Raw genomic sequence first — 144,179 nt, 5'->3', positions numbered from 1 at the left:
CCCTATTCTAGAATGGTGATGTGGGACACACTCCCTGCGCGTCCGGTCTCAGGCACACTCTTCTGCGCGCCTGGTCTGCCCCGGCTGTGGGTGCTCGCTCCCCCTGTGGGCTCAGACTACTGGTTGGAAGGGGCCAGGCATGGGCTAACTCCCCAGCTGGCCACTGGCTCCTCCAGGAGCCTCTGCTAGCTTCAAGTCGCTAGGTGGTGCCAGAGATCTCTCCTAGGCCCTTGGGGAGCTGATTTTCCATCCTGTGGGACAGGGAACAGAGCGGGAATGGTAGGGTAAACCTCAATGGCTTTGGGGTGCTGTGTCTGCCTTGTGCCCCACCGTCATGGGGAACCCACGCCCCTAATTCCATGCCCCAGGTCTTAGTTCCAAAGCCCTCAGTTCCAGGACGCGGGCTGTAGCCCAGTTCAGTGGCGCGGGAATGGCGCCTTTTGAATCCGGCTCGTGTTCCTGGGCGCCTGGTTCCTGCTCACTCAGTGAAGGCCTCCGCGCGTCTCCCAGCAAGCCTAGGTTGCAGGCGCGGGGACCTGGGCAGCTGCGATCTGGATCCGCATTTGCTTTTCAACCGCACTGCTTTTCCGCGCAATCCCGATCCCGATCCGCGTCTGCTTTTCCAGCGAGCTGCTTTTCCATGCAAGCTTACAGGGCGGGGGCTGTGTGCTGGTGCTGGCCTCCTCCTGGGGGTCGGGGTCTCTCTTTAATGGCGCCTGGAACTCACCTCTGCGGCAGATCCTGCAGGGTTCTCCACAGCTCCCGTTCACGGGGTTTGGTGGCTGAAATAGTTCCTTTGCACTCACAATCCCGCTTGCTGCGTAGTTTGTTCTTGTTGGTGGTTTTAGTTTGTTTTTTTCCCCTCCTCTCTGGTGGTGGGAGAGTGCCAACTCTCTGGGCGGGGGAGGGGAGCAGGGTTCTGCTCTTTCCTCCCTTCTAGTCCTCTTTTTTGGCAACTTTCTTCTTAGGGCAGTTTGCTGGAGTCGTCCGTTTATCTTCCGTGTCCCAGTTCTCACTGGGACCTGCTGCTTTTCCTCCCTATTAACTTCTTTTAATGGGAGATCTTACTCGCAGTGTCTCCTCGCCGCCATGTTGCTCCGCCCCTCAAGAGGATTAGGATTGCGTCTTTACTTTGAATAAAGTATTGTCTTCTTTTTTTAGCAGTGATTAAATTATTCACTTCTTATTATGTTTGTAAAGCTCCTTAAATTATTGGTATAGATTGTTGGCAAGGAATCATTAGAAGGCTGATAATGATAAACAAGTGTCTTCGATTTTGAAACTCTATTACTTAAAATTTTGTTGCATTCCTTGAACATACAGAATACTGAAACATGTTAGTACAATAATTACAAACATTTCCTTGCAGATAATTTATCTGTCTATATTTAAAACACATAGGGGATTTGGAATCAGACTATACAGTGTTAGGACCTTTGATTATTCTGAAAACTAAATTTTAAAGCAACATTTTAGAAACCCATTGCATGATTTATTTTTCTATTACCAATTAATTTGCATTTTGACTTGATACTGAATGTTCATGCTCTTGATACGAACTTGAAGCACAATACCACAATGCATAAATTAATGTTATGTGAATTAATAAGAATTATAGCCTGATGCATGAACTTACATTAAAATAAATCAGTATCCATTTAAAGCAGATAGTCATATTTTCAATAAAATGTAATATCATGGTATTAATTTTAAAGGAGAGATAATTATATTTTAATAACATGCAGTATTATGGTATCAATCAATATTATAAAAAATATTCTTGACTGCCTTTAGCATCTGTTATGGATTGAGTTATGCTCCCTGTAAATTAGATGTTGAAGGCTTAATCCTCAGTATCTAAGAATGGATCCATATTTAGAGATAAAATCTTAAAATAGGTAATCAAATGGAACTGATATCATTAGAGTGAAATCTAATCCAGTATGATTTAATTATGCATAAGAAGAGAATATTTTGGGCACAGACTTACATGTAGGACAGCCTTGTGGAGACACAGGAAGAAAATGGCTATCTACAAGCCAAGGAAAGAGACTCCAGGAAAAACAACCATGTTGATAATCCTAATCTTGGACTTCCTGCCTTCGTGATTGTGAGAAAATATTTTTTACTTTACTTTACTGACATAATCTATGCATCATTATTATTTCTTTATTTATCTTTATTTTCTTATGTCATTGTTCTTTTTTATTTTTTACATCATTTTTCATTTTTGTACACTGTATGCATTTTCATCTTGGTTATAGCCCTCATACAATTCCCTCCCCCGTTGTTTTGGTCTTACTCCCTTCTCCCATCCACCCCCACCATAGTGTGTCTCTGATTTATAGTTGCCTGTTGATTTTGATTTTTAATTTATTATAATTAGTTTTTTTTTTGTGATACATTCTTTTTTTTTTTTTTTGTGGGACCCTTGCTGGTGGCGGGGGATCGAACTGGCGCTGCAGAGGCTGTGGGAAGCCTCGAAACCCAGCGCTCAACAGCTGCGCCACCAGGGGAGGCCCTGTGATACATTCTTATTGCAGCCTTGTTATAGGGCCTCAACCCAAGTGTGTGCCCTTTGCCCTCTAGGGAAAGTATTCACCAGAGAGCTGTATTTGAAACAAACAAGTCTTCATCAAATAGATTCATGCAGGAGGGAGCCAGTTTGGGAAAAGGAATATAGCCTGGCTACTCAAGGAATATAGTCTGGCTACCTCTAGGAGTTAGGAGTTAGGAAGAGGTATTTAAAGGGTTGGTTCATGAGGCAGGGAGGAGGCAGTGTCATAGCTTGTTCTGAGTTGACTTTTGCTCAGGCAGGTACAGATGGGTTACATTCCAACTGTGCATGTGGCTCTCTACTTTCTCTTTCCAGGAAATTGTGAGATAATTATTAGTCAGGAACTTACCATGGTGCCTCATGGTCAGTGTGGTGAGCCAAATCATTTGAACAGGGCTCACCAGTGATTTAGTCCACCTGTTTAAACAGGACCAGGGAATTAATCCCTCTCATTATTTCTTTTACCTAATCCCTCTCATTATTTCAGGTCCAGAGGTGCAAGCTGGGGTTTCCCTGTTGATTTGGCACTGAAATTTTAAATGGACCAATCTGAATGGATCTTGACTGGAACCCATCAGATAGCTGGGATTACACACTGGCCAATCAAGCTTGAAAGTGGGGGATAAAAGACAAGACTCCAGAAGGCTAGATTTATTCATACCTTCAGATTCAGACTCATCAAGACTTTATTTAGAAAAGACCATGGCAACAGAGTCATCAGGAAGACTAACCTAGACCTCCTAGAAGGAAATTCATAGACCTTCATAGACCTCTCACACCTTTACATCTAATCTGCACTTCAATCTGCAGCCTGATGGCTACTCCTGCCTCCAACATCACATGCTGACTGGAACCATTAGCCTTTGTCTATTGGTCTGAGTCCAGTGTCTCAAAGAGCTGTTTGCTGTTGGCTTATGCTAATAGCTTTCAAAAGACTCTAACACTAGTGAATGTATTCTGACACTGTGAGCACTGTTGACCTGGATCTTAGTTTTGTTGATCTGTGTCTGGCTACCTCTAGGAGCTGTCTACAGCTTCTGATGTTCCAGCACCACCTCCTAATATTGTTGCCTCTGGCACTGTCTGGTCTGGTTTCTGGATATTGCTGGCTGGTGCGGTCCTACCTCAACAAGGCTACACGTTGGGCATGAAGGCAGTTTGCTATCTGAGAGAGAGTGAGAGAGAGAGACAGAGACAGAGAGAGAGACAGACAGACAGACAGACAGACAGATTAGGGGGGAGGGGGAGAGAGAGAAAGAGAGAGAGAGATTGACTAGCCAAGGAGGCTCCCAGACTCTACAGATGGCTGGAATCAACTAGATAAAAACCTGTCATGGAATTCAGCCAAGTCAAGAAAAATACACAATGCTGAATACTAATGCCCCTTATTTCAAATAAAAAATATATATAAATCCATACTTCTTGCCCCTCAGTGGCAACTTGCTCAAGACTTCTCTCTGTTCAGAGAGCTTTACTGTCCTTTTCAGACAATACATTTCTTGCCTTCTGCCCAACTCTGGTCACAGGGTTGAATTCTTTCCTCTCTGAGACAAGGACCGAGCCCATTGGAGTTTGACTCTATACCCCAAGAACAATTTATTTGGCATCATGACTCGGAACCCCTTCTATTTATTTTGGTCCCTACACCTTCTTCCTGTTCACCAGTAGACCACAAACAATCCTTGAGTCAAGTGAGACAGATGACTCAGGCTCCTCTCAAGTACTATTAAAGGATTCTTGGGGAGTTAAAGGACTGCCTATTTCTTTAGAGCCTACTTCTTTAGATATCTCCCAGCAGGTGGTTTCACCTTCGTTTATCTTCTCTCTTTTCCTTGTTCTGCCCTTGGGCTAAACACTGTCTTCTCGGCTTGAACTAGGCTGGTGAGTTCTGAATTCAAATCCATGAAGACACCAAAGTGTGAATATAAACACCCCCTTTATAATTTACTTTCATTTCTATCATCCATGAGTTCACTGATAAGACTCTGACAACCAGTTAAAGGCCAGCCTTAAGACTTGGAGAACAGGTTTTGTGACATAGGAAAGGAGAATCTCCTGCTTCTGTTGGAGCAGGAATGCTCTCCTTTTCCCTGCACCACTTTCCTTTCTGATCTCTAGTTTACAACCATCTTTCTCATTATGTCTGCTTTCCTCAGTGGTGCAATCTTTTGTCCTGCTAGCCCTGATTTCCTCCACTGTATTTTCTTATTGACCTTAACTAAGACACTCTCTTTTACTTGCCCTGATTATTCCCTCACATTCCTCTATATTCCTGCCTCTATCTCAGTTGGCCAGTTGAAGGCTTTGATTCCACTGTGATTGATAAAGGCCATCCCTCTGAACTCCAGTTTGGATCCACCTCCTGCAAAACCTTATTATCTGTAGGGAGCCCTTCAATCCTTCCAGTCTCCTCTTTCTTAATAAACATAAGGTTCCAGTTCTTGTTTGCCTCCTTTACTCCAACAATCGGTGGTAAGGCATGTTAGATTGGAGGAGATAATCTCATATGTTGTTGTAGGGTAAGGAAAAATGTCAGGCTTTTCTACCCTCCCGCCATCAGGATAGATGATGGATCCTTGCGGTCCTGAATGCATGCCAGATGGCGGAACCTGGAGTAGGGTGTGGGCATAGGTAGATGGGATTCACCTGGGCTAAGACTGTGCTTTTTAAGGGCAGCATCACAGGGACGCCAGCAGCAGCAGAAGCCAAAGAGAAGCTGAGAGAGAAGCAAAGAAGCAGAAGAAAAAGCAGAGAGCCCAGACAGAGTGAAGATTTGCCTGCCAGCCTCCCAGCCCCCCAGCACCCCTGCCTGCCATGTGCCTGGTGAACCCCAATAAAAAACCTGCAAAACCACTGAGGACTCTGACTCCTCCTTTACCCAGTCTGCTGGATCAGAAAACCGGCACTGTGTCCATTCCTGCCCCTTACAATTGGCGTAAGTCGGCAAGATGATCCATGCAGACAGGTATGGAGCCCTCTGAAGACCTGGAGGGACTAAGGAGTTGTAACAGACTGTGTTTGCCTGTGACAACGCTGGAGGCATTATGGCGCCACAGGAGATGGACAAGGTCCACGAGCTACAGGATGAGACCTGGCGTGAAGGAGACGACTGAGAGAACCTGTCAACGACACCCAACAGGATCAGCCAACGACTCCTGAGGCAGCAGAATCGTTGGGAAGGAGAAGACCATGATTCGGAGCTCGCCAGTGCTGATGCAGGGGGAGGCCAACGGACTTTGACTGATGAACTTGGACTGACAATCCTGCCAGAAGGCAGAGGATCTTGCAGGTTGATGTGTTTTGGGACCTGGGGGGTCGAACAGTTTTGTTTGTAAACCCCAGAGATGGGAATCTGTGGGTGGCCAGTGGGCCTTGATGGCCAAAAGCAGCCTGTGTATGCCTAGCAGCCAGACGGAGGAGAAAATCCAACTGAGAAGGCAAAAGCTGGTGCTGATGCTAAGTTTGGGTAGCCCTGAGCGGCTGTTAAGCAGCCTGAGTATGCTGAAGCCCTGTGAGTCTCATAAAATCACCTGTGGGTGATGCCCTGATCATTGTCGAGTGAAGGTGAGGAGCTGAGGAACCCGTCCTTGAGGGACAGGTGGGGAACATGGCTTGGGGTGGAGATCAAGACTAAGAGGGGACCCAAAAGAGGCTGCATGTAGAGTTTGGATCCCCGACCCATGTGCTTGTGCAGTGGGTTGGCCTGAGTGCAGGGGTCTGCGAGTCGCATTGCTGGCTATGAAGGCTGAATGTTGGAGTGACTGCAGCCAGAAACCCTGAGGTTTGGCAATTACCCCCAACAGAATAGAATCGCCAATCCCAGAGTGAGTGTATCCTGAGGGTGGATGCGGTGTGAGGCTTGTAGCCGAGACTACAGCTAGAGAAGGCCAGGAAGCCTGATGGCTCCTGGTGTGTGACAGTAGATGCCGTGAGTGATTCCCCTTCCTCGTATGAGCAGTGCCTTCGGCAGCAGATTTGGTGGCTCATCTGCTGGTACCAATAATTGTCTTTTGCACTAGGTTGGGGCCCTGCCTGGACTTATTTGTGTTTTGTTGTGTTTTGTTGTTATATTGTGATGTATTTGCTTTTGTGGGCCATGGGTACATTGTTTGTGTTTGCTAAGAAACAAAGTTGTGTATGTGTGGATTATATGACAGAAAACCCTGAGGGGGTGGACTGTAGGGTAAGGAAAAATGTCAGGCTTTTCTGCCCTCCCGCCATCAGGATAGATGATGGATCCTTGCAGTTCCTAATGCATGCCTGATGGCGGGCACCTGGAATAGGGTGTGGGCATAGGTAAATGGGATTCACCTGGACTAAGACTGTGCTTTTAAGGGCAGCGTCACGAGGATGCCAGCAGCAGCAGAAGCGAAAAAAAAGTCGAGAGAGAAGCAAAGAAGCAGAAGCAGAGAATGCCAGAGAGCCCAGACAGAGTGAAGATTTGCTGGGGGCTGGGAGGCCTGCCAGCCTCCCGGCTCCCCAGCACCCCTGCCTGCCATATGCCTGGTGAACCCCAACAAAAAACCTGCAAAACCACTGAGGACTCTGACTCCTCCTTTACCCAGTCTGCTGGATCAGAAAACCTGCACTGTGTCCATTCCTGCCTCTTACAGTTGTATTTTGGGCTAGGCAAACAGACATTACATGGTCAACATGGAGACAATCCCTGGTGCCCTCCTTAGATGCAATAACCCTCTGTGCCTTCTTCTTGAAGGCCTGTTACAACCAGCTTCAGGCATGTATTAATTGGTGTGAATGCAGATTCTTTGGCTGCACCTGTTTGTAAGGACTCCCTAGGTAACTAGGAGTCAGTAGCTTTGCCAGGATGGTATAGGTAGGATAAAGACCTGGTGGAGCAGGCGAGGATAGCTATTCCTGCCAGGTCACATTTCCTGGTTGTGTGAGGATAAAGGCTGCCTCTTTCCACATAACTAAAGGCTGAAGGGACACCTTCGGAAAGAATGAGAAAAAACAAAGGCACAGATGTCATTTTTTGTTACTCTCTGTCAAATGGAAAATAAATCATCTGGCACCTATACACCCCTTGAACATATTCTTAAGAACTGGGACTCCTTTGATCCTCAAATCTTAAAAAGGAAACAGTCGATTTGCTTCTGTACTGCCTAGCCATCTTATAAGCTAGAAGACAAAGAATCCTGCCCCAAGGAGGGAAGTATAAATTTCAATATCACTCTCCAGCTGGTCTTTTCTTTAGGAAACAGGGACAGTGGCCCAGGGACAGTGGCCCAGGACAGTTCTGCATGTGCAAACTTTCTTTGCTCTGAGGGACAAGCCTAAGTTGGGTCCTGCCCTCTAGGATCAGCCATCAGTCCCCAAGAGAAAAGACTAGAGAGCCCCTGTCTTCCTCCCAAGTGACCACCCACCTACCCCCACCTTCTTATCCTCCTGTCTCTTCTTGTTTCTCCCCCTTTCACTCTGGACCATCATCTCCTAAATCTGTCAACATATGTCCTCTTCAGAAAGTTCCCAATGAAGAGATTAGCCCTATAAAAGTTCACATACCCTTCTCCCTTAAAGATTTAAAACAGATTTAAACCAATCTGAGAAAATTCTCTGACAAACTTGATCAGTACTTAGAAGAATTCCAAAACTTAGGACAAATTTTTGAATAATAATGGGAGATTTAATGTTAATTCTCAATCACACCTTAGCTGGGTCAGACAAGCTAGAAGCATGAGATGCAGTTGTAAAGTTCAAAGACCAGCAGCACTTGCTTAACAATCAATTTTACCAAAGTGTTGAGGCAGTTCCCCAAATGGATCCTGATCAAGGTTATCCAAAAGAGGATAGTAAATGGAAAATAAAATAGTTCTTCACCTGTTGAGTGGAAAGTCTCCATTTCATTAGGTCAAAACCCCTTAATTATTACAAATTGTCTACCATCCATCAAAGCCCAGGTGAAAATACCACAACCTTTCTAGAAAGACTCAGAGAGGCCCTAGTAAAATATAACTTGTCTGCACCCTAAGACAAAGAGGGTAAGCCATTATACCATACCCAGGGATCCACAATCGTCAATGGCCTATGATATCTAAGAAATCTATCAGCTGTTTTAAGGTGGTAGGGTGAGGCAACTTAGAAATAGATGATATCCTTGCTCTGCTTAAAGACTACATTTCTTCTGACAATACCAACCTCAGATATTTGATAGTGGGCTGACAGAGTTGGGCCTTAGATTTGGAAACATTTAGCTTATTCTAAGGGATAAATTTATCAACTAATCAGCTCCTGATACTAACCTTCAAAGCCTTTTAAAGCTGGCCAACTCAGTATATTATAACAAAGTCCAGGAGGAAGATCAAAAGAGGGACTGGAAAGACAAATGTAAGATTGCACACTTAGTTGCTCCCTATGACCCTCTACCCCAACTTCCTGTGGCTGTCAGTTATTGTTGTAGAGAGACAGTGCATTTTAAACAGGAGTGTCCCTGAAAATATCAAAGGCCACCTGGGTCTTGCCCTTCCTGTGAGTAAGGACACTGGAAAGGGGGCTGTTCCCTGAGATATCAGTCTCTGAGATTGGTGCCAACCACCCATAAGGTCCAGGTGGATTGATGGATCCTTGACTTTCCTCAACCCCTGGCTCAACAACTGTCATAACAATTCAGGAGTCTTAGGTCAGTTTGGGGGATCAAGGTATTTGAAGTCAACTTCCTTTTAGACAAAGAGGTAACCTATTCTGATCTCTGTTCACACCATGAGCAACTCTCATCCTGGTCAATTATAGTATGAGGTGCCTCTGGGAATCCTAGGGTCTGTTATTTTACTCATCCACTAAGCTGCTTGTGGGATTCACTTCATTTCTAGCACTCCTTTTAGACAGTGCTTGAATGTCCTACTCCTCTGTTGGGTAAAGACATATTAGCCCCTTTAGGAGCAACCATCCTTTTCACCCCAATACAAACACTTGTTTACCTCTGACAGAGACAAATAGTGATCTGATGGCTTGGGTTGAGCAGGATGGGCACTGACAGCCTCCACAATTTCAATCCACCTTAAAAATCCATCTAAATTTCTGAGGCAGTGATAGTATCCCCTCAGCCCAGAGTTCAGACAGGGCCTGATACTTACAATAGACAACCTTAACGTCTAAGACTTTTAAAGTACTCTAACACCCTTGTAATGCACCTATTCTTGGAGTAAAAAAGTACACTGGACACTGGAGATTGGTTCAAGATTCACTTCTACTTGACAAGCCCTTGGTTTCTTTACATATTGTTGTGCCCAATCAATCTATACACCCTACAGGCTCAGATACTGGAGGTAAGAAGGTGGTTCACTTTTTTGGATCTTAATATTGTGTTTTTGTGCATTCCTTTACACTCAAACTCACAGAACTTGTTTGCCTTTGAGGGTCCTATAGTCCCCACTTCCCAGTCGACCTGGATGGTTCTCCCTTAGGGCTTCCAGGACAGTCTGTATTTGTTTGGACAGGTTTTCGCACAGAATCTGGCTGATTTTTCTTGACTGGGTGCCACTGTCCTCCAATATGTGGATGACATTCTCACATGCTTCTCTCTAGAGAAAGAAACATAAGAGAGCACCACCCTGTTGCTTAACATTCTGACCTCCCAGGGATATAAGTTTACCAAAGCTGATGTCCAACTCTGACATCCTACTGTCAAATATATGGGGTTGATATTATCAGAAGAAATGTGATCTTTAAGCAAAGAAAATATATCACCTATTCCTAAGTTGCCTTTCCCTACTACCCCAGAAGAGCTAATAGGCTTCTTAGGCATCACAGACTATTGCCGATTGTAGATCCCTAGATATGGTGTAGTGGCTCACCCTCTTTACTGGCTTCTAAAGGAAACCACAGACTCAGGTTAGTCCTTCCTGGCCTGGGAGACAGAAACAAAAAAAGCCTTTCAAAAATTAAATGAGGCCCTCAAAATTAATTGAGGCCCAGCCTTGAGCCTACCCACTGGAGAGAATTTTCGCCTATATGTGACAGAAAGGGCATAGCCTTTGGGGTATTGACCCAGCTTCAGGGAATAGTACCATAGCCAGTGGGTTATTTCAGTAAGGAAATTAATCTAGATTAATCTAGTAACAAAGGGGTGGCCCTCTTTTTTAAGAACTATCGTGGCTGTGGTTACCTTTGTCTCTGAGGCTCTTACATTAACTCTAGGAAAATACTTCATGGTTGTTATCCCATGTGATGTCCACTGCTGAGGGTTTTTGATGTCAGAGAGCCAGCTGTTAAAATACAAGGCATTATTACTTGACATTAGACTTGCTCATCTTTAAGCCCACCACCTTCTGCCCAACATAAATGAATGGCTTGAATATGATTATGGCCAAATAGTATTCCAGACTTACACTGGTAGGGATGACCACCAGGATAAATCCCTTCACTCTCCCCTTTTACTGATGGAAGTTCCTCTATGGATCAGGGAGTTAGGAAGGTGGCACAAGGTGGCAGTAATTCACTGCCAGGACACCAAAAAGGGATTGGCACGGTTAGCCTAGAAAACAATTTGGCTGAAGATGCAGCCAAACAGGCAGCTAGGGCACAAAGCCTTCTTAAGTCCTCAGAAATTCTGGAGGTTCTGTTGATATGGGAGCCCCTTCTGGAAACAGAGGCTCCAGTAGATCCCCAGGAAACAAAAACAGTCTCTTTTCTTTGGATACACTCTCTCTCCGTGTGGCTGGCTGCAGACCAAGGGAAGAAAGCTCCATTTTTCTTCCTGTGGGAAGTACTCAAAAGCTTACATCAATCCTTTCACCTTGGGCTAAATAAAATGAATAAAATTTGCCTATTGACCCACCAATTGTTCATAGGAAAAGAACTATCCAAAACCATCAGACGTGTTAATAGCTCTGAGCTCTGCCTCAAAATCAACCCCCAAATATAAAGGCCCCCACATCCCACCCTTCCACAACAGAGATGAGTAGTTTCCTGAAGAGGAGTGGCAGATGGGTTTTACCCATATGCCTAAAGACAAGGGAAGCCAGAGTCTCTCGGTAATAGTGGGTAAAAATACCAATTGGGTGGAGGCCTTACCCTGAAAAACTGAAAAAGCCACTGAAGTGATAAGAGCATCAATAATGGAATTATTCCTTGGTTGGGGCTATCCCAGACTTTACGGAGTGATAATAGGCTCACCTTCAACTCAAGGAGTTTTCAAGGCCTTGGGAATTCAATGCCACCTTCACTTCACTTGGAGGTCCCAATCATCAGGGAAGTCTGAAAAGTTTAAAGTCTTAAAGAATGGATACCTCAGAAAGTTGGCACAGGAGACTTATTTCTCATGGCCTGTCTTGTTGCCTATTGTTCTTATTCAGGTTTGCAAAACTACAAAATAGTGTACTGAATCCCTTTGAAATGTGGTATGAGCCTCCTTCTTGATTAGCAATTTCTCTTTTTACTCTGAAACTGCCCTTCAGATTAAGCAGGTGTCTGCATTAGCAGAATTCCAACAAGCTCTTCAGCAGCTCTTTGAAGGATGCCTGAGAGAGATTGGCCCTTTCCTCAACTAGTGACCCGGTATAAGGATAATCCCTCCTCTCTCTCCCTGTGTTTATAGGATCATTGGGAGGGGACATACATGGTAATCCCTGCAAATCCAACTACAGTTAAAATGGGAAGACAGGATGCCTGGATTTATCCTTCATGGTCAAACACCAGCTACACCTAATAGGCCACTGATCTCCTTCCCAGTACAGCTAGGACTCCAGAGATGTCAGACCCCTGCTCAGGAGAGGAGGAAAGGGAGGCTGAACCTTTTTGCCTGAGTCCCAACCAGCGATGGCAAACCAACCCGCGGCCCCGGAGATGCCAGACTCCTCTGGAGAGGAGGAGAAGGCTGGTCCCATATTCTGGGCCCGCCCGGTGGTGACTCAGAAAATGAAGCGGCAGCGACCCATGGCCCCAGGGGGTCTGGCTGCGGGACCACCACAGATGACGGAAATTTACTACCTATTGACCATACACCCAGGCAGAACTGGTGGACTTGGACAAACAATTCTACCAGAAACCAGGGGAACCCTTGGCAGCCTGGCTGCTACATTTATGGGAGACCTGGGGGTGGATGGGATTATTTGCATGGCACAAGAGATGGAGAGACTGGCTTCTGTGACATCACACCCATCCTTGCGACAGAGGCTGCAGAACAGCAGGCGGTATGGCCAGGGCGACCACACCCTCCTGGAGTGGATAATGGCTGCCATACAGACAGTATGGGCTGATGCAGGAGATGTGCCGGAGACAGTAAGCTGATGGCAGACATACGCCGAGCTGGTGCAGGTACTTTGGGAATTGTGTGGTCCTAACGATGTGCGTTTCACAGCAGGGATGAGAGACTTGGTATCAAAGAATGCCCCCTCATCTACATTTGGATCTCTCATGCAGTACTAGCACCCTATGCAGGACGTCAGATACATGATGTCACCACAATGATAGCCAGCTTGGGCGAAGTTGAGAGCTGGCATTCTCAGAAAGGAATACGGGTAGTTTCTGAAAGGTCAAAAGGAATGCCAGGGAGGGCAAGGAAGCCGCTTGGCATCACAGAACCTATAAAAGTCACCCGTAACCAAATGTGGATGGATTTAATAAGAGCGGGGGTAGATGGCACTAAAATACATGCGCAGCCCAATGCATTTATTGGAATTATGGCAGCAGCTGCGAGAAGAACAAAGGTTCACACCATGAGAAGGACTGCTGCTCAGGGGGAGCCTGGAAGACCCAGGCCTCAGGCACGCGCCCTGTGCCTGGAAGACCACTTGCTGCCAACCCCGTCCTTGGGTGATGGCCTGATATCTTTTGAATAGGGTGAGGGCCAAGGAACCCGTCCACAGGGGACGGGCGGAGACCAGAGGCCACATGTGAAACATGTGTAGTATGTTCCAGGACTTACCCCTGGAGACCTTTTGCATCTACAGGCCAGGTGTTGCGGGGGCAGGTACCCTTGACATGCTGGCAGATTGACATCATTGGACCACTACCTTTCTCAGATGGACGACAATATGCGGTCACCTGTGTGGACACTGCTACCGGGTTATTGGCAGCTTACCCTGCTCCATATGCGGACCAAAAGGCAGTTTTGGCAGCACTGGCACACCTATGTGCTGCATATGGACGTCTGCTGGTAGCGGAGAGCGATCAAGGGACTCATTTTATAGGAGCCCGGGTGCAGCAGTGGGCCAAGAACATGGGTGTTGAATGGAAGTTTCATACTCTCTATAATCCCAAAGCTGCAGGGTATAGAGAGAGGTATAATGAGAGGTATAATGGCCTACTGAAGCAAGGACTAAGAGCCACCGCCCCGACTCAGACGCTGGCCGGGTGGAGCCAACGTCTATGGGAGGTGTTGCAGACATTAAATGAGAGGAGCAGGAAAGGCGGCCTGGCTCCAGTGGAGGCATTGCTACATTGTGCCGCTGCTCCCATCCAATTACAAATAAAGACTTCAGACATCTTATTAAAACCGGGACTTGGACAGCAGGGCAACATCTTATTGCCAGCCCCAAATGGAGTGGACCCAGGGCAGACTGTGGACTGGGAATGGCCCTGGACAGTGAAGGTTCCCCACATGTGGTGGGTGGCTCTGATAGTCCCTTAGGGTTGTGGCCTGGAGGCTGATTTACAGATAAAACCATGGGTGACTGTGCAGTGGCCACCACGGGTGTGTGTTACCCACCCTGGGGTTGCAGATCAGTGGGCAATCCTCAAGGGGACATTTGTAATAACTCTGTGGCCCATTATGAGCTCTCCACTCCTGCTGCATGTAGAAACCACTGATGCCTCTTCACTGGCAAAGTGAGTGTGGTACTCACGACCTGGAAGGCCACTGATGCCAGCGACAATATTGTCCTCAGATGCCAAATTAGCATGTATATTGCCAGATGGGAGGGATGTCCCATTACTGGTACCGGTAACTTCTCTGCCTTTCCGCCCCTAGGAAAATTGAGTTTAGTCATTTTGTGATGTATTTGCTTTTTTGGGCCATGGCTGCACTGTTTATGTTTGCTTAAAAAATTGTATATATGTAGACTATATGGCAGAAAACCCTGAGGGGGTGGACTGTAGGGTAAGGTAAAAGGTATCAGGCTTTTCTGTCCTCCCACCATCAGGATAGATGAGGGAACCCTGTGATCCTGAATGCATGCCTGATGGCGGGCACCTGAAGTGGGTACACCTGAGCTAAGAGACTGATTTATAAGGGTGGTGCAGCGGAGTGCGGTGTGGTGGTAGTGTGGAGTTGAGGGTGGAGGAGTGGAGTGTATTGAGTAGTACAGCGACTACAAACAACAGCGAAGAGCATGTGGCTGCTAGAACCGTTCATAAACCTGCCCAGAATGGGTTGGTTGCTTTACACCCTCCCATTAAGCCTTGAAACTCTGGTCAAATCTCAGGGGCATTATGTAGAGGTCAAATCCACTATGCAGACCAATTGTTCTACCTTGTGCTGGGTCAAAAATATTATGACTTGGGGAACTTGGCAGTGTTTATCATGTGGCATACACACCAACAATGGTGAGTAAGACCTATCTCTACTTTATGAGCTTCCTCCCCATGCCCTCAAGTCACTTCTTGGAATATCTTGAGACTTCTCTTTGTAATTATACTCTATTACAAATCCCACCCCCACATGAGATGGGAATTTCAAGCTCTTATCTTAACCTGTAATCTTTCCTTGAACAAGCCTTCTGATGATCCAAAACAAAGCATTACTGACAGATCCCAATATGTGGATCTTAACAGCTAGGGCTGGGAGGACATCTTCATGATAATTCAATTTTAGAAAGACCAGGGATCAGCCATTCCATCTACAGAAGTCTGCTTTGATTTGTAGGGATCCCCATGTTGAAAAAGTCTGTCTTAAATTTAACTAGCCTGTTCCCATTATCTAGGAAGTTTACTGCAGATGCCACTGAAAAACACTAGGCCTCACTTAATAGCTCAGTTGATGTGGTCCTACAGAACAAAAGGGCCTTAAACCTTCTCACTGTTAAAGTAGGTGGCACCTGTGCATTGCTAAATGAGTCCTGTTGCTTTTTAATTAATACCTTCAAAGAGGCTCTAAATGTTCTAAAAATAAAATAAAAATGATTGACAATTAGATACGGTACAGGAATAGAGCCCTACTGGCTTCAGTCTACTCCTATCCCCCAAGTGGACTTATCTTTTAGTAATGATTGGTCCCCTGCTGATGCATTTCCTGGCCCTATGTTTTGATCTATGTATTACTATACATAGATCCCCTGTTAATTTGGTCTCTTTCAGGTTAGAGACTGTCATCCAGATCAATCCTAAAATGAATGTCCTGCCTAATTTTTACCAGGGTCACTAGATTATCCCTCCTCAGAGGTTGAACCATACTTGTTCATCCCTTGTCCTCTTCACCAGGAAATAACTAGAATGGTCTTCACCCCAACTCCCTAATGGCAATTAGGGCCACCACCATAGAGGGAGAAATGAAAGAGGAAATAAGTTGGACATGTAACAGGGCATGTCAGGATCACAGGGGCCCATCCTCAACACAGAATAGTGAAAAAAACAGAATATTCTGTAGGTTGACCCACACCAAAGCAACAGATGTGGGCTAATGTAAAACAGACTAACTATGCCTATTCCTAAAAAAGCAGATATCATCTGGGCAAGGAAACCCTAGCTCCCGAATTCCACAGATGGACAGAATCAACTAAATAAGAACCTGTCATGAAATTCAGCCAATTTGAGAAAAAGATAAGGCAAAGTACTAACCCCATTACTTCAAATAAAGTAAGTTAATCTATGTTTCTTGCCCCTAGGGGCAACCCACTCAGGACACCTCTCTGTTCAGAGAGCTTTCCTGTCCTTCTTCTTATCCAACAATAAATTTGTTGCTTTTCTGCATGACTCTGGTCTCAACATTGAATTTTTTTCCTCCTTGAGACAAGGACCAAGTCCCTTGTGTAACCAGTGGCTAAAGCCAAAGACTGTTACAGGTGGTGCCCTCTGGAAGGGGGTGCTGGTGAGGATGGATAGCCCCAGTGAAATTGCAAACAAAGTATCCATGAGGATTGAGATTCTGATAAGAAACATAAGAGACTGCAGAAGTGATAAAGGGCAGCAAGGAGCACTACAACTGGCTGAGAACACTGCCAAAATAGTTTACCAGTCACTGTCTGAGTTCTTTACCCACATGCACAATTGCAAGATTACTTAGGCTCAGAAAACAGTGACAGTGAGATTTATTCAACAAACCAAGGGAAAACAAAGAGTTACTGAGGCCAAAATCAGCTGTTTAACTCACCCAAAGCAGTGTCCAGTGTTTTCAAGTCCTAAACAAAAGCAGCTAAGATGGCATCTTCCTGCCACTGAGGATGCAGAACTCCTCTGCCGAACAATAGGCCAAGTGCCAAAGATGGTGTCTTCCTGCCACTAAGGACAAGTGGCAGCCAGACTATAGGCCAGTTTCCAACTCCTGGAGACAAAAGGAGATGTTTCTGGAGCTGCCAAGATGCCCCAGCACCATACCAAACCAACAACACTCAAAACAGCAGTTGCAGAAGCTGAACAACCCAACAAATAGCCACACCCACACAGCTCAGCAAGGCACTCTGCTCTGGGTCTTTGCCTTCTCTGTCAGGCTGTAACACAGCAAAACCAGGAAAAATTTCAATGCTGAATCCTCAAATGCTGACTCCCAAAGACAAATGCAGAATCCCACTGCATATCTTTTGCAGTGCCTTATATTTTTTGTCAGTTGATCCACCCCAAAATGCAATACTTTATAGCATTTTCCCTGGGGCTATCTATCTTCACCATTAATCCCCTACAGGGGGTTCCACCTGTAACAGTCTTTGGCTTCAGTCACCAATTACAAAAGCAGACATGAGCATTCAGTGTTCAGGATTCAGCATTAGGGATTTCAGTGTTTTCAGATATTCAGGGATTCTGGGGACAGAAATTTATGCCCCCACCATGACAATCTTCCAGAAGGCTGTTGCGGGCCTCTGAAAGATGTGGAGAGGCTTCCATCAGCCAACATCAGAGAGGAAAAGTTAAGAGACTTTTCAAGTAGCTGAATGATTGAAACTGTTCCTGATTTTGCTGTTGTTACATCCTGGAGGGGAAGGTGAAGATCCAGAGCCAGGTGTCTAACTGAGTGGCATGACTGTGGCCTTTTGTGGGGTCTCTCAGCAACTGCAGCTGCTGTTTTGAATGTCACTTGTCTGGTGCTGTGCTGGGGCATCTCGGCAGCTCCAGTGAGCATCTACTTTTGTGTCTTCTGCTGTCTTTGTGAGTGGGAACTGGCCTATAGTCTGGTTGTCATGTGCTCCACACCCTCAGTGGGGGGAGGACGCCATCTTGGGAGCATTCATGTTTAGGAATTTAAAACATTGGACCCTGCTTCAGGTGAGGTAAACAGCCAGTTTTGGCCTTGGTAACTCTATTTTTCCCTGGTTTGTTAAATAAAACCCATTTTTGCTGTTCTCTGAACCTGCATAATCTGCAATTGTGTGCATGAGTGAAGACTCAAAAGGTGACTGGTAAACTATTTGCACAATGTCCTTGGCCAGTTTTAGTGCACCTTCTGCCCTCTATCACTTGGAATCTGGCTCCCAGACTCCAAACCCAATTCACCACCAGGAGTTGAATATTCATTTGCCACTTGTTGGTGTATTACAGACTCTAGGTTCTCATTAAAGGGATGATGCCATCTTGGATTAGTGGACTTGTTTTTGACTGCTGAATATTGTGGACACTATCTGAGGTGAGACAGCTGGCCAGCTGTGGCCACATAAACCCTTTTATTTTCCCCAATATCACGTTTGTTAACAAACCACTTTGTTGTTGCACTCTGACCTTGGGTAGTGTCTTACAATTGTGAACACACAGGCAAGAATCCACAGTGACCTGCCCTCCCAAACTTGGCACTGTTTAAGCTAACTCTGTTTTAAAATGATTAGTGGCATGACAAAAGTAATTCTAGAAGTTTTTACTTTGTTGCTATATCTTAAAAATTATACCACATTAATTATTCAATATCACAGTGTCAAAGGACCATCACACAATAGAGTGGCCCTTGCCTTCCAGGGAAATAATTCACCAGAGAGCACTAGCTGTAATTGAACCAGACAAGCCTTTATTAGAGACACTCATGCAGGAGAGAGCCAGGTTGGGAAAAGAGACTATAACCTGCTCTCCAAAGGGAATTAGGAGAAGATATTTGGTGGGTAAGTCCAAGAGGTAGCAGTGAGGAGAGAAGTGTCATTGCTTGTTCTGGGCTGGGCTATGCCTGGACATGTGCAGACGGGTTACATTCCAACTGCACATGTGGGCTCTCACCTTTCTCCTTCTAGGAAATTGTGAGAAAATCATTTGTCAGGATCTAATTAATGCTTTTTATCTATCACAGGGACTCATGGTCAATCTAGTGGGTCAAACTACTTGGACAGGGCTTTCCAGTTCATGAATTACTCCACCTGTTCAAACAGGACTGAGAAAACTTATCATTTAAGCCTCTTTCTTCTTTTCTTTAATCTAGGCTGTCGCAAAAGTTTATCCCATCTCTCAGACAAACTGAGTATTCTCCCCTCATATACACACTTAACACAGCAATTTAGTCTTCCATCAAAAGATGTATGTGGTGCCTCTCTGGTGGTGCAAGGGATTAAGCGTTAGCCCTATGAAGCGATCCGCAGTTACTCTAGCATGAGTTCGATCCCTGGCCAGGTAGGTGACACACATGGCACAGCAGATCTCTACTGTCTTGCCTGCTGCTCCCCTCAGCAATGTGTTTCAGTAAAACCACCTGTTCTGCTCCCCACTCTGCCTCTGGTGAATCCTCTCACCCTCCCACATCTCTGTCCTGTACCCCAGTTCTTGTATGCATAAATAAATAAATCCTCATAAATAAATAAATAAACCTTTTAAAAAAAGGTTAGTAGTATGAGGTTAGTAGTGGCTCTTCAAAATGTTTTTCCACTTCTGAAGGAGCAGAGAAATAAAGTCACCCACAAAAAAGGCAAAGATTACCGGTATAATTATTTCAAGAATCTGCAAAGAATTTCTACCAAAGAGCCAAGGAAGAAGAAACACCATCTGCTGGGGATATCACCTCTCGCAAGCGAACATCTAGTCCTGGTTGTGGCAAGGTTTTGTTCTCCTTGCCTCCTAGCCCTCTGATTTGAAAGTCACAAAGTCAAGAAGTCCCTTGACTTCCCTGCCTTTGGGATGTGCAAATTCTAAGTCCATTCCTCCTTATTTTAAATTAGCTTTCTATACCAAAGGGAACTCCAAGTACATAAATAGAATAAGGATGGACAAAACTGGAACTGCCACTGAATCACCCTGAAAAAAGAAGAGCACCTGACAGAGAGTGAAATGTCTCGATCCTGAGAGTGTGAGCCAGCTGCAGCAGCTTTGTTATTCATTCATTAATTGTGGAATAGGGGGTGGAGAGTCAGTGTGAGATGGGAAGGTGAGAAGGACAGGGTAGAGACCATAGGGATACAGTTACGGAAGGCAAGGGTGTGTGTGTGTGTAAGTGTGTGTGTGTGTGTGTGTGTGTGTGTGTTGTGTTGGTGGGGAATTTGTCCACAGGCTTCAGTGTCCTATCTATATTAATAGGGAATCCAGAAAAGACTTAGGCACTTATTGGAATATATTTCTCCATTAATCAATAACAGCGAGGTGTAGAGAGAAAACAGACTAGGAAAACTGATGGGCTAAGGTCAAATTGTATGATATTAAAGCTTTCTAAAATGGAGGAAGACTGGTAATTTTTTTTTAAATAAACAGTAAATCTTTATTTTTAAAAAAATTATTTATACAAGCACTGGGTACAGTCAGGAGCGTGGGAGGATGAGAGAATTCACCAGAGACAGAGCCGGGAACAGAACAGGCAGAGTGACAAAATACACTGCTTGGGGGAGCAGCCGGCGGCAGGAGAGGTCTGTCGTGCCATGTGGGACCCTCCCCTGGAGGCCGGGGATCGAACCGGCCCTGCAGAGGCTGCGGGCAGCTTCGCAAACCCGCGCTCAACTGTTGTGCCACCGGCGAGGCCCCGAGGAAGATTGGTATTAAACAACAGATACAAAAAGAAAACTAAAACGTTAATACTAAGAATTTTATGTAGCCATTAAATGAATATTTGCATAGGTTATTGAAGACACTTAGACATACATTTGAAACACCAGGAAAGAAGAGTTGAATTTTCAATATATTCATGTAAAAAATTCATATAAATTGTGGATTTAAATGTAGAGGATTCTAAATCACATTTAGATAAGATAAAGGTGTTTTTTTTTTTATTTTCCTATGTAAGTTTTTTTTTTAATCATTTACATTCTCTTCAAAAAACAATAATGTCTTCAATGAAACAGTTTATTTAAAATATGGGAGGATTAAATGGTGTTTAAGGAATTTATAATATAATCTCCATCTAATCTACAGAAAACATTTGTTGTCTTCCAATACAATCTTTTACAGCTGCATGTTCATGTTGTGTGATTGACTTTGTCTTCACTAAAAAAATCATTCTTCCTGTTATGTAACTGTTCTATATAATAGTGCTGAATATTGGAGAGACTTCTATAGTTTATAGGACACTTATCCATTGCTTAATATTTAATCTCTACAGCTTCCCTAAGAAATAGGTAGAGGGGCATCCACTGCCAGCGAGGGTCCCACAAAAAAAAAAAAAAGAGGTAGAGAACTCATGCTTTTCTGCTCATAGAAGTTACACTCATTGATTTAAAAATGAAGAACCCAAATCAGGAGAGAAAGAGCATAAAAATAAGTGGGACACAGACCACTTAGGTCTGGATCTTAAAAACGATAATTTTCTCATGACCTCACACAGTTATGACATTTGCATCACTCCACGTGATCTTCCTAAATTCCTTGGTAGACCAAGCACACAGAGAAGAGAAAGAACTATTTTACAGGCTAAGGTGAGTTCTTAACTTCAGATTTTCTGCACTACCCATGTAATGTATTGTAACTACAGTACAAAACAGGTCCTTGGTGGTGCAAGGGGTTAAGCCTCAGTACTATGAAGCAATCTGCAGCCACTGAAGCACAAGTTCGATCCCCGGCCAGGGAGCTACCAAGGTCTGGTGTGGCAGACCTCTCATGACTCACCTGTTGCTCCCCTCAGCAGTGTATTTAGTAGATCCACCTGCTCTGCTCCCCACTCTGCCTCTGGTGAATCCTCTCAACCCTCTGCCTCCAAACCTCTGGCCTACACCCCAGCTCTTGTATGCATAAATAAATAAATCTTTATAAGAAATACAAAACAGTCCTGAACCTGGACAGGGAGTTCTGCAGAGGCCTTCAAGGGAACCACCCATTCTGGCCATGCTTTTGACTCTCTCATCTATACATGCCAATCACCACTCACCAACTCCAGGCCAGTGCAAACACTTCTACCACTTGGGTATGAGTCTAAAGTATTATGTGTAATATGTTACCAAATGTGTAATATGTTACCAAATTCATAGTTACATCAGCCACATCCCCTTTTGTCCCTTATCCCCTTCCCTCTGAAACAAATGAGAACATTTCATGATAGTGATAAAGTCACATTTGGTTTTTTGTTCTGCAACTTTGGTAAAGTCATATATCTTAATATATTTATATATAATTTTATCATGATATTTTGTGCTTTTGCAATTTAGATATATGGAAAAGTAATATTTAAAACTTTAAAAAATATGCTTTAATATATTATATATTGGGCCTCCCTGGTGGCACAAAGGGTTAAGCACAGCACTGTGAAGCTATCTGCAGGCTCTGCAGCATGAGTTTTATCCCCGGCCAGCCAGGGAGCTACCCACATGGAGCAGCAGACCTCTCCTGTCTTGCCTGCTGCTCCCCTCAGCAGTGTGTTTAAGTCAGTCTGCCTGTTCTGCTCCCCACTCTATCTTTGGCGAATCCTCTCTTGTGCCCCACACCTCTGACCTGTACCCCAGTTCTTGTATGCATAATTAAATCTTTCAAAAAGATATTATATAACTAGTAAGACTCATTAATATACAAAAGTGAAATAAGGAGAGGTTTTCTTTTTAAAGTACTCTTTGAATAATAAATATTCAACACACAATAGAGCTAGTTTTAGAAAAATCTACTCATTTTACAGAGATATTGTTAGGATTAAATTAAACAAAATAAATTCTATAATGTACTTTGTACATATTAATTACAAAATAAACACATATCCTTTTCAATGTTACCTTATTCCAGGTCTTTTGGTGAAAACTATAGCCCTGATTAAACCATTTGAATTGATTTTCATTCATTTGTTCAATTTATATATTCTTTCCCCTTCAAATCTTTCCCCCTTCATAACTTCTGCCTAATCCCCTGTTTGCTTCATCTACTTTGTCCTAAGAAATCCCTGCTAGAATTAACTCACCTTGTTTGTTGGTTTCTTGTTTGTTAAACAATACTTCTATTTTATTTAAGTCTATGTATTTATCCATTCATCTTTCTACCATCATCAGCTATCTATATCTGTCTCTCCTTACCTTATTTTTATTATTTTTATTTTTTTAAGATTCATTTATTTAGGCATACAAGAATCGGGGTACAGGTCAGAGATGCTAGGGGCGAGAGGATTCACCAGAGACAGAGTGGGGAACAGAATAGGTAAAGTCAGTGAAATACACTGTTGAGAGGAGCAGCAGTAGAGAGAGAGAAGTCTGCCTCACCATGTGGGTTGCTGTCTGGTTGGCCATGGATCGAATTTGTGCTGTTGAGGCTGCGGATAGCTTCATAGTGTGGTGCTTAACCCCTTGAGCCACCAGGGAGGCCCCTCCTTATCTTGTTTTTAACTCCTGTCAAATCCACAAGCAAAAATAAACAGTAAAGATAATTATGCCAATGATGTACATTGCTACTTTCAAGTAAATAATAACTTCATAAAAGAATATAGAATGTGTGTGTATCACTCTTTGTTTTATTACACGGCATGTTATAATTTTATAATATGATTTTCACAGATTTGGGTGGTTATGTGTTGTAATTAGTAAATTTTAAAAGTTAGAGGCAGGTGGGATGGCAGAAGAGCTATAGTTGTACATATCTGAACTAATAATTGAAGTATAAATTTGTGTTCCTTAGGCTGCTGAAGAATGAAGAACATTCCAAGTATGCAAATACAACAAGCAGAGGAAACACAAAGGAATCAGTCACTGGAAATAACTTGAGATCACTGGAATTTAGACAAAACCAAAAGGCAATAAGAAATTTTGTTTGAAGGACTTGGTCTGGGAAAGACTTTGAGGAAGTATTTGAAGTAAATTTGGACTTCATCCTGCAGCAAAAGATTTTTAAAGCATAGGAAAGCCTAAGTTTTATATTAAGAAAAAAAAAAAACCCTCTCTGTGTAGAAGGGGGGGTTTCAGCAGGAGGAAGAGGTAATAACAACAAACAATCTTCTGGGGGAAAAAAAAAGTAGAACAAAGCCAAAACCAGGTTGAAGGGATGCAGAGGATTTAGAGATGAGACATATGCTCTAAAGTGTATAAGCCACTGTAACAAAACACTTGATACAGGATGTAAAACAAATAACAAGCTTAAGGTGTCTAAAATGAGACAGGTTTTGCTTGATAGTTGAATACAATAACACATTAATGCAGGAGACAGAACAATCCATAGAAAGAGAAAAATAATGACTTAGTTTTGAACAGATAAATATTTTTATTTTTAGTAACTTGTAAAGTTTAATCGTAAGAAATTGAGTATATTCCATAATTTTTTACTTTTATAAAGCCAATTCACACTAAACACCCTGATAAATATTTGTATTTCTCTTTTGAAACACTGTGTCTCTATAAAAAGTTGCATTATACCAAATATAAAGTATATACAACTTACAGAAATATTAATACAATTGTGTCAATATTTTTTTAATCTCCATATCTCCATAAAATTATGTATTTGAAAATTGATTCAAAATATTTACTAGGGCTTCCCCTGGTGGCACAGGTGGTTGAGCGCAGTGCTGTAAAGCTGTCTGCAGCCTCTGCAGCACCAGTTCGATCCCGGCCTGCTGGCGAGGGTCCCACATGGCGCAGCAGACCTCTCCTGTCTTGCCCACTGCTCCCCTCAGCAGTGTATTTCGGTCAGTCTGCCTGTTCTGTTCACTGCTCTGTCTCTGGTGCGTCCTCTCACCCTCCTGAGCATCTGACCTGTGCCCTGGTTCTTGTATAAATAATTAAATAAATCTTTGAAAATATATATATTTACTAGTGGGAATATACTTAAAAAGTTTAAGCCACTGAAATTTATTCCAGAATAAAAAGAAAATCAGAATAGATCAAACAGAGAGATTAAATTGTTAATCTAACACATCCCACAAAGAAATGCCTAGATTCAGATGACATCATAGGTGAATTCTACCAAATATTTGCAGAAGAATTATGCCAATTCCTCCTAATATCTTCCTACACACACACACACACACACACACACACACACACACAGATTAGAAACACATCCCAATTCATTTCATGAGGTCACTAGCATCTCTTTTAATTATAATGCCATGCTGTTTTAATTACTATTACTTTGAAATATTTTCTGAGGTATCTAATTTTGTTCTTTTTTTTCAGTAGATTTTTGTTATTTAGGGTTGTTTGTGGTTTGAAATAAGTATCATTTTTTTGTTTCATTCTCTAAAGAAAACCATTTGGATTTTGATAGGGATTGCATTCAATCTGTATATTGCTTTAAGTAGAGTCATTAGGTAAATTTATTTTAACAATGTTAATTCTTCAAATACATAAGCACAGAAAAATTTTCCATCATATTGTGTCTTCTGCTTTTTTCAACAATGAATTAGAATTTTCAATTTATAGGTCTTTTACATCTTTGAATTAATTCTAAAGTATTTGTTATATGATTGTAAATGTGATTATTTTGTTGATTTCTTTTTCTGTTAGATCTTTATTTGCATGTGATGACAAAGACTTTTGTATATTAACTTACTGCCTGCAACTCTACTGTATTTATTATTTATAATATTTTTTAAAATTTTATTTTATATATTTATGTCATTTTTAATTTTTGTAGAATGTATGCATTTTTGTCTTGGTTATAATCCCCATAAAACCCATAAAATTCCCATCCCCTTTGTTTTGATCCTACTCCCTCCCCCCCACCCCCATAGTGTGTCTCTGGTTTATAGTTGCCTGTTAATTTTGATTTTTACTTTATTATAATTATTTTTTTTCCTGATCTCTTATTTAGGTTTTCTAAATTACTGCTATGAGTAAGACCATCTGGTATTTTTCTTTTTCTTTCTGGCTTATTTCTTTCTGGCTTATTTCCTTCTGGCTTATTTCACTGAGCGGGATCTCATCCAGCTCCATCCATGTTGCTGCAAATGGCATGTGTTTATCTTTTTTGATTGCTGATTAATATTCCATTGTGTATATGCACCACATATTCTTGATCCAGTCATCTATATTTGGGCATTTGGGTTGTTTCCATAGCTTAGCTATTGTAAATAGTGCTGCTATAAACATAGGGGTGCAGGTGCCCTTTGGAATTAATGTTTCTGTGTCATTTGGGTAAATACCTAGGAGTGGAATTGCTGGATCATATGGAAACTCTATCTTTAGTAGGTCAAGACAATGACCAAAACAAAGAGCAACCCCACCAACTGGGGGAAAATTTTTGCACACAACACTAATGATAAAGGACTGATCACAAAAATCTACAAAGAGCTGATGAGACTCAACAAAAACAAAGAAAATAATCCAGTCAAAAAATGGGCAGAAGAGTTTAAAAGAAACTTTTCCAAAGAGGAAATGCAAAGGAAAGTCATATGAAAAAAGGTTCAACATCACTTGTAATCAGGGAAATGCAAATCAAAACTACAATGAGATACCATCTTACACCAGTGAGAATGGCACATATTAAAAAAAAACTAGCAACAACAAATGTTGGTGAGGTTGTGGAGAAAAAGGAACTCTCCTGCATTGCTGATGGAAGTGCAAACTGGTCCAACCACTATGGAGAGCTATGTGGAGATATCTATATCATTAATTTTTGTTCTGCTCTGTATTTCCAGCTACTGACTTTTTTCTTTGTTTGTTTTCTCCTTTTTTCTACTGCCTTGTGGTACAAGCTTAGATGCTTATTTATGATACTTATTGTTTCATGAAGTAGGCCTGTATTGTTACTGTTGCATCCTATTCATTCTATTATGTCTTTATTTTCATTCATCTTATGTATCTTGTCATTGTATCTTTGATTTCCCCATTGACCACATATTTGTTCCGTAACATGATGTTTATTCTTCACAAATTTGAGGTTTCTATTAATTCTTCTATTATTTTAAATCTCTAGTTTCATATCATTATGATCTGAAAAGATGCCATTTAGGATTTCAATCTTCATGAATTTATTGAGACTTGTTTTGTATCCCAACGTGTAGTCTGCTTTTGAGAATGTTACTTGAACACTTGAAATTGTGTATTCTCTTGTTTTGATGTGGAAGTTACTGTGAATATTTCTTAAATCAACTTCAACCAATATGTTGTTTAAAGTCATTGATTTTCCAGTGATATTTTGTCTTGATGATCTGTCCATTACTATAAGTGGGATATTATGTCTTCTACTGATATTGTCTTGGTATCAATTTCTCCCTTTATATCTGTCAAAACTTGTTTTATACATTTTTGTATAACTATAATGGGAACACACATGTTGGAAACTCTTATGTCTTCCCTTTTTGTTGATATTTTTATAATGGTATATTGCCTACCTTTGTCTCTTGCTAATCGTTTACCTGAAAATATATATATATATATTTTTTAAAGATTTAATTATTTATTTATTTATACAAGCACTGGGTACAGTCAGAAGTGCGGGAGGGTGAGAGAATTCACCAGAGCCAGAGCAGGGAGCAGAGCAGGCAGAAAGACCAAAGTACACTGCTGAGGGGAGCAGCGGGCGGCAGGAGAGGTCTGCACGCCATGTGGGACCCTCCTCCAGTGGCCGGGGAGCAGCCGGGATTGAACTGGCGCTGCAGAGGCTGTGGGCAGCTTCGCAACCCAGCGCTCAACCGCTGCACCACCGTGGAGGCCCTGAAAATAAATTTTATGTGATATAAGCATAGTGATTCCTGCAATTTTAAATTTTCCATTGACTTGGGTTACTAGTTTAATTTATTAAGTACTAAAGATAATGTGAGACTACTGCAATCAGTCGTTAGTTGGGTTTTCATTTAAACTGGCAAATCTATGTCTTTTGAATGGCTCATTTTTTTTTTTTTTTCTTTTTGGATCTTCAAGTATTTTAAGAATATGTTAATCCATTCTTTCCTGAACTTTAGGTTTTCTTCTTAAACATCTGATTAAAGACTGATGAAAGTATCTTTATAAGTTACCTGCTATTTTTGCCCAAGTCATCTTCGCTATTCTGCATTTTGATAGCTTTACTATCATATGTTTTGGAGTAGGTGTCTTTGATTTGGAGGATCAGATTTTCTGTGTCTTTGTGCTTGGAATTTTGAGATATTCTTTCCTTCTGTTGTTATGTTTTCTTGAGGACTCAAGTTGTTATGTGCCTAATTTTCATCTGCACAATTTGCTACTATTAATTTCCCACTTTCACACACACACCCACCCACCCACCCACACACACACATTCAACACTTAGAGTGTTGAAATACTTTTAATTTTCCAGCAGATGTCACAGATTTTTGGCCTCTGCCAGCTTCTGTAATTTCTGAGGTCTGTATCGGTAGCTGTTGTGTCAGCATAGGTGGTATAGAGGAGTCCAGTCACTGTTGTGAATCTGCTAATGGTTCCCAGTTCATGTTAATGGCATTGCAGATACCCCTTCTATCTGGGTCCCAGAACTGAGATTTTGTAGTATCTATAATTTAAGTGCACTATGTGAGATGAGCACCAGTCCCAAGGAGTGAAGGAGGGAGAGTGCAGTCTTCAGCACTCTCTGCTGTCCTCTCTATTAGGGTCCTGACATGTGTGAAACATCCAAGCTCATCCATATGTCTTCATCAATAAAAGGCACATGTTTATACATTATTTATATTGTCTTTTTTTTTTCTTTAGGGTCCCTGACTTAATTGGCAGTTCTGCTTTCTATATCCCACCCTGGACAACAAGCTATGTGAATTTTCTCCAATGGAGTGTGTATCTGCTTGGTGTCACCACTGGTGCAGTCTGTGTTAGTTCTGAATTTCAAAGAGTGTCAGTAGTCTTATCCAAGACTTTGAACTTTGAATATAGTGACCCCGCAGTTATTTTTAGATTTTCTTTTGGGGAGCAAAACAAAGAACCACCTCTATAACCTTCTTGGTGACATTTCCCCACCTGTTCATTCTGTGGAAGTCAATAAAGTCTCTTGTTCATTTTTTCTTTTTTTATTCTGCCTCCTGTCCATTTCTGGTATCTCTTGGTGTGCAATACACCCACACACCCATACACACATGCAGTGAACTACGTACTTCTAGGGAATCATGAGTACATTTATTTCTTCACAAATCATTTATGTGTCTATATGTCTTGCCATACCTGAATATAGCAAATGCTGGGTACCCTTAAAACACAAGACAAAACCACAGGATTATCTCAACAAATGAAAAACATGGAAAAATCCAAAACTCTTTCATGATTAAAAACTTTCAGCAAGTCAGGTAGAGAAGTAAACTTAATTATTTCACCTGATAAAATTATCCCTAATAGGAAACCCCACAGTAAACATCACATAATATTGGAAGACTGAATGTTTATTCCTAAAATTAGTAACAAAATGTTGATGGTCCATCTTGCCACTTCAACTCAAAATTGTACTAGATGTTCTAGGTCGCATACTTAGCTAAGGAATAGAAATAAAAGATGGGCTTCCCTGGTGGCCCAGGGGTTAAAAACAGCACTATCAAGCTATCACCAGCCACTTCAGCACTAATTCGATCCCCGACTGGCCAGGGAGCAACCCACATGGCACAGCAGACCTCTTCTGTCTCGTCCACTGCTCCCCTCAGCAGTGTATTTCAGTAGATCTGCCTGTTCTGCTCCGCAGTCTCTTTGGTGAATCTTCTCACCCCCTGCACCTCTGGCTTACACCCCAGTTCTTGTATGCATAAATAAATCAATATTTTTTTAAAAAAGGGATAAAATTAATTTATATTGGGAAAGACTGTGAAACAGTCTATTTGAAGATGACAAGGTCTCATATATAGAAAAATTTAATTAGTTGGCTAAAATAATATTAGAACAAATAAACAACATGGCAAGATACATAAAACAGTGCCAAAGGGAGGTAACAGGTCACTGTCCATTAGTTCTTTTTTTTTTTTTTTAATAGAGGCATGTTTTATTTATTTATTTATTTGTTTGTTTGTTTTGTTTATACATGCACTGGGTACAGTCAGAAGCATGGGAGGGTGAGAGAATTCACTAGAGCCAGAACGGGGAGCAGAGCAGGCAGAAGGACCGAAGGACACTGCTGAGGGGAGCAGGGGGCGGCAGGAGAGTTCTGCGCGCCATGTGGGACCCTCCTCTGGTGGCCGGGGAGCAGCCGGGGATCGAACCGGCGCTGCAGAGGCCGCGGGCAGCTTCGCAACCCAGCGCTCAACCGCTGCGCCACCGGGGAGGCCCTGTCCATGAGTTCTTATCCATGCACTGACAACTGCAAAGCAACACACAGGATGTGTTGCAAAGCAACACACGGTGCAAAAACAATGGAGTTTATTTAACAAACGGGGATTGGGGGTAAAGAAGGTGTTTCTGAGACCACATGTGGCTGATTTTCTCAACCCAAATAGTGTCCACAATGTCCAGTGTCCAAAACAAAGCCACTTGTGCAAAGTGTCACTGTCCTTAAGTGAGGGTCTGGAGCTAGTGCATACCAATAAGCAGTGGGCCAGGATCCAACTCATGGTGGCAGCTGCAGGTAATCACCAGTGGGGCTGCTGAGGTGGAACTGAAACAGTTCACAGCAATAGTGTGAAGCTTGGGGTGGACAGCACTGGACACAGATCTGGACAGACTCCAACTGCACTGAGGTCATATCAGGCTTTCTCGTGGACTTCAGAGGATTATGGCCTGAGCAGGCTTTAGTGAGACCAGAAGCACCCCTCAGAGAGTCCATGTGTAAAAATGCAGGAAGACTAGCAACAGTTCTGGGACATGGATCCCAGCAGCTCCAGGGTGGGCCCAGTGCTCCTCCAAGAAGTCTCTAGGACTTGGGAGTTTCCTCCACAACTGAATCTTGTTTTGGAGTGGGAAAACCTTACTGCTGCAGCTTCAGTGGAGATGCATGCCCTGTGGTGGTAAGGTGGTGAAGTCCCTGCCAGTGCTGTCAGAGACTGTTGGAGAAGGCTGGGCATTGCCCACAGGTAGTACATTCTGAGGTTGACTGTTGAAGCCCCAGCAGGGTTACATATGGAGGCATGGCAGCCTGCACATGCTGGGGCTCAGAGAGAGACTGCCCTTAGGTCATGTGCACTGAGGTTGCCTATTTGCCAAAAGAGCTGCTGCCATACCCCCCATCCCTTCCCACTTGAGCAGTGGGGCCACAGTAAAGCTGATCATGCCATGTGACCTCAGACACCATAAGGCCACTGCTACAATATTCAATCAATATACAAAGTTGGTTTTGTTTCTATATACTAGTATAGTTCCTTTCTACTGATGGTGTAACAAATTACTACAAATTATGTGGCTTAAATGTGTTATCTTTCAGTATTATGTGAAATGTGTTATATTTCTGTAGGTCAAGTATCTGACATGAATCTCAATTGGCTAACTTCCAGGTATCAGCATGGTTGCATTATTTTCTGGAGAATTTAGGGGAACATTTATATCCTTACCTTTTAAGAATTTTATATGCTGCTGATATCACCTGACCATGACCCTTCCTTGCATGACTCCTATCTAAGCTTTAATTAACATTTCTTTTTCTTTCCTCTGAGAGCTTGAGAAGAATTGGGGAGTAATTACTAATGGCTATCGTTTACTTTTTGAAGTTATGAAAATCTTCTCCAGTTGATTATGACCATGCAACTATGAATATACCAAAAAATCTATTGAGCTTTAGGCTTTAAATGGGTGAACAGTGGGATTTTTAAATGGTATTTCAGTAAGCTACTGAAAAGATACAAAGAAATAAGGAGAGATGTGAATAATAATTCAAATAGGTAAAGACAAATGGATATCAAATTCTATAACACAACATTTTCTCAAAACTGGGGAGTTTTATTTACAATATTATTTCCTTACTAATATTTTCAGCTCATAGTAAAAATCATAGGAATGAAGACCAGACAACACAGAAATATTTGAAAATAATTGCAAAAAATAGCGTCACCAAAAGTAGCCACAGTGAGCTTTTTATTCTCTATTAAGTCAATTACTATAATGAATCCAAGAAGAGCTTATGTAAATTACATAATTACAAATTTTGAATTGTAATGTAAATGTATTTGATGATGTTAAGGATAATTTCATATCTAAATGAATATTTGAATTGTATTGTATTGTGTTAAACAAGATGCACAAAAGATAGCACAAAGAGATACAATATCTAAAACACTTATGAAAAAGGAACAGTTCAGTATTAATGAGGTAATGAAGTATTTTAATTGTGGTTTTAAAACTTGGCACTCAGACCTGTTAATGTCTAGGATATCACTAGTGAAATTTAATATTATTTAGTTTTATAAATGACCTATGATCAATGCAGTAAATTTGTGTGGCTTTCCAAATGCCTAAGCATAATGCCTTTCATAGAAGTGAAATTAAGAGGAAGTAAATTAAGAGTATAATAGAATAATTATTTTTTTATACTTCAAATAGTCACCCTGTAGATTTCATTACAAAGTTGCCCTGGAGCAAGAAGAATGGGCCAGATACTTTTTTGCTTCCTAAGCTGACTGAGATGAGAACAATTTTTCACATAGTCCAGATTTGGGACCCATATCTCCAGGGATGGAAAGTTTCCTATCAGGTAGTCCCGATGTCTAAGAATCCCCCACCACAACTTCAGGACATTCCACTTGAGTATGTTTTTCTTGTTGAGGCAGACAGTGCTCTGGGGTGTTAACCTCCGGTAGCACCCAAAACAATGGTAATAGGAATTGATAGGGCAATGGTTCTGACCCCAGCACCACAGAAAAGACACAGTCAAAGCACTCTATACAACACAATTGTCCCAGACCCACAGCAAGGCAGGTTGAGGATGGTGTTCATCGGTGCTTGCTTTCTCAGTTTCCTTCCCTTCCTTGTTCTACCTGCCCCTCCTTACTTGTACTAATGTCCCCTCCTGTAACACTTAACTCTTGTTACATAACAATGATGTCAAAATAGAGATTTTAAACAACATACAATCTTTGTGATTGCTGGACAGCTTTGCAGTGACTCTGCAAGATCAACTAGATCCATTCATATATCTATCTTCAGTTGAACAATTATTCAAGGAGGGGACTTGGGCTGGTACCCAGTCATATATCTGTTGTCTCAGCTGCACAGGAGCTGCGGGAACTTTTCTTATGATCACTTAGTATATGGTCATCTAACCTGCACATGTCTACATTTGGCAGGTGGACCCTCCCACCTCAGGATGAAAACAAAAATAAAAGCTGCTCATAAAGCATGGGCTCAGAAGTTCTAGAATGCTGCCAGAATGCCACCCATACCACTAAACATTAGTCAAAACAGGTGTTCAAGGAGATTCAATGAGAGCAAAATCAGGTTCCACCTTCTGTGACAGAAATAGCATATCTGTGCAGGATGTGGGGTGTTGTTGTTGGTCCTATTTATGAAATTTTACCACTTTGCCATTGTTTCCAATAAACTACTTGAATGTTAATGCTTGTTTTTATAAAAGGTCAGATTCTGGGAAATTTGAAGTTAGGGTAATGTTCTTAAGCCTATGGCACTTGAGCTCAGAGTGCTCACATTTTCTTACCCCTTCAGGGTAAGAAACCCTGTCTCTCATTGGCCTGAGGATATGAGGAGCAGAACAACATAATGTTCTACATTTGTAATTTCATTACCATACATGTCCTCTCTAGAGGGATGGCTCTATATGAACACTTGTATCCATCTGCTGCAGTGCAGCATCAAGGGGTCTCCAGACCTGATGTGGACCATAGGTAACACAGAGGGAGGTGGATTCTGATTCTACTCTTACCTATACTTGGGATTCAAGACTGCACAAATAATGCCACCGAAATTTCCATAAGTCCTCTGTGCTGAATGTGAGGTGGAGTACATGGTTCCAATGGGTAGATGGCTATTCCAGTATTGTGGAATAGCAAGTAGGGAGATGTGGTGTGTCACTATGGAGTTAGAGCCCATGAGTTATATATTGGGGAATTTGTGGATGACCATCTGACTTCAGTGTCTCACTATGGAGACCCCACATCCCTGAATGAACAATCCTTAGAAATCTCAGAGCAACAGATTTGCTATGAAAGGAGAACCCAGAGTGATAATATAGCTTTTTTAAAATTTATTCATGAACTCTTTGCCATGCATTTGCAAGCCCTTTTTGATTTTCCTACTTACATGGAGGGAGAAGGATGAAAAATCTCCAACTCAGAATGCCATGCAAGTGAGTAGGGCAGTCCAGCCCCTGTGACACCACCAGAACCTTGGAGAAAGGGAATCAGGAGAGGATACTGGCCTCTCTCAGAGAATCTCATCACATTGAGGTTTGAATTGTTAATTTACAGTAATTCCTATAAGACACAATTAAGTAGCCAGTTACAGGTAACAAGGCAACCAATTGTGAAATGATTTTCTTCACTGGATGTCATGATATACAGATTTGATTGTTCCGTGGAGGCACTCATGATAGAGCATGAGTTTGAGTGTGAGGTTAAAACATTCCAAGTATCTAGGAAAAGGTTCTGGAAAAATGGTGAGGTTAAACCAGGGAAGGTAAGTCATATCAGGTCATTAGTAGAGTACAACACCTCTGAAAGTGATAGAATGAATACAGTTGTCAGATGTACTGTGAGCAGAATTGGCATTAGAGAACCAGAGAGAACAGGGCAGAGAATATGTGATGTCATACTTTGTCCCCTCTTACAGCTTGTCATATAAGCCCAGTTCTGTCACAGTTACCGAATATTACTCTGATTAATTACAGGACAAATTTTTTCTCCTCTTGCCACCCAGTTCATTGATAAGAAGTAGTCATCATAATAAAAATATACAAAATCCAAGGCATGAAAATCTACATCTGACATACAGGTACATCTCCCTGAATGCTAGATTGTATGTCCCTAATGGATTAAACCACCGCTAATCTCTTCTTGGTACTAGTTGTTGAAGAGAAAATACTCCAAAATTGTTCCGTGAGTGCCTAAGATACCGGGTTTCTGAGCTGAGAATAGAATATAAGATAGCCCTTCACATTCTTATATTTTCCTGTTATTCGTACAATGTTGCCATTGCCTTTTAGCATGTAAGAAACATATGCCACTGGTTATTATTATTGTTTTTAAAAACTATTTCCTCTTACTCATTTTTCACTACCATTCTGTGACTCTGCATCACTGTGGGAGGGAGTGGTTTTCACTGTCATCTCAGTCTGGATGCTGGGGACAGTGTTAGCGTGATTACTGATTATTGAAATTTCAGTCACTAGGGGAAATAAAAATGTAATGTGTTTCACAACCATATTCAAGAACTACCTGAATTCTGCATTTGTCCATGGCCCTTCAGGGTAAGAAACCCTGTCTCTCATTGGCCTGAGGATATGAGGAGCAGAAGCACACGGACCATTTTGGTTAACAGGTGAGAAGAAGTCAGTTGTCCCAGGAATTGGAAGGGAGGAGAGCTCACTTTAGCAATGGTATTATGGTATGACAGAAATATCATCCCAAAGAGATATGTGTGTTATACACTTGTCGTATTAGGTATAGTATCATCAGTATAGATACATCTATGGTGATTGCCTCCACATCTGTGTCTTGTCCTCATTGTCCTACAGCTTTCGATTGCACTGATATTTGGTTTCATTTCCTTCACTGACTCATAATTGTGGACACTCCTTCTGTTTCTTCCCCACTCTCTTATAAGTATCTTTCCGCACCTACTTCATCTCTTTCTTTTTCTTTGCAATTCTCATTCTCTTCCATACCCTCCTCATTGTTAATGTTTCCTAGGGGTTCATTTCAAAGGGGTTCATTTCATTTCTTTATGTGCACATACAGAGTTTTACAATTGTAATGTTTGGCCAGTGGCTTCTACTAATTACTGTATCATGTCTTTTCCATTTTGTGAAAAGCTGACCAAGTAGAAATTCCTGGCAAGACGTTTGCTTAAAAAAGCAAAGTGAGGGCCTCCCTGGTGGCTCAAGGGGTTAAAACACAACCTATGAAGCTATCCATAGCCACTGCAACATGAGTTCCATCCCTGGCCAGCCAAGAAACAACCCACATGGTGCATTTGACCTCTCCTGACTCGCCTGCTGCTCCCCTCAGCAGTGAATTTCAGTCATTCTGCCTGCTCTGTGGCCCACTCTGTTTCTGGTGAATCCTCTCATCCCCCACACTTCTGGCCTGTACCCCAGTTCTTGTATGCATAAATAAATAAATCTTAAAAAAAAGAAGTAAAAACCAAGATGTGGAATTCAAAGACTTGGTATAATAAGATACAAGCTATTTAGTTACATCAATGAAACTAAGATATCAGAAATTATGTTGGGATTAATTCAAATTGCAATCTCATATGACATAAGCTACTGACTCTGTTTAATTCTTCAGAGAATTTGGGACAACATTGATCTTCAGTAGTTGACATTACAATGCTTTCATTCATTTTATGAATTTACTTCTATTTTCATGCACACTCAATTCATAATTTTATTAAAAGATATGTGCTGAACGAAGTGTAGCATTAACAATGACTGCAATATATTTTTGTTGTTTATTATACATATGCTATTTATTATCTATACATATATTATATACAGTATTGTATATAAACAATGCATACCTATGATATACATGCATGTACAGAAATACATGCAAAATATGTATACCCATATATTCAAACACATGGACACACAAACACATACCTGGTCGCACAAGATGGAAAATTATTTATTCCACTAATCATCACTCTACTCTCAATGCTTCACATATGTGTAGGGTTTTCTCTCCATTCAAGCAAGTCTCCTAGTCTCTGGACAGCGATCATATAATTCATGTCTGACACTATCTACATGGAGTTTACATAGACTCCACAGGTTATGGGATCAGCACAGCAAAGCTGCCCATACTCAGAAACCAAATACTAGCCCAGCAAGGTTACCTATACTTCTGGATGGTTATCAATCAGAAAACCAACAACCTGGAGAGTTTGCTAGAATGGTTCACAAAACTTAGGCAAGAACTTCAATTACTATTACTGATTTAATACACAGAACATTAAGTGACACAAATTAAGGATCTGATGAAGAGATACATAGAACAAGGTTCAAAAGGGTCCTGAACACAGAACAATGTTTGGAATTTGGAGTACTTCATACACTTAGCACATGTGTGGATTCTTGTTTATTGACCGAGCAGCTCTCTAAACCATATACTCTAATGATTTGTATGGAGGCTTCATTACCTAGGCATGGCTGACTAAATCACTGGTCATTGGATGAATAACTAAACTTTTAGTACATCTCTCCTCCCTGGAGATTGGGAGGTGGTGCAAAAGCTCCTCTAATGGCAAAGCTGGTCCCCTGGCAACAGTTCACATCTTATGATTATCTGTGGACTTTCCAAAACTCAATTTATTAATATTAACTCATATGTGGTTGAAAGGGGTTTGTTGAGTAACAAAAGGAACTCCTTCATCTTTTTTTCTCTGCCTTTCTCTCCTTTTTAGGAACTGAAGACAAAAGACCAAACATAGTAACCAAAGATGCTCCAGGCACTGTATGACTTAGGTAATTTAGAGAGTTTTATGACCCTTGTGGCTAGAAGCAAGGAGACCAAAATATGTGTTTCTTATTATATCACAGTATTACATAAACACAATGATACATATATCTCACTAATATATAACAAAAGGAATAAAATGTGTGATATGTTTCATATACCAAATTAGCAAAGAAGTGAATCTAAAACACTGAGGTGTGCCTCCCGTCTGAGACATGGAGATATGGGAAAATTAATGCTTAAGTAACATTGGGACAAGACAGGGGCAGGAGTCTCAGCAAAGCTGGGCCAATAACTACTGGGAATTGTGGAGCTGAAGGTAAGAAATATGCAAAAGGTACTCAAAGAGGAAATGATAAGAATATAAAAAGGAGGTTAATTGCACCAAAAGTTGGGAAGGCATTGTGACTATGAATACAATGAATGAGCCAAAAGAAAATGCTAATAACTTTGGCTACAATTAATAACTAATATTTGGCTTAAAAATTGAAAAAGTAAACAAATTGTAAATTATTTGAAAAACTTACATAGAAAAGTTACCTTCCCTCTATAATTATTTTTTCATTTTTATAAATTTTATGAGCATTTTGTTTCCTGCAGATCTCACTCTTCCACCCAACCTAACAAAACCTTAAGGATTTTGTACAGAGATCACAGACTATTCTAATGAGTTGCTATTTGTGAAAGAGAGTCAGAACAGATAGAAAAGAGGGAAGAGGGCCTTCCCTGCTGGCACAGGCGGTTAAGCAGCGCGCTGTGAAGCTGTCCGCAGCCTCTCCAGCACCGGTTGGACCCAGACCAGCCAGCGAGGGTCCCACATGGTGAAGCAGACCTCTCCTGTCTCGCCCACTGCTCCCTCAGCAGTGTATTTCATTAGTCTGCCTGCTCTGTTCCATGCTCTGTCTCTGGTGAATCCTCTAACACTCCCACACATCTGGCCTATACCCTGGTTCTTGTGTAAATAATTAAATAAATCTTTGGGGAAAAAAACAAAAGGGAAGAATTGTTGAACCAGGTGTATTAAAAAAGAATATTAGATAATGAAAACATGTTGAAGGAATTAATTTAATGGGCTTAGAAAATAAAGAATTGTACTTAAGATTATAAACTGCTTTTTCTATAACCAGGAACCATAGAATCCTAGTCCTTAAATTTCTGCTGGAAGTTTATGTTTATTCACCAAAGGATTTTTCTCCTAATTGACCATCACGAGGGATAGTTACATTTGTAAGTTTATGTGTATGATTTTAGAAGAAAAATAAACATATATTCTTCCTTCTTAATTGAAATAATCTTATATTATTTCATTTTCTTTTATGCTAAAAGAAAAATAAATTGATGTTTTATTTTATGCATAATTTTTTTGCACATCATCTGTGACACATGGAGCACGAACAATTTCAAGAAACAACTCTACTTTGGATCACTGCTTCTATCAGAATAGCACTGAAGAATCCATGATATCACTGGCTTTTTCTTGACTTTTGATTTTATAGACAGTAATCCTAACTGCATCTCTTACATATGAACTCTGTACCATGGACATAGTTTATGGACAATTCAATCAAACTCTTCTGCTCACATAAAATACTGCTGGCATGCTGCTAATCCTCTTTTCTTTATAATTTGTTTCCCAATTATCTGATAATCTCTGAAAGAACTGAAGGCCCACTGCAATGTTAAAGATAGAAGTTTGTGAATATTATATATGCAAATAATAGAGAAAATCTAGGACAAATGAGTCTAAAAATTTTGTGCATTTACTTTTTTGTTTGTAAGTTTTTTTCCTCTTCTGTGTCACTTTTTAAATAACAGGACTTAAAAATAAATGAGTCGAGTAATCTAATCATTAGTGGAAATAAGAAAACAGGCAGAAAAAAGGGATGACCCAGTTGGTGGGTTTTCACCCATGCTTTTATGACTGCAGAATATGTCTCAAAGCAGATGCATGGATAGAAATAACAACAGGATTTATTAACAGGGAGTGAGAAAAGGGAGAGCTGAAAGTATGTTTATCCTATCCAGATAGTGTCTGTGCTGCAGTATCCAAGTCAAAAGCTGCATGTGGAAGATGGTTACTGTCTCCCTCAGCAGAACAAGCAGTAGCTGGCCATGATGAGGTGTCATCTGGCTCACTGAGGCAAACATGGAGTCAACTGTGACTCTTTGGGGAAGAAGTCGGACTTTCATGGAGAGAGCTGGCCTGCCAAGACCTGCGGGCAAACCTTGGAAGCTGGGGTCACACAGATGAAGGGATGGGACAAAGATCCCAGGTGGCCCATGGAAGGTATTGGAGGGCTGCAGGGTCTGGTATCCACCTCCTCCAAAGACCTGAGTGGTGAGAGGAGAGGGGGAGAGAGAGAGAGAGAAAGCCAGAACGCTTCACAGTTCACATGAAGAGGATCAGTTGCAAGTGTTCTGCCTTTTAAAACCCCATGGCTGTGGTGATGGTGCACGGGTGCATTGATGAAGTAAATTCTATGGGGATTACACCTGAAGGTTGGGAGGGGGAGCAAACATTGTTTTTTGGTTTTTTTTACATTAACAATAATGTAAAAAATAAATAAAAAGAAAATATTTATAAATTAAAAAAAAAGAAATTAAGGGAAGAAAAAACACCCTAAACATTCATATTAATACTAATCCTATGTGGAATATACAGAATCCAAACAGAAGGCAAAGAAAAAGTCACAACTAACAAGCTGACCATAGATCTGAGGCATATCCCAAGAGAAGGGAAGGCAGGTGGATCAAACCAGGGGAGGGAAAAACACAAAGGAATGTGGTGATGGTTCATGGGTGATACGTTGGCAGCAGAACCATGGGAACTACAGTGATATAGAAAAAAAAATTGCTTAATTAAAAAGCTAACAGTTTTTAAAACAGAAAAAATAAAAAAAGAATAAAATAAAATCCCATGTCTGTCATGCTCTGTCTCCATCCCTGCAGCCCCTCACTCATGGCACCAAGGGGTAGAGTTTGGGACAAGGTGCTGTACACCAGAATCTGGTCCATTTTGACTGGTATCTGGATGGTAGGAGGTGGATTTTGGCCCCTTGCCCTGATGAGAAAAACAGCATGGTGCAAGAGTCAGCGAGGGAGACCAGGGCAAGCCACAGTGACAACTACCCCACTTTCATTTTTGTCACTATTTCTGTGGTGAAAAAAGTCAGATGTCCAAGTGCAAGGATTGGCCTCATACCCTATACCTTCATAACTGGAGGGTTGCTGTATATTCTAAGAAAATTAAAATCAGTAAAACTCAATCTTGAGTTCCATCAATTACCATGGGTAGCAATAAGAAGAGAATCCAAGGTTGATACAAAGTCAGAATCACAGAATCCAAACTTATTCTAAGCCTGCTGATGAGACCATACTTCCAAGATATAATGGAGATCAGGACACAGACTGTAGTTGGCTCCCAGCCCTCATGTTAGGCACCCTGTGACAATGGCTTGCAGTGTAGTAAACCTAACTCCACAGACGTCCTCACCCAGCAAGTATACGTGTTGTCTCTCGATTAGATCAGAGTCACCCAAAACACTTATGACTACACAGAGAACCACTGTGGACCCAAGACCTGGATCCAATCCTGCTCCTCACCCCTACACTCAGCTCATACATGGAAAACTTCAGTTTTCCTGAGCAGAACCAACTCAGGGTCTCAGAGCAATGTGAGATCTTCTCTTTCCTGCTATTTTTTCCTCAAAACAATTTCAACAAATGTCAAAACTTTGAAATAATCAGAATTAAAGGTCTAATAATATTGTAACTGGCAAGGAGAATTTGTACAAACTTATAAAAACAACCAGAGCTGACAAACAATATTACATCAGAACATCAAATACTTATGACACTTCATACAAACTTTTAAAATGCTGATATTAATTTTCATGTATATACCAAAGTTGAACATATTTTTTTAATGGCAGTGGTTTATTTGTAAATACCAATAAGTTAAATTCTTCAAATGTCTTTCCCATAAGGAAAGGAAGAAATTACAGAGGGTGTCTCTGGAGTTCTACTGAGTTTCCAAAAAACACAAAATTGCCAAATGTTCCTAATTTAGATATTTGGAAGTGCTTTATTTAGCCTTAGATAAATACACCATTTCATTAGCCTTATATAAATTCGCCATTTCATTAACCAACACTTTATTTTAAAGTTTATTTTATATATTTTTACATTTTTCATGTTGGTTATCCTCCGGGTAAAAACCCCATCCCCCTTGTTTTCATCCTTCCTTCTCTCTACCCTGTAGTGTGTCTCTGGTTTATAGTTTCCTGTTGATTTTGATTTTTACTGTATTATAGCTAGTCTTTTTCCTGATCCCTTATTTAGGTTTTCTAAATCCCTACTATGAGTGAGACCATCAGAAGGAAAGAGAAAAATAACCAACACTTTTTGAGTTACCAAAGTTCTGACTAGTGTTAGTTGGCACAATTTTGACAATAAAATACAACTTATATTTAATTTTCATAACTGGAATTATTAAACCTCAAAAAAATCAACGCTTAACCCTCCCCGGTGGCACAGTGGGTTGAGCGCAGCGCTGTGAAACTGTCTGCAGTCTCTGCATTGCGGGTTCAATCCCCAGCTGGCCAGGGAGATGCTCACATGGTGTGGAAGACCTCTCCTGTCTACCCCACTGCTAGCCTCAGCAGTGTTTTTGGCCCGTCTGCCTGTTCTGTTCCCCACTCTGTCTCTGTTGAATCCTCTCATCTTACCGCACCTCTGGCCTGTATCCCAGTTCTTGTATAAACAAACAAACAAACAAGCAAATAAATAAATAAATAAATCTTAAAAAAAAAAAAAACTGCTTAATTTTCCAACTCCCATTTTACCCAACATTTAAAGATTTAATCAGTTCACCTTAGGTTATTAATTTTGTGTAATAACAAACAACACAGGGCCTCCCGGTGACTCAGAGGGTGAGCACTGGGTTGAGAAGCTGCCCGCAGCCTCTGAAGCACCGGTTCGATCCCTGGCCTCGGGCCAAGGGTCCCACATGGCGCGCAGACCTCTCCTGTGGTCCGCTGCTCCTCTCAGCAGTGTGCTTCGTCAGTCTGCCTGCTCTGTTCCCGCTCTGGCTCTGGTGAATTCTCTCACCCTCCCGCGCTTCTGACTGTACCCAGTGCTTGTATAAATAAATAAATCTAAAATAAATAAATAAATAAACAACACAAATGACACAGGTAAAAAGAAAAAAAAAATTGCCCTTAATAGCACAATTTCAAAGATACACATTTCAACACAAACTATTAAGCTCAAATTAGTTTTCATGTTAATTAAGATTATCCCAAACCATATTTCCTGATAACTCTTGTACCATTTCTTTTTTTTTTTTTTTAAAGATTTATTTATTTATTTATACAAGCACTGGGTACAGTCAGAGGCGCGGGAGTGTGAGAGAACTCACCAGAGCCAGAGCAGAGAGTAGAACAGACAGACTGACAAACTACACTGCTGAGGAGAGCAGCGGGCAGCAGGAGAGGTCTGTGTGCCATGTGGGACCCTTGCCCGGCAGCCAGGGATCGAACCAGTGCTGCAGAGGCTGCGGGCAGCTTCTCAACCCAGCGCTCAACCTGTTGCGCCACCAGGGAGGCCCTCTTGTACCATTTCTCATTAAATTTCTGAGTTCAAATTTTCTTTAGGCACTGTCTATACTAATTTTTATCCTCTGAAGACAAGACACATTATATACAATGGGGAGGACATACAGATATAAAACTCATTGGATACAGGCAACTCCCTTAGTTTTAACTTAACTCATATGAGTTCTCCTACAGAATTGCAGTTGTATTCATATTTGCGAAGATATAGAGGTTTTTGTTTGTTTGGTTAGTTGGTTTGGTCTGGTGTACTATTTTACCAGTGCTTAATAGATAGGCAGCTTTTCTCATGTTGAAGTGACCAAACTGTTTGCTCACCTTAACTACACATGTACCTGTGGGATAAAAGCAATCAAGAAAGAACAAGGAAAAATCAAATATAGACCCATGTTAAAAAAAAAAAGAATCAAAATTGTAAAATTAAAAAATATTAAAATTAAGGGTTTTTTTGTGTTTGTTTTCATGGGGTTAAAGTCAAGGTCCCCAAATTTTGGAAAATTTGGTGCACAGATCATGTGGTTTTGTTATAGAGCAACCCCGATATTAAACGGGTTCCTGGCTGTGGGTCCTCACCCGCGCGCTTTAAAGGGACTTATGAATACTCTACTACAGACACACACAAAAGGTTAATAAAAGGTTTATTTACAAGAGAAAAGGAAATAACGAAAATGTACAACTCAGGGAGAAAATAGGGAAATAAAGTCTTTAATGCGTCCTACCTGATCCGACGACCTGGAAACCCAAAGTCACTCTCAGAGCTGGCCGGACGCTGCAAGCTGGCGGAGAGCCAAAAATGGGGGATCCCCAAAGCCCACGTGTCTGCCTTTTGTATCCACCTGGCTGCTTAACCCCACCCTCAGGTCCCAGCCACCTTCCCTTTGGTGGTGATGGGATTTGGAGTTCCCAGTGTCTTTGGCTTTGACCTGGGGTGGGGGTGGAGTCCACAAAGCCTATATGGAATTAGCTTTGGGACATCGTTTTCCCCCTAACAGTTTCAGAAGCCATCCTACATACTTTAGACTTTGGAAGAAAAAAATATGCAGTTAGAGCAATTACCAAAGAATATTTATAGCCTTATTCAACATTCAGTGTTTCTGTCTGCTTTATGTTATTACAGTATTGTAGCTTCAAAAATGTGTTTGTATGTATTCCTTCTCAAGGTTTTGATAGAGTTTGAGCAGGATAGGTATTAGAATCCATATAGTCCCGGTCTTTTGTTTTTTGGGAAAGAGATTTGATTAGTGTTTTTTTCTTTATTATTAATGAAGTACCATTGTTTTACATCTTTGTTAATATTTTGCCGATGTAGGATTTCTCCCATTAGATATGGTCATTGTAGTTCTCCACCACCAAAGCATCCATAGTCCTCTGTGACAGTCTGCTGAGCTCCCCACTGCATACTCATCCCTCTTCCTCTCTCCCTTTCTTGCTCCCATTGCATGTTGCACTTCAATTTTCTTATTATCACTTATTGAAGAATCTTTCATTGTTCCAGTGTATATATATCTCTACTTTGTCATAGATTATTTGTTCATATATCTGTGATTTTATTACTGTGTTCTCAATTATATTTTATTGGCCATGTGTCTGTTTTCCTTCCAGTAAATATTAATTACTATGGGTTTATAGCATGGTTTGAAGTCTGGAGATATTATACCTTCATTTCCCCTGATTTTAATCAGGAGAGCTTTTGCTCTTCAAAGTCTTTAATGTTTCCATATGAATTTTAATATTTTTTCCCATTCCTTTAAAGAATATCACTGAGATTTTTTTTGGTTTTTTTTTTTTTTTTTGAATCTTTAAATTGCTTTGGGTAAGTGGCCCTTTTGACAATGCTGATTCTTCCAATCCATGAGCACAGAATGTCTTTCCACTATTGAAAGAAGCCAGAGACAGAGCGGGGAACAGAACAGGCAGACTGACAAAATACACTGCTGAGGGGAGCAGTGGGCGAGACAGGAGAGGTCTGCTGCGCCATGTGGGACCCTTGCCAGCTGGCCGGGATCGAACCGGCACTGCAGAGGCTGTGGACAGCTTCACAGCACGGCACTCAACCACTTACGCCAACTAGGGGAGGCCCTCAGCCTTCCATCTTTATCCAAGTCTTCACTTCGTGCTGTCATTTGTTTCCTTTCCTTTTTTTTTTTTTCCTGCTTTCTTATGCATTCTCCCCTTTCTTGCTTACAACCTGGGACACCTTACCTTCCAATGTCCTACTTCTTTTCAATAAGCACACTGATTTTCCTTAAGTGTTCTTTTCTCCTGCTTACTCTCCACACCCCTTCTCTATTCATCCTAAAACCAGTTGTGTTACCTCTTTATTGAAATATAGTTGCAGGTATTTATCTCCTTTCTTCTCTTACGTTATTAAGTTATAAAGATTATATCATATCCACCAATTGGGAAAGATTCATCTCCATAGATATCTTGGTTCATTGGTTTCTTATATCTTGAGTACACTGCTCAATGAATATCCTGCTAATTGTTTAGACATTTTCTGGAGTGTCCAAGTTCATGTCTATGTATTTACAATAAGTTTGAACAATTTTACAAGTAACTCAAACATCACCTCAATGGCCATCTGTAGAAGTTATAGTGTCTTACTAAAACTCTGTTTTTGTTTATACATCCCCTTCCTTTGTCCTCTTTATAAACAACTTTTACAGTGTTCTAGACTTTCCATTCCCCCATTATTGGGATCCCAGATAAAATCTAGTTCTTGCCTTTCTGGATCTTAGTGGAGGTGATAAGCCTCTTCGCTAACCTTTCCTACAACTATTCTTTTCTCATCCATCCAACATTAAGAGTATATATAACATGGATCATATGTCTACTTGGTTAGGCTGACAGGAGGTAAAAATTGAAGCAAACAAAATAGCCATCCTTGAATATCTTGTTATTATGTAGGGATGGACTATCTCTAACTCAGGCAGTTTTTGCTGGTAAAGGGTATCCTTCATTGTCCCTGTTTGTTCAGCCCATTCATTGATAGTTTGCAAAGAGGGAATTCTCCAACTCCAGTGTTTAATTGGGTGTCCAGTCTGATATGAGAAGGAAAAGTCATTCACTTCTATTTTGAGGAAGACTGTAGGGCAGTGAGACTTTTGCAATAACCCCAGAAGTGGTATTGACCTCTTAGACGGATTTTCCTCTAGAGGGTGCAAAACCTCCAGTAAATCATGATCATTTTCTTTCTAGTCTTTAATTTACAACTATAGGGCCTTCCCGGTGGCGCAGTAGGTTGAATGCAGTGCTGTGAAGCTGTCCGCAGCCTCTGCAGTACGGGTTCGATTCCTGGCCAGCCAGGGAGATTCACACATGGCATGGCAGACCTCTCCTGTTTCGCCCACTGCTCCCCTCAGCAGTGTATTTCAGTCAATCTGCCTGTTCTGCTCCCCACTCTGTCTCTGGTGAATCATCTCACCTTCCCACACCTCTAGCCTGTACCCCAGTTCTTGTATAAATAAAAAATAAATCTTTCAATAATAATAATAATTTACAACTATCAAGTCAGGGTAAGACTGCTCATCTGTTCTTTGTGCCATCATTGGATCTTTGTCTTTTCAAAATACAATTTATTAAAAGAAGCCAGAATTTGTCCAAGCAGACTCTTGACCAAAGTAGAAGTTTATTTTTCTTAAAGATATTTATTTATTTATTCATTCATTCATTTATGCAAACAAAATCTGGGGTGCAGCCCAAGAGATGTGGGGGAAAAGGTGAGGAGAGGATTTACTAGAGACAGAGTAGGGAGCAGAACAGGCAGATCCACTGAAATACATTGCTAAGGGGAGCAGCAAGCGAGACAGGAGAGGTCTGCTGTGCCATGTGTTTCACCTCCCTGGCCGGGGATCGAACTCATGTTGTAGTGGCTGTGTTTTGCTTCATAGTGCTGACACTGAACCCCTTTACCACCAGGGAGGTCCTGAAATAGAAGTTTAAACTCTTCTCATACCTAAAACAAAACTGTAGAAAATTCACGCACACACACATACACAAAACCTAAGAAGCAAAAATCTGATGTTAGAAGTTGTAAATGAGCCCTAGATATATATAATCTCTGTACATTAGATCTTATGAGTTTCCACAAACCAAAATTTAAAAAGGGAGAAAAAGAAAGGAGAAAGAGGAGAAGAGAAAGGGGTGAGATGAGTAGAGCTGCCTAAAAGTTGAAACTATGACCAAATTCAAATACATAAATATACCACACACACCTAGAGAATCTTACTGAAAACCAGACTTTCTAAATGAGAAAAATTACTCCACATACCCAGTATATTGTGCCATGCTTATTGTGGTCTGTGCCAAGAATAGACCCTTGGAATGGCCAAAATTGGGTGTCTGATCCCATGTCAGGTGTCAAGTTGAGATCTAGAAAGTCCAGAGTGAAAAGGAGAATGGCCCAGCTGGTAAGTCTTCATTTGAATATTTATAACCACAGATCATGACTCAAAACCAGATACACAGGAAGAAGTAACAATAACGGTGCTTATTATCAGGGAGTGAGAAAAATGAGAGGAAAGACAGGACAGACACAGAGTGATAGAGTCTGTGTGATAGAGTCTGAGTTAAAACAAAAGCCACACATGGAAGATGGCTGCTGGCCCCCTAAGCAGAGGAAGCAATAGCTGACTGTGACAAGTCAGTGCTTGATTTACTAAAGTAAACTGGATTTATGTGGGCAAAGAAGCCATGTGCACATGGAGAGGGCCAGCCTTCTGAGGCCTGGGGCAAGCTGCTCCAAAAAGAGGAAATATATGCTCTAATAATCAATTAGTTCTCTGATTTCTAGACCCCTAGTTCACCTCAAAGGAAGTCATGTCCATTGTGCTATTGAGTGTAAGGTCAAAGCCCAATTCTGCCTTAATAAAAATTTCAGGACATCCCCTGGTTGCGCAGGAAGTTGAGCACTGCGCTCTGAAGCCGTCAGCAGCCTCTGCAGTGTGGGTTCCATCCCAGCCAGCTGGCGAGAATTCCACATGGCACAGCAGACCTATCCTTTTCACCCACTGCTCCCCTCAGTAGTGTATTTCATCAGTCTGCCTGTTCTGTTCCCAGCTCTATCTCTGGTGAATCCTCTCACCCTCCCGTGCATCTGGCCTGTACCCTGGTTCTTGTATAAAATAAATAAATAAATCTTTAAAATAATAAATAAATAACAAATAAATAAATAAATAAAAATTTCATCTTTTGGTCTTTGTCTCACATTTTTGTAATTTATTTCTAGAAGTGAAGTAATAAAAGTCAGGTATTCTTGAGTTGCAAAAGCTTTCTTAACATCATCTCTCTCCTATTTTTTTAATAAAATAGGAACTGTACAGGCAAATTTTCTCTGTGACCCCACTGGATATAAAGTGTATAATCTCCAACAATTTAGGGGCTCCCTGGTGGTGCAAGGGGTAACGTCTCAGCACTGTGAAGTTACCTGTAGCCACTGCAGCATGAGTTTGATCCTCAGCCGGGAGGTGACACATATGGTGCAGCACACCTCTCCTGGCTTGCCTGCTGCTACCCTCAGCACTGTATGTCAGTTAATCCACCTTTTCTCTTCCCCACTTTGTCTCAATTGAATCTTCTCTCCACCTCCGCCTCTGTTCTGCACCCCAGTTCTAATATGCATAAATAAATCAATATTTAAAAAAATCTCCAACAATTCAATCTGTCACTTGTTATTTAACAAAATTTCCATTGAGATACACCTTTCAAAGTGAAATTTTTGCAAGAAATACAACAAATCTTCACTTATAAACTACTCTAAAATTTACTTTTCTGTTACTTTAGAGAACAGAAGCAAGTGAAAAGATTGAACAAAGAACATTGACCTTCCGTACGATGAATTTTATTGAATTGAATTTATCTGTGTCAACAGCACCTGTTATTTATGCTTTTAAAAAACCACCTAATGACACGCAGGGAATGCATCCTGCATCACAATTTTAGAACAGGGACATTTCTTCAGTAAAGACTGCCTGAAACCAGCAGAAGACTCCTGGAGGAGCCAGAGGTGAGGTGGGGAGTTCGCCCACACCAGGCCCCCTCTGGCCTGCAGTCCGAGCAGAGAGAGGGAGCGGGAACCCACCACCTGGGCAGACCAGGTGCACAGGGGAGTGTGTCCCTATATCAGCATTTTAGAACAGGGACCTTTCTTCAGTAAAGACTGCTTGAAACCAACAGATGGCTCCCGGAAGAGCCAGAGGGGAGCGGAGAAGTTCACCCAAGATGGCAGCCAGTCCCAGCAACACAGTGTCGAATGCATATGGAAAATTAGAAAACAGACAGTAGGGAGGAGAAGAACCACACGCAACCTAGCAACTCCTCAGGAAAAAAGCACACCACAAAAAGAAAATCACCCCCCAGATTGCAATGACAGTAACTTCAAAGAACTTCTGATCCTTCCAGAAAGAGAATTTAAAATTTCCATGATTAAAAAACTGACAGAAGTCATAAAGGAAAACAATGATAAGGGAAAAATAATACGATCAGAAGAATGAAATTGAGTCCCTAAAGAGGGAAGTAAAAGAAATGCAGGAGATCAAAGAATTAACGGAGGCACTAAAGAACTCTGGGAAAAGCAATGAAAGCAGAATAGATGAAATGGAAGAATGAATAAGTACTCTTGAAGACACAGAAATAAAAAAGAACCAAAACAGAAAAGGAAAGAGAAGTAAGAAGGAAGAAGACCGAAGAAAGACTTTGGGAACTATCTGACTCCATGAGGAAAGGAAATATAAGAGTTATAGTAATACCAGAAGGAGAGGAGAGAGATGTAGGAACAGAGAAAATATTCAAGGAGATAATTGAAAAGAAATTCCCAAACATGAAGAAGAAGCTGAAAATTGATATACAAGAAGCAAGAAGAACACAAAACTTCCATGATGAAAGGAAAATTACAACAAGACACATAAAGCTTTCTTAGCAAATCTCCAAAGAATCCAGGACAAGGAAAAAATAATGAAGCTGACAAGAAGGAAGAAACAGATAACATTCAAAGGAAAACCAATAAGGCTGACATCAGACTTCTCCAAAGAAACACTACGGGCAAGGAGAGAGTGGAGGGACATAGTCAACAGACTCCAAGAAAACAGATGCCAACCAAGAATACTCTATCCTGCAGCAGCTCTTCTTCCTCTATAAAGAAAGAATAAGGACCTTCCCAGAAAAACAGAAACTCTGAATTTCATAACGACTAAAGCCCCATTCCAAAAAATACTACAAGTAGTCCTAAACACAGAACCTCAAAGGGATGAATAACAATTAAAGAAGGCCAAAAAATGTTATTAAAAGAATAAATAAAAAAATCAAAGTAAAGACAAACACAATAGCAAATAGAGATGCTAATATATCAATATTAACTCTAAATGTAAATGGAATAAACACTTCAATAAAAAGATACAGAGTCACAGGCTGGATTAAGAAACAAAACCCAACCTTTTGCTATCTCCAGGAAACACATTTAGCTACAAAAGATAAAAATAGACTCAAAGTTAAAGGATGGAAAACAATCCTACAAGCAAATGGACCAAAAAGGAAAGCAGGAACAGCTATACTTATATCAGATAAAACAGATTTCAAACTCAAAAAGATAAAAAGAGACCACAACAGTCACTACATTATGATCAAGGGGACAATACTTCAAGGAGAAATAACACTCATTAACATATATTCACCAAACAAAGGAGCACCAAAATATATCAGACAACTATTGTCATCTCTGAAAACAGACATCAGAGAAAAAACATTTGTAGTGGGAGACTTCAACACACCACTATCAACAATGGATAGATCAATGAAACAAAAAAATAAGTAAAGACACTAAAGCTCTAAATAAGGACCTAGAGCACTTGGGCTTAACAGACATCTATAGAACACTAAACCCCAAAAAAACGGAGTACACATTTTTCTCAAGCGCACACAGATCTTTCTCCAGGATCGATCACATACTGGGACACAAGACAAACATCAACAGATACACCAAGATTGAAATCATACCAACCATCTTTTTCTGACCATGAAAGCATCAAACTAGAAATAAACCATAAAAAGAAGGCAAGGAACTCTCCTACCTCATGGAGATTGAAAACCACACTTCTGGAAGACCACTGGACTAATGAGGAGATCAAAGAAGAAATTTTCTTTGTTGTTGTTGAGTTTCATCAGCTCTTTGCAGATTTTTGTGATCAGTCCTTTATCATTAGTGTTGGGTGCAAAAATGTTCTCCCAGTTGGTGGGGTTTCTCTTTGTTTTTGTTATTGTCTCTTTTGCTGTGCAGAAGCACTTTAATTTGATGTAGTCCCCAAAGGACACAGAAACATCAATTCCAAAGAACACCTGCACCCCTATGTTTATAGCAGCACTATTTACAATAGCTAAGCTTTGGAAACAGCCCAAATGCCCAAAAATAGATGACTGGATCAAGAAGATGTGGTACATATATACCTGGAATATTACTCAGCATTCAAAAAAGATAAACACATGCAATTTGCAGCAACATGGATGGCACTGGAAGGGATCATGCTCAGCGAAATAAGCCAAAAAGAAAAAGAAAAATACCAGATGGTTTCACTCATAGCAGGAATCTAGAAAACTTAAATAAGGGATCAGGAAAAAGAATAACTATAAGAAAGTGAAAATCAAAATCAACAAAAAACTATGAACCAGAGACACTTTTTGGGGGGTGGGGGCCGGGATGGGAGGGATTGGGGTCAAAATGGGGCATGTGCAGTTGTATGGGGGAATATAAATATAAAATTTATTATTTAATAAAAAAAAGAAGAAATTAAAAAATTCTTTGAAATGAATGACAAGGAGAACACCAATTTCCTAAATGTTTGGGATGCAACAAAAGCATTAATAAGAGGAAAATATATAGCAATAAAGGCTCACATCAAGAAACAAGAAAGAACTTAAAGAAATAACCTAATCTTGAAGCTCAACGATCTAGAAAAAGAACAACAACAAAAAAGAAACCCAAAACCAGTAGAAGAAAAGAAATAATAAAAACCAAAGCAGAAATAAATGAAATTGAAACTAAAAAAACAATCCAAAAGATCAATGAAACCAAGAGCTGGTTCTTAAAAAAAATCAATAAAATAGACAAACTCGTAGCCAGACTCACAAAGGAAAAGAGGGAGAAAGCACAAATAAACAGGATCATAAACGAAAGAGGAGAAATCACAATGGACACAGCAGAAATCAAAAGAATAATCAGTAACTACTATGAACAGTTATATGGAAACAAGTTCAACAATCTAGAGGAGATGGACAAATTCCTACAACTCTACAATAACACAAAGCTAGATAAAGAAGAAATAGAACACCTAAACAGACCAATTACAAGCAGCAAAATTGAAATGGTAATCAAAAACCTCCCCAAAAACAAAAGCCCAGGACCTGATGGATTTACAAATGAATTCTACCAAACATTCAGAGACGAATTAGTGCCTATCCTTCACAAAGTCTTCCAAAAATTGAGAAGGAAGGGACAATACCAAACATGTTCTATGAAGCCAACATTATACTAATACCAAAATTGAACAAGGACAACACAAAAAAGGAAAACTACAGGCCAATCTCCCTAATGAACACTGATGCAAAAATCCTCAATAAAATTTTAGCTATCAGAATCCAACAATGTATCCATAAGATAATTCACCATGACCAAGTAGGATTCATGCCAGGGACACAAGGATGGTTCAACATCCAAAAATGAATCAACGTTATCCAACACATCACCAAAAAGAAATATAAAAACCATATGATAATATCAATAGATGCTGAGAAAGCATTCAAAAACATGCAACACCCATTCATGATAAAAGCCCTTGAAATTCTTGGGATACAAGGAACATAACTCAACATCATAAAGGCAATATATGACAAGCCAACAGTCAGTATCATTCTCAATGGTGAAAAGCTGAAAGCATTTCCATTAAGATCTGGAACAAGACAAGGATGTCCACTCTCACCACTGCTTTTCAATATAATACTGGAAGTCCTAGCCAGAGCAATAAGACAAGAGAAAGACATACAAGGAATCCAAACAGGAAAAGAAGGAGTCAAACTATCACTATTTGCAGATGATATGATAATATACATAGAGAACCCCAAAAACTCCACAGAAAAACTAATTCAACCAATCAATCAGTTCAGTAAAGTAGCAGGATACAAAATCAACACGCAAAAGTAAGTAGCCTTCCTATACACAAACAATAAATCTGAAGAATATGAATTCAAGAAAATCATCCCTTTTATTATCAAAACAAAAAAAATCAAATACTTGGGAATAAATCTAACAAAAGAGGTAAAGGACCTATACAAATGAAACTATAAAATACTGTTAAAAGAAATAGAAGAAGACACAAAGAAATGGAGAGACATCCCCTGCTCATGGATTGGAAGAAAAAACATTATTAAAATGGCCATCCTACCAAAAGCAATATACAGATTCAATGTTATTCCAATAAAAATTTCAATGTCATTCTTCAAAGAAATAGAACAATTATTGATGAAATTCATATGGAATCACAAAAAACCCCGAATAGCCAAAGCTCTCCTGAAAAAAAGAGAAGGGAATGGAGGCATCACACTCCCAGACTTCAAACTATACTACAAAGCCATAATCATCAAAACTGCATGGTATTGTAACAAGAACAGACACACAGACCAATGGAATCAAATAGAAAATCCAGAAATAAACCCACAGATTTATGGTCAAGTAATCTTTGACAAAGGAGCAAAGACTATGCATTGGAGCAAAGAAAGTTTGATCAATAAATGGTGCTGGGAAAACTGGGTTGCTACATGCAAAAGAATGAAGCTTGACCACTACCTCACACCATACACAAAAATCAACTCAAAATGGATTAAAGAACTAGACATAAGACCTGAAACCATAAAATACATAGAAGGAAATATAGGCGAAACACTACATGACATGCACATCAAAGACATCTTTACAGACACATCACCCAAAGTAGTGATAGTGAAGGCAACGATAAACAGCTGGGACTGCATCAAATTAAAGAGCTTCTGCACAGCAATAGAGACAATAACCAAAACAAAGAGAAACCCACCGACTGGGAGAACATTTTTGCACGCAACACTAACGATAAAGGAATGATCCCAAAAATCTGCAAAGAGCTGATGAGACTCAACAACAACAAATAAAATAATCCTGTCAAAAAATGGGCAGAAGAGCTAAAAAGAAACTTCTCTGAAGAGGAAATGCAAATGGCCAACAGGCATATGAAAAAATGTTCAACATCACTTGTAATCAGGGAAATGCAAATCAAAACTACCATGAGATACCATCTTATACCAGTGAGAATGGCACATATTAAAAAAAACTAGCAACAACAAATATTGGTGAGGATGTGGAGAAAAAGGAACTCTTCTGCACTGTTGGTGGGAGTGCAAACTGGTCCAACCACTATGGAGAGCCGTGTGGAGATATCTGGACCTACTAAACATAGAGCTTCCATATGATCCAGCAATTCCACTCCTAGGTATTTACCCAAAGGACACAGAAACATCAATTCCAAAGAGCACCTGCACCCCTATGTTTATAGCAGCACTATTTACAATAGCTAAGCTTTGGAAACAACCCAAAATGCCCAAAAATAGATGACTGGATCAAGAAGATATGGTACATATACACCATGGAATATTACTCAGCATTCAAAAAAGATAAACACATGCAATTTGCAGCAACATGGATGGCACTGGAAAGGATTGTGCTCAGCGAAATAAGCCAGAAAGAAAAAGAGTAATACCGGATGGTCTCATTCATAGCAAGAATCTAGAAAACTTAAATAAGGGTCCAGGAAAATGAATAACTATAAGAAAGTGAAAATCAAAATCAACAAAAACTATGAACCAGAGACACTCTATGGGGGATGGGGGGTGGGGAGGGGAGCGATTGTGGTCAAATTAAGGGGGTTGCAATTGTATGGGGAATATAAAAGAAAAGATTCATGATCACCTGGACTTCATCCAGACATTCATTAAATAACAATTATTGAATATATTCTCTCTGTGTCATAAGATGTGTTTGATACCAGAAATACAAAGTTCCATATGTCATATTTTATTTGTCAAAGAGTTTTATTGTATAGCAGAGGTTAGCAAACTCTAATTCATGGGACAAAGACTGACAGCATCTTTTTTATATATAAATTCTTACTGAATCATAAAAAAAATACCAAATGAAAACATGCTAATATAAATATTTATAAATGAACAAATTTTTTTGGTAAACATTTCTAATCGTTCTAAACTATTTTAAATATTATAAATAATTATAAAGTTGTATTTCTTTCATTTAGCTGATTATCACCATTAGATGTACTGTTGCATGCTGATTACTGAAAATAAAAATTACATCACCAATAATGTCCTTTTACCATTGCTTGTTAAGATGTTTAGTACCAAATTAATTCCGCATATATTTTGATATAATTATATATATACACATATATACATATATATGCATACATACATACATATATATATATATATATTACGTAATTGTTAATTTTTGTGCAATGTTTGCTTTCTCCTCTCAGGTATAGTCCTCATAGAATCCCCACCACCAATTCACTGGTGCACCATCACCAGTCTCCTGTGCTCTTCCTTCCCCTGTTCTGATCCTTCTACCTCCCCATTCCCCACTGGATGTCTTTGATTTATAATTGTCTGCAATTATTTTTGTTATTATTTTTCCCTTTATCTCTTATTTGGTCCCCCTATATTCCTCCTATATGTGAAACCATCCGATATTTTTTTCTTTTTTCCTTCTGGCTTCATTCACTTAACATAATCCCTTCCAGCTCTATCCATGTTGCTGTGACTGGCATGAGCTTATCATTTTTTATTGATGAATAGTATTCCATTGTGTATATATACCACATCTTCTTTATCCAGTCATCTATTTTTGGACATTTGTGTTGTTTCCATATATTACCTATTATATCTAGTGCTATAATAAACATACGGGTGCAGACATCCTTTTCAATTAAAGTTTTTGTATCCCTAGGGTTAACTCCTCATACTGAGTTAGCTTTTAAAGTAAAACCCATGTTTAGCTCATTTAGGTCTTACTTCTAAATTCATTATGCATTGTCATTATTAAAGTACAGTAGAGAGTGTGAAATGGTCAATTTCATGTTGAAATGATATTTCAATTATATATGTGTAAGACATGCAAACTTGTATTAAAATTCTTAAAAATATTCATGTAGTTTGACTCAATGATTTAATGTCTGATTAAATTATTATGCTTAATTATAATTATACTTAATGGTATAATCAAATATATGAATGATGATTTATAAGCTAATCTTATTTTGCTTATAAATTATTTATTTTTATTATTTTAAGCATCCTTGTTTATTTTTTCACAATGTAGGATTTTTCTCCACAGGGTTGTCACCATAAATTTCCCACCACTAAAGCACCCATATTTCCCCACCATCATATTCTGTGCTCTCCTACCCACTGTGTTTTCTACTCTGCCCCTCTGCCCCTCTACCCCTCCTGAATGTCTCAGATCTATTATCTACTTTTGTAGGGATGAACCATGATATCTACATATGAATTAAAATAGGTAAGTAGATAAAATAGAAGCAAAATCCACCAGTAGAGGAGAAATGTCAACAGAATTCCATATTAATACTACAAAACACATTTTCATAATACATTTTGAAAAGGAAAATTCTCATGTTGTGATATTGAATGATGAAAGCAATGTGTATATATAAAATTCTACTGTAACATGGTTTCAATTTTATGAAAAGGATATATATTTTATAAGGGAAAATAACCTTAAATTCATATACCAAAATGTTCTCAGAGTTTCTCTGAGTCAAGGAATTTTAGATAATAACCTTGTCTTATATTTTGCTCATTTTCTAGGGCCCTATAGTCAAAAAACAGTAAAAGAAAAATACTGGTTACCAGTTCCACCGGCATATCCTGAATGTGTGTTTCACTTAGTGCTCAGCTACCAGTGCTTTGGGAGCAGATGGAAGCCCCAATTTGGGTTTTACAGCACGTGGGGAGTACATCCACTCAACACTCAGCCACCAGTGCCTGGGAGCAGGACCAGGCCCAAACCTCAGCTACATAGTACCTTGCTCTAATCAGGGATCTTCAAGAGCCCTCTGGTAAACACCCAGCCACCAGCATCTCAAGAGCAGATGCAAACCTAGACCACGACTTGCAGGGCGTCATTCTTCACTATGGGCCCTGAGACACACTGAGGGATGACATCCTGCTCAGTGCTCAGCCAGCACTTCAGGAATAGATACAAGCTCCAGTTCAGGTCTTCCAGGCCTTATCGCTTCACTGCAGTCCCCAGGCACAACTGGGCAGTGCATCATATTCAGCAATCAACCTCCAGTGCCTGGGAGCAGACACCAACCTTAGTCTGGGTCTTATAGTGCCTACCTGTTCATCACAGGCCCCAACCACACCCAAGAAATGCTTTGCACTCAGCATTCACTATCAGTGTTTCAGAGCAGACCCACACTCCAGTATGGGTCATGCAGTATCTTGCTGTACATCTGGGATCTTCAGTAATCCCCTGGTAAGCACCCCTAAATCCAGGAGCAGTCACCAGTGCCTTGGAAGTAAACAAATGTTCAGTCCAGATATAATTAGGTTTCACTCTATATCATCCACACCTGGGAAGTAGAACCCACTCAGCAAAGGTCTTCACTCTGTATTAGGGATCTTCAGGAACCCTCTGACCTCCCAGACACCAGAAAGAGAGCCTGGCCCACCATTCCTGTTTGGAGTAAGGTCCCAGTGACAGCTTCTTAGCGCAGCACCACCCAATCCTCCCAGGCACCAGAACAAGACCCAGAAGTGTTTCAGGAGAGGCTATAGCATGACCCATTATCCTAAGGACACCAATAGTTGTACTTACCATCAAGTAAACACAAAGGACAGTGGAAAAGAAGGACTCATATACAACAAAAGCCACAACTATAATAGAGCAAAACATAAGCAATAATGAGGATAGAGGAGAATAAAAAATGGCTAAGCAAGACCTCAAGGAAACAATATATCTAATAGAAAAAACAGGACTCCAGAACCAAACCAAAAAGACATGGAAGAGCTTCTTTACCTATCAGCTATCGAATTCATGATGGCCATGAAGAAAAAAAAAAAAAAAGGAATAATAGAAAACTCAGAAAAGGAAATAGATATTATGAGAAACACAATTAACAAAGAGAAGATCAATATTGGAACTTAAGAAAATAAGAGAATTGCAGGGGAAAACAAAAACTTAGGAGAAAAACCTGGAAATAGAATAAATCAATTGGAAGAATGAATAAGTGATATTGAATATGAAATAGAGGTAAAAAGCAAGATAGAAATGAAGAAAAAAGAATGAGGAAACACATGAGAATTATCTGATATGAGGAAATGGAATATAAGATCAGAACAAGAGAAAGAGAGAAGATCTGAGAATATTTTTAGGAAAACAGTGGAGAATTGTCCAAACTTGAAGAAGGATAGCAACATAAATATGCAAAAGTAAAAATGACATCAAGATACCTACATAAAAGGAATACGGTAGGAAGACATATAAAGGTAAACCTTCCAAGAGTCAAAGACAAAGAAAAAACAATGAATTTGACAAGGTGGAAGAAACAAAAGGAACACTAGTTAAACTAATATTGAATCTCTCTCAGGAAACATTATGGAAAATAAAGGAAAGGAATGATGTATTTAAAGTTGTCTTTGTTTGGTATTGGTATAAGTGTAATGTTGGCTTTCTCAATTTTTTATTATGATTTACTTATTTATGCATACAAAAGCTGGGGTTCAGGCCAGAGATGTGGGTGGTGAGAGGATTCACGAGAGACAGAGTGGGGAACAGAACAGGCAGACTGACTGAAATACACTGCTGAGGGGAGCAGCGGGTGAGTCAGGAGAGGTCTGCTGCACCATGTGGATATCTCCCAGGCCGGGGATTGAACTCATGCTACAGTGGCTGCGATAGCTTCATAGGTTGCATATTAACCCCTTGTGCCACCAGGGAGGTCCTGCTCTCTCAATTTTTTGAAAGAGTTTGTGTGGGATAGGCACTAGTTCATTTCTGAATGTTTGGTAGAATTCACTTGTGAAGCCAACTGGTCCTGGGCTTTTGTTTTGGGGGAGTGTTTTGATTACTGTTTCAATTTCACTGTTTGTAATTGTTCTGTTTAGGTGTTCTATTTCTTCTTTATCTAGCTTTGAATGAGTATATAGATCTAGGAATTTGTCTATCTCTTCTAGATTGTTGAACTTGTTTGCCTATAATGTTCTCAGTAATCTCTGATAATTCTTTCTATAGCTACTGAGTCTGTTGTGATTTCTCCTCTTTCATTTATGATCCTGTTTATCTATGTTTTCTTCCAGTTTTTCTTTGTGAACCTCACTAGAGTTTTGTCTATTTTGTTTATTTTTTCAAAGAACCAACTTTTGATTTTGTTTATCATTTTTATTTTTTATTTCAATTTCATTTATTTCTGCTTTGCTTTTTATTATTTCCTTTCTTCTATTGATTTTTTCCTTTTTCTTTTTCTTTTTGTTCTTGTCTAGTTGTTTGAGATGGGACATTAGGTTGTTTCTTTCAGTTCTTTCTTGTTTCTTGAGATGAGCCTGTATTGCTATATACTTTCTGCTTATTACTGCTTTTGCTGTGTCCCATACCTTCTGGAAAGTTGTGTCTTCATTGTCACTTATCTCAAGGTATTTTTTAATTTCTTCCTTGATCCAACAGTATTCCAGTAGTGTGGGTTTCAATCTCCATAAATTGAGAGGGTTCCTTTCTTTCTTTTCATGGTATATGGTCTAGTTTTGATGTGTCTATGATCAGAGATGATAACTGATATGATTTTGATCTTGTTGTATATGTTGATGTTTGTCTTGTAGCTCAATATGTGATCAGTCCTGGAGAATGATCCATGTGCACTTGAGAAAACTGTGTACTTGGATTTTTAAAAAAATCCAAGTATATTAAGCCCATGAGGTCTAATACTTTATTTAGAACTCTAGTGTCCTTGTTTATTTTTTGTCCCTTTGGTCTGTCCATTGTTGAAAGTGGGGTGTTGAAGTCTCTTACTAAATATCTATTTTCTCTAATGTCTGTTTTCAGAGCTGATAATGATTACCTGATATATGTTGGTACTCCTTCATTTGGTGAATATATGTTGATGAGTGTTATATCTTCCTGATATATTGTCCCCTTAATATATCATAGTGATCATCTATGTCTCTTTTTACATTTTTGAGTTTGAAATTTATTTTATCTGATATAATTATAGCTGCCTCTGCCTTCTTTTTCATCCATTTGTATGTAGAATTGCTTTCCAATCATTTCTGTTCAGTCAATGTTTATCTTTTGTAGTTAAATGTGTTTCCTGAAGACAGAAGAAGATTGGATTTTATTTTTAAACCCAGCCTACCTCTCTGTGTCTTTTTATTGATGAGCTTAGTTCATTTAGATTTAGAATTAAAATTGATATGCTATTATCAATATTTGCAATTTTGTCTTTTTTTGATTCTATTTCTTACCTTATTCTGTACTTCTTATTCATTCCTCTGTTGGTTTTGGCTTTAAGGCTTCCTGTAATATTTTTTAGAGTGGGGGTTATGTAGTAATGAATTTCTGGAGATTCTGTTTGTTTGAGAAGGTCCTTATTTTTCCTTCACAGAAAATTAGAGCTTTGGCGGTATACTCGTATGCTTGGTTGGCACTTGTTGACTTGGAATTTGTTAAATATGTACCTCCATTCTCTTCTACGCCATAATGTTTCTTTGGAGGTCTGATGTCAGCCTGATTGTTTTTCCCCATTGTCAGCTTCATTATTTTTTACTTGTCTTGGAATCTTGGAAGTTTAACTATTATGTGCTTTGCTGCAGTTCTCCTTTCATTGTGGTAATTTGGTGTTCTAGCTTTCTATATGTCTTTTAATCTCGTACTTCATGCTTGGGAAGTTGTCTTCAGTTATCTCCTTGAATAGTTTCTTGGTTCCTTTGTCTATCTCCTCGCCTCCTGGGATTACTAAAAATCTCATATTTCCTCTCTGCATGGTGTCAGATAATTCTTGAAGTGTTTCTTCATTTTTTTTCCCTTTGTAGTTCTCTTTCCTTTCCTTTTTTTTTTTTTTTAAAGATTTATTTATTTATACAAGTACCTGGGTATAAGCCAGATGCGCCAGAGGATTCACCAGAGACAGAGCAGGGAACAGAACAGGCAGACTGACAAAATACACTGCTGAGGGGGCAGCAGTTGAAATAGGAGAGGTCTGCAGCACCATGTGGAATTCTCGCCAGCTGGCTGGCCAGCATCTAACCCACGCGGCAGAGTCTGCGGACAGCTTCACAGTGCAGTGCTCAACCGCCTGTGCCACCAGGGAGGCCCCTTTCCTTTTCTATTTTTGGTTCATTTTATATCTGTTTCTTCGAGAGTCCTGATTCATTCCTCAAATTCATCAATTCAGTTTTTGTTAATTTTCCCAGAGTTCTTTAGCGCCTCCATTAATCTTAATATCCTGTGTTCCCTTCATTTCCTTCTTTAAAGACTCAATTTCTTTTTTTTTTTAATTTTTTTAATAGAGGCGTGTTTATTTATTTATTTATTTGTTTGTTTGTTTGCTTTGTTTATACATGCACTGGGTACAGTCAGAAGCGCGGGAGGGTGAGAGAACTCACCAGAGACAGAGCGGGGAGCAGAGCAGGCAGAAGGACCGAAGTACACTGCTGAGGGGAGCAGCGGGCGGCAGGAGAGGTCTGCGCGCCATGTGGGACCCTCCTCCTGTGGCCGGGGAGCAGCCGGAGATCGAACTGTTGCCGCAGAGGCCACAGGCAGCTTCGCAACCCAGCGCTCAACCGCTGCGCCACCGGGGAGGCCTTAAAGACTCAATTTCATTCTTAAGTTCATTAACTATATTTCTCATATCATTCTTTTCCTTTTCATTTTCTTTACATCTTTAATCATGGAAATTCTAAATTCTCTATAAGTCAGGCAGAGAAGTTCTTGCGTGTCATAGTTGCTGAGTTCTGGGGGCTGATTTTCTTTTTTGTGGTTTGTCCTTGGTTATTTGTATCTTTCCTTCTGCCTGTTGTTTGTTTTCAAATTTATTCTATGTGCTGGGTTACTATGTTACTGATACTGGTGGACATCTGCTCCTACTGGGACATTACAGACTAGTGGCCACACTGGGACCAGAGTTGTCACACCAGTCTTCACAAGGACAGTGATGCTGATGGGTGCTATCCCTGAAGATCATCAAGTCTCTGTATGCTGCTGGTCTTCCACTATATGCACATCTTAACCTACAATGTCAGGCCTGGTCTGTGCATGTAGTACGGGTTCACACAGACTCTAACACTATATGTGGGCCAAAAGGCACTCTCCCAAGCAGTTGATGCTCCCTATGGGGCATGAGCCCCTCCCGCCGCCTTACTGTTTTTACTACTGCTCCAAATAGTTTGCACAGGTGCACTAGGGGTCACCCTCTTCCCATAGCTGTGTGCTGGCCAGAGGGCACTGTCCTGGATCTCACTCTTTACCTTTCTTTACTGGGGCCTCCCTCTGATTTCATTTGGTTCCAGAAGGAGTGCTCATGGTCACTGGGATCCAAAAGCCCTGTGAGTCAGCAGGTACTTTTCTTGGATTGGCTGCCCACCTTTGTTTGTGGGACCCTCCCTCAACCTTTATTCAGTTCCAGAAGGGGCCAAAGGGGGCTGCTGGCCTCAAACAGCTTTGCAGGCAAGCCCACATTTTCCTGGACCCAATGGTCACCTTGATGGAGGAGCCCTCCCTCTGTCTTTACTCAGTTCTAATAGAGGGATGTGGGATCACTGGTCTCCTTTCATTCTGGGCCTATGCCTTTCTGGGATCAACTGTTCACCTTTGTTTGTGGTTCCATCCCTCTGCACTCACCCAGCTTTGGAAGAGGGACATGGAATCTTCAGCATCCAATAGCCCCATATGTATGCCCAAAATTTTCTGGGACCCATTCGTTTTTAAATTAGGTAGGTGTGGTATCAGCACTGTAGAATGCAGTCTAGCCTTACATTTGATATATGTGTTTAAAACATAATTTAGGTAAAATGAAGTGCGTTTAATTCAAAGGTTAACAAAAATCATAGATGAAAGATTCCAATAAAATATTTGAATGTAATATGTTCATATGCACATATATATGTATATGTGTATATATGTATGTATGAAAATATTACATTCAAATATTTATGTGTATATGTGTGTGTGTGTATATATATATATGTATACACACACAATGTGTGTGTGTGTGTGTGTGTTTAACCTGAAGCAAATTTCACTTAGGATATTTTTATATATAAACATATTTTTATTTTAATTATGTATTTGCATGCATGTGTATTTATACTTAAATTTTAATAATAATTTTATTCTGTAGTTATATAGGTAGATACATATTCATACATATATTCATATTCAGAAATGTTTCAAATTACTTTTTTAAAGATTTATTTATTTATGCATACAAGAACTGGGGTACAGGTTAGAGGTGCAGGGGGTGAGAGGGTCATGAGAGACAGAGTGAAGAACAGAACAGACAGATTTACTGAAATACACTGCTGAGGAGAGCAGCAGGCGAGTCAGGAGAGGTCTTCTGTGCCATGTGGGTAGTTTCCCTGGCTGGCTGGGGAATTGAAATTGAGCTGCAGAGGCTGTGGATCACTTCATAGTGCTGTACTTAACCACTTGTACCAACAATTCAAATATTACAAGCAGTAGAGTTTAAAAATTATAAATAAATAAAAACAATTTCTTATACCAAAAATTGTCACTCCCTACTAAATAAGTTTCTTCAATTTAGATCTATCTTGTTGAGAAAGTTTAGTGTTATTAGCAAAACATTTAGAAAGCTTCTTAATATTAAAGGGACTTATATGTGACTTTAGAAAACAGCTTGGGCAATAATGAACTAGTGTATGCCTGTTTTTGTTTTTTTTTTTTTACAGATGATAGCTATTAAATAAACAAGCAAAACTTTACCTCAAAGAAGTTATTGAAACAAATACAGCAATGCACTAAATAATCTGAAGATAAAGCCACAGTAAATATTTCAGGTCATGAATTATTCACATGTGATTTCCTCATTTTTTTAATCAGAAGAAAATTAAATATTCCAAATTTTCATGTTAAGAACATGGTTTTCACTAAATCTTTGTTTATTTTGAAGCATTTAGTAAGTAAGAAAGTAGGAAACAGTGCTAAGTACTTGTGGACAAATTAACATACACTAACATGAATAAACTACTAAACTTCCATTTAAATTGATAATAAAAATCACTTTGTGACAAGTATATCATCCAGAAATAGATACAATAATAGGAAAGAATCCACATCATATTTGCCATAAAGTTTGTCAACTAGCACAAAGAATATTCTTTGTTTTTTCCTTACTAATTTAGTTGCCATATGATTACAATCCATAAGAATATGAGTTCCTAAAATTTTAATTACAGGTGAGAGATCAAGCCCTCATTCCCTTGTTCCAGCTTAACCTACCTTGAAGCAGATGTATAAAATCAAATGGTTACTTGGAACATTTTATAGTAAACTGCTTTCATTCTCTGCTCTTTTATTCTCTCTCTCAGGACTAACTACTTCATTTACTACTCCATCTCCAAAATCATTTTAGAAACTGTCTCAGGGCAATAGAATAAAAAGGGAATATGAAGGTACAAGAGCTGCTGATATTTAACATATAAATGTGCTTTATATAAGCAACAAAATTCTGTACTCTGGAATTTCAAGGTAGGTAATGGTATATGAGAAGATTTTGTATATACATATATACATTTAAACTAAAAGACCCAAATACTTGGAGTGATATAATATTCCAGAGTGTTCTGCTTCAAAGAACACTGTTTCTGAAAATCACTTTCAAGGAAAATGTCTATTTTGGCTTAGTCTTAAATGATTGCAATTCTTGTGCTAAAGGATTTCCTGTAGTGACAAGAGAGATTGAAACAGTATTCTGTTATTATCTTGAAAACATGTAAGAATGTGTATATCAATTGAGTTTATGTAAATAAATGCATAGGACTTAAATATTTGAAAACTGGCTGTCATACTAAGCAGAGATTTTAAATACTTGGAATAGCATTTGGAGGAAATAGAAATAAAGTATTACCTTTGGTGATGGGTTAGTTCATCTGAATTCTAATTAAAACTATTCTGCAACAAATTATTCATACAAAACCTTCTTTTTTTTGCATAGACATTTTAAAGGTAAAATTGCATTTTGATTTTGAGAGCTTGAATGACTATAAATTTACTGTAACTTTATAATGACCTTGATGTATAGCTATCTAAGTAACCACCTTCAAATGACTTCACATTTTTATTAATTTTATTATTAATATTATTTTGTTTGGCAATGAATTGTTGCATCTGATACCAAAAACACAACTAACTAATGCAAAATAAATAAGTTGAACTACATTAAATGAAAAACTTTTCAACAAAGGAAGCAACAAAATGAAGACACTTAAAGAATGGCAAAAATATTTGCAAGTCCTATGTCCAATATGGGGTTAATATTCATAATATATAATAAACCCAGATAATGCAATAACAAAAAAATGAATAGCCTGATAAAATATTGCAAAACACCTGGAAAGACTTTTTTTTTTATAAAGAAGACATCTAAATAGTCATAGATATATGTAAAGGTGCTCAGCATCACTTATAATCATCGGCCTATGAATCCAAAACACAATGCATTATCACCTTATACTTGTTAGAAGGGACACTATTAGAAGACAGGAAATAAAAATTCCTTATAAAAATACTGAAGGGCCTCCCTGATGGCACAGGCAGTTGAGCGCAGCACTGTGAAGCTGCCCGTAGCCTCTGCAGTGCTGGTTTGATCCCCGCCGGCCTTGGAGCAACCCACATGGTGAGCAGACCTCTCCTGTCAAACTTGCTGCTCCCCTCAGCAGTGTATTTCATCAGTCTGCCTGTTCTGTTCCCTGCTCTGTCTCTGGTGAATCTTCTCACTCTCCCGCGCATCTGGCCTGTACCCTGGTCTTTCTATAAATAAAATAAATCTTAAAAAAATAAAAATACTGAAGATATGGTAAGAAGAGAACCCTATGCATTATAGCTTGTAATATAATTTTGTATAGCCATTATGAAAAACAGTATAGACATACCTTAAAAAAATAGAACTTTCATGTCATACAGCAATACTGCTTCTGGTTATGAATCCAAAGGAAATGAAATAACTGTCCTTCAGAGATGTCTTCATTCTGACATTCATTGCAGCATTAACCAAAATAGTCAAGGCTTGGAAGCAACATAAATAATTGTCAAGGAATGAGTGGATAAAGAAAATGTGGTCTACATATACAATAAAACATTATTTATCCATAAAAATGAATAAAATTACTAAAATGGAGCTACCATATGACCCAGTAATTCCACTCCTAGGAATTTACCCAAAGGTCACTGAAACATTAATTCAAAAGGAAATATATACTCCTATGTTTATTGCAGCACCAATAGCTGATATGGAAACAACCTAAATGCCCAAAAACAAATCACTGGATCGAAACAATGTGGTATATATACATAATGGAATACTGGTCAGCAATCAAAAAAGGTAAACTCATTCCATTTGCAACAACATGGATGGAGTTGGAAGGGATTATGCTTAGTGAAGTAAGTCAGAAGGGAAGAGAAAATATTGGATGGTTTTACTTATAGGAGGAACAGGGAAACCAAACAAGGGAAGGGGGGAGACAAAACTAGCAAATCAGTGACATTCAGCTGGGGATAAGGGAGAGGGATCAAAACAGGGGAAGAAAGAGCACAAAAACTATGGTGATGGTTCAAGGGTGTCTTGGTAATTTTATGGAATTATACTTGAGAGGAGAATCAATAATATATAAATTAAAAATTAAACAATTAAAATTAAAAATAATGAGTGAAATTTTGTCATTTTTCAACAACATGGGTAAAACTGTAGGACATGATCATAATTTTAATGAGTCAGACATGTTACAGATAAACCTCTGTGAAGAGGAGATGCCACTTTCCTTGTCCCCACTTACATATTGCCACCTTGGACTATAAGTCTCAGTATGCCATGAATCAGATTTTCAGAGAGCCAGAGCTACTGGAAACTAGGGTCAGAGCTAAGCGGCCAGATGGACCTATATAATGAGCAAGGCCGGTGGACCCATTCTCCTGCTTCTCTGGTTTTGATTTGTGCCTACGTACTTGAAGGGGATGTAGGGAGGAGAAACATATAAAAACATTTGGAAGAGACACATAGATAGGGCCTCTCCAGTGGCGCAGCGGTTGAACTCTGGGCTGCGAAGCTGCCGGCAGCCTCTGCATCCCCAGAAACCGGCAAGGGTCCCACATGGCACGCAGACCTCTCCTGCCGCACTCGCTGCTCCCCTCAGCAGTGTATTTCATCAGTCTGCCTGTTCTGTTCCCCACTCTGGCTCTGGTGGCTTCTCTCACCCTCCCGTGCTTCTGACTGTACCCAGTGCTTGTCTAAAAAAAAATAATTAATTAATTTAAAAAAAAGAGACACATGGAGGGATGCATGGGTGAGAGTCACCTGAGGAGGCTGCTCCAGTTCTTAGCAGGGAAAATGGCAGCCATTATCTTGATTTGTACTTTTTGAATTTTACGCCTCTCCTTCTGTTCCAGTTCCCTTGGACCTGCCTAACCTATTTCTTGCTGTTCTCTGCCAAAAGTTACCTTAGACTTATGATAAGCTTTCATGCCTCATTGGCTCTGTTTCAGGCCAATGCTGTTTGACTACGTATTCACCCACGAGGGGATGGAACATTTGTGGGGTTTGTTGGTAAGATATTATTTAGGATTATCCTTTGTTTTCTTATCTCTCTAAATTTTATTAAAGAACTTGCACACTGAGTTTGCTTCCTTTGCCTTTTGTATGGTGCATGACTGAACCCCTTTTAGAGAATTCATTCCTCAAAGGTTTAGGACTCCTGGGTATCCTTCACTCATGTGCTAACAGAGAAAAGCAAATATTATATAGTACATGTATATGTAGAATCTAAAAACTAAAAAAAAAAAAAAAATCAAGCTCAGAAACAGAGTAGTGATTGTCAAGGACAGGTGTGAGGGCTGTTGGCTAAAAGGTACAAACTTTCAATTATAAGATGAATAAATTCTGGGGAAGTAACATATAGCATGGTAGTTATCCAATAACAAAGAAGTAAAATATCATGTCACCAGCTTCTGAGAAAGGTCAGTTTATTTGTTTTCTTTTTAAAGATTTATTTATTTATGCATACAAGAACTGGGGTACAGGAAAGAGGTGTGGGTGGTGAGAAGTCACCAGAGACAGAGTGGGGAGCAGAACAGGCAGATAGACTGAAAATACGCTGTGAGGAGAACAGACAGCAAGACAGGAGAGATCTGATGCTTCACATAGGTAGCTCCCTGGCTGGGGATTGAACTCGTGTTCCAAAGGTTGAGGGTAGTTTCACATTGCTGTGCTTAACCCCTTGCACCACCAGAAAGGCCCCTGAGAAGGGTCAGTTTAATGCATGGTCACCTGACAAAAGACTGATGACAAGACACAAATCAATCAGTCACCCTAAGGATGAGGTTTTGGGAAATATTTATTGGGTTAAGAAACAAAAATAAATTTAATAAATGCAAGTTTATAGAGTCTGATTTCTTGATTTCTCCTGAGTCAATCATAGCATAACTCGAATTTGTGACCAGAAGTGGAACAAAGCTGAGCAAGCTTTATGTCTGAAGGTTGCTTATTTAACCATAAGTTAAACATCTCTGCTTCATCTTCCTTGACTGTTTTTCCCTCCAGGCAATGAAAGGTCACCTAAGGACAGAAAACATTCTCCTGAACCTGTACTTTGAAACACAAATGTGAACTTACAAAAGGTTTCCTTTCTACTTGTTTAAAATGGGTAAGGCAGTTTTGTTGTGTTGCTTTACTCTTGAATTCCCACCTTGCTGTTCTTTCAAAATAAGCAGAAACAAAAAAAAAGATCACCAGTCCACCATGATTTCAACAGTAGTCATTTCATAATGTATACATATGTCTAATTAAGGTAGAACAGGAATTTAATATAGACTTTGCAATACTCCCTATACCCCCAACCACTTATCCAGTAACTCTGGGAAAAAACATTTATGCAAATTCCTAGGTAAAATGACCTTAATCCTACTTATTTAAAGATAATTCACTTCCCTTTATCTCGAGCTTGTCCTCTGGATACTGTCAATGGAAAAACTTCTATCCTGATTTGCCAGCAATCTGGCTAAACAAAACATGATCAGAGCCTATTTAGGACCCTATCTGTGAATGCTCTGCTCCCTCAAACTAAGCATATATTATATCAGCAGCATCAAGACCCAGGGTGTGATTTTTCTCTTGACTGTGCCTATATTCTTTCTTGAGTATGTGTAGCAATAAAGCAATAAAGCTTCACCCCCAACTCACCTACTCTAACTCTTGAATTAATTCTTTCCTGCACCAAAGACATGACCTTCTATTGTCCCTCAACACACCTGGAAACCTTCAAAACTTTGTATCATGCGCATTAAATATAATTATAATTTTATTTGTCAATTATGTCTTAAGGAACTGAAAATAATATACCAAAGATACAGAACTGTGGACAATTCTACTCACAATTCCAATATGTGTGTGTTTACCCACACCTATCAGTTCTCATCACCAGATAAGTGCCCTACCATTCAACTCAATTCTGACACTACCTACCCAGATATAGTATCAGATTTCACAGTCCCATAAAACTGCACTCCACTTCCAAAGCTATTCAGAAATCCAGGATGGTATGTGGGCATTTGTCAATTGCCTATAGATTGAAGGATTGCACAGACCCTCCTTGGATTCAATTAATTTGCTAGAGTGACTCACAGAACTCAGACAAATATTTTACGCACTGATCACTGATTTATTATAAAAAGATATAACTGGAACTGTTGAATGGAAGGACATCCATCCAAAGTATAGAAGAAGGGTACAGAATGCACCACTCTCTTCAAAGCACCATATGTTCAGTAAACTGAAGATCCCCTAAACTCATCCTTTCGTATTTTTATGTTGTTTTTACTACACAGGCCTGAATTAATTAAATCAATGACCATTATGATCTACTCAACCTCTAGCTCTTCTCCCTTCCCAGGAAGTCAGAAAGAGGGACTGATAACTCTGATCACAGCATTCACTCCACAGAAAATCAACCCTTACCCTTTAATATTTTTAGGGGCACCCAAAAGTCACCTCACTAACATAACAGAAGACACTTATTGCTCTATTCACTTAGAAAGTTTCAAGAATTTTAAGAGCTCTGGGCCAGAAATGAAGACAAAGAACAAGTATATTTTTCTCATTGTAAATCACAATATCACAGTATATCTGCTGTTTTTAAGCTTAAAAATCATGTTAAAATCAATGTATCCATTTTGGAAAATAAAATGTGAACAGTTTTTTTGAAACTTGCTTTATCCACTCTACATCACAACGCTGCTATCTCCATCCCAGGATTAAGTGACTGCAATTATTAATTGCTATGAAATATCATCCCTTGAGTTTACTTAAAGATATGCCGCTGTGAACATTAGTATTCAGGACCCAAATTGAATGAGAGCTTCAGGGTAAGAGTGCCTGTAAAATAACCTGTAAAATTATCTGGGCCTCTCTTACTTTTGGCAAGAATTCTAATTATTCTTTATTTACAAACTACAGGACCCTGCATACCTTACATTTCTTATGGAAGTGATGTTTTCCATTTTGGATTAACTGAGAAGGAGATCTTCCATGGTTACATAGGAAGTTATGTAGGAAGTCTTGATTCATGGAAGCACACATAGATCTCTGATCTGCTCTCTCTTCCATTGCATGTTTCCAAATAAACCCTATTTGTTATCAGAATAACTGCTTTTGTTTGAGGTCAACAACACATATGATTGATTCACTAAACAATGTATTGTTTGGGTTTTCCTGATTTGTTATATTAAAACAATCATTTGTGTGTCTCTGTGACTAAAATTTCCTATTCACTTTTTTTTTCTTTTGGATTGATCCCTTTTGCTGTTATTCAATATTCCCCACCCCTGGATTTATTATGCAAATAAGTAAACATTCCCTCAAGTCTTAAGTATTTAAATTGTTTCCACCTGTCACCATGAAGACCAAAATATTCTTTTATATTTCTTATCAGGCATAGACACAATAAATGCTCACCAAAAAATATCTAGAAGTAGTATCTTTTAAGCTGTTAAATTGATGAGTGTTTCTATTCTCTAAAATAATTTGCATACAATTCAAATTATTTCCTGTTTGATTCTTTGATAATGATCACCTGTGAAACTATCTGGACATCCCTTTCTTTTGGTAAGAATTTTAATTATTCTTTATTTAGCTATAGTGCTGCTTTGTTCTAAAGTTGTTCTAATAAGCAGACTGGATTGCATTCCTTTGACTATTCAATGTCTGGCCCTGCTTCTAAGCTTTAGTTTAACTGAATTGTTACAGACAACAATAGTAGCAAAGACCAGTTGCCATCTCAAGGATGTCAGGTACATTTTCATATGATTTCACTCATTTCCAGTGCTTGCTGTAGTCATCAGCAACTGACAGTGAACCTCTTTTCCAGGAACACAGATTAAGGGCATTCTATTTTCATCATAAGGCACTATGCAGTCATAACAATAGCTTAATTTATCAAACATTTTCTCTTTCCTGTGTGAATTTATTAAGTACTGTCCTCATTTTTATAATGTTTAATTTTTTTTCATATTTTTTTCTAAAAATTTCAATTTGATTTTTTTTTGCAGCATTTTAGAACAGTTATTCCAAATTTAAGTGAATTCTACTCTATTGGTAATTTGCTTATGTAAATAACCTTTCTAAAGGTAAACAGAGCCAATTGAATGAGCCATTCTTGGAAAAATCTGCAGCTTTTCAGTGAAACTTTTTTTGAGGGAAGAATATGTCTCTCAGCTATTGATTCTTTTTCTTACCATATTCATCTATATTTTCAATGTCTTCTAAATACTGAATATACTTTTATTAAACATTTTTTTTAGGAAGACATTAATGCTGATTTTTACGGACAATAAAAAAGAAGACTCAGGGTGATTCAGGAATTTTTCTAAATCACCTTGCTGGTAGATTCAGTATGAACTCTGAACCTCATTTCTTTACTCCCATTAGACATAATACAAATGTATAGAAATGTTGAATGAGGTGTGGGTGAGATTTTCCTTTAGGAATATATTTTTTAATTCATTTATTAAATTTATAAATTATAAAAGTATTTTCTGTGTGCCTGGAGTGCTCCTTTCACCAGTTTATACTCCAAATTTCCAATAGAACAAAACTTATTTTCTCAGAATATCCAAATCTATAATAAACATGACACAGTACTTGATGACAGTATTTTCCAATGCCCATAATTCAGCTCCTATTAGTATGGTTGATTCTTATTCCTGAAACATACTTTTAAATATCTACCTATCTATATATCCATCTATCTAACATCTATATCATATATATATAAAACTATGTATCCATTACTATAACTATATATATGTGGGGAGGTTAAAGAGCATTTCTAAATGACTGACAAGGAATGTTACTATAAGCATTGCTATGCAAAGGACTTCACCTGATCCACAGATTTACTCATTTTAACATATTTAATGGTCTGTCTTTAAGACTGAGCCATTCATCAATTGATTGTCATTCTTATAACAACAGGTAAAGGGAATGGGTGATGAGCTCAATTTAGTTCTTCAATTTTCACTCAGTCTCTCTGCTTTCTAATACTGGACCTTACCTTGTATCTCTAGAACTTTCCTATTTAACCCTGTGTTTATTTTCAAACTTCTCTCTGAGAAATCATATCAGTGAATATAAGCTCCTTCACTCCCAATTTCAAAGGTATCCAACACTACCAAATCCCTAGCTTTTCTAGAATTCTACATTCAAACCATCTACATTTTGTTTAGTCCCAGTCTCATACATAAGATATGTTACAGATACTTTGTTGTTCTTCAGCTTCCACTCATTTAATGATTCTATAGTTTCCAAAATTTTATTATTGTTTTTCTCTTATTGACTTTTTTTTTTTTGCTATTGTCATGGTGCTTTATGAAACACCAATAATAAATATGGTGGCTTCTTGTATCAAACTACCTGTTCCTAATTTTGGCGATTACAGTTTCCTCTGTGACCACACTTCTCTGTATATCGAAAAAGACATGTATATTTTTAGTTAATTTAGCATTTTATTTGTTAGCATGGAGGCACAACTTCCAAGGTCATTGCATGCTAGACCAATAGCCAAAACTACATTTCCTTTGAAGTACACATCTTAGCTTATAAATATTTCCTTTTGTGATCTTATTTGCTGATGTCTTTCCTATGAGACTCAAAAGGACAGAAACTATGTGATCTTATACTCAGGAATCTTGTTCCTAGAATCAGTCTCAATTCCTAATACATACTAGGAAATCCCAATATTTTAGAAAAACTGAAAAAGTAATTGGATCTTAATACTAGTTAGTCAATAGCTTAGAAAATATGCTACTATTTAATTTATTTTTGGTCATTATTTCTATTTGAAAATTCTCTACTATGTTTCAGCTTTCAAAATACTGCTAACCAAAACTAGGGTTTATTTGTGAATAGATTCATTTTCATTACTGGTTTATACTCATGAAACACACAGTGATGTGGTTTTTGAAATGCATGTATAAAAACTACTCTCTCATAGATGGTTTTACTTGTATAGCACCGGCACTGTGTTGTGATCATTGTCTTAAGGTTTACAGTGACTTTTTTTTTTAAAGATTTATTTATTTACACAAGAATCAGGATACAGGCCAGATGCACAGGAGGGTGAGAGGAATCATCTGAGACAGAGCAGGGAACAGAATAGGCAGACTGACTGACATACACTGCTGAGGGGTGCAGCGAGAGGTCTGCTGGGCCATGTGGGACCCTCGTGGCTGGCTGGGATCGAACCAGTCCTGCAGAGGCTGTGGACAGCTTCACAGTCCGGCACTCAGCCCCCTGCACCACCAGGGGAGGTAATTTACAGAGACTTTGACTGCTATTAGCATTAAAGAGAATTGTGAGGCTTCTGTGCTAGAATCTTGTCTCCAGGCTATATCCCTTTAGGATTTGTATAATTTATATATATCATTAAACCATAATAGTAAACATAACTATTTAGAAATTACTTTTTTGTCAGCAGATCTCAAATCAAATTCCAAACAATTGTGTTTACCACACTTTTGCAAGGTACTTTTGAAAAGATTTATACATATATATATATATATATATATATATATGTATAGAGAGAGAGAGAGATTTCACCATATCTGAATTTCCAGTGTCTTTGAGAAAAGTGCCAAAGTTCACAAATTAAAAATAAAATAGTATGGTAAGAAATAAAATTTGATTTTCTATACAATTGGAAAAATAAATTGGCAGATACAATTAACTCAATAATTTTCCCAAGTTACTAGGCTTAATAACTGCAGAGTAATTGAAAGAATTCCATTATAATTTGTGTTGCATTTTCATGACCCATGATTTCTTTTTTTTTTATAATAAATTTTATTTTTATATTCCCCATACAATTTCAACCCCTCCATTTTGACCCCAATCCCTCCCCTCCCTCCACCCCCCCCCCAAAAAAAGTGTCTCTGGTTCATAGATTTTTGTTGATTTTGATTTTCACTTTCTTATAGTTATTCATTTTCCTGGTCCCTTATTTAAGTTTTCTAGATTCCTGCTATGAGTGAGACCATCCGGTATTTTTCTTTTTCTTTCTGGCTTATTTCGCTGAGCATGATCCCTTCCAGCGCCATCCGTGTTGCTGCAAATTGCATGTGTTTATCTTTTTTGAATGCTGAGTAATATTCCATGGTATATATGTACCACATCTTCTTGATCCAGTCATCTATTTTTGGGCATTTGGGCTGTTTCCGAAGCTTAGCTATTGTAAATAGTGCTGCTATAAACATAGGGGTGCAGGTGTTCTTTGGAATTGATGTTTCTGTGTCCTTTGGGTAAATACCTAGGAGTGGAATTGCTGGATCATATGGAAGCTCTATGTTTAGTAGGTCCAGAAATCTCCACACAGCTCTCCATAGTGGTTGAACCAGTTTGCACTCCCACCAGCAGTGCAGAAGAGTTCCTTTTTCTCCACACCCTCGCCAACATTTGTTGTTGCTAGTTTTTTTAATATGTGCCATTCTCACTGGTGTAAGATCGTATCTCATGGTAGTTTTGATTTGCATCTCCCTGATTACAAGTGATGTTGAACATTTTTTCATATGCCTGTTGGCCATTTGCATTTCCTCTTCAGAGAAGTTTCTTTTTAGCTCTTCTGAGCATTTTTGGACTGGATTATTTTCTTTGTTGTTGTTGAGTCTCATCAGCTCTTTGCAGATTTTTGTGATCAATCCTTTATCATTAGTGTTGGGTGCACAAATGTTCTCCCAGTTGGTGGGGTTTCTCTTTGTTTTTGTTATTGTCTCTTTTGCTGTGCAGAAGCTCTTTAATTTGATGTAGTCCCAGCTGTTTATCTTTGCCTTTACTATCACTGCTTTGGGTGATGTGTCTGTAAAGATGTCTTTGATGTGCAAATCACGTAGTGTTTCGCCTATATTTCCTTCTATGTATTTTATGGTTTCAGGTTTTATGTCTAGTCCTTTAATCCATTTTGAGTTGGTTTTTGTGTATGGTGTGAGGTAGTAGTCATGACCCATGATTTCTAATCAACAAATACATTTTTTCTTTCTTTTTCAAGATTTATTTATTTTTATACAAGAACTGGGATACAGGTCAGAGGTGTGGGAGGGTGAGAGAATTCACCAGAGACAGAATGGGGAGCAGAACAGGCAGATGGACAGAAATACACTGGTGAGGGGAGCAGTGGGAGAGACAGAAGAGGTCTGCCATGCCATATGAATATCTCCCTGGCCAGCAGGGAATTCAACCCTGGTTGCAGAGGCTGCGGACAGCTTCACAGTGCTGCGTTCAACCTGCTGCGCCACCTGGGAACCACTCAAATACATTTTTCTTAACTAAATTAAACAATATTTACAGAAATATAAATTTTCTTATTTAGAATTTTTGTTTCTTGTTGAAACAGAGGTAAAAATATAGCAGTACTATAGCAATCCAAGGACGGTGTCAATGTAGAGGACACATCACTGTCTATGGGTTCTCACCTGCATGCACAATGGCAAGATTACTCAAACTTAGGGAAAAATAAAAATGGGGTTCATTTAAAAAACAGTGGTAACAAAGAATTTCTAAGGTCACAGTGGCTGACTGTCTCACCCCAGATATTGCCCACAATGTCCAGGAGTCCCAAACAAATGGCCATTCATTTAAGAGGGTGTTGTCCCATCAATGAGGGTCTGGAGCTCATTGCATGCTGGCAAGCAGGGGGCCAGGATCCAATCCACAGTGGCAGCCATAGGTGTTCACAAGTGGGCTTATTGAGTTTATACTGCAACAGCCCACAACAACAGTCTGAAGGACAGACTGGACATCATTGGGCACTGGACCAGACAGCAACAGAGGCAAGAATGCCAGGAGGCAGTGCTGGACAATCAGAAGCAGTGGACAGCTCTCAGAGGTGACTCAGACACAGAGTGTCAGTCACCTGTAAACTGGGAAGTTGTCTATATACTAACAGATACACATATCTAATATTCTAATATACACATATCTAATATTCGAAGTTTTTTGTTATATTTATTTTATTTATCTATGCATACAAGCACTGGGGTAAAGGCCAGAGGTGCTGGGAAGTATGAGGATTCACCAGAGACAGAGTAGGGAGCAGAACAGACAGACTGAAATACACTGCTGAGGGGAGCAGCAGGTTTGGAAGGAAAGGTCGGCTGTACCATATGTGTCACTTGTCTAGCAGGGGGATCGAACTCATGTTCCAGTGGCTGCTGTTAGCATCATAGTAGTAACTTATCCCCCTATGCCACCAGGGAGGCCCCGACCTCAAATTTTTAACAGTGTCATGGGTAACAAATTACTATCAGTTAATAATGTGATCACTTAGTTCATTTAGTACCCAGATTCCCTCCATTTTGCAACCAAAAATCTCCCCTATTTTAAAATTGGGAACAAGTGAAATTAAACTCCAATTACCCATTGTTATCTCTTTCCTCTATGCCTTCTCCATGATTAACTGAAACTTACTCCACCAGCATTACTGAGAGTAAGATAATCACTTGTGTTGCATCCCTAAAAAATTCTCTGTATCACTCTGGGGTTGTAGTGACATCAGAAACAAACATCTGCTGATTGCTGAGAAAACAACCTGCTGGAAAAGTCAAACTCCTTATCTTTTGTCACCTAGATTTCCTGGCACTACTTGAGACCTAGAAATGTGAGGCCCTGACTTCACTCAAGGGTCTTCACTCCTGATATGAACACAGCACTCCTGCCCTTGGGAAGACAGGTGTTCTAGGCTACATATTCTGCTAACTTTTTGACTGCCATCTCAGATAAATGCTCTTGTGTAAAGACATTTCTCTTGGTTCAGAGTTTGACTTTCTGGGCATGAACAAAAGACCCATTTGGATATTCCAAAATTCTGGTAGGTGGGTGGAGGAGTTGCTGCTTAGTCCTAGTATGATAGGTAGAGAGAGGGGTACCCCACAACCCCCAAGTCTTGTCCCTCTAAATAGGTTCTGCCATTGACCACATCAAGATGAAATATACTCTAGTGCATAAGATCTTTAATGAAAATAAATTTAATACAATTAGTGTGGAACAAAGACAAGAAAAAGAATAAAGTTACCAGATCAAGCACCAAAGTTACCCATTCCCTCATGGGAAGCAAGATTGATCCAAAGCAGGGCCACTGAGGCCCGAAAGCATGCCACGTATCTAAGGCACGTTCCAGTGGGGACCCATGGGAAAGGGGGAAGAGGGAACAGACAAGTCTGGAAGGAAAAGAGCAAAATCAATATAAAGATATATGCTGTCTTTTCAGATTCCCCATGGTCTCTCACCCACATCTGTTTCAACCAGTCCAAGACCAAGAAGCAATTGCTGCTTCTTCACATGTCTTTCTGCTCCATGTGCCTCCTCCAGGTCTCCTTCTCACTCTCCATTCTTCTCTTTTCCTTCCCAATCTCCTCTCTAGCTTATCCTACTGCCTGCTCAGTTCCACCCATCCTTGGGTGGTGCAGGAAACCTGAAACCTCCCTTTTTCTGGGGACCACCCTGTTACACTAGCAGCTGCAAGAGCCTCTTTTTCTTGGAGGACTGGGAGGTAGCTGATTGTGTCCCTGACACAGTATCACCTCTACCTTTTCACAAGAGAGTTAGAATAGTGCTGGCTTGAACCTGGTCTGGGCAGAATAACAATGGGTTTAGGTTAATTGTCTCTTCTGGGGTGGTCAATTGGGACTGCCAAGTATTGTGCTGCTGAGGTTCTACCAGGGGTGAGCTCTTGCTCAATGAATCTTGGAGACAGTTCCTCTGCTCATCTGACTCTATTTAACCCTCAGCCCACTCTGTTCTGTATTATATCCTAAGCTCATACTATAATGGAGAACTTATGTTCAGTACCAGTCAAGAGTTCCTGGGCATGCATTTAACATAACTGGGAATACCTTTCTCTTTTAAGAAGTGAGATTTTGCTGTGTTATTTCTTTTCTTTTTAAAAAAATATTTATTTTTATACAAGAGCCAGGGTACAGGCCAGAGGTGGGGGAGGATGTGAGGATTCACCAGAGACAGAGCAGGGAACAGAACAGGCAGACTGACTGAAATACATTGCTGAGGGGAGCAGCAGGCGTGACAGGGGAAGTCCGCTGCACCATGTGGGATTCTCGCCGGCTGGGGATCGAACCCTCACTGAGGAGGCTGCGGACAGCTTCACAGCGCTGCTCTCAGCTTGCTGCGCCACCAGGGAGGCCCTGGTGTGTTATTTCTTTAGGCTTCACTCTTGAGACTTTGGTTTCTGAGTCTTCTTGTTTGCTATATTTTATTCCTGTTGTGTGTTTTGTGCTGTTTTTTGATTCGTTGTTAAAGATTTCTAATTGGTGGTTAAGTAATGGATTTCTAATTTAAGGAGTTTGCTCTGTTCCATGAATAGAAAATTCTCTTACACTCTTAATTTTCTAGTCTTTACTTAAAAAGCAGGAGACCTTTAGACTCTGCTTAAGAAAAAAAATCTCCTAAAATACTTCGGATTTTCTAGTAAAGGATGGTATTGGTTGGTTAAAGAACTTCTTAGTTGCTATTTGAACATATAAACATTACAGTATTTTTTTTTCTAATCTAAATTTCTTATTAAAATTTAAAAAGTGAATAGAATGATGAAAAGGAGGAGTGGCATTTTGTGTGTGATATAGAACCTTAGATTTAAATAAAAGAGGTTTTTATAAAATATTGATGAATATTAGTAAACAGCAAATGTAAAATTGAGTGAAATCTTGTCCGAAAGAGTTATTGTTTTGAGACCAAATTATTTTTTTAAAGATATTTATGTATGTATGTATGTATGTATGTATGTATGCATGTATGTATACAAGAATTGGGGCACAGGCCAGGGGTGTGGAGGGTGAGATGATTCACCTGAGGCAGAGTGGGGAGCAGAACAGGCAGATTGACTGAAATTCAATGCTGAGGGGAGCAGCAGGTGAGTCAGGAGAGGTCTGCTGAGCCATGTGGTTATCTTCCTGGCCAGCCAGGGATCGATCCAACTCAAGCCGCAGAGGCTGCGATAGCTTCTCAGTGCTGTGCCCAACCCCTCGAGCCACCAAGGAGGGGCCATTAAGAACAAATTATTAAAAGCTTGTTATGTCTTGTGTTAGTACCTGTACAAGTTAGTATACATGTGGCCAAATGTTTTGAGTGAAAAATTAAGAGATGTCTTTGTGTCTGTTTTTTTTTTTTTATTGTGCCCTTTGCCTCTGTATAATAATATTGAAATAAATTTATGTATAATTGGAATATAAACCATGCCTTTATAAAATCTTAAACTCAGTAAAGTAATGGAAAATAATCCAAAATATTTTAAGAGATTACAATGAAAAGTTTTTTTTCCTAAATAAGTAGTTCAACTTTCACTGGCTAAATATGAATGACACATGCCTTTAAAAATAAAATATTGAGTTTTAATACTTTTATTCTATGGCTAAATTTGTTCAAATCAGAATTATTTCATTATATCCAACAAGATATAGCACCTGACTTGGTCTCAAAAGGTTTTATAGTTAATACAACAGGCCCAAAATAGTATTATCAGAATGTAAACCTGAAATATCAGAATAAAAATGGAATTGCTTGAAAGGGGCCTCCTTGGTGGCAAAAGGAGTTAAGTACAGCACTATGAAGCTATCCACAACCTCTGCAGCACAAGCTTGATCCCTGGCAAGGGAGCTACCCACATGGTGCAACAGACCTATCCTGTCTTGCCCACTACTCCCCTCAGCAGTTTATTTCAGTCAGTCTGTTCTGTTCCCCACTCTGTCTCTGGCCCTCTCACCACTCCCACCACACTTCTGGCCTCTACTCCATTTTTTGTATGCATGTAGGCATGCATGCATAAATAAATAAATAAATCTTTAAAAATGGAATTGCTTGAATAATAAAGGATTAAGCAAATGAGATAGTAATTTCTAACAACTATTTGACAAAGTTTTTGTTTTTTTTTTCAGTAAGCTGAAATTTCAAAATCAGTTTAAATTAAAATTGAAAGGAATTATTTTAGTAAAAATTATCTTACCAGTTTAAGTGAGTCTAATCTGCTATGCCGTGAGTGTTATTTTGTGGAAAAGGCCCTAAAGACTCAACAGAAGTTGTTATTGACACATATCTAATTATCTTTTCCTGTAAGGGTGTTTTACAGGAAAAAATAATCCCCTTTAACCTCCTTTGCGCTAGCTGACTTATTTTAGATGGGATCTGTAAAGGGGTGCTCAGCCAAGCTGAATATCTCCCACTATCCCATGTGTATAGGAAATATCAATCTGTCTGATGTGTGGTTGTTATTTGCCCACCTGGGGGAGTCCAGAGGGAAACAAAATAATTTCCTTTGTGTCCCGAAATTAAATTGGGGATTTCACTCCTAAGAGTCACCTCAATTGATAACTTCATTTTGAATCTTTCCCTTTTGTCATTGTTGAAGTGTTTTCCCATTATTTCTTACTGGCTTTATAAATTGGATATTAAAAACTCAATCTTTGAGCTTATTCTTGACATACATTTTGAAGATCACTATAAGCCATTTGTTAGTCTTCCAATAAAAAAAAAATAATAATGGTATAACAGTTTCTACAAGTGCTTGAAATCCAAAAACTAGGAAATTGGAGTTTTGAGAATAGAAAGTATATGTGTTTGTATGTGTTTGTATGTTTATAGGTATGGGTAATGGGGTATTATGCTAGAGATCTAAGAAAAATTTTGTATTAAAATTTTAAAATAAAGAGATTGTAAGACATGGGAAAGCAATAGGAAGTTTGAAGGTTTGAGAGAGGAATCTTGGAAGAGACACTTTGTGATAAAGACGATAAGATCATTTAATTTATTACAGGGACTTTAAGATTAACTTTTAATATCATTAATATACATCTTGTTAAACCAAGTTTTAATTTCTTCCATCTGCCTGGGGGACACAAACTCTATTTAACTAAGTCAGCTTTCTGGTAAAATGTTTAAATGACCTAAAGATCTAACATTCCAAATAAATGTTGAACTTTCGGTCTTATTCTTGCCACACATTTTAAAGATTACTAAAAGCCTACTGTAAGCCTTCCAATAACAAAAAATAATAACGGCGTGGAAATTGTGTGTGTGTGTGTGTGAGTGTGTGTGTGTGAGAGTGTGTGTGTGTGTGTGAGAGAGAAAGAGAGAGAGAAAGGGAGAGACCATCAGAGACCATTATTCAGCATTGCTATAAAGGTAGTTCACACTTTTAAAATATTGGTCACCCTAGGTAATTATCATTTTATATAATCTATATAAATTTGTTGAACTTGTAAAAATACTTCCCTGAAAAATCAACATTCTAAGTTAATAAAGTAAATATTAAATGAATTGTGTTGACTTGGATGTATTAAACATTCATCAGAAGTATCACTGTGTAGGGGAAATTGTTGAACCTTTTCAGCATATATGACACCCTTCAGTGCATAATTACTAAAACATAAAAAATACAAAAATAATTTTCTTTAGGTGATCCCACTGTTCATTAAACAGTAGGAAACTGCCAATGAGACCACCACCAATCGCCATTTGCTTTTAAGAATAAAATCAAAAGAGGATGAAATTTACAGTGGGATTCCCTCCATTTTGTATCAACAAAAAAGTCTCCTCGGCTAAAAATTATGAATAAGGGGAATTAAACTCTAACCATCTTTTATTCTTTCTTCCCTCTACCCCTTCCTTGACACTAACCATTAACAGAATCCACCGACATTGCTGGGGACTTAGAATATTGGTTTTGTCACAATCCTTAATGAAATTTTTTGTGTCCCTCTGGGATCAAAAGTGGCATCAGAGATAAATATCTGCGGATTGCTGAGAAAACACCTGTTAAGAAAGTCAAACATCTTGACTCATGGCACTTAGACTGCCCGGCACCTCCTAGAGCCTAGACCTTGAAACCTACGCTCTAACATTCCCTCACCCTTTGTAAATTCCCAGAACTCCCACCATTTAGGGAAATTGTTTTTTGGGGAGATATGAGCTGTTTGGGGGTAAAGTCAAAAAATGTCCTACTCTGTGAGGACATTTCTCATGGCTCAGTTTGACTTTCTGGATATGATGGAAGGACACAGTTTGGTCACTTACAATTCCAAGATCAATAATGTGTCTTCAGTTGTTTCTTCAAAGATAAGTGGTCTATATGATAAAGTTCTCAGTCCAGCTCACAATTCATGCAATTTCAGATGAACTTTTTCTCAAAAACTCCATCAGAGGGCCTCCCTGGTGGCGTAGAGGTTGAGCGCTGGGTTGCAAAGCTGCCCGCAGCTTCTGCAGCGCTGGTTCGCTTCCCAGCTGCTCCCTGGCCACCAGAGGAGGGTCCCACTTGGCGCGCAGACCTCTCCTGCCGTGCCCGCTGCGCCCCTCAGCAGAGTACCTCAGTCCTTCTGCCTGCTCTGCTCCCTGCTCTGGCTCTGGTGAATTCTCTCACCCTCTGGTGCTTCTGACTGTACCCAGTACTTGTATAAATAAATAAATAAATCTTAAAAAAAAAAAAAACTCCATCAGATTTTTGCAAGAAATGACTTAGTCCCCCTGGGCAGCAATGACAAACTGGGTGGTTTATAAACAAGATAGAGGCACTGGCAGACTGGGTGTCATGTAGCTCTGGCTTCTGGTTCATAGGTGAAACTTTCTGTCTGGGCACTCATGATGGAAACAATGAATGAGTCCCTTGAGTTTTCTTTTATAAGAATATTAATTCTAGTCATGAGGATTTCAGTCTCAAGACCTAATTTCCTCCCAAATACCCTATCATTTAACATTTGGGTTTAGGATTTAACATATCGATTTAGGGGACACAACATTCAGACCACATTAGCCGTAGACTTTTTTAATGTGGATGTCCCATTTCACAGTAGAGTATTTCTAAAAGGCATGTTAAAACCTCTAAATACAAAATTAATATTTTATGCTTTGTTGGATACATTCTTAATTGAAATTCATTTTATTCTTTCTGTAAGTTTGTTACAATGAAAATGTAAGTGATAGATTTTGCTGATACCTCAATTTATACTAAGACATTAACAGTTTTACCTACAATTGCTTTTGCATCACAGTGCAAGTATAATACATTTACATTTGAAAAGAGTATTTTAGTACTGTTATAAATATTTTTTTATCTCCTAATTTCATTGATAGGCTTATGGTAGAGACATAGGTCACACTTTGGAAACCACTGAAGTAAATACATTATCAAGGTAATTACAGATTATGGTAAGGGCTGAAATGGTTATCAAATTAGCGTGATGGGGGGTGATGGGTGACTACTCTGTATTGGTTTTATTTGATTCTTCTTACCTGTATGCAAAGGTGACATTTAATTTGAGACAACCCAGCAATATAGAATGTACCAGAGAATCCCTGAAGTTGGCAATTATATTGCTTATTCCAAGAAAAGAAAGAAGCTAGTGTGGTTTAAACTTAGCAAGAAGAGAGTACAATAACTGAGAGGTAGACAAGATGAGACAGTGAAGAGATTTACAAGCCCTAAGAACTAATTTAAATTATAATTCCTTATCATGGGTGCTATATGATATTTTTTAAAAAAGAGAAGAAAATAATCTAGTGCATGAATTTAAAGGTATACATTATGTGGTATGGACTACAGAGGGAAAAGTACAAAGGTAAGGCTTTTACAACATAAAAGATTAGAACGTAATGGTATCCAAAGTAAAGGTGGAAAGAAATAAATATATTTGAGATATACTTTTTTTCATAATGCTTCTATGAGATGCAAGTGGAGAAGCTTTTGCCTAGCAAAGAAAAGTAAGAGAAAAAGCTAAGTCCTAAATAATTCATTAGTTGTGTTTTTTTTTCTTTTTATTAAAAATTGAAAAAAAATGAAGGAGAAAGAGGTTTAGTGGGTGTTGGGGAAAATTGTTGAAAGACACTATTGGGGGAAACCAAGGGGTCTCTTTTGGACAGACACATTTGGAACACATACTTAACATCCAAGTAGAGCTCTCAAATGCAGTTGGGTATTTGACTCTGAATATCAGGGAAAAAGTTAAGAACTTAGAGAGATATCCAAAATTTTATAATTGAAATGTAGATGCTACTTTAAACTCATGGACAAAAATAAATTGTGTAGGAGGAGGGTATGGGTACTTTGAGACTGAAATCTAAGCCTGTGTTAATTACTAAGGTTAAAAAATCATCAGAACCAATAAACTAAGCTTTCATATTTTTGTTTTTCTAAACTGTGTTGGTTATTCCTGATCCTGATTTTATATATTTATACATTAATTTAATTACGTTGTTATGTGCATGTCATATATGTTTGTATGATACATATATATTGTGATATAGATTATCCATAATATGTATATTATATATACATATATACATACATATATATATATATAATTGCACTATTTTGTACTGAAAGAATATTGGTTCACAACACTGTTTATGACCTAGGGGTACAGGCTCAGACTTCTCCAGGCCTATGTTACCACACCACACCTGCCAACCAAGAACCTATAAAACATCATCATATTCCATTGTTTGACCCTGATTTTAGAATTGACTTATCAAGCTCAATAAAATAAATCCAAAGAAAATTTTCTTAAATGTTAATGAGATTTTATCACATCAGTATATCAACTTCAGGGAAAAAGAAATATATTTGCCATCCTGAATATACCAAATGTAAAAATTAATTTAAAGCTTTTATTTACATTTTATCTTCTATTCCTGCTAAGAATCATAAAGATAAGATTGTTGTTTTTAAAGTAATTTTATCTCCAATCTTTTGATTGCTTGCACATTCTCTAATCTCTATTTATAATATTCCTTGAAAAATATCCTGCCTTAAGATTGACTTTTGCCCTGATTTTAGAGGGCAGTTAACAACAGTAAGGTATATTAAAAATATCTTTGGCTGACATGAATCAGTAAGATTTTGCAACTTTTTAAAATGTACTGATCATGTAGTACTCAAAAATGATGTACTCAAAAATGTAGTACTTAAAAATGATGAAAACAAGTCATTTTGTGAGTAAGTCACTAACAAAATCACATAGATCTGAGTATGTCTGATCTAGAAAGTTAATATAATATTAGAATCTTATTCTTGGTAAAATCACCTATGCTTTACAGAATTACTTTTTGATTCCAAAGTTCAACATTCTAAAAGTCTGCAGGCATGGAAGAGCAATGATACTGGAAAAGAATATTGCCAGATGCTAGCTAGATTCTGAATATTTACAAATTTTAAGATGTGGTTCTTAATTTTTTTCTATTAGTTTTAAAATATGTTCTTAAAATCCAGTAAGATTCAGACCTTCGGTGATCCATACATAGTTACATGTATCTAGAGAAGAAATGGGGTATTTAGAGGTGAGTAGGGGCTATTTATTTCCAACTACATACTTAATGTGGCAAAATATCTGATTTGCAGTTTCCTTTTATTTAAGATTTATTTATTTATGCATACAAGAGCTGGGATACAAGGCCAGAGGTGTAGGGATGAGAGGATTCACCAGAGACAGAGAGGGGAGCAGAAAAGGCAGAATGACTGAAATACACTGCTGAAGGGCGCAGAGGGTGAGACAGGAAAGGTCTGCTGCACCATATGGGTAGCTCTCTGGCTGGTTGGGGATCAAACTCATGCTGCAGAGGCTGTGGATAGCTGCATAGTGCTATGCTTGATCCCTTGTGCCACCAGGGAGCCCCTGACTGACTTGTAGTTTCTTGAGAGTTGGCTTATATAAATACCTGATTTTGACATTGATTCATACATACTACATACTGTAAGTTGATAATGAGACATCAGACTTGGTTTGGATTTTTTAGGACACCATAAATTGATAGTCAAATTTAAAGCTATGTAAAATAACAGATAAGTTTGATAAAAAATTCAACTTCCATTATTAAATCCAAATCTTAATTTCTTATTTTTTAATTACCAGATTTGTATCTGTTACCATTCTATGAACTCATATCTCCTTTTTCATTGTGTGTCCAGAAGATTGTCATAAAATTCTATGTAAGAGATGGTTCAATGCCAAAACACAGCACCAACGTGTCTTCAAGAATGTTTAACCATCACAAGCTTCCAAGTTCCTTGTATTTTGATCTGTTTCTAAAAATAGGAACCAAAATTTTATGCACTGGTATTTATTTGCATGTGTTTTTTCTCTGAAACATTGACATTTGTGTGTAGAATCTGCACTGCATAACTTGTGTCCATTCATTTTTATGTGTTCTTGTGTTTATATTGTTTCATGAGAACTGAAACCTTAACTACATTGGGGTCATTGACCGCTACTTTACAGAGTGGCTGTTTGATTCCAAAGCTCAACTCTCCAAAGACATGCGGTTCATATTAGAATTTTCATTTGATGTCAAAATAAGCACCAATGATATTTTCTCCCTGGCATACATTTTTGCTTTTATGCCTGGCTCTCACTCGCTCAGTCTTGGTCTTCAAGTCTCTTCTTCAACATTACCTCAAGACTACATAAGCAATTGCACTTTCAGATATTTTGGCTTTAGGCTTGGCATATTATAGTGTATTTATGCCACTTCATTGTCTTTTCTTCACCATTGATGATTTCATGGTACCACTTGAATACCAGGCCTTCCATTCCTCTTGATGGAGAGGGGGAGATAATATACATCAACCAACTGGGTGAAAGGTCTGCAGGCTTGAGCTGCAAACAGCTGTGCCAATGTTGAACACACAGTCATGTGTCTGGGTAATATCCATTTGCTTGTTTATTCATTTATTTTTCATATAAGCACCAGTAGATAAATTTTATCTAAACATAATGGCTTTGCTTTGTAGTCACACATTTACTAAGTTGGCTCCCCTTTCCACTGCCAATTTGGTACACAGGATATTGGTCACAGTAACACATTGAGTTTAGGAAAAAAAAAAAACACAAGGCCTTGAGATATTGCCTCATTTGCTGATTCTAGGCAGGCTCAAATCTGGGATCCAATGCATAAAGCTATGATGATAAAACTTGTTTGTTTGTTTTTTAGCTTTGAAAACATTCTTTGGAATTTCATTTATATCATTATTTAATAAAAACATTTCCCTAAACCAAGAGAATTTTTTAAGCATCTGTTGGTTTCTAGAGATGCATATATTTATAATGTCCAAATACAGTATTTTCACATGTTAGGCAATATCCAAAATTATATACCTCAATATAATCAGTTATGTTTTTCTATATAAAACTTAGCAGAATGTCACAAGGAAATACTGTTTTCAAAAGCATTGTAATGGAGAACTATACCCCTTTTATAGTTTCTTTTATCTAAGAACCATTCATCAATGACCTCCATATAAATCATCTCCCAGAATCTCATCTCTAGGAGTTAATGCAAGATGATAAAAACTTCAGTGACATCATATTCCTGAGGTTTTAATAATATTTGGAGCTATTATCAGAGGTGTTGATCAGTAATTGCAAAAGATTAGCCTCTTTCAGCAGAGTGAAATTTTAGCTTAGAAAGGGGAAAGAAGGCAATGTGTGTAGAAAACATTTCTCATTGGTTATTGAGTTTAAGGGAAGGGTCATGGTAGGTGAGGGGAAAGAAAATTACATAGTTCTGAATTTTGGACCAACTCCCAAACAACCCTAACTGTATATCCTTCAGTCAAAATTAAAATTATAGCTCTGAGTCACAGTCTATCAGAGAAAAAGCAAATGTTGTGATTTCTGCACCAAAATCAAATTTAACTGGAATGATTCAATAAAAAGACAGCACCATTATGCATGTTGGCACTTTTTCTCAAAGTTTGATTTGTCTAGACACCTGAGCTGAGAAATGACTGTTACTTGATTCTTCAAAGCACACTTGGCAACTTTGATTAAAAACTTATGTTAAATGTAGATGACTTAAAGTAAAATTTATTCCAATCAAGACACTAGCAATTTAGGTATAAATTCTTGTCAGTTTTGGATTATTAGTTTAAAACAGTATAATGTAAGGCTCAACCAACTTAAATATATCTGCACTCAACTAGCTTATATTTATCTCACATTTCTACTGAAACAGAAATCACAATGGGCCTCTGTTCCTTTTGAGGATCCAAACAGCTAACTGCTTCCCAGGCATTGTGTGAATAAGTGAGTCATAATGAGGGACATACTCTTTTCACACAGTCTTCTGTCACAGCAGTATAGTTCCATATAGCAAACCAAATGGTAATATACTCCTAGTCCTTCTGCTGAAATTAATCTTCTGTATCTTCAGTTTTCAATTTAATTTATTCAGTGATTATTTCCACTTATCCATTTATTTTCTTGTTTAAAGTACATGAGAAATTGAGTTACAAGAAAGCTAACAAAAAAACTCAATGATTAATAAAGTAAAACTTCAAAACATGGTTCTCACTGTTGCTTTCCTTTAGTCCTATTTCTTAGCAAACTCAGATTTATTAAAACAGCGGTACAATTTAAAAAAAAACAGCGGTACAATTGAGGTAAACAGTGTATTCCAGTGTTCATTGTCCCACTTAGTCTTATGTATATTTTATATACTTATTTTTAAAGATTTATTTATTTATGCATACAAGAGCGGGGGTGGGGCCTCCCCAGTGGCGTAGCGGTTGAACGCTGGGTTGAGAAGCTGTCCGCGGCCTCTGCAGAGCCGGTTCGATCCCCGGCTGCTCCCCGGCCACCAGAGAAGGGTTCCACATGGCGCACAGACCTCTCCTGCCACCGGCTGCTCCCCTCAGCAGTGTACTTCGGTCCTTCTGTCTGCTCTGCTCCCCGCTCTGGCTCTGGTGAATTCTCTCACCCTCCCGCGCTTCTGACTGTACCCAGTGCATGTATAAACAAAACAAACAAACAAACAAATAAAACATGCCTCCATTAAAAAAAAAAAAAAAAAAGAACAAAAAAAAAAAAAAAGAGAGCTGGGGTACTTAAACCCTTGAATCCTTGCACCACCAGGGAGGCCCCTATGTATATTTTAGCAGTTATTAGAATGTGAAAGTGGGCCTTCCTGGTGGCACAGTGGGTTGAGTGCAGTGCTGTGAAACTGTCCACAGCCTCTGCAGCACAGTTTCGATTCCCAGCCGGCCGGGGTGATTCCCACATGGCATGACACCCGCTGCTCCCCTTAGCAGTATATTTCAGTTGTCTGCATGTTCTGCTCCCTGCTCTGTCTTTGGTGAATCCTCTCACCCTCCTGTGCCTCTGGCCTGTACCCCAGCTCTTGTATAAAAATAAATAAATCTTAAAAAAAAAAAAAGAATATGAAAGAATTTTTTTTATAGAGGCATGTTATTCATTTATTTATTTATTTATTTATTTGTATGTTTGTTTTGTTTATACATGGACTGGGTACAGAAGCGCGGGAGGGTGAGAGAATTCACCAGAGCCAGAGCGGGGAGCAGAGCAGGCAGAAGGACCGACGTACACTGCTGAGGGGAGCAGCGGGCGGCAAGAGAGGTCTGCGCGCCATGTGGGACCCTCCTCTGGTGGCTGGGGAGCAGCCGGGGATCAAACTGGCGCTGCAGAGGCCGCTGGCAGCTTTGCAACCCAGCGCCCAACCGCTGCGCCACCGGGGAGGCCCTGTGAAAGAAATTTTGATAGTTTGTAATATGAAGAAATGTGAATCAGATTTTATTGATTGACTGGCTGACTGATTGATTGATTGATTTCCCCCACCAACATTCCTTGTGTCCCTTCTGTACCTACCCCTCTTAACCTCAGAGCCCTCAGGATGTTTTAGTGTCCAGCAGTTTTTTTAAGTGTTCTGTGTTGAATTACCTATTTTGTAACTTTTGAATATTTGTTTTTATCATTCTGACTTGCTTTGCTACACATACTCTTTGAAATTGCCTCTATTTTTTGTAAATGAGTATATTTCATCCGTTCTTGTGGCTATGTAAAATTCCATGGTTTGTATGTACCACAAATTTTTGATACATTTATCTGAAGTATATTTAGGTTGCAGTCATGTACTAGTTATTTTAAATAATACTTCTGTGAATATCACAGAACATATGAGACTTTTTGTTGATGGTTTCATATTCCCTGGATATATGTCCAAGAATCTAGCCTGTTTTCCTTATTAATTTCATTAGTTCATTTTCCCACAAATAGTGAAATAGGATCCTTTTTCTCTCCATCCTCAGCAGCACTTGTTCTTGGGATACTTTTTGGCCTGTGCCATTCTTATGGGTATGAGGTGATATCTCATTGTACTTTTAATCTTCATCTCTCTTATTAGGAATGACAATGAACATTTTTTCATATCTGTCTTGACCCTTTTGATTTTTTAATTAAAGTATTTGTTCATATTTGTTGACTTTCATTTATTGGGTTATCTGTTTTTGTTTTTTGTTTATATTTTTTACTGAATTGTGAGTTGTTTACATATCTAGGATATTAATCTTTAATCGGGTGTATATTATATATGTATTTTTACATTCAGTAGGGTATCTAATCATCATGTCTTTTGCTTTATAGAAACTTTTAAAATTGAGGCAATCCCAATAGTTTATTTTTGATTTATTTCCCTTACCTTGGTGGTTGAGTCACCAAAATATATTATTACTAATATCATTGATGTATATTTGTGATATTTATATATCACTAAACTTTTCCTCTAAGTATGACTTGTTGCATGTCTTATGTCTAAATCTTTATTTCATTTGGATTTTTGTAAATGGTGTTAGTGAGTAAATCCATTGTATTTTTATATGTAATTTGCCAATTTTCCCACCACTTTTTATTAGAGATTGTCTTTTTTCCCCATTTGTTTTATTTTGGTCATAAATGTTTTGTCATAGATTAGGTGCTGTTATATACAAGAATTTGTGAACTTTTGGTTTTGTTCCATTGTCCATGTATCTATTTTCACACCAGTATCCTATTGTTTTTAACATTGTTACTTTAAAGGTTGAAATCAGGTAATTTGCAGTTTCTTTCTCTTTTCCTAACATTGCTTTTGCAATGTGAAAACTTTTGTGGATCCATATAAATTTCAATGATTTTTGTTCAGTTCCTTTGAAAAATGTAACTGAGATTTAGATAGCAATTGCATTAAATTTGTATATAATTTCAGGCAAGATAGCAATTTGATTATATCGGTACAGATGTAAAGAACTCAATAAAGGCCCTCCCCGGTGGTGTAGCGGTTGAGCGCTGGGCTGTGAAGCTGCCTGCAGCCTCTGCAACACCGGTTAGATCCCTGGCTGCCAGCGAGGGTCCCACATGGTGCGCAGACCTTTCCTCCTGAGCCCGCTGCTCCCCTCAGCAGTGTATTTCGTCAGTCTGCCTGTTCTGCTACTCTGGCTCTGGTGAATACTCTCACCCTCCTGTGCTTCTGACAGTATCCAGTGCTTGTATAAATAAATAACTAAATCTTTTTTTTTTTAAAAGAACTCAATAAATTAGACCAAGAACTCTAGACAGAGATATGAAATAATAGACCAAATGCAGGATTGAATCAGTAAATAATTGAGAAAAACTTTTGAAGTCTTGGTGAGGAAATAATTATACAAGTCCATAAAGCTAAAAGAAGATGTGGAGATCAAAAGAGAAATGAGAAATTAAATGAGGTATAGAGTAGAGAAAATAATGAGCATTCAAGTGAAGAAAAATTATTGAAGGTGGCTGGGGAAAAAAAAAGCATGTAACTTAAAAAGGCCCTCCCATCAGACTGTCAACCAGATTTCTCAACAGTAACTTTGTGATGAGAAAATAGAATGACATATTCAAAATATTCAGAAATACAAACTGAGGACCAAGGGAAAAAAGCAAAAAAAAACAAAAACAGACTGCAGGAATTTTCAGCCACTAGAGCTCCCCTACAAGAAATGATGTACAGAACTCTCCTATCTAAACTGAAGTAAGAAAACATAAATATTTGAACTGAAATAGACAAGAAAATTAAAGTAAAAAAAATGGTAGTTACAAGTCATTATAGAGCAATAATCACCATAAATATAAATTAAATACATAATTAAAAAGATACAGAGACAGGTTACTTCTGAAAACAAAACACAACTTTATACTATCTCACAGAGAAGCAGTTGAACTCCAAATGTAAACATAGACTCCAAGTAAAAGACTGGAAAACAAATACATTGGGTTATAGGAAAAGTCATATTTTTCTATGTTTTCTATGAAAAATGCATTTTGATTTTTCTGACAACCCAATATAATCAAATAGCACCCTAAAAAACTCAGAAATTTCCATACATACTTAGAAAAAATAGATTTCCAATTTAAAATATAACAAGAGAAAAGATAGACATAATAAAATTAAGATAGCAATACACTAGGAAGACATAACATTCATAACATGTCCCTCCAAAGGAATATCAAAATATATAAACCATCTATTAATCAACCTAAAAACAGACATTGCCAGCAACACAATATTAGAACCCCACTTACATCAATGGGCAGATCAACTAGACAGAAAATCACGAGGTAAAAATAGCCTTAAATGAGAAATTAGATAAATGAGCTTACAGGATGTTTATAGAATACTTCACACATAAAGCTAAGTACACATTCAAGTGCACATGAACATGCTTGAGAATAGAAAACATGTTGGATCACAAATAGTTCCAATAAGTTCAGGAAGATTAAAATCATATCAATATAAAAATCACACCTGGCATCAAACTAGAAATCAATCACAAAAAGAGTCCAGGAAGTAAAACATATGTATGTGGAGATGGAACAATGTGCTCAATATGCTACTAAATGACTATTGGGTTAAAAATGAAATCAAGGAAGAAATTTAAAAAAATATGTAACTGGAGACAAAAAATGAAAACAGGAGCTACCAGCGCCTATGGGACAAATAAAGAAAATGCAGTATTAATAGTGATACATAGTGTTAGTTTCATCACTAACAGATGAAACTAAAATCTCTTAGAAGAAAAGAAATAATACAAAGTAGAGTAGAAATAAACAATAGTAGTAAAAAAAATGCATAAAATATAAAGAAAACCAAAAGTTTGTTCTTTGAAAATATAAACTAAATAGACAAATCTATAACTAATTTCACTATTCAAAAAAAGAAATAGTTGAATAAATAGAATTAGAAATGATAATGAAGTTACAGCAAATATCTTAGAAAAATGGAGGATCATAAGAAACTACTGTGAACAGATTTAAAGAGATAATTGGATAAGCTAGGAGAAATTAGCAAATTTTCAGAAATATACAACACTCCTACATTAAATGAGAAAGGAAAGGAAGGAAATTGATGTACTAACCCAAAGTCTCAAAACAAAACAAAACAGAAGTCCCACACCAGGCAGTTTCACTACTGAGTTCTCCCAAATCTTCCAAGGAACTAATACTTATATTCCTCAAAAGTTTCCAAAAAAAGTGAAGACAAGTGAATGCTTTTAAGCAGAATTTATATGCCAACCTTAACCTAATACCAAAAGAAAAGGATATCACAAAAAAAAAAACACCTACAGTCCAGTATCTCTAATGAAAAGAGATGCAAACATTTTCAACTAAATCTTCACAAACGGTATTCAACAAGGAATTAAAGGATCAAATATTGTGACCAACGTATTTTATTTCAGGAAAATATGCAAATTGATCAACATAATTCACTACAACAACAAAAGGAAAAATATCATATGGTCAAAGAATACATATGACAAGATTCAACATGCATAAAAATAAAATGGGAATGGAAGGAACACACATCAGCATTGTGAAGGCTGTATATGACAAGCCACAGCAAATGTCATACTCAGTGGTGAAAATCTGAAAGCTATCCCACTAGATCAGGTACAAGATAATGATATCCCACCTCACAACTACTATTCAATATGCTAGTTGAATGCTAGCTAGAGCAATTACAGGAGAACAATATAAAAGGAAACTTTATAAAACTGTAACTTTTCAGCTAACAACAACGTACAAAGAAAACCCTTAATATTTTTCAAAAAAATAATAATAAGTAAAGTGAAGAGAGCAGGATACATATATAAAAATTGTTTGCATTCCTGATGAAAAAAAATGAACTAGGCAGAGAAAAACAATTAAGGAAATGATCCCATTTATAATCTCATAAAAAAAAATAAATTCCTAGAAATAAGCTTAACAAAGGAGGTAAAAGAAGGGTGGGCTCTTTGGTGATTCAGGGGATAAAGTCTCCTTATCGTTAGTCACTATTGCATGAGTTTGATCCCTGGTCATGGAGCTAATCCACATGCTGCAGCAGACCTCTCCTGTCTCACCCGCTGCTCCCCTCAGCAGTGTATTTCAGTGCACTGACTGCTCTGCTCCCCACTCTGTCTCTGGTGAATACTGTTACCCACCCCCGCACCTCTGTCTTATATCCCAGTTCTTGAATGCATAAACAAATAAAAATAAATCTTAAAAAAAAGGAGGCAAAAAACCTCTACAATGAAACTGCACCACACTATTAGAAGAATAGAAAAGAACAAATAAAATGGAAAGGTATTCCTTGTTCTTGTATTGAAACAATTAGCATTGCTAAAATTGTCATCTTTTCCAAAGAAAAATACAAGATCAAATCAATCTATATAAAATTTCAATGGTATTCTTCAAAGAAATAGAGCAAACATTACTGACATTTGAGTGGTAGCCAAAGCAATTCTCATGAACATGAGCAGAAGTATTACATTCCAAGACTTCAAACTATAGAAAAAAAGCATAGTAGTCGAAAGAGTATACTATTGGAATAAACCAAAAATGGACACACAGATCAATGAAATCTGTTGAAAGTCCAGAAATAAACCCACACAGATAAGGACTGTTAATTTAAGACAAAGTGGACAAGACATACAATGGAGAAATGAAAGTCCTATTCAACAAATGGAGTTGAGGGAATTTCAGTCTCAAGCGAAAAATCAGGAAACTGGACCAGTATCTTATACAATACACAAAAATTAATTCAAAATGGGACAAAGACTTGGATGTAAAATGAAACTATAAAATGCACAGATTAGGTAAAACACTTTGAAACCTTGGCTTCAGTGATGTCTTTGGGGAGTGAAATCCAGTATCAAGGGAAACAAAAGCAAAAATAAGCATATAGAATATAGAAACTCAAAGCATCTGCTCACAGAAGAACCTATCAGTAAAAAATTAATGACTCCCTACTGAATGAGAGAAAATATTAGCATATTATGTATCTGATGAAAGGCTAATACCCAATATCTAAAATAACTCATACAAATTAAAAGAAATAAAACAACCATTTAGAAAATGGGCAAAAGTGCTAAATAGACACTTCTTTAAAGAAGACACACAGATAGCCAAAAAGCAAATGAAACAGAAATGCTCATCATCACTTATTACCCTGAAAATGCAAGATAGAAATGAGTTACACTTCACACCTGTGAGAATGGCCTATATCAAAAAGAGCAGTAGCAACAAAAATTGGCAAAGTTGCAAAAGGGTGGGAGGTACCCTGGTCCAGCATCTCAGGAAAACAATATGAAAATTTCTCAAAGTACTGAAATTATATCTATCATATTAGCCAGCACTCCCTTTCCTAGGTATTTACCTAAAGAATGTAAAAACACCGATTTGAAAGATATATTCACTTCTCTGTTCATTACAACACTATTTAGCCAAAGCATGCAAACAATCAAAATGCTAAAGGGGAGAAGGCGGAACAACATGGCGGCAAGGAGACGCTACGAGTAAGATCTCCCATTAAAAAAAAAAAGTTAATAGGGAGGAAAAGCGGCAGGTCCCAGTGAGAACTGGGACACGGAAGATAAACGGACGACTCCAGCAAACTACCTAAAGAAGAAAATTGCCATAAAAAGAGGACTAGAAGGGAGGAAAGCGCAGAACCCCGCTATCCTCCCCCACCCACAAAGTCGGCACTCACCGACCAACAGAAAGGAAGAAAAAAACAAACTAAAACGACCAACAAGAACAAACTACGCATCAAGCGGGACTGTGAGTGGAAAGGAACTATTTCAGCCACCACACCCCGTGAACGGGAGCTGTGGAGAACCCTGCAGGATTCGCCACAGAGGTGAGTGAATGGCTCCAGGTGCCATTAGAGAACAGAGAACCCTGGAGGAGACCTGCACAGAGTCCCAGGCCGGCTGGTAAGCTTGCGTGGAAAAGCGGCGCGCTTGAAAAGCAAATGCGATCGGGATCGCGGCTGCCCACGTCCCCGCGCCTGCGACCTAGGCTTGCAGGGAGATGCGTGAGGACCCTCACTGAGGTGAAAGTCCCTCACTGAGTTATCAGGAACAAGGCACCCAGGCACGGGAGCGGGGTGCAAAAGACGACATTCTTGCGGACACTGACTGGGTTACAGCCCGCGTCCTGGACCTGAGGGCTTTGGAACTGAGACCAGGGGCACGAAATTCGGGGTGTGGGTTCTCCACGACGGTGGGGCACAAGGCAGACACAGCACCCCAAAGCCGCTGAGGTTTTCCCTACCATTCCCTCTCTGTTCCCTGTCCCACGGGGTTAAAAAAAAAAAAAAAAAAAAACAGCTCCCCAAAGGCTCTAGGAGAGATCTCTGGCACCACCTAGTGACTTGAAACGTCTGAGCCCACAGGGGGAGCAGGAACCCACGGCCGGGGCAGACCGGGCATGCAGAAGAGTGTGCCTGAGACCAGATGTGCAGGGACTGTGTCCTACATCGCCATTTTAGAACAGGGACATTTCTTCAGTACAGACTGCCTGCAGAAGTCTCCCTCAGGAGCCAGAAGTGAGCGGGGGAAGTTCGCCCAAACCAGGTCCCCTCTGGCCTGCAGTCCAAGCCCAGAGGGGGAGCGGAAACCCACCACGGGGGCAGACCAGGCACACAGGGGAGTGTGTTCCCACATCGGCATTTTAGAACGGGACCATTCTTCAGTAAAGACTGCTTGAAACCAACAGATGGCTCCTGGAGGAGCCAGAGGGGAGCAGAGAAGCTCACCCAAGATGCAGGCCAGTCCCAGCAGCACAGTGTCCCAATGCATACAACAAATTAGAAAACAGACAGTAGGGAGTAGAAGAACCACACGCAACCTAACAACTCCTCAGGAAAAAAGCACACCACAAAAAGAAAACCACCCCCCAAATTACAGTGACAGTAACTTGGAAGAACTTCTGAGCCTTCCAGAAAGAGAATTTAGAATTGCCATGATTAAAAATATGGCAGAACTCATAAAGGAAAACAATGATCAGAAGAAGAAAATTGAGTCCCTAAAGAGGGAAGCAAAAGAAATGCAAGAGATGAAAGAATTAATGGAGGAACTAAAGAACTCTGTGAAAAGCTATGAAAGCAGAATAGATGAAATGGAAGAACAAATAAGTACTATTGAAGACACAGAAATAAAAAGAACCAAAACAGAAAAGGAAAGAGAAGTACGAAGGAAAAAGACTGAAGAAAGATCTTGGGAACTATCTGACTCCATGAGGAAAGGAAATATAAGAGTTATAGGAATACCAGAAGGAGAGGAGAGAGATGTAGGAACAGAGAAAATATTCAAAGAGATAATTGAAGAGAACTTCCCAAATGTGAAGAAGGAGCTGAAAATTGATATACAAGAAGCAAGAAGAACACCAAACATCCACGACGAAAGGAAAAATACAGCAAGACACATAATAGTAAAGCTCCCAAGAATCCAGGACAAGGAAAAATAATGAAGCTGATAAGAGGAAAGAAACAGATAACATTCAAAGGAAAGCCAATCAGGCTGACATCACACTTCTCCAAGAAACACTATGGGCAAGGAGAGAGTGGAGGGACATAGTCAACACACTCCAAGAAAACAGATGCCAACCAAGAATACTCTAACCTTCCTCTATGAAGAAAGAATAAGAACCTTCCCAGACAAACAGAAACTCCGGAATTTCATTACAACTAAACCCCCACTACAAAAAATACTACAAGGAATCCTAAAGCCAGAACCTCGGAGGGACGAATATCAATGAAAGAAGGCAAAAAAAAAAGTTATTAAAAGAATAAATAAATAAAATCAAAGGCAAGACTAACACAATGGCAAATACAGATGCTAACATATCAATATTAACTCTAAATATAAATGGACTAAACTCTTCAATAAAAAGACACAGAGTTGCAGCCTGGATAAAGAAACAAAACCCAACCTTTTGCTGTCTCCAGGAAACACACTTATCTACAAAAGATAAAAATAGACTCAAAGTTGAAGGATGGAAAACAATTCTACAAGCAAATGGACCAAAAAAGAAAGCAGGAACAGCTATACTTGTATCAGATAAAACAGATTTCAAACTCAAAAAGATAAAAAGAGACCCCAATGGTCACTACATTATGATCAAGGGGACAATACTTCAAGAAGAAATAACACTCATTAACATATACTCACCAAACGAAGGAGCACCAAAATATATCAGACAACTGTTGTCTTCTCTGAAAACAGACATCAGAGAAAACACATACGAAGTTGGAGAATTCAACACACCACTATCAACAATGGATAGAACAACAAGACAAAAAATAAGTAAAGAAACTAAAGCTCTAAATAAGGACCAAGAGCATTTGGGCTTAACAGACATCTATAGAACACTAAATCCCAAAAAAATGGAGTACACATTTTGCTCAAGCGCACACAGATCATTCTCCAGGATCGATCACATACTGGGACAAAAGACAAACATCAACAGATACACCAAGATTGAAATCATATCAACCATCTTTTCTGACCATGAAGGCATCAAACTAGAAATAAACCATAAAAAGAAGGCAAGGAACTCTCCTACCTCATGAAGATTAAAAACCACACTTCTGGAAGACCACTGGACTAATGAGGAGATCAAAGAAGAAATTAAAAAATTCTTTGAATTGAATGACAAGGAGGACACCAATATCCTAAATGTATGGGATGCAGCAAAAGCAGTAATAAGAGGAAAATATATATCAATAGAAGCTCACATCAAGAAACAAGAAAGAATTCAAAGAAACAACCTAATCTCGAAGCTCAAAGATCTAGAAAAAGAACAACAAAAAACCCCAAACCAGTAGAAGAAAAGAAAAAATAAAAACCAAATCAGAAATAAGGAAATTGAAACTAAAAAAAAAATCCAAAAGATCAATGAAAACAAGAGCTGGTTCTTCGAAAAAATCAATAAAATAGACAAACCCCTAGCCAGGCTCACAAAGGAAACAAGGGAGAAAGCACAAATAAACAGGATCGTTAATGAAAGAGGAGAAATCACAACGGACACAGCAGAAATCAAAAGAATAATCAGTAACAACTACAAACAGTTATATGGAAACAAGTTCAACAATCTAGAGGAGATGGACAAATTCCTACAACTCTACAATCACCCAGGCTAGATAAAGAAGAAATAGAACACCTAAACACCAATTACAAACAGCAAAATTGAAATGGTAATCAAAAACCTCCCCCAAAACAAAAGCCCAGGACCTGATGGATTTACAAATGAATTCTACCAAACATTCAGAGATGAATTAGTGCCTATCCTTTACAAACTCTTCCAAAAAATTGAGAAGGAAGGGACAATACCAAACACATTCTATGAAGCCAACATTATACTAATACCAAAACCGAACAAGGACAACACAAAAAAGGAAAACTACAGGCCAATCTCCCTAATGAACACTGATGCAAAAATCCTCAATAAAATTTTACCTATCAGAATCCAAAAATGTATCCATAAGATAATTCACCACGACCAAGTAGGATTCATTCCAGGGACACAGGATGGTTCAACATCCGAAAATCAATCAACGTTATCCAACACATCAACAAAAAGAAATATAAAAACCATATGATAATATCAATAGATGCTGAGAAAGCTTTCGACAAAGTGCAACACCCATTCATGATAAAAGCCCTTGAAATTCTTGGGATACAAGGAACATACCTCCACATCATAAAGGCCATCTATGACAAGCCAACAGCCAGTATCATTCTCAATGGTGAAAAGCTGAAAGCAAATCCATTAAGATCGGGAACAAGACAAGGATGTCCACTCTCACCACTGCTTTTCAAAATAATACTGGAAGTCCTAGCCAGAGCAATAAGACAAGAGAAAGACATCCAAGGAATCCAAATAGGAAAAGAAGAAGTCAAACTATCACTATTTGCAGATGATATGATAATATAAATAGAGAACCCCAAAAACTCCACAGAAAAAGTAATTGAACTCATCAATCAGTTCAGTAAAGTGTCAGGATACAAAATCAACACGCAAAAGTCAGTAGCCTTCCTATACACAAACAATAAATCTGAAGAAGAAGAAATAAAAAAAAAACATCCCTTTTATTATTGAAACAAAAAAAATCAAATATTTGGGAATAAATCTAACAAAAGAGGTAAAGGACCTATACAAAGAAAACTATAAAACACTGTTAAAAGAAATAGAAGAAGACACAAAGAAATGGAAAGACATCCCCTGCTCATGGATTGGAAGAATAAACATTATTAAAATGGCCATCCTACCAAAAGCAATGTATAGATTCAATGCTAGTCCAATCAAAATTTCAATGTCATTCTTCAAAGAAATAGAACAATTATTGATGAAATTCATATGGAATCACAAAAAACCCCGAATAGCCAAAGCTCTCCTGAGAAAAAAAAAAGAAGGGAATGGAGGCATCACACTCCCAGACTTCAAACTATACCACAAAGCCATAATCATCAAAACTGCATGGTATTGGAACAAGAACAGACATACAGACCAATGGAATCAAATAGAAAATCCAGAAATAAACCCACAGATTTATGGTCAACTAATCTTTGACAAAGGAGCAAAGACTATGCATTGGAGCAAAGAAAGTTTGTTCAATAAATGGTGCTGGGAAAACTGGGTTGCTACATGCAAAAGAATGAAGCTTGACCACTACCTCACACCATACACAAAAATCAACTCAAAATGGATTAAAGAACTAGACATAAGACCTGAAAACATAAAATACATAGAAGGAAATATAGGCGAAAAACTACGTGATATGCATACCAAAGACATCTTTACACACACATCACCCAAAGCAGTGATAGTGAAGGCAAAGATAAACAGCTGGGACTACATCAAATTAAAGAGCTTCCAAAAGCAATATACAGATTCAATGCTATTCCAATCAAATTTCAATGTCATTCTTCAAAGAAATAGAACAATTATTGATGAAATTCATATAGAATCACAAAAAAACCCGAATAGCCAAAGCTCTCCTGAGAAAAAAAGAAGGGAATGGAGGCATCACACTCCCAGACTTCAAACTATACTACAAAGCCATAATCATCAAAACTGCATGGTACTGGAAGAAGAACAGACACACAGACCAATGGAATCAAATAGAAAATCCAGAAATAAACCCACAGATTTATGGTCAACTAATCTTTGACAAAGGAGCAAAGACTATGCATTGGAGCAAAGAAAGTTTGTTCAATAAATGGTGCTGGGAAAACTGGGTCGCTACATGCAAAAGAATGAAGCTTGACCACTACCTCACACCATACACAAAAATCAACTCAAAATGGATTAAAGAACTAGACATAAGACCTGAAACCATAAAATATATAGAAGGAAATATAGGCGAAACACTACGTGATTTGCACATCAAAGACATCTTTATAGACACATCACCCAAAGCAGTGATAGTGAAGGCAAAGATAAACAGCTGGGACTACATCAAATTAAAGAGCTTCTGCACAGCAAAAGAGACAATAACAAAAACAAAGAGAAAACCCACCAACTGGGAGAACATTTTTGCACCCAACACTAATGATAAAGGACTGATAACAAAAATCTGCAAAGAGCTGATGAGACTCAACAACAACAAAGAAAATAATCCAGTCCAAAAATGGGCAGAAGAGCTAAAAGAAACTTCTCTGAAGAGAAAATGCAAATGGCCAACAGGCATATGAAAAAATGTTCAACATCACTTGTCATCAGGGAGATGCAAATCAAAACTATCATGAGATATGATCTTACACCAGTGAGAATGGCACATATTAAAAAAACTAGCATCAACAAATTTTGGCGAGGGTGTGGAGAAAAAGGAACTCTTCTGCACTGTTGGTGGGAGTGCAAACTGGTTCAACCACTATGGTGAGCTGTGTGGAGATTTCTGGAGCTACTAAACATAGAGCTTCCGTATGATCCAGCAATTCCACTCCTAGGTATTTACCCAAAGGACACAGAAACATCAATTCCAAAGAACACCTGCACCCCTATGTTTATAGCAGCACTGTTTACAATAGATAAGCTTTGGAAACAGCCCAAATGCCCAAATATAGATGACTGGATCAAGAAGATGTGGTACATATATACCATGGAATATTACTCAGCATTCAAAAAAGATAAACACATGCAATATGCAGCAACATGGATGGCACTTGAAGGGATCATGCTCAGCGAAATAAGCCAGAAAGAAAAAGAAAAATACTGGATGGTCTCACTCATAGCAGGAATCTAGAAAACTTAAATAAGGGACCAGGGAAATGAATAACTATAAGAAAGTGAAAATCAAAATCCTCAAAAACTATGAACCAGAGACACTCTATGGGGGTAAAGGGCGGGAGGGAGGGATTGGGGTCAAAATAAGGGGGTTGCAAAATAAGGGGGAATATAAAAATAAAATTTATTATAAAAATAAAATAAAATAAAATATAAAAATGAACAATGATGTTAAAAAAATTATAAAAATGAACAATGATGTTAAAAAAATTAAAACTGATTTCTAAAACTGTAAAAAAAATGCTAAACGGCAGAAAAATGAATAAAAATATGCGGCATGTATACAATAGTACACTACACAGTTATGAAAAAAAAAATCTTGCATGGAAGTAGAAGGAGATTACGGTCAATCAGAAAGAGAAATTCAAATATTGGTTTATTTCACTCATATGTGAAGCATTAAGGAACAAGGTAAAGCAACAGACAAAACCTAAACAATGTAAATCCTTGAAATCTGACTGAAGAACTGAGGTTACAAAAGGGAAGCATTGAGAATGGGGAATAGAAGAGGAATGGGACCCAAAAGACTATGTTGGATGATTGTTGATGTGATGGGCACTGTGTGACAAAATTAAAAAATAAATAAATAAATAAATAAATAAATAAATAAATACAATAAATACAATAAATACAATAAGGAATACCAAAAAAAATTGGGGTTACATTTTGATTCTTTCATATGTGCACACGCCTCACTCACTCTCCTTTGCCAATGTGCTCTATCCTTCCTTCTGTCATTCCCTCCTATCTTCCCTTGTACCCACTGCTAATATATACTTCTGATAGCATAAACTTCTCTAAGTCTAAGCATTATTTATGCTATGTTTGACAGTATATATATATTTTTGGTTATTATATTCCACAGATAAACGAAGCCATTTGATAGCTGTATTTTACTTTTCTGTTTATTTCAGTTGGCACGATCACTTCAACTTTCATCCATTTTGTTCTAGAAGTCATGATTTCACCTTTTTTTGATGGCTGAGTTTTATACCATTGAAAATATAGTCAACCGGGCCTCCCCGGTGGCGCAGCGGTTGAACGCTGGGCTGCGAAGCTGCCCGCTGCCTCTGCGGCGCCAGTTCGATCCCCGGCTGCTCCCCGGCCACCGGAGGAGGGTCCCACATGGCGCGCAGGCCTCTCCTGCCGCCCGCTGCTCCCCTCAGCAGTGTACTTCGGTCCTTCTGCCTGCTCTGCTCCCCGCTCTGGCTCTGGTGAATTCTCTCACCCTCCCGTGCTTCTGACTGTACCCAGTGCTTGTATAAATAAATAAAATAAATCTTTAAAAAAAAAAAAAAAGAAAATATAGTCAACCATTTCTTCACCTAGTCATCTGTCATTGGGCAATGAAACTGGTTCTATGATTTGGCAATTGTGGAAATTGCTGCTTTGAAAGAGGAGTACATAAATCTTTTCATATTAGTATTTTCATATTATGTGGGTAACTACTTAGCAAAGGTATTACTAGATTATTGGGGTTGTGATATGTTTTAAGCTCTCTCCATATTGTTTTCCATAGAGGTTGCAACAATTTGTTTTTCCACCAAGAGTGAATGAGTGTACCTTTTTTCCCACATCTTCACTAACATTTGTTGTTTCCATTCTTTTTGATATAGACCCTCTCATAGGGGTGATAACTAGTGGTAGTTTTGATTTGCATTCCCATTATTATAAGTGATGTTAAACAATTTTTTACCTGTCTGTAGGCATTTGAATGTCTCTTTAGAAAACTGTCAACTTAGATCTTTTACCCATTTTTAAAAATTGGGCTATCTGCTATATATATGCATATGTGTGTGTATATATAAACATATAGAAATGTGATGGGCAAATATTTTCTCTTAGTCTATTGATTGCCTTTTTGCTTTTGTGATGCTTTTTTTTTTTTTTTGACATAGAGAAGATTTTAAGTTTGTTGTAGTATTCACTTGTCAATCTTTCTTTTGTTTTCCTTTCAATTTTGTTATGCCCCCAAATACAATTTGTAGCTCCTTCACTTCTTTCATTAAGTTTATTAATTGCAGTTATTTCATTCTTTATGGTGCAATTATAAATGTTAATTTTGAAGCTTTTTCTTCTAATTTATTATTTATATATAGACATGCTACTGATTTTTGTATATGTATTTTGTGGTTTCTTTAAAGATTTATTTATTTATGCATACAGAAAACTGGGGTATAGGCCAGAGGTGTGGGGGGGGTAAGAGGATTCACCAGAGACAGAGTGGGGAATAGAACCGGCAGATGTGGGCCTCCCCTGGTGGCACAGCAGTTGAGCGCTGGGCTGCAAAGCTGCCTGCCGCCTCTGCTACGCCTGTTCGATCCCCGGCCACTGGCGAGGGTCCCACATGGTGGGACAGACTGCTTCTGCCGCCTGTTCTGTTTTTCACTCTGGCTCTGGTGAATTCTCTCACCCTCCTGTGCTTCTGACTGTACCCAGTGCTTGTATAAATAAATAAATAAATAAATAAATAAATAAATGAATAAATAAATCTTTAAAAAAATGGCTTTTAAAAAAGAAAGAAACAGGTAGATTTACTGAAATACACTGCTGAGGGGAGCAGAGGGCAAGTTAGGAGAGGTCTGCTGCACCATGTGGGCAGCTCCCTGGCTGGCCTGGGATGGAACTCATGCTGCAATGGCTGAGGATAGCTTCAAAAGTTGCATCTTAACCCCTTGAGCCACCAGGGAGACCCTGTATATGCATTTTATATCCAGCTGCTTTACTGTATTATTTTATTGTATCTAGTAGGATTTTTGTTTTTTTCTTTGTTTTGTTTTGTTTTGTTTTGATTTGATTTTGTACAGTTGTTGGGTTTTCTATGCATATTAACATGTCTTCTGAGAATAGAGAGTTTCACTTATTTTCCAATTTGGATTCCATTTGTCTTGCCTAATTGTTCTGACTAGGACTTCAATACTTTGTTAAACAATAGTGGTGAATGTGGATATCTTTTCTTGTGCTTGATCTTACCATAAATGCTTTACATTTTTCACCATGTAGTATAAAATTGGTTCTGGGTTTATCATATCTGGCTTTTACTATGTTTAGATAAGTTCTGTTTATTACCATTTTGTGAAAGTTTTTTTGTATATAATAAATGGATTTTGAATATTGTAGAATGCTTGAAGAATCTTTTGAAATGTTCATGTGATTTTTAACTTCCATTTTATTGACGTGGTGAATGACATTGCTTGATTTGTACATTATGAATCAACCTGCATTTCTGGGATGAAAGCCAATTAATCACTATAGATGACTCTTTTAATATGATATATATAAGGATTTCATTGAGGATTTTTGCATCTATGTTCATCAGAGATATTAATCTAGAGTTTTGTTTTGTTTTGTTTGGTACTGTTGTTTGGTTTTAAGATCAGATCTATGTGACCTCACAAAATATTTTGGGGGGTTTCCCACACTCTCTGAAGTTTTTAAATAATTTGAGTAGGACAGGTATTAGGTCCTTTTGAAAAGTTTAGTAGAATTCACTGGAGAATCAATCTGGTCTTGAGGCTTTGTTCTTACATGACATTTTATTACTCTTCCAATTTTTGTGCTTGTTATTGAACTGATTGACTATATTTTTCCATGTTTCTGTTCTATTGTTTTATTCCCTTCCTTCTAGTGATTTTTAGATTCATTTATTTTTTTCTTATTTCATCCTATTTCATTCTTGAGTCCTAAACAGTTATATGAACTATTTTTTTCCACTTCTTCTAGGTTGCCCAGTTTATTTGCATAGAGACATTCATGGTGAGTTCTTATGGTCCCTTGTATTTCTGTAACATTTGTTGTCATTTCACCTTTTTCACTCTTGATTCTATTTATTTTGTTTATCTCTTTTAGTGATCCTAACTAAGAGCTTATTAATTTTGTTTATTTTTTGAATAACCTGCCCTTGATTTTATTCATCTTTTTGACTATTTGTTTTCTATTTCATCTCTTTCTGCTCTATTTTTTTATTCCCTTCCTTCTATTGATTTTTAGACTCATTTATTATTTTTCTATTTCCCTCAGTCATAGTGTTAGATTCTTTATTTTAGACTTTTCTTAACTTTTTAAATGTGGGTCTGTATTGTTCTGAACTTCTCTCATAGTACTGGTCTTAGGACATCCCATAGGTTAAAGTAGATTGTCTCTACATTTTAGTTATTCTCCAGACACTTTAATTTCTTCTTTAATTTCTTCATTGATCTTGAAGTTGTTCAGAACATTTTGCTTAGTATCCATATGCTTTAATTTATTGCAGCACTTTTTTTGGTTAACTTCTAGCTTTATGCCATTGCGATCTGAGAAGAAACTGATGTAATTTCAATATTCTATTTTCAAAGACATGTTTTGTGTCTTATCATATGATATGTTCTTGACAGTTTGCTATGTACACTTGAGAAGAATGTATATTTGTTTCATTTTTTTGGGGGTGGAAAACCCTGCAAATCTATTAAGTCCATCTGTTGCAACAGTTCATTGAAGACAATTATTGCTTTCTTAATTTTCTGTTTGGGGGCATCCCTAGTGGCCCAAGGGGTTAAGATGCAGCCTGTGAAGCTATCCGCAGCCACTGAAGGACAAGTTTCATCCCCAGCCAGGGAGCTACACACATGGTGCTGCTGACCTCTCCTGTCTCACCCACTCTTCCCCCCAGCAGTGTATTTTGTTTGTCTGCCTGTTCTGTTCCCCACTCTGTTTCTGGTGAACCCACTCACCCTCCCACACTTCTGGCCTGTACCCTAGCTCTTGTATAAAAATAAATAAATCTTAAAAAAAAAAAAAGAAAAAAATCCCTTTCCATCCGGCGTCAGCCATCAGGTAAGCCAAAATGAGCGCTTACAAGTACATTCAGGAGCTATGGAGAGAGCAGTCTGAGATGATGCACTTTCTTCTCAGGGTGCACTGCTAGTGGTACCTCCAGCTGTCAGCCCTCCACAAGACACCCACCCCACTCTGTAGGATAAAGCACTGAAGACCAGTATACAAAGGCAAGCAAGGTTATGTCATATATCAGATTCCTGTGTGCTGTGGTGACCGCAAATAACCAGTTCCAAAGGGTACAGCCTATGGCAGGCCTGTCCACCATGGTGTTAATGAGAACAATTTGCTAGAAGCAAACTTCAGCTGTTGCTGAGGAGCGAGCTGGATGACATTGTGGAGCTCTGAGAGTCCTGACTTCTTACTGGGTTGTTGAAGATAATCTTTTGATTTTATCCTAATCGATCCATTCCATAAAGCTATCAGAAGAAATCCTGACAACCAGTGGATCACTAAATCAGTCCACAAGGACAGGGAGGTGCAGGGGCTGACATCTGAAGGTCACAAAAACAGTGGTCTGAAAAAGGGCCACATGTCCCATCACAATATTGGTGGTTCTTGCTGTGAGCTGGGAGAAGGCTCAATATTCTCCAGCTACACTGTACTTATCACTAATAACTAATGTTTATAAAATTCTTACCTAATAAATAATTTAAGATAGTTAAAAAATCCTTTATGACCTGTTGTCAACTCCTGGCATTTAACTATACAGATTCTGTCCTTTTCTGCTTCACATTGTATTCCTGTAGTCTCTTTTCACTTTGCTCAGAGCTTTCTATATTTTTTTTCTTATAGAAGAACTAAATTTAACAATTCTTTTAAACATGTACAGTGTTGGGAAACTATTAGCTTCTGTTTTTCTGGGAAGCCTTACTTTCACCTTCATATATGGATGATAATACTGCATGCAACTATTTTTGGCTGACAGTTCTTTTCTTTTAGAATTGTGACCAGCTTATTCCACTCCTTCTTGCCAGGAGGGTGAATTAGAGAGGAATTAGCAATAGTTTATATTGTTTGCCTTTGTAAATTATCATCTTATTTTCCCTACCTACATGTAATATTTTCCTTTATGTTTATTTTTTGATAATTTAACAGCAAGGGCTCTTGGTTTAGGTCATTTTACATATAGAAACTTGGATATTATTTCTTACATGCTAGTTATCTATGCATATTTCATTTATTGTGTTCGTGAAGTTCTAACTTATTATTTCTTTGAATAAGGTCTCTGTTCTGTCCCTTGTCTCCACTTTCTGGAATACCCACTATCCTGATGTTTCCTCTTCTAACAGAGACTGATATTTTCCTTAGTTTCTTCATTTTTCCTAAATCTTACTTCTCTTATTTTTCCAGCAGGATGATTTCTACAGTTAAGTCTTCTATTTCTGAAAGCTACTATTCTGCTTCTTTTTTTTCATTTTTAATATTTCATAGATATGCCTTTTCATACATATTTTCTTTTTTTGTGTTCTCTTACTATCTTTACTCTCTGAGTGAAAAACATTTTTGTCCTGTATCTCATTTCTAAGGTGCAGTACCTGCCTATCTGTCTTTGGCTGAACTTAATGTAAGTCCCCACTATTTACAGCAGAGCCTGGGAAATTGAGTCTTTGGTATGTTGCTGCAACACAGAGGCAGGCCTATATTGTGTGAGAGAAGGGACAGTTGTGCAAACTCAACTGTCAATCACATCCACCATATACATTATTTTAACAATGGCAACAATAAAAATTGATTTTTATTTCTTCATGTACAGGTGTTATATATAATATTAATTTGCTAAGTATTTAATTTTAAATAACTGGAGAAAAGAATAATCCATGTAATTACCTGAGGATCTGTAAATTTTATTATAATACATTATATTTTAAATAAGAAAAATCTGATTTTAAAACCAAAATCATATATATTTAATTTGTCTGATGATTTAAGAATGAAAACTCATACAATTTTGAGACACAATACAAATATTATGTCATGGAACAGGAGCATTATACTCCACTATAGGACAGTGAAATATTGTCTAATTTGGAATGTTCTCTAACTTGTACCTGGGATAATCTCTTCTGTGCTGATGACTCAGATATAAGAAGATGAAGTGAATTGGCTTGATTCAGATAACAATAAAGAGGAAAACTGAATTTGTGTGCTTGATTAAAAGGATGACATGAAGAGCTATTAATATATGATAGCGACCTAGAACTAAAAACGGGAATCTATAACTATAACTAGGGAATTTATAACTAATCTATAACCACTATTGATGCTAAAATTTGATTTTAGCCTTTAATACTTTCATTTAACAATATACCTTTTATTATGTATGAACAACACTCCACTGTAGCAAGTCATGAAATGGGAGGATGGCTGCACTTTTAGTTAGTACATTTTAAAATGTTTATTTGTGTGTATTTTTCATTTACAGCAAATTATTTTGTTTTCATGTAATGTGTTGTTATCATTTATTTGTTTAACAAAATACTAATCTTTAAATGCATTAACCTCTTAATATGACTTGCTCAGAAATTTTTCTCCCTTTAATATTTATGTAGTGGAAGTTTATGGCAAGTTCAGTTTTAATTTTAATGGGGAAACCTTTCCTGTTATTTTCCTACTTCTCTCATTTTTCTTTTCTTTTACATCCATGTGGCCAAAATAAATTATCAAAAACACTAGTCTTTACTGTTACTTACTTTCCAGAGTTGTGTCCTTACTCCAGATGAGCAGTTAATCATTTAGGGTAGAGGAAGAGGCTACTTGCAATTCTAAACAAATAACAAATCCTAGAAGTGTGACTATAGAATTGGGTCTATGGAGAGGGGTGGGAGAATGAAGCTCAAGAGGTAGAGAGGACCCAGTGAATGATGTGTCCTCATTGGTGGAGGATTCCCCAGTGGTAGAGGACAATGGATTTCTTGGAGGTGGGTGTGTGTAGTAACATGCATCTGAAGAGGTGTTGTCCTATATCTCTGAATCATATACAGTGTGGTAAACCAATAAAATAGAAAAATAAATAAATCTAAGATATAAAATATATTTATAACCTGAAGGGACACAATTTTGAAATACTTGTTCTTATTACAGTTCTATCTGCCTATTTCATAGAAGTTATAATTGATCTTGACTTTGGAGTTCTATGCACACAAAGTGATTCCACACTCTTCTATTAATGGAAGTTATTAAATTTTCATTCATGTATTCACGCATCAGTTACCTAAACATTTAAGCAAATAGTTAACAAAATTGAGTACATAAATTCCACCTACTAGGAGATGACTGAGAATAAAGAGTACGTGCCATTCTTTTTTGTACTTCCTGGAGTTAGTGGGTACTCCATGAATGATTTTTGCCTTAAATAGAAGTAATAAATGTGTCTTAAATTTAAATATAAAAAGGGGCCTCCCTGGTGGCACAAGGGGTTAAGCACAGCACTGTGAAGCTATCCATAGCCTCTGCAGAACTAGTTCAGTCCCTGGCCTGCCGGGGAGCCACCCACCCACATGGTGCAACAGACCTCTCCTCTTTTGCCTGCTGCTCCCCTCATCAGTGTATTTCAGTCAGTCTGCCTGTTCTACTCCCCAGTCTCTCTCTGGTGACTCTTCTAAACCCCATCCCACACCTCTGGCCTGTACCCCAGTTCTTGTATGCATAAATAAATAAATCTTTAAATATAAACATACAAAAACAGCACATGAATTTCCTTCACTACACCCCCCCCCCTTTGGTGTGTATCCTTCTCATCTCTTCTAGAATCTGAAGGAAAAAAAGTCAATTGCCACATTCAATAGTCTCACCTCAGTTTTCATCTTAATGAAACTTACTGTTACTTTCTGTAAAATGTATAAAATAGAAGAATTCACTTTCTCCAGAATCAGGATCGAGGTGTCAGGGAGGAAAGAGAGAGGCAGAAAAGACCCTACCTTATTAGGTGATGGGAGTGTACAACCAAACCCAATCAGTTATCAAGGGCATGGAATATAGTAATTTAACTGAAAATGTTTCCATAACTACTACTTTGTGATTTGTAAAGATACAGAAACATATGTCTTCTTGCTTTTTACCACTCAGCTATCAGGCTTAAGATGTGCTTTTGTTCATATGTTCACTTGTCAGAAAGATGCTTATCTCTAAAGAACAATTGAAATGCTACTTTCTTTGAATATTTCCCTGATCCCATTTATACAGAAAATTGCTGGCTTCTCCACTACTGTGTTCTTTCCAACAGGAAAAAAAAATGTGAAAACTGCAGCATTAAGAAGAAGGCACAAAACATGTATCTTACTTACAGCATTCCCCTTCTCTCTAGACAAGCATTAACTCAACAGAGAGCAAGTAAGGAAGGGAGTGGTGGCAGGCATGATCTCTGAATTTCAAAATACAAAGTGTCAAACTATGAATATATCTTTTCCTAAAAATGTTAATATAAATGGAATGCCTAGGAATTTTCCTTCATTTTTATTATAAAATGTATTTAATTCATAAATAAAACAACAAAAAATTAAACTCTAAATTTTAGTCCTAGATCAATTTTTAATTTCATCAAAGTATATTTGTATATATTCAAACAGCCTTTCCCTATATAGCTACACTTATTTTTGAAAAACAAAACAGTTGCATAAGGATGTCGAGAGGTAATCTGAGGACTGCAAGGAAGTGGCTGCCCAAAACACTGAGAGGACTCGCGTGTGCCAGGATGGCAAACCACGAGGGAGGAACGCCCTTTACTTATACTGTCCTTGGAAGTCTCGGCGATCATAACTTAGAACAGTATATGTTCACGATGACAAGCATGTCCAGATAAGGCCAAGGACTCACGTACATGGTGTGCGAGGAAGAGTTGTTTTGTTTTCTCTAACTAATGATAAAACACAGATGTCCTTGTTCACAATTCTTATATAACCATGCTGAGAAGAATAAAGAATTGCTGCTTGTTGCGCACAACAGTCTTCTGTTTGGTGTATCCTTCGCGATCGCGTCCCAGGCCTCAGATTCCCCTTGAGGCTCACAAGTGGCACCCAAACAGGGACCTGAAGGAAGAACCTCCCACTGATGAGGTGATGGCAGCGGTCGCGACTATACATAAGGATTTGAGTAGAGCTGGGGAATTCCACATAGGGCAATCTTCTTCACAGATTTCTACTTTTTCTTCGTTTTTGCAGCATCTGGTTTCCGACCACGGGGCAAAAATACCCCATATCCAGATTCTAGAATGTTTAACAGTAGTAGAAAAATAGAACCCATGGTTCCCTGATGACAGGTTGCTGGATATAGAAACTTGGAAATTTACGAGACAATGTGACACAGTCCTATAAATGGGGGGAAAGACACCTGTAAAATTTTGGTCAACATGGGCTTTTATCAGAGTGGTCATATTGACCATATATGGACAGATACTCCCTGACCCCACAATCCTAACAGAGACGGCTCAGGAGTCCCTCCATGAGTACAAGCTTGATAATGACACCTTGACTAGGATTAAGAGAGATGTGTATTCTGCCTTTCTTGAACACAAGGGACAGGGGCAGAAAGAGAAGCCATCACCAAAGGTGGACACAGGGCAGACATACAGAGAAGCTGCTGTCTCAGAGGACAGAAAGGTGGTGGCTCCCAACTTTTGTACCTGAAACAGAGGGCCTTCCTTGGCGGGATTTGGATGCTGAGGCCAAAGGAGAACTACTCCGACCCCCATTCCACAGACGGTTTCCTATACCTCAGCCATGCCTCACAGTTGAGCCCACTGCTCCTCCACTTGTGGATGAGGGGAAGGTGCCCTTTCCTGATTCAATTTCCAAAAATGCCCTGCTGGAATCCATGCATTTGTCAGAGGTCAATTTTGTAAAAGATGATAATGAGCTTGATCTAAAGGGAGATTGGGAGGTTGACAGAAAAGAGGTTAAGGATGGGGTGAAAATAATAATTACAAAAAGAAGACCAGAAAAGGGTGAAGAGGCTGGGGATCCCATTACACAGATAATATAGCAATGCCACCCCGTCAGGGCTGATCTGTTTCAGGAGATGTCTCCTTTGGAAAAACAACTTGGAGGGTAGTCACATGACTTCTTTATGGCCTTTCCTATTGTGGTGGGTCTTAACAATGCCCTGCAATATAATGGATTACAGATAAAAAATCTGAGAGAGCTAAAGAAATGTATAAATTTGTATGGGGCCACGTCTCCCTTTTGTCTGGAGGTACTAGCAGGTTGGTGAGATGGGGCCAATTGGATTCCTTATGATTGGTTTGTGGTTGGACAGTCAACACTGTCAGCAGCTAACTTTATGCAACGGAAAATGTGGTTTGGGGAAGAGGCTCAAACAATGCCTAAGGAGAATGCTTGAGATACGCAAACAGCCGATGTCACAGCTGACATCTTAATGAGAACCTGGCCAGCCTCGGGAATAGAGCATCAGAGAGCTCTGACAACAATTCTGTCCCTAAGACAGATGCTGGATGTAGCCCTTGCCGACTACTCCAAATTAACATACTCCCCTGCAGTCCCCAGTTATACCAAAATAATTAAAAAAAAAAAAAAAAAAGATGAGCCCTTCTCTGATTTCCTCGCTAGTTTGGAGGATGCTACTGAAAAACAGGTGTGGGGCCAAAACTCAGAACGACTGTTGACTCAGAGGCTTATGACAATGCTTACAAGGACTACCAAAATGCTATACGCCAGGTCAGGGATACTAATGAAATTATGAAATATTTGCTGGTTTGCAGCGACATTGGGTCAATAAAACATAAAGCATATGTGGCAGCCCTCGCTACAAAAGGGGTAAGCGCATCACAAAACAAAAAATGCTTCAATTGCCACAACGCGGGGCACTTCAAAAAAGAATGCCGGAGGAGGGCGCCAAACATTAAATCAAATAAGCCCTCTCAGGGCAATGTTGCTCCCTCCCCATGCCTGAGGTGTGGCAAAGGATACCACAATGCCCGTAATTGCTGGTCTAAGTTTCATAAAAATAAAAATCCTCTTCTGCCCAGGAAGAGGGTCCATCCCTGGGACCCAACAACAGGCCAGCCCCTGATGATGATGATGCAGGGTCCCAATCAAGGATACTCCGTTCAGTTAGTATCCAACCAGTCAGTTCCACAACCTCCATCCTGTCACTCCGTCCCGCCACCTCAGGAAGTGCAGCCCGAGATCTGCCCGCAGCGGTGGACCTCGTAATAATGCCTGAAATGTGTTTGTGTTGGGTTCCTACTGGTTACTGTGGACCCTAGCCCCAAAAGACTGTAGGATTCACCCTAGAAAAATCTGGACTGACGGCCAAAGGATTACAAGTATTTCCCAGGGTAATCCGAATATGAGGGCAAGTTACAGGTCATGTTTTCTGTGCCTGTCACCTGGAACATAAAAAAGGGAGTCCGAATAGCTCAATTTCTGCTGCTGTCCCATGTGCCCATTGGCCAGTCTCAAACTAAGAGGACTGGGGACTTTGGTAGTACCCGACGTCCTGTCGCTACTCCACAGGTATATTGGACAGAATTGCTATCCAAAACAAAAAGGCCAATTCTAGAATTAAAGATTGAGGGCAGATGCTTCAGGGGATTGGTCGACTCTGGTGCTGATGTTAGTTTTGTCAACATCAGAGTGGCCCCCTTCACAGAAGACTAAGGTCTCCACTGCAGATATGGTGAGGATAGCCACAGTATCTGCCCAACAGATTAGACATAGTGCTCAAGTCTTGCGAGGTCAATAGCTTGAGGGGCAGATGACAGCCATTCAGCCCTATGTGTTAGATGTACCGCTGAATCTGTGGGGAAAGGACCTACTACAACAGTGTGGCGCGCAGCTACAAATACCAGCCAACAACCCTGTAGTCCAAAATATAATGGTACAGATGGGCTACTTCCCGGACAGGGGTTTCGCAAATTTCTACAGGGTGATCTGCTGCGGGTTGCCGCACACATTCAGTTGCTTTTCCATAGGGGCCTTGATCGAGCAACTACAACATATGCCTAAAATACCACGGAAAACGGAGGAGCCTGTCTGGATGGATCAATGGCCCCTAACTAGAGAAAAGACCCAGGTATTAGAACAATTGATTCAAAAACAATTGACAGCGGGCCACATTGAACCTTCAACTTCTCCTTGAAACTCCCCTGTGTTTGTGATTAAAAAAAAAAAAAAAAAAAAAGTCAGACGGGCCTCCCCTGGTGGCGCAGCGGATGAGCGCTGGGCTGCGAAGCTGCCCGCATCCTCTGCAGCGCCTGTTTGATATCCAGCCGCCAGCAAGAGTCCCACATGGTGCGCAGACCTCTCCTGCTGTGCCCGCTGCTCCCCTCAGCAGTGTGTTTCCTTGGGCTGCCTGTTCTGTTCCCCGCTCTGGCTCTGGCTCTGGTGAATTCTCTCACCATCCCGCGCTTCTGACTGTACCCAGTGCTTGCATAAATAAATAAATCTTAAAAAAAAAAAAGTCAGGAAAACAGAGATTGCTTACAGATTTAAGACAGATAAATGCCGTGATGTAGCCCATGGGGCCTTATAGCCCAGGATGCCCACACCAGCACCTATCCCAGCCAGCTGGCCTCTTATAGTAATAGATCTATTTTTTATTATTTTTATATTCCCCATACAATTGCAACCCTATTATTTTGACCCCAAACCCTCCTTTCCCTGCCCCCCCCCCCCATACTGTGTCTCTGGTTCATAGCTGTTTGTTGATTTTGATTTTTTCTTTCTTACAGTTATTCTTATTCCTGGTCCCTTATTTAGATTTTCTAGATTTCTTCTATGAGTGAGAACATCCAGTATTTTTCTCTTTCTTTCTGGCTTTTTTCGCTGAGCATGATCCCTTCCAGTTCCATCCAAGTTGCTGCCAATTGCATGTGTTTATCTTTTTTTGATTGCTGAGTAATATTCCTTTGTGTATATGTACCACCTCGTCTTGATCCAGTCATCTATTTTGGTGCATTTGGGTTGTTTCCAAAGCTTAGCTATTGTAAATTGTGCTGCTATAAACATAGGTGTGCATGTACACTTTGGAATTAATATTTCTATGTCCTTTGGGTAAATACCTAGGAGTGGAATTGTTGGATCATATGGAAGCTCTATCGTTAGTAGGTTGAGGAATCTCCACACAGCTTTCCATAATGGTTGGGCCAGTTTGCACTCCCACCAGCAGTGCAGGAGATTTCCTTTTTCTCCACATCCTTGCCAACATTTGTTGTCGCTAGTTTATTTATTTATTTTTTTAATATGTGCCATTCTCACTGGTGTGAGATGGTATCTCATTGTAGTTTTGATTTGCATTTCCCTGATTGCAAGTGATGTTGGACATTTTTTTCATATGCCTGTTGGCCATTTGTATTTCCTCCTTGGAGAAGTTTCTTTTTAGCTCTTCTGCCCATTTTTTGACTGGATTATTTTCTTTGTTTTTGTTGAGTCTCATCAGCTCTTTGTAGATTTATGTGATCAACGCTTTTTCATTAGTGTTGTGTGCAAAAATTTTATCCCATTTGGTGGGGTTTCTATTTGTTTTGTTTTTTGTCTCTTTTTCTGTGCAGCAGCTCTTTAATTTGATGTGGTCCCAGCTGCTTATCTTTGCCTTCTCACACTGTTTTGGGTGATGTGTCTGTAAAGATGTCTTTGAGGTTCATGTCATGTATTGTTTCCCTATATTTCTTTCTATATATTTTATGGTTTCAGGTCTTATGTCTAGTTCTTTAATCCATTTTGAGTTGATTTTTGTGTATGGTGTGAGGTAGTGGTCAAGCTTCATTCTTTTGCATGTAGCGACCCAGTTTTCCTAGCACCATTTATTGAACAAACTTTCTTTGCTCCAGTATGTATTCTTTGTTCCTTTGTCAAAGATTAGTTGACCATAAATCTGTGGGGTTTTTATCTGGTTTTCTATTCAGTTCCATTGGTCAGTGTGTCTGTTCTGGTTACAGTACCATGCAGTTTTGATTATTATGGCTTTGTAGTATAGTTTGAAATCTGGGAGAATGATGCCTCCATTCCCTTCTTTTTTTTTTTTTCAGGAGGATTTTGGCTATTTGGGGTTTTTGGTGGCTCCATATGAATTTCATCAGTATTTTTTTCTATTTCTTTGAACAATGACATTGAAATTTTAATTGGAATAGCATTGAATCTGTAGGTTGCATTTAGATCTTAAGGACTGTTTTTTTACCACCCTGGTCTATCCAGAGGATGTGTCATGGTCTACTTTCAGCATGCCCAGTCTAAATAATAAAGAACCTATGAAAAGATACCAAAGGAGGGTCCTTCCTCAGGGGATGGCCAACTCCCCCACAATGTGTCAGTTCTTTGTGGCCCAGGCACTAAAAGCTACTAGGCAGCAATATCTTCAGACCTATATTCTTCACTACATGGATGACATCCTTATAGCGGCCTCTGACAGCTCACAATTAAAATTGGTCTTTCATGTCATCTCTGATGAACTCCATAAGTTTAGTCTTCTTATTGCCCCTGATAAAATACAACAGAAGACACCAGTCAAGTATTTAGGCTCTGTGGTTGATCACTTAACTGTCAGGCCTCAAACCCTGCAAATTCATACAGATAAACTCCAGACATTAAATTATTTTCAAAAGTTATTAGGAGACATTAATTGGCAACACCCTCAATCGGGAATTCCCAATTACCAGCTACAATATTGATTCAAAATATTTAAAGGAGAGCCTTTTTTGGATAAACACAGACATTTGACAGAGGAAGCTAAATGGGAGCTACAATTTGTTAACCAACAAATAGTTTATTTATTGTTATGACCCAGATTTGCCATTCATTTTCCTAATATTCAACACCCCGCATAACCGTTAAAACCCAGCAGGGCAAACCTATGAAATGGGTCTATTTAAAGCACAAAAATGACAAAACAGTGATTCTTTATGTGGACCATTTGGCCTATCTCATTATGAGAGGTTGTTTGAGAGTAAAATCAATGTGGCACTATGACCCACACCTGATAGTTCTCCCCCTAACAATCCAGCAGTTTGCTAAAACACTATCCTTTTCAGGGCCTCCCCGGAGCGCAGTGGTTGAGCGCTGGGTTGCGAAGCTGCCGGCGGCCTCTGCGGCACTGGTTCGATCCCCGGCTGCTCCCCGGCCACCTGAGGAGGGTCCCACATGGCGCTCAGACCTCTCCTGCCACCCGCTGCTCCCCTCAGCAGTGTACTTCGGTCCTTCTGCCTGTTCTGCTCCCCGCTCTGGCTCTGGTGAATTCTCTCACCCTCCCGTGCTTCTGACTGTACCCAGTGCATGTATAAACAAAAAAAACAAATAAATAAATAAAACATGCCTCTATTTAAAAAAAAAAAAAACACTATCCTTTTCAGATACAATTGGCACTATCCGACTTTCCAAATGCTATTGGCTGTCATTATCCCGCCAGAAAATAGGATAATGCAGATGTAGTAGCGGCTGAACCCATTCCTTCGGCACCCACGTACTTAGCTGATGGATCATCATCAGGCATGGGGGCTATCGTGGGTCCCCCACTCGCAGTTAGAGCTCCAAACTAAATACACCTCCGCCCAGCAGGTGGAACTTTTTGCTGTAGCCGAGCTTTTTGCTAGATGTCCCAAGGACACTGTTAATACAGTCTCTGATTCTGCTTACGGAATGGGGCTTCTGCCGCGTCTCCTTAGGGGAACTATTTCGACTACTCACCCAGTCATCTCTGATCTTTTGATGCACATCCGTACTTACGAAAACAAAACACCCCAATACACATCCCTCACATTCAAGCCATTCAGTACTTCCTGGGCTGCTCACCAGGGCCAATGAGCAAACAGATGTTCTCACTAAATCCTTCCCTATATTCAGCTTACCAGAGGATGAACATGCCTGCTTGCACATTAATGTCTTTCCTTTGCATAGCTGATATTTTATTCCATTGCTACAAGTCAGCCTTAAATAGGCCAGTGCTGAGACGCTTGCGCTCCCTTCCTGTGCAGACCCCACGTCTCTGGGGTCAATCCCTGAGGTTTGACTGCTAATCAGATTTGACGATGGATACTACCTTTTTTCCATCGTGTAAGCCCCATTCGTATCTACATGTCACTATTGATACTTGCTTTTCCTTCTTGTGGGCGACCCTTTACCAAGGGGAAAAAAAATGTCACATGTATGCTCTCATTTATTAAGTTGTTTTGCAGTTACGGGGCTCTCTACCCAAATTAAAACAGATAACGGCCCAACATATACCTCCCGTGACTTTGCTGACTTCTGCCTTGAATGGCAAATCCACCATGTCACCGGGATACCTTATAATTCTAGAGGACAGGCTATACTCGAGCTTACTCATCGAATGCTCAAGACTTTGCTTCTCACCTTATTGAAAAAACAAAAAGGAGGAGGCACTGCAGGACGACCGACTTAGTCAGGAAATTCTTTCCACTGCTCTTTTCACTTTAAATTTTCTGAATTTATCACAGGGGGAACCCCGCTCTCGGGCAGATAAACATTTTGCAAAGGAACAACCCTTGTGCGGCCAGTTGCAGTGTTGCAGTGTGGATTCGTGTTCCGGGCGGGGACCATTGGCAGGCTGCCCTTCTAATCTCATTCGGGAGAGGATATGCTTCTGTTATTTCAGATGGATCCACTGAACAGGTATGGGTACCTTTATAGGCCGTCAGACACACAAAAAAAGATCATGGGACCGCGGGACCCACAGCCGGAAGAGTTGAAGACCACTCCAGAGACAAGGATTGGGGGCCATACCAAGTCCCACCATTGATCCAGGGTAGGCTGAAAAGAAAGCGTGCCATCCGCCACAGGAGCTCTGAGCATCTCCGGCTGTGGGGTCAGATCAAGGCTCTGAGCACCCGAAGGAGGAGAATACTTCAGCAGCAGGCGGCTCCGCAGACGCCTGAGAATCTTTTCCTGGAGATGGTGGGTGGCTGTCTTGACCTGTGCGTCAGCCCTAAGTGCTTATAATGCCTCACATGTGTATTGGGCTTACATACCACATCCTCTCCTTTTATCTACAGTTGATTAGTCCCATATTGGGCAGGTAGTGTTCACTAACAATTCACAACATATGCCAGGACCATGGACTCGTGAGGGCCCCCACGCACCCCAGTGAGGAAGGCCGTAAAATAATTTGACACTAGAGTTTGAGAATTTACCATTATGTTTTGGGAAACCCCCTTGCGTTCAGATTGCGCGGCAGGTTTGGGCTCATCTATTGCCGCCATCCAGGAAGGAATGCACCAATGAGTTTGTTATCTGCTCCCTCCTTGAATTTCAGTGGAAGCAACGGTACGGAGCAAATGGGAAAATCAGATGAAATCGTCTGCCAACAAACTGTACCCAGTGCTTGTATAAATAAATAAATAAATAAATAAATCTTTAAAAAAAAAAAAAATGACGTTTATTCTCCCGCCCGCTGGACGAGCTGTCCAGGGCTGAGAGGGAAGCTATCATACATTGATAATTACACATTTGTAGATTGGGGCCCACATGCTAAATTCCTGGTAAATTGCTCTGATGACATTAATGCTACGGTCTGTGACTATGCTACTAATGCTGTTTGGAATCGTTCATAGAATAGAAAAAGCATAGATCATCAGCAAAGAGGGCTGATGGAATGACACAATCGGGGGCTGGGGCCAACCTTGGCCATGATAACTACTGGCTGGTAACACATGGGGACCAGAACAGTGGGATTTGTGGAAACTGCCTGCCGCCTTGTGAGGCATGGCCTATTGGAAGGTATACTTTTCTGGGACATCAAAGTCAATGCCTAATTTCCACTCTGAGTATATTGAAACTTTCCATATACAAGCATGTGTAAGCTTACCTTATGTATTAGCAATGGGTCCTGTACAATTTAATTTTACTGATAAGTCTGTAACATGTATTGATTGTGCCTTGCATTCCTGCCTTAATCATACTCTTCCTTATAACCATTCTGTTGATTCAATCCTAATCTTAAAAGCTAGGACACATCTTTGGCTGCCCGTTAATCTTACAGGCCTATGGAAAGATTACCCAGTATCTGGAACACTTTACAGGGTGGTAAGGCACCTAAAGAGGTTTATTGGATGGCTGATTGTCACCATTTTAGGATTAATGGCTATAACCACCTCGGCTGCCTTAGCTGGACATGAAGCAGTTCAAACCCAAGACTATGTAGCACAATGGCCCAAGGATTCCAAGAAGCTTTGGCAGCAACCGGTTCATCTGGATGAGGAGCTGGAGGGTCACCTGGGCAAATTACAACAATCTGTCTAAAGGCTAGGTGACCAGTTTGTGGCCCTTCAACATCAGATTATGTTACATTGTGACTGGAATGCCTCCACATACTGAGCGACTCTGGTGCAGTACAATAGTTTGAACCACTCCTGGCATGTAATCCGAAAACACCTGGACAAAATCTCTAGCAATATGTCCTTGGATGTTCATGTTCTTCAATAACAGGTGTTGGATTACTTTTCATGACCTACCCAAGGAGACATATAAGGAACTGGCTCAAGGAATAGCCAAGACACCACAGGGAATGGACCCGCAGTCATTCATGCAGAGCATGACCCATAGCGTTGGCAGTGCTGTGATTGTTTTACTAATATGTGTCATTATTTTTTGCAAAGGATACTCCTGCCTCTGCCGAACTGCACATGAACAATATTCTACCACAAAGGTTTTAGCCCTCTTCTTAAGGAAAAAGAAAGGGGCAGATGTTGCATAAGGATGATCGAGAGGTGACCTGAGGACGGCAAGGAAAAGGGCTGACAGAAACCCTGAGCAGACTCACGTGTGCCAGAACGGCAAACCACTTGGAAAGTACACCCTGTACTTGTACAGTCCTTGGAAGTCTCCTCAGTCATAACTTAGAACAGCATATGTTCACGATGATAGGCATGTCCAGATCAGGGTAAGGGCTCATGTACATGACATGCGAGGCAGAGTTGTTTTGTTTTCTCTGACTAATGATAAAACACAAATGTCTGTGCTCACAATTCCTATATAACCATGATAAGAAGAATAAAGAATCACTGCTTATTGCTGATAGCAGTCCTCTGTCTAGCGTGTCCTTCGTGACCGCGTCCCAGGCCTCAGAGTCCCATCAAGGCTCACAAAAACAAAAAAAAACAAAACACAATACTGTACATAAGTATTTTTAATCTATTTTTAAAATTTGTAATATATTATGAATATTGTATCCAGCCAGTAAAGATTACTCTCTGATATGTACTCTCATGGTTTCATTGTGTAATGCTCTAGATTCCAGGTGGATCAAATATACAGAATTAGACAAGGCACTGGGGTTGGAATGTATTAGCTTGGATGTTATTTCCACCTCTGAATAGATAGGATTACCTTGAATAAGTACTGAAAATTTATGAAAGTGAAGAAAAAAGATGATAAACATAGAAAATGGTCTCTCTCTCTCTCTATATATATATGTGTATATAAAATGTTATTTATATATGCTATGTAAATATGTTAGTATAATTTTGCTATGATAAATAATACTAAAATATATGCTATACACAAAATTATGGAAAATCTCTAAAGATGAATTTAGGCTTTTGTTTCACCAAAGCCTATGCAAATTTTTAAGCTTTTTAGTACTAACCCAAATACCTCTAAAAAATGTTTCTACCACATTTGATCCTTGCAACTGCCTCTCAAGTTAGCCAAGAATGTGTGGCCTATTTTGCAGAGTAAAATTGAGGAGGACCATCAGGGGGAAAGTCATTTTCTTTCAATTCATATTTCTGTAATTACTACTGAGGACAAATATTTTACGTGCCATTTCATTTGGTGAGGGGAAGTTAACCTATTACTAATCACTGATGAGTTTTTTTTTAAGTTGCAAAAACTAATCTGTCTGCAAAGTTTATGTTATACAATATATTTAGCAATAACCAGAATGGAAAATTCATGTTTATGCACCACAGATTTAAAAGTTCATATATTTCCTCATTTAAAATTCATTATTTAATTTTAAATTCATTCTCAGCAAGCTGTATTATTGATCATATATTCTTTAGCAATGTTCTTAGAAGCAATTTAGACTCCTACTCAAATTAGTCAATCTCAAATGGAGGCAGAAAGGGGAAAAATTAGGCTTATATCTATCCCTAAGTGTCAAAATAGATGGTCAGAATGGAGGGAGTTAAAGTTTCAGAAAATTTGCCACAGTGAGCATCATATTTGGTGGTATATCACTTCCTGGGCTTGTTATGCTAACTGGCTTTATCAGGGGAAATATTGTAATTTCTATATTAAGAATTAACATATATGATGAAGCGAGGGCCTCCCTGGTGGCGCAAGGGGTTAAGCACAGCACTGTGAAGCTATCCATAGCCTCTGCAGAATGAGTTCGATCCCTGGCCACCAGGGAGCTACACATATGGCACAGCAGACCTCTCCTGACTCTTCCACTGCTCCCCTCAGCAGTGTATTTTAATCAATCTGCCTGTTCTGTTCCCCACTCTGTCTCTGGTGAATGCTCTCACCCCCCTCTACTGTGGACTGTACCCCAGTTCTTGTATGCATAAATAAATCTTTTAAAAAATGTGATGAGGTGAGAACAAAACAGGGAGGAGGCTCTAATGGAGGATTACTGGGGCTTTGGTCATGGATGTGGTGAAATAACACACAACTGAAGAATAAACCTGTACCAATAAGACATACTGCGAGGTAAATCAATATTACCGCAGTAAATAGAACTCTTTTTCTTACTTGGCCACAAGATGTTTCCTTTCAAAGAATGAATAACATTTACTCTACACTTTTGTAACCAATTCCTCCATATCTCCCATAAACTGACCAAACATTCAGTGCATGGGCACTACACTCTCTGAACCTGAGCTGAAAGCCTTCATCATGTCTAGAGTCCTTTGTTTGTTCATTGTGTTGTTACAATTCTGTTGAAATCTTTCTGTTGAAATCCTCGACTACGTTATTTCAACATTGTATTGATTTTTTTCTGATTGTCTTTGTTTTATATGAGAATTACTTGAATTATATGTGATTTTGTGGCTGAATCAAAAACTGGATACATGAATTCTTACAACATTCTTTTAATTTTCCTCTTGAGTATTGCTAACTTACCTATTACATTGAATCACTGATTTATTGGCAAGGAGACTGACTGGAAACAATAAGGAAGAAGAACCTAGCAACAGTTTACATAAAAACTGCATCTGTTCATGGCTTCCCAAGGAAATTAATATATTATTACTTAATAATTTATCAAACCATTGATATATACTTGCTCAGTCCTATTCTTCTGAAACATCAATGATGATCAACATAGAGAATCCCCCTTCTCTCAGGGGAGTTATTTTCAGGATTATCTGGAAATTTATAACAAACAAATAAGTACAATAGTCACTGTTAGAAACAAGGATCATGAAGGAATTAATTTCAGTGATATATAAGATAAGAAAAATATATTGAGAAGACTATGTTTTTAAATATAATGTATTTTTAAAAATAATTCTACCTGCTGGGATATAGTCTATTTAGGAAACTGAGTGCAGCAAACAAAAGATAACTTAAGGGACATCAATAATTATATGTTCAGAAAAAATATACAGAAATGTTTTGTATCCATAGAGCAATGATAGTATGCTAAGTAAAGGAAAAGTAAAGGAGATGAAGTGGGAAGACACAGAGGAAGAGGGGACAAGGGAGAGAAAAGGAAGGAAATATTTAGAGAATTTTTGATCTCATAAATTTTTAAATTATGATCATATTCTAAAATAAATATACAAATTCAATCTGGGAGAATATTGTTGAAGAATTCCCCTAGGGCCTCCCCGGTGGTGCAGCGGTTGAGCGCTGGGTTGCGAAGCTGCCCACGGCCTCTGCAGTGCCAGTTCCATCCCCGGCTGCTCCCCGGCCACTGGAGGAGGATCCCACATGGCACGCAGAACTCCACCGCCGCCTGCTGCTCCCCTCAGCAGTGTATTTCGTCAGTCTGTCTGCTCTGCTCTCCCCTCTGGCTCTGGTGAATTATCTCACCCTCCCGCACTTCTGACTGTACCCAGTGCTTGTATAAATAAATAAATCTTAAAAATAAATAAATAAATAAAAATAAAGTGTCTGTACTTAAAAAAAATAAAAAGAATTCCCCTAAAGGCAGAAAAAGAAAATATATAGAAAATAGAAGAACACAAAAAGTTTACATTATAAATCCAGGAAATTCTAAATAAGAATAACTAGAGCGCTAATCAAGAATAATTGAGAAAATACTTGAAAGAAAAATATAAAAATAATTACATAAAGTTTTCCACTATTGAAATATCTGAGTCACCAGATTGAGAGGTGTAATAAAACACATAAAACAGTTAACAGCAAAGGAACACACAAAAAAAACTGATATAACTCATTGTAGTAAAATTTCAGAACACCAAAAAGAAATAGAGAATTCTAAAATCTCCTCCCAGCTAGAGTGCTAAAAATAGTTACAGCATTTTGGAGAAAAAAATATATTCAATTTAGCCTATTACAATGCTGAAAACTAAAATATGGTTTAGCAATATTTTGAAGATTGAGAGGAAATATAAGTTGCAGATCTATAATTTATATCTGATATCATTTAATTTTGATGGTGAAATACAGAAACCCTCAGGCATGCAAGTCATCAAATAAATTTCCATCCTTCTGCCAATTTGTGTCAAACTAACAGAATGCATGCTCTACTGAAAAGGAGAAAAATAAGAAATAAGAATACACCAGAGCCAAGGACAGATACAACCAGCAAAGACATTAAAAGGGATTCTCAGATAAGGAAAAAAACAGGATAATAGGTCAAACAGAGTTTCAGAGAATAAGCAGTTTAGATTTGAACCACATGATGGAGGATTGTGGCAGTAGGGAGGAATACCTATAAAAGAAAAAAAAGATTAATAAAGATATATTACCTCATTTATCAGTCTACACTGAAGAAAAAATTGTGGAATTAGCAGAGAAATTAGGTAAATAGAAAGTGAAACGGGAAATAAAGGCAATTATTAATCAAGGGGAAACTAGAGCAGAAAGGAAGTGTAAGCTTACCAGTTAGTCATAATCACATATATAATATTACATAAATATATATAAATGAAAATATATTTAGTCAAAAATAAGTATAAATATATTGGAAAGATGGGATGGGGCAGTGGGTCTGTATGTGCATGACGCGGTGTTACTTAATCACGAAAAACAGCTAACTATTCATTTTCCATAGCAGGAGTCAGTAAGTGAAGATTGAGATAAATCTAAAAAGATCTATTCAGATATTCTGACCTTTTCAAAATTGAAATTATGTGGTCTTCAAATACTCTTCTGTTACATAGTTTGCTTTACAGTCTATGGCTTCCTTTGCAATACAGAAGTGTTTGTTTGATGGAATCCCACTTGCCTATTTTTATTTTTGTTAGTAGCATTTTTGGTATCATAACAATAACAAAAACAAAGCATCACTAAGACCAGCATCCAGTAGTTTTTATTTCCCTGTCTTCTTTACATGTTTTATTCTTTCAAGACAAATTTAAATCTTTAATTCATTCTATGTTAATTTTTGAGTCTTATTAGATACAGGTTCAAATAATCTGGGAAATGTAAATCAAAACCACAATGAGCTATCACCTCACACCTGTTGTAATAACTACTCCAAAACAAACAAACAAAAAAGATAAAAGTGGGCAGTGGGCAAGGGTGTGGAGTGAAGGAAAGTTTTGTGCACTGTTTGTGGAAATATAAACTGGTACAGCCATTATGGAAAACAGGATTGAGGTTTTGAAAAATAGAAATGTGAACTGACAACCTCATTTCTTGGTATTTGGTAAGAAATGAGTTACTATCTCAAAAAAATATGTGCATCCCCATGTTCATTGCAGCACTATTTACAATAATCAATACATAGAAACAACCTAAGTTTCTGATTAGATGAATGAATAAAAACTGTGATATGACATATAATATATAAAATGGGAAAATTAGATGTTATTCAGCCATAAAAATTTCTCTGCCATGCAACCCAGTAGTTCCACTCCTACTCATCTAATTGAAAAATTCAAAAACACAAATTCAAAAGGAAACTTGCATTCCCATGTTTATTGTAGCACTATTTACTATATGCAAATTAAGGGGAAAAAAACGAAGTACCCCCACAACAGATGAGTGGCTCAAGAAGACGTGGTATACATACACAATGGAATAATACTCAGTGATCAAAAAAGATAAGTTCATGCCATTTGCAGCAACATGGATGGAGCTGGGAAGGATAATACTAAGTGAAATAAGTCAGAATGAGAAAGATATATCATGATGTCATTAATATGTGGAATATAAAGTAACTAAACTAAGAGATAACGATAAGCATAAAAAGTAACCTTTCATAACTGAGCACATAACTGAAGCACCAATGGGAGTAGGGGGTAGGGATAAAAAGAAAGAGGAAAGAAAGCAAAATGGACTATGGTGGCAGACTCTGGGTGATTTTGTGGTGGGTGCACTATAGTGGAAACACTATAGTGTTTTTCCGAATATTACCTGAGTTACAAATTAATTAATTAAAAATATTGGAAATCCTGGTATTTGTGACAAATATGAAAACATGAATGAAACTTGACAGCATTATGTCAAATAAAATAAGTTATCAGATAGAGAAAGATGAAGACTGAGTCATCTCACTTATATGTGGAATCTAAAAGACAGTTTACAGTGGCTGGGGTATGGTAAATGGGTGTGCGGTCCAGTTTTCTATTATAAAATGAATAAGTTCTATGTGATCTAAAGTACAACATGGTAATTGTAGATAACAGTACCATATTGTATATTTGAAATTCAGTAATAAAATAGATATTAAATATTCTTAACCATACACTCACAAAAAGGTAACTTTGTGAGGTGATGAACAGGTACACTTTTGAATCTGGGTGTGGGGGTATGTTTCAATTGAAAAAATAGTTTAGAGACATTACATTTTGAAGACTATTTCTCGCTCATGAAAACAAGAATGTAAATTCTCTTAATAAGTTTGGTCACATTTTAAAAATAAATGTATACATGGAAAACTCTGATAAAATAACAATTCAATTATTAAAAAAAAAAAACAGGAAATAACATTGAAAATTGTGAGGCTATTCCCCTGTACTCCTTTGAGTCTATACTCAGTTCTACCTCACTGTTTATGTTGCTATACAATCTGTATGCTTAGAAGAAACCTGGAAAAGCATGAAATGGGATATATGAAATACACACATGAAAGAGGAATACAGTCTAGTCTCTTTCCTGACCATCTAGTTCAATATTTCAAAAGCAGGTTTGAAAGAATGTCAAATGATGTGCCTCCTGAGACATTTACAGAACCAACATAGTTTCAAGAAAAAAGAACCAATTTCCTTTATTTATTATTTTCTTTTCTTTTTTTTTTTTAAGATTTATTTATTTATACAAGCACTGGGTATAGTCAGAAGCATGGGAGGATGAGAGAATTCACCAGAGCCAGAGCAGGGGACAGAACAGACAGACTGATGAAGAAATACACTGCTAAGGGGAGCAGCGGGCGTGGCAGGAGAGGTCTGCGCACCCTGTGGATCCCCTCGCCCAGAGGCCAGGGATGAACCAGCACTGCAAAGTCTGTGGGCAGCTTTGCAACACAGCGCTCAACCGCTGCGCCACCGAGGAGGCCCTATTTACTATTTTTAGTCAGATGTCCATTTCTAATTAATTAAAAAGGGAATTCACTAAACTAAATTTCAGAAACCTACAAAATTAATTATTAGCATTTAAGAATAAAACAGAATATTATTTGAATAATGACTCATTTTGATGTATTATGAATACTTTAAGTAATAGTCTTATGGGAGTCACTCATTTTACCTTCTTCAGAGTTGTTTTATTTACTCTTGGCCATGTTTTCTGTGGGTGTGTTCTTTTTTGGATTTTTTTTTAATTTTTATTTTTTTTTAATTTTATTCTTATTTTATTTATTTTTTAAAGAATTATTTCATTATTATTATTATTATTTTATTTATACAAGCACTGGGTACAGTCAGAAGCGTGGGAGGATGAGAGAATTCACCAGAGCCAGAGCGGGGAGCAGAACAGGCAGACTGACGAAGTACACTGCTGAGGGAGCAGCGGGCGGCAGGAGAGGTCTGCGCGCCATTTGGGACCCTCCTCAGGAGGCCGTGAGGAGCCGGGGATCAAACTGGTGCTGCAGAGGCTGCAGGCAGCATCCAGCATCACAACCCAGTGCTCAACCGCTGCGCCACCAGGGAGGCCCTTATTTGGATATTTTAAATGTATAATGCTCTCAATGAATCAGAATACTACCTCATCTCCCTTTTCATATTTTCCTCTCCCCTTTTCCTTTCTCTTGCCCTGCCTCTGTCACATTTAAATAGCAGCTGCTATTCTATTAATCTTTTGTACAAGGTATCTGTGAAAATTGTGTAAAATTATGTTTTATTTGTTGTTAGTTCAGAGGAAATGAAAGTCATTAATGATCCTGCCATGGTTTTATCTCAGCTTAATCATATTAACCAATAAAGACAAATTTATTTTCCAGGGTCATCTGATTATGAAGAAAGGTAAAGACATGTTTTCATCTATTTTGTATGAGAGCCACATTTATTTTACTTCCCCACTTGTAATTGCCATGTTTGAAAAAGATTGATAATTTTGCACTATTCCTTGCACTGGAGAAATATCAGTAATATGTAATTGTCTTATTCAGCAAATGCCATTTAAGTCAGAGATAGTTACATGGGAATGAACAACTGTAAAGGGGTGTGTTATTTATGTCAGTGCTCTTAGGGAATATATTCCATCAATTCAATGTCTATACAACTTAAAGCATATAAAATGTTATCAATCTTCATTTAAAACTATGAAGATTAAGTCCAGTAAAAAGCATTATTTACTGCCCCTAGAAAAATAGAGTGGAATGAACTAGCATTTGCAGTGTGTCACATTTTATACAAGGAACCAAACAGAACTTAAAAATACAGTAATGTCTACATTATTATAAGAAAAGGTGTCAAATAGAATGATATTCTCAATTAAGTAAACCTAATTAATGTGGTCTGAAAACAAACCCATTACTTCTGGAATTTGTATATTCTCTGATTATTTAGGAAGCTTGAATGTGATTATTATTTGGGGATATCTTCACTTGAATACTTATAAAATCAACTGCATTTAGAATATAAGTATCAAGCAATTAAATGACCATTAAAATACTGTTGTGTAGAGAATATTTCAAGACTTAAGATACTGGTTTGAAGATACACATAAAGGATTACCACCAACTCTAATATCCATAATAAGATATTTTAAAAACTAAGTAATTCAGTTATTCATCGATTCAAACCAATGTTTACTAGACAGTAAAGAAGGTTTGGAAACAAACCACAGGGCTCTCAGATTTATAATAGAGACAACAATTAAAAAATAATTTTGTATTAGTGATACAATGTGTTCACAGATGTATCTTCTACTCTGAGATTAAGTTCATTAGAGATCTGAAGTTTTACTCAGACAGTAAAGAGTTGAGTTTCATATTGGAAAAGCATACATTCATTGCAATATGTGTCACTAATACCTCCTTCCTAGTCAAGTTAGCATTATAATAACCATCAGAGGTAGCAGGAATATTTTGAGAGCTGGAACAAGTCCAGAACTTTCCTGGCAGCTGAGAGGTAGTTGTAACTGTAATTTCCAGTTACAGATATTCATGTGATCTTATGTGTTCTTAATATAGTATGAATTATAGCATTTGTCCGCTCATATTGGGAAAGTCTCCAGATGAATCTTAAACATATTAATATCTAAATGTTTCTCACCCCCAATACTACAAGTGTTTTGAAGAACCCCAGCTGGGACTGTAACACTGTGAAATGGATACTACAAAATTATTTAAGACAAAAGAAGACTAATGATGGGTCCATTAGATAGAGATAAATTACCATTATAAAGATCTGCCCCCAAGACAAAGAAAAGAATAACTAGCAAGGTAACTTTATAAACTCTAGACCAGTAGTCTGAATGCTAAACAGTAAAGTTCCCTGAAATTCTGCTTGAGCATTGTCTGTATCCAGTTTCCGCAACAGATAAGTTGAGCAGACACCTGCCAAATGTGAATCTTGTTACATTCTTTTTTTTTTTAATTTTAATTTTATTTTTATATTCCCCATACAATTGCAACCCCCTTATTTTGACCCCAATTCCTCCTTTCCCCACCCACCACCCCCCATAGAGTGTCTCTGCTTCATAGTTGCTTGTTGATTTTGATTTTTACTTTCTTATAGTTATTCTTTTTCCTGGCCTCTTATTTAAGTTTTCTAGACTCTTGCTATGAGTGAGACCATGTAGGAACAGAGAAATATTCAAGGAAATAATTGTTACATTCTTAAAAATAATTTAGAAAAAAAATCCTTTCAATTATACATAGATAGCAAGTGAAAATTATTACTGATCTTTTTTATTAGTTATTGGTCTTCTTATTAAGTCAGACCCTTAGTTTACTTGTTTATTTATCATGAATACTTTTCATTTATCAGATTGTGTATGTGTAATCAGTTTAATTTGTCAGTCAAGATCTGTATTCAACTCATGAAATTTCTAAATGTGCACAGAGGAAAAATTTAGTTTCTTCCCTCAAATGACTTCTTGATTTCTTTTATGAATAAGAGCAAAAAACTTTGTGAAGAACTATCAACTGGAGACTACAGGAGCACTCTGGTATAAGCAAGTAAAGGATTTTCCTAGAATGGTTGAAACTTGTGAATAAATTCATTTTCAGAAACTCTAAAGGATTAAAAGTCATTCCACATCATAAATTTCTTGAAACAATTCAAATATGTGAATTTAAAATGACAGTTGGATCTCTTGTATGTATGGATGAAATATTGTTAATTAAGACAGAATTTGGAAGGAAGGTGAAAGTGTATTTGATCTATCTTCAGAGTTCAATAAAACAAGGTTTACAAAAATTGTGATATTAAGATTAATTATTTAGCACAAAGTAAACCAAAATTTGCAAAAATATATTACACAAAATAGATTTAACTTACTATAGGATGCATACATTTTTGTTTCTACTTGAAAATAGGATTGATTTTTAAAGACAGTTAAAAATGTCCTGTATGGTATATAACTTCTCAATATTTATAGTTAATACATAATTTATTAGGCATGATCTAAATAATGAAAATAAGAAAAATAGATTTCTATAAATAACAATGCTGCCAAGGAGAAGTATGTGGTATTGAAGAATGTATATGTAACTTCTTACTCTGTGATTAAAGCTGTTAAATATCAAAAGTTTGAATCTGAGAGTAAATCTTTCAATTTCATAATACTTAACTCTCTTCTAACTAAAGGCCAACAGTACAAATGTATACGAGGTATTCTTTCATTCTAATTCAGATTTGTGAATAATTTCCAATAATTAAATGAAATATAAAAATAACAATTTTAGCTATGTTGTCTTGTGTAACATTTCAAAGAATAAAGGCATTGGCAGAGTTTGTGTATAAGTCTTGTTCAAGTTATGCTTATGGACACAAACTATTGGAAGGAATTTTCATTTATGCAATACTCATGAGATTAAAATATTCATGCCTCAAACCTATTTATAAAAAGCACTTGTGTTTTATTCCTGCATATAATTTAAATCGAAAATAAAGTTTCCTGTAAATAATGTAAGGCATTTATTTGGTTAGTATCACATTTCCTCTACATGAATTATTGTCTATGCTGGATATATAGCCAATCATCTTACATCTTAAAATAGAAGAACACTGACAGAGATGTAAGCACTAAAAATAATGAGTTATTTTGTCAAATGTGTATAAGCTTGTAAATTCCCATACATTAATCTGTTAATAAAACCAGTACCACTTTCTTCTCTGTGCATTTATACACACACACATACAGATCTAATAGCAACTGTTTGCATGTAGGGTTATACTTCAATTTAATTCAAACAAAATTATAAATAAGTCATAAGTCAATCAAAGTTTATTATATCAATACTTTAATTGAATTTGTGATCAAAAGTATTCAACTACATGAGTCTCCTGAATTAAACTCTTCAACATATTACTTTTATCATTTTATAAACTGAATAAAGAAACTATTACTTTACAAAGAGAAAAATGAAATATATATATGGATATAGGGAGTAATTGTAATTAATTGTAATTCAGAGAAGGAATTGTATAAACAATAACATAGGAGAGTGACACAGGTGAATGATCTAGATATGAATGGAGCCTCTCTTTATGTGAGTATAGATATGTTTTTTGTTCATACCACTTATAACTCCCTGCCATTTCTTCAGCCACCTGCACAGGGACAAAGGCAATTGCCTGAAATTTTAACATTATTGCAGTCCATAATAACTGACAATGAAGAGACAGAGAATATATCACAATTATTATAACAAATTAAATCAAACCTTTTAAAAATGTTTTATTTATGTATTTATGCATACAAGAACTGGGGTACAGGCAAGAGGTGCAGGGGTGTGGTGAGAGGATTCACCAGAGAGCAGGGAACAGAACATGCAGACTGACTGAAATACACTGCTGAGCACAGCAGCAGAAGAGCCAGGAGAGGTCTGCTGTGCCATGTGGGTAGCACCCTGGCCAGGGATTGAACTCATGCTGCACTAGCTGAGGATAGATTCATAGGTTTGCTTCATAACCCCTTGAGCCCCTAGGGAGGCACAAATCAGACCTTTTAATCCAGCAAAACAATGAAATATATTTGAAGAGGAGCCCAAGGTAGCAGTTATAATTACTATTGCTGAATTAAAAAAAAATGGATCATATAAAACAGGAAAACAATAATCATGAAAATACAAAATTGCTAGAACAAGTATTAAGGGATCTAAAAATGCTATAACCAACTTAAAAAAATACAATAAAGGATCTGACAACAGACAAATGCATGTAATGGAGAGAGTTAGTAAGCTTAAAAGCAAAATTTCAGCAAGCACAAGTAGAAAAACAAAAAGAAGAAATAATTTTAAAAAATAAAAATAATGTAAGAGCTCTATTGACTAGTCAAAAGAAAAATAACATAGAGGATCCAAAAAGATGAGAGAAAAATGCATAGAATATTATTATATGAAAGTAATTGCTGAACACTATCTCAACTGGTACAAAGACCGCACCTCCTGATACAAGAAATCCAAATAATAATGATGATGGCGATGATGATTAATAATAATAATAGCAGACAGACACACTCTAAGGCATATGCCATGGCTGAAAGACAGTGCAAAGACAGAATGTTACAAATTAAAAAGACAAATAAAAACTTTGAGAAAAAAAATAGTAACATACAAGGAAACAATAATTTCACTTTCCAGTTAAAACCTTACAAGCAAGAAGGGAATGGCAAAAGATATATAAGATCTTTTTTCAAAGAAAAAGATGTCCAGTCTATAATTGTTTACTCTGCAAGATAAATATTGAAGACAGAAGGAAGGGCAAGTAACTTCACTGAAAAGCAAAACCTAAAATAAAATTTTTCACACCAGGAAACTAGCAAAGTATATACCAACAAGGTTATTGTAAAGCAACAGAACAAAAAAATATAGAGGTAATAGACAGAAACTTTAACACAGAACAGGAAGAGAGCAACAGTATGTCTCATAAGAACAGATTTGACATCAGACAATCTAATGGACAATAGTCCATCATATACTAACCTCAGCAGAAGGGAGATAATGACAACGATGCAGTAATGCTAGGGAATTTAATACTCCAATTACCACTATAGACAGATCAAAAAGGCAGAGGATAATTGAAAAAGAAATAACCTTAAATGAGGAACTAGATCAAGTAGGCTTAACAGACATCTACAGAACGCTCCACCCCAAAACCACAGCAAAACATTTTTTTCCAAGTGTACACGCAACATTTTTAAGAATAGACCAAGGGCTCCCTTCCCCTCCCTGGCTTGGTTCCACCAACGGGAGTTCTACTTTATTTCCTTTTCTCCTCAATACAGTTTTCTTTCTCTAAACAAAACAAAACAAACAAACAAAGAATAGACCATATGTTGGTAGACTAGTCAATCAGCAATAATATTAGGAAGATTGAAATCATACTTATCATAATGAAATAAAGGTATGGAAAACATAAATGCATGGAGACTAAACAACATGCTACTTTATTTAGCTATTGGATGAAAGAAGGAATTAAAACAGAAAACAATAGTATCTCTAGATTTATGAAAACAGTTCATAAATACAAGTTCAGAATGTAATGAATTTAGAGAAAGCAACAGTTATAAAAGGAAATTTGTATCACAGACTCACATTAAGAAGTAATAAATATTTTCAATATTATTATTATACCTAAAAAATTGGAAAAAGAGGAATAAATTGGAGTCAAAAGTAGAATAAATGAAAGAACACAAAATCAGTAATTAAAAATAAAGATGAGGACTTCCCTGGTGGCGCAGCGGTTGAGCGCTGGGTTGCAAAGCTGCCCACAGTCTCTGCAGCACTGGTTCGATCCCCGGCTGCTCCCCGGCCACCAGAGGAGGGTCCCACATGGCACGCAGACCTCTCCTGCCGCCCGCTGCTCCCCTCAGCAGTGTACTTCAGTCCTTCTGCCTGCTCTGCTCCCTGATCTGGCTCTGGTGAATTCTCTCACCCTCCCGCACTTCTGACTGTACCCAGTGCTTGTATAAAAAAATAAATAAATCTTTAAAAAAATAATAAATTAAATAAATAAAAATAGAGATCAAAGAAATTACAAAAGATTAACAAAAATGTAGTTTTACAACATAAAATAAAATTGGTAAACCTCTTAGTAAGATAATAAACCTCCAAGAAATGTTGAAAAAAGCTCTTGTAGATAAAGTGAAGAGAGGAATATGCACAAAAAACAAAAAAACTTAACAATGACTACAAATAAAACCACAAAATTAACAAACTGGTAGAAAAAGACTTTCATATATCAATAATTACTCTAAGTATAAATGGACTGAACTCACCAATTAAAACACAGAGTTTCTAATTGGATTGGGAAATAATCCAACATTCTGTTTTCTCCAGGAAACACACTTGAGTTACAAACAAAAACAGAGACTTAGAAAAAAAAGTGTTGATAAACAATTCTACAGATAAATGGAACTAAGCAAAGAAGGAAGAGACAGTCACACTTAGACAAAATAAATTTCAGTTAAAAAAAAGATAATGAGACAAGGATGGGTACTATATAATGATTAAGGGAACAATGAATTATAAAGATTAATAATACATATAAAAGTATACTCAGCAAATAAAAGAACATCAAAATATACAAGAAGATTAGTGTCAAATCCAAAACAAACATTGGGAAAAACACATTTGCAGTAGGGAATTCAAGACCCTGCTTTCTCCAAAAGATAGGATAACTAGAAAATAAATAATTACCCAATATCCTTAAAATAAGAATTAGACCATGGGCCTCCCTGGGGGCACAAGGGTTTAAGACACGATCTATGACTCTATCCACAGTTGGATCTTGGATCGTGGGCCCACCAGGAAGCAACCCACATGGTGGGGCAGATCTCTCCTGTCTCGCTCACTGCTTTCCCCTCAGGAGTGTATTTCAGTCAGTCTGCCTGTTCTGTTCCCCACTCTGTCTCTGGTGAATCCTCTCACCCTCCCCAACCACTGGCCTGTACACCAGTTCTTGCATGCATAAATAAATAAATCTTTAAAAATTTAGACCATATGGGTATATTAGACATTTTAGGGCACTGACTACCAAGGAAGATGGATACACACATTTTTTTTTTCCAAGTGCATATGAAATATCCTCCAGGATTAACTGTATATTGTGTCACAGGACAAGTAGAAATAAATTCATGAAGATTGAAATCATAATAAGTATTTCTTTTATCACAATATTATAAAATGGGATATCAACCACAAAAAGAGAAAAGGGAAAACCTCTAATATGTGGAGATTAAACACCTTCTGAATGATCATTGAGTTAATGAGAAAATCAAAGATTTTTTTTTAATTACCTTGAAACAAATGAAAGTAATCTACAAACTTCCAGAACTTATGAGACACAGCAAGAGAAGTACTAAGAGGGAAGGAAGTACAAGACATACAGGCCCACATCAAGAAAAAAACAAAGTGCTCAAATATACAACCTATTTCACAACTCAAGAGACTAAAACAAAACACAAACAAAACCTAAACCAGTAGAAGGAAGGTAATAATGAAAATTTAAAGCAGAAATAAATGGAATGCAAATCAAAAGGACATAAAGAATGATACAAAAAAAAAAAAAACCCTGCTTCTTCAAAAAAATAAACAAAATAGACAAACCTCTACCTATCTAGGCTCATAAATAAAAGAAGAAAGTTCTAATAATCAAGATCAAACATGAAAGAGAAGTTGAAAAAATCACTGCAGAAATTCATAGGATAATAAGATAGTACTATGACTATTTGCATACTAATAAGTTCATTAACTAAGAAGAGATGGATAAATTTTAATAAATGCATAATTATCTAGGGCTGAATATGGAAGAAATTGAAACCCTGAATATGCTGATCACTAGCAAGGAAATTGAAACAGTAGTCAAGACTTTCCCCAAAAACAAAAGCGTAGAATCAGACAGCTTCACAATTGAGTTTTACCAAAACTTCAAAGTTGATAAATAGCTAACATGCTCAAACATTTCAAAAAATTGTCAAAGAGAATATTTCCAAACATATGTCTTGGGGCTACATTAATCGTATACCAAAACAAAACAAAGATAACACAGAAAAGTAAACTACAGAAAATTTCCAAATGAACCCAAATTCAAAGATCCTCAGCAGAATCTTAGCAAACCGAATTAATAATGCATTAAAAAGATAATACTCCATGACAAAGAGGGACTTACAGTGGGAATACAGGGTGGTTCAATATAGGATAATCAATCAACAATATTCACTATATGAAAATAGGAAAGAAAAAATTCATATGTATTATTGGAAGTCCCAGTAAGAACAACTGGGCAAAAGGAGGATACAAAATGAATCCAAATTCTATGATAAAGTAAAACCATCAATATTGCAGATGACAAGGTAATACACATAAAGAACACTATAGACCACTGAAAAACTAACTGAGGCAATAAATAAGCAAACTCAAAGTGGTATATTATAAAATCAATATGGAAATATCAGTTGCCTTCCCATAAATATCAGTTAACTAGAAGAGGAGAAATTAAGAAATCAATGCAATTTACAGTTACACTGAAATAAATTGAATGCGTAGAAGTATACTAAACAATGGAGGTCACATACCTAAAAAGAGAATATTATAAGACATTATTAGAAACAATAGAAGACACAAAGAAATGGGAAGATATTCCCTTCTCAAGGATTGGAAGAATTAACATTATGAAAATAGCCATCATACACAAACCAATACACTGATTCAATGCAATCCTTATCAAAGGTTGAATGGAGTTCTTCAAAGATATAGAACAAACATTACTGAAATTCATATAGAACCACAAAAGACCCCAAAAAGCAAGCTATCCTGACCAAAAAGAAAAAAAAAAAGGAAGAATAGTGGCATCACACTTTCAGACTACAAATGAGACAATCTATAAATGTCTTGGAGGTGAACACTTAAACCATAAAAGATATAGAAGGAAACAGGCAAAACACTCCAGATACAGGCTTCAGAGATAATCTTGTGGACACCTTTCCAGCACCAAGAAAAACAAAAGAGGATATAAATAACTGGGACTACATCAAAATAAAAATCTTCTTCACAGTGAAAGAAACCGTCACTAAAACAAAAAAGACGCCCTAATGAATGTGACAATATATTTGCGCACCATATATCTGACAAGGAGCTCTTATCAAAGGTCTACAGAGAACTCACACAACTTCACAAAGAAATAAACAAATAACCCAATATAAATATAGGAAAAAGAGAGTTATAGGTATTTCACCAAAGGAGAAATAGATGGCCTACAGGCTTATGAATAAAATTTCCTTATTACTTATTTTCACAGAAATACAAATGAAAAACCACAATGAGATACCAATTTACATATGTGAGACTGATCTATATGAAAAAGACCAAAAACAACTGCTGGTGAGGATATGGAGAAAAAGGAGCCTTTTTACACTGTTGGAAGAATGTAGACTGTGGGTCTCCCTGGTGGCACAATGGGTTAAGCTCAGCACTGTAAAGTTATCTGCAGCTTCTGCAGCATGCATTCAATTCCCAGCCGGCCAGGGAGCAACCCACATGGTGCAGCAGACCTCTCCTGACTCGCCTGCTGCTCCCCTCAGCAGTGTATTTCAGTCAGTATCTCTGCTCTGCACCCCATTCTGTCCCTGGTGAACCATCTCATCCCCCACACCTCTGGCCTGTACCCCAGTTCTTGTACACATAAATAAATAAATCTTTAAAAAAATTAATATAAGGGGCTTCCTTGGTGGTGCAGGCAGTTGAGCACGGTGCTGTGAAGTTGTCTGCAGCCTCTGCAGTGCGGGTTCGATCCCAGCCAGCCTGGGAGATACCCCCATGGCATGGTAGTCTTCTCCTGTCTCACCAATTGCTCCTCTCAGAAGTGTGTTTCAGTCAGTCTGACTTTCTGTTCCCCACTCTGTCTCTGGTGAATCCTCTCACCCTTCCGCACATCTGGCTTGTACCCCGGTTCTTGAATAAATAAATAAATCTTTTAAAAATTAATAAAAATAAAAAAAAGAATGTAGACTGGTCTAGCCCCTGTGGAAAATAGTAATGGAGATTTCTCAAAATATGAAAAATGGATCTATTACATGATTCTGAATATCCCCTCATTACTATCCACTTGAAGAATACAGATCAATATCTCTGATAAACATTAATGCAAAATATTCCAAAAATAATAGTAAATTTGTTTCACAATATATTACAAAATTTACAGATCAAATCATGGGGATTTATCACAGGATACTAGAATGCTTAAATATGCATATTTAATCAATGTAATATACTGTATCATCAAAAGCATAGATAAAATTAATATATCAACAGACTCAGAGAAAGAATTTGATATAATTCAGCACAACTTCATAGTACAATCTATAAACAAGATGTGATAGAGAGGATCTCCTTCAATATAGTAAAGGTCATATATCATAAACCTACTTAATGGTGGAAAACTGAAAGTTTTCACATAAAGATCAGAAGCAAAACAAGAATGCCCACTGTCACCATTAATATTTAATTTAGTGTAAGAAATTTTAATCAGAGCAGTCAAACAACCACAGTAAATAAAAGGAATACAAGCTGGATAGAAGTGAAATTATCATTATTTGCAGATGATAAGATATAACACTTAGAAAACTCAGAAGGCTCAACCAAAAAGCTGTTAAAAACAATGATTAAAGCAATGAGGCAGATTACAAAATCAACATACAAAAACTGGTTGCATTTTTATATACAGAAAATAAATACCAATCACAATAGCTTCCAAAAGAGTGAAATACTTCAGAATTAACCTAGCCAAGTGAGTATCTATACAATGAGAACTACAAGACAGTATTAAAGAATTTAGATTTTGATGCAAAGAGATGGAAGAACATGCCATGCTCATGAATGGAGAGAATCAACGTAATCTAAATGACTATTCTACCTAAAGTTGTGTATGTATATAAATTTATCATAATCTCCTTAAAAATGCCAACAATAGGGCCTCCCCGGTGGTACAGTGGTTGAGTGCTGGGTTGCAAAGCTGCCCGCAGCCTCTGCAGTGCCGGTTTGATCCCCGGCTGCCAGCGAGGGTCCCACATGGCGTGCAGACCTCTCTTGCCACCCGCTGGTCCCTTCAACAGTGTACTTTGTCAGTCTGCCTGCTCTGCTCTCCCCTCTGGCTCTAGTGAATTCTCTCACCTCCCACGCTTCTGACTGTACCCAGTGCTTTTATAAAATACTAAATAAATCTTTAAAAAAATGCCAACAATATTCTTAAAAGAAATTAAACAAAAAACATTGTACAAAAAAACATAATAAAAAGCTCACATAGCTAAGGCAATCCTGAGAAATACAGAAATGGAGCCATTCCATTATCTACCCTTTAATTCTAGGGCCTCCGTGAGTTAAGACTCAGCACTGGCAAGCTATCACCAGCCACAGAAGCCTGAGTTTGATCCCTGGCCAGGTAACTAACCCACATGGCCCAGCAGACCTCTCCTGTCTTGCCCACTGCTCTCCTCAGCAGTGTATTTCAGTATATCCACCTGTTATGCTCCCCATTTTGTCTCTGATGAATATTCTCACAGCTCCTGCCACCACAACTCTGGCCTCTACACCAGTTATGTATGCATAAATAAATAAATTAATTAAATAAAACTTAAAAAAAACTAATATAATACAACACTAAATAAAACAAGATGGTATGGCCTAAAAATAGGCACACAAATGAATGGAACAGAACAAAAAGCCAGCAATAAATCCATGAATGTGTATGATAAAGATGTCATATATACATGTGTGTATGTGTATATATATATATATATATACACACACATATATGCATGTATACATATGTGCATACATACAATGTGGAAAGGAGTCTCTTTAAAAAATGGTGCTGGGGGGCCTCCCCGGTGGTGCAGCAGTTGAGCGCTGGGTTGCGAAGCTGCCCGCAGCCTCTGCAGCACAGGTTCAATCCCCGGCCGCTGGGTGAGGGTCCCAAATGGCGTGCAGACCTCTCTTGCCGCCCGCTGCTCCCCTCAGCAGTTCATCGTCAGTCTGCCTGTTCTGCTCCCACTCTGGCTCTGGTGAATCTCTCACTGTCCTGTGCTTCTGACTATACTCAGTGCTTGTCTAAATAAATAAATAAAATCTAAAAACAAACAAACAAAAAAAATGGTGCTGGGAAAACAGGATGACCATGTGTGAGAGAACTAAGTTTGTTCTCTAAGACTATGCATAAAATAAATATACAAGAACCTCAATCTTAAATATAAAGAAGAAAAAATGGTTATATATATAAATATAATATATCAATTTATATATTATATATATAAAACATCATTAAAATTAATGTCATTGTGTGTATATATACACATACACAATGATATTAATTTTAATGATGTTTTAGGACACTTAACCCCTATGGCAAGGGACACAAAAGCAAAATAAGCTAATGCAAACAGTTTTTACACAGTAAAAGAAAGAATAAGAGTAGATTAAAAATATATCCTACTGGATAGAATAAAATATTCACACACATTACAAAACCAACAAGGGATTAATACCCAACATATATAAAAATACTTATGCAAATCAACAATTAAAAAAAGTAACAAGCAACCCTATTGATAAATGGACAGAATATCTGAATAATTTACCAAAGAGACATTCAGAAGGCCAATAGAAATATGAAAAAATGTCCATCATTGTTTCCAGAGAGAGAGATGCAGATTAAAACTACAAGATATTTTCTCACAACTAGGAGAATAACACATACTAAGAAGACACCCCCTCTTCCACAAGTGCTGGAGGATATACAGAGAAGAGGAACTCTAATCCATTGGTAAGAATGTAGACTCTTGCAGTCATTTAGGAAAACAGTATGAATTTATCTTTTAAAATAAAATGCAGGTGGGCCTCCCTGGTGGCGCAGTGGTTGAGCACTGGGTTGCGAAGCTGCCCACAGCCTATGAAGCACCGGTTCTATCCCCGGCTGCTCCCCCGCCACCCGGAGGAGAGTCCCACATGGCGCACAGACCTCTCCTGCCACCTGCTGCTCCCCTCAGCAGTGTACTTCGTCAGTCGGCCTGCTCTGCTCTCTGCTCTGGCTGTGGTGAATTCTCTCAACCTCCCATGCTTCTGACTGTACCCAGTGCTTATATAAATAAATAAATAAATCTTTAAAAAAATAAAATATAAAATAAAATGCAAGTATTATGTGACTCAGCAATCCCACTCCTGGGCATTTATCCAAAGCACATGAAACCAGTACTCAAAAATCTATATGCTTTATAATGTGTTTATTGCAGCACTATTTACAATAACTGCTATATGCAAGCAGCCTAATGCTCATCGATTGGCTCAAGAAGATGTCGTATATCCACACCACACTATGGAGTACAATTCAGTCATAAGAGAAAACAAAGTTTTGCCATTTAGAGCAAAATCTAAGGAGTTAAAGGGAATTATAGGTAGGAAAGTAAATCA

Source organism: Talpa europaea (assembly GCF_964194135.1).
Source record: "Talpa europaea genome assembly, chromosome: 11".
NCBI classification, from domain to species: Eukaryota; Metazoa; Chordata; class Mammalia; order Eulipotyphla; family Talpidae; genus Talpa; species Talpa europaea.
The sequence above is the reverse complement of the archived record's forward strand: the minus strand, read 5'-3'. Positions refer to the sequence as shown.